Source organism: Gobio gobio (genome assembly GCF_949357685.1).
Source record: "Gobio gobio genome assembly, chromosome: 4".
Lineage (NCBI taxonomy): Eukaryota > Metazoa > Chordata > Actinopteri > Cypriniformes > Gobionidae > Gobio > Gobio gobio.
The window spans coordinates 58,291,129-58,435,307 of NC_137100.1; the positions used below are offsets into that span (position 1 = coordinate 58,291,129).

A 144,179-nucleotide genomic window follows, 5' to 3' on the forward strand; every position below is an offset into this window, starting at 1 on the left:
CACACATTTACTATTTTCTACGTGGTAAATGGCACATAGTACACTATATAGGGGACAGGGAATAATTCAGACAGTGTAAATATGCTTTCCATTAGGGCGAATGAAGTCTGGTTTCATGTTAGTGTCACGCAAACCACCGTAGCGCAAACAGTCTGCTCCGAACCAGAGAAACAATTGCACAAAGTCGATCATTTTTGCGAGTTGGCGCAGACCACAAAACATATCGGACCCATTTGAATTCTGCACATATGCTATATTTTAAAGTGATATGAGCAAGATGAGCGATGAAACAATAGATGGCGGTAACGTGTGATTTTAGTATGTGATCAAATAAGAAGAAAACACTGAGCTGCTTCAATGCATTACAGGCTCGTCAAAACACAAAACCGAATGTAGCTTTTGGTCACGCTACACCGCTACTTGCTGGAAAAAGTAGTTAGCTACTGGAAAAGCTACATTGTTTTAAAAGCAACTGAGCTACTGAAAAATGTAGTTAAGTTAGTAGCTTAGCTACTTGTAGTTAACTACTCCCCAACACTGCGTGGGACTACAGTGATTGGATGTCGTGCAGGCAGCGCGCGTGCTCTCTCTCTCTCTGCATGCATACAGGTGGTGCACATTTTTTTCACAGATGCAGATACACTGAGCGGCGCGGCCGTGTGAAAAAAATTTTTCCCCCAGGTTTTCATGGGAAGTAGCAAGTCTTCTCGAGTCAAAAGGCGCAAGTCCAAGTGAAGTCAGGAGTCATTGATGTTAAAGTCCAAGTCGAGTTGCAAGTCTTTGTACATTTTGTCGAGTCGAGTCTGAAGTCATCAAATTCATGACTCGAGTCCAAGTCACATGACTCGAGTCCACACCTCTGGTTGTCACACTGCGTTACAATGAGCCCCTATTAGAACTACGCTATTATAATCTATACTTTTATGAATTCTATTAAGAAACCATGAGGAAATGGTGAATAATGACTGAGAGTCAATGTTCAGAAATGCTTATTTATTATTATTTTTAACTAGTTAACTGCTGTAGCCTATGGCTGTGTCTTGAGGTGTGTTTGTTGTCAAACTCAAAAATGTGTTTATTTTAAATTATTTAATTGTATTATTTTAATTAAAAATGCCATTATTTCATTTGAAAAGGTTAATAATTGTATTTTATTGACAAAATATGTTTTTGTTTGTCTTAGATATTTTTTTTGATTATCAGATAACATTTTAAGCTGTCGTTTGGTCATGTTACAACGTACCCCACCTATGGGGCATGTTGTCACATTTCACTTCCATTCTTTCAGGGTAAATCCAGGAAAAGTAGCCTATGCACTGCATTAATGAAACAAAACCACATAACTGTAGTAGACATGTGTGCAATTAATGTGGGAAAAAATAAATACTCTGAACCCCAAGTGGATTTACACAAACTAAGAGAGTCAAAAAGCGTTAGGTTGTGCCCCCTCTCCCCTACATCAACACATTGAATAATGCTGTTTCAAGGCACTTCAGTGAGCCTTTCAATGAAATAAATGGATTTAATAGGGTTAAAAATACAGAGATAAAACAATGTTCCTTAAAATTAACACCGGGAGCAAAACAGCCTAATGTTCATATTCAATAAAAGTGTGTGTTCAGCACTGTTGTAAATATGCGTCAGACGGACGCGTTTTAAGACAGCCTGTCAAGTTAAAAACAAACTTTTGAAAACGCGTCCAATCTGATACGCTCCATCTGGCTGTTGATCACAGGAACGCGTCCTGTGTGAAATCCTCCTTACACCTGCGGTGGGAAATACCTTTTAGAGAGCAGCAGCTTACACTCAGACTAAATATAGATCCATCGCGAGGGAACCCGGACACCGCGCCTCGCCACGCACGGCGTCTTTATCTGCATGTTGTGATTAACTGGAAAGTTTGATTGTATCGGTATCATCTTTCCCCATTTTTAAAATACTGTTTTTGCTACAGGAAAATACATAGGATTTATTTAGAGAAACCTCTCAACTACACACGCGTAAAGCGCATTTTTAACTCCTTGTTCCTGGCGGTGCGCAAACGCTATCCAACAAGTGCATGCTCGAAGCTCAACTGCTCTGTCTTATAAGAACCGAATGAAGAGAAAGCAGATGGAGATGCCTGCCTAACGACCTGGAGCTCGAATCGATCCACGCAACCTCGCCAACACGCATATACTTTGTCGCAGTGATAAAAACGCGCGTTTGTTTGATGCGCGTCGAGTGAGCTGGTGGATTATGTGGATCTGTTAGTTTCCCCGCGGATGGAGCCGCCGTAAATCGTTGTTTTGGTCGTTTTACAACAATCTAGAGACCGGGCGGTTTGCTTATATTTAGACATTCCGAACCCCAAAAGCCTTGCATCTAGTCCACCCGTGACCTGCGCGAAGACTTGTAAATCCCTACACCTGGTTTCCTGGAGAGGGCTGTGCAATTGCGCACGCTGCGAGAGTACTATCGGCGCTTTCCATGGAATCCACTCCACGCGTGATCTCCACTGAGGGTTTCGGTCCGATCTGATGTGGGGTAAAAAGTTGCCGTCTGGACAGTAAACCACATAGCTATATGAGGATCAATACACACGTGCTGGTCAACACAAAGCGCAAACATGCCTATGCATCCGGTGACTTCCACTTTGATGTACCGGGGGATCTGCACCATTCCAGATATCCTGTCATACCGGGCACCGGTCAACCTGCCCGAGGATGAGGTGGAAGGTGAGTGAGAGGGTCCGGATTTTTTTTTTCTGTTGAATTCTATATATAAAATGACTAAATGCTAAATGCTTGCTATTTCAACCTGTTTCCTAGACAGAAACTCGGTGTTTTGCGCACCTGTTCGTTGTTTTTCTTTTCTTCTTTTTTGCTGTACCTGAATGACCCAGTTTCGATTCAAAATTTATTGATAGTGAACAATGAAGTGAAATGCTGTATCCTGTAATTTTCCTGTTTAGTAAGAACAGTTTGTAAGGATTCGGCACAGTTCATTTAAAACCCGTGAAAATCCGGTTACCGTGTGTAGCCTAACTCTAGCTATAGGTGGATAAATCTGTTTGTTTGATTTATGGAAAGTAGGTCTATCACAAGCCAGCAGAAAGATACTGCAGTTGAGAGACTGTTTTGAAGCAAGTGAACAAATTCGAAGTGAATCTAAATATGAAGTCTTTGACACACGCGAGTAGTTCTGTTTTTACATTCTGAAACATATTAAACATATAATGCATTTGCCCGAGTATCTCCATGATCTTACTCATCTGTGTCAGAAAGTTTACTCTAATGAGTATCCAACTGAATATAATTACAAATATAAAAACAAGTAGTCATATTATAGTCCACATGCTTTATGCCTTTAATACTTGGTTTTCTGATTAAAATATTTTGTGATTTATGGAGATAAACCAGCAAAAACACCTGTTATGCAGCAAGTAAGATCTCTCTTTAATGTGAACCTCTCATTGAATGACTCAGAGTCTTCGATACGATTCTAAGCATAAAACCAACACTTTTCATTTTTAGCATCTGAAACATATAGCACTATATCATATTAAAATGAATGGGTTTGTTAATTATTATTATTTTTTGTATTTTTTTTCGCAAAGTAAATTTAACCACATGAGTTTCCCAATAATGGTATTGGAATATCTGCACTGCACAATGATGTCTCTTAAATAACACACTTGATTTCAGCACATTAGTAGTGGCACCAAGACATGAAATGAATGTGTCAGATAGAGAGACATCCACAATATGCAGTGCTGCGGACCTACAGGACCAGGATTGAAAACAATTGTTTTATCCTGATAAGTATTTAATTAAATGAAAGCAGTGGAATGTAATTTGAACTAGACACATTATAGTCTACATGTTCAATACCGGAAAATAAATAGCTTATTTTGTTTTTGTTTTTCCACCACCATGCAATGCTTTAGTTAGGCTATGTATGAAATACAAACCATAAACAGCTCAGTGTAATCAGATTGCATCATAATCCCATGCTTTTTTATTTATTGTGTATATACTGTACAGTTTTACATCAAATTTAAAATCAATTTATTTCTTAATTGCAAAAAGTTTGTAATGTTAGGTTTTGTAATTGTGAATGTCAAAATGTGCGACACATTCATTCAGATCTTCTATTAAAGGTATATTTTTTCTTTTAAACATTGTATATTGACATCTGACTGGTGTGATTGTCGGCTCAGTTCAAACTGTCTTTCCAGAACATTCTTTTGTGATCAAGGTTTAATTGAGTATCTCAGATCAGGACCTCATTGCAATTCCATTCATCAAGGCATGTTTTCAATCAGTACACCTACACTCTAAAAAAAAAAAAGGTTCTATATGGCACCAAAAATAGTTCTTGGCTCGTAATCATAGGGGAACCTTTTTTAGTGCTATATAGAACAATTTTTGGTGCTTCAGTGGTTCTTCAGCGGTTCTTCAGAGGTTCTTCACCGGTTCTTCAGAGGTTCTTCACTGGTTCTTTGACTAAGGTGCTATATAGCACCTCTGAAGAACCGCTGAAGAACCACTGAAGCACCAAAATTGGTGCTATATAGCACTAAAAAAGGTTCCCCTATGATTACGAGCCTTTTTTTTTGGAGTGTAGTAAAAATCAAAATCGTTTAACTCAAAATCTCAAGGCTGATTCTCGTGCTCTTAACATTTTAAAACCCTGATGGTCTGAATAAACATAAGCTGAAATGATGATTTAGTCAATGTTCAGACTGCAGGCAAATCATTTTTCAGGCAGACTCTCCTCACTTTTAATTGCAAGTGATCAAATAGGATTTGTGTGTCCAGACATAACCAACTATATATCTGCATGGGCTGCTTTGGTAAAGGCAAAGGCGTTCCCATGTGATGAGGCTTTCACAGCGGATGTAATGGAGGTGCATCATCTCACTTTCCAAATAAGCGCCCTGTCGAGTTGTGGTGCAGAACTCCTATGTCGCACATGACATCTAAACACAATATGAATACTTGCAGCATTTCGTCACCATTTTCACAATCATTGTGTCGCGTTAAGACGCAAAAGACAGTTTGAAATACGTTTAGAGCATCCAGACTGAGATGCATCTGTAAAAATCTGATTGGAATTGCATTTGAAACCTCCTACAAATGTGATTTTGAAAAAAATCTGATTTCACGTGTGGGTTTTTTGCTGTCCAGACTATATACCGCAATCCCAGTCGGAGGACTGAAGGAAAATGAAAATTGAGCGGAAGTACGTAGGAGGGCGGAGCCAGGCTAAGTCTGAACGTGACCATGCAAAGTGACAAATGCAAGAGATGAGAGATCACATACTGTATATAAATGTTTCTTGTAGTACATGAGTGTGTGCATGATGTACATACACAAATGTCCAAGTGTAACTGTGACAGTCAATCAACTTGCAAATGTGCCTACACGTTCACAGAGGAAAACTGTGCCACGTGGTCATCCCAGATCATATACAGTAGTCTGTATAGTCAGCAGTCTGTTTCCCATCTCTATATTCCAGAGATGGAAAACAGAGTAAATATGAACAGACAAAGCATAGGGTTTCTTCCCCGTAACAGTTTTGCCGAAATAGGCCACATTTTTTTCTCATCCTTTAGGATGTGTAGTTGTTTATTTGTGAATCTTGAGTTTGAGCCAGATTTTTATATTTTGCTTTGAACTCGTATGGCACGCTGGGGGCAGAAATTGAGATGTAATTTGTGAGCTAGATCCGTGCATCTTTATTTTAGTTAGCAAGTTATATTTCATCATAAACCTGTCCTTGTTCAAAATGAAGAATGAGGATAAGAGCCTCAGCTAAAGCTCGAAGAATTCATTATTAGTCTCTGTTGAAGATTGCTTAAAGTCTGGTTCTTCTAAAAGACATTATCTCCTGACTTTATGCTCACACACACTGGACATCTTAACCCGCTGATAACGTCCCATATAGGATTATTTCTCACACACAATTACAATTCTGACTCACTCCAAACACGTATGACTTTTTCTTCTTCTTCAGTGGAACAATAAAGGAAGATGAATTGAGAATGAAGCTTTCAAGCTTTCCAATTCATCCAGATGACTCGTGTGCTATGTTCCAAGTCTTCCGAGACCATTAGAAAGCTTTGCGTGAAGAACAAACTGCAGTGTACATCACTATCCACCGATAATCCTCTGTTCCAGTGGGCTGTTAACCATTGGGAATCAAGTCAGTGAGTTGTCACAAACCATTCAGACTGGTTTAATGAACGGGTTCAATAGACTCATTGAAAAGATCTGACTCAAAAGAATGATTGTGTCAGAGTTTCTTTGTGCCATGTGCTCTCATGTCTATTGCCTTGACCCCGTCCTCTTGTTACCTGATTATTGGTTCATTTGCCTCACCTGTCTTCACTCCTATTTATTCTCCTCGTTTTTTGCAGTTCTGTGCTGGATCGTTGTCGTTTGTTACCCATCGTGCTTCATGTTTCCTTGCTCCTTGTGTTTTGTCAAGTTTTCCCCTTTGTGGGTAGATTTTGTTTTGTTTTATTGTTAATAAAGTTGCCCATTTTCTCATGCGATTGAGTCCTCGTCTCATCCCTTCACCCTCAAACGTGACAGATCGGGCCTCGTTCACTAATATCAACATGAATTAATCATATACTGTATGCACAGAAGAACTTCTCACTATATAACACTATAATCACTGCCCGGCCCCCCAAAAAAGCAGCTGTTTGAATTTAAGTGAAGTTTTAGTAACTAATTTCGGGAGGAGCACGTCCAGATAATTAAACCTATCTAAACAATGGAGCATGCCAGATAATGTAACCTAATCAAACCCAAGTGGAGCACCCTCAGATAATTAAACCTAATTAAACACAGGTGGAGCACATCAAGCCAATCGATTTAATCAACGATAAGAGGTGTGTGTATATATACAGCATATTCACCTTCTTTCGTTGACCGTTTTTATTTTTAGCATCCCTCCACCACCCCATCTCCTCACTTTGATTTATTAAACTCATTAGACGTCAACACAATCCATAATAAAATACAGTCTAGTTCTAGACTATCTTCATCATGGGGGGGATACTCTGGGTTCGGGCCAAAATTCCGAGCCCGGAGCCCTCCCCCGGACAGCACGCCAAATACGCATAATCTTTTACTCCATTTAATTTGATGTAAGTGTGAACTCGTGAATAAGGCAAATGCTTAAGAGTATATGATTAGATCATTATTGCAGTGATTATTGTTTCTAGCATGTTAAATGTTTAACAACAGGTCCTCTAACCCTAATTGATGGAGTGTGTAGCTTTGGACGACAATGTCAAAGATTCGTCAGGCTCATATTGTTAAAGAATGGTTGGGAGGGAGCATGGATAATCATTTTCACTCATGATTTGGCACCTCTGAGTCCATTGTCAATACAAGATCTTGACCAAACATTGTGCACCTCTTGATAGAAATAACATCACAACATTTATTTCCATCTAGAGGTGCATCAATGTGCCTATGTCACTGAAAACCAAACTGGCACATTTCAGAGAATCTTTTTCTCTCTCGCAATTTCTCCATAATTAATACTAGTTGAAGCACCCTTTGATTTTGTTTCAGCACTCAGTCTGTTTGGATGGGAGTCTATCAGCTCGGCACATCTTAACTTGGGAATATTTTCCCACTCTTTTCATAAATTTTGAACAAATTTTAATATGAAAGTTATTGGTGAGTCTTGGTTTGTTCATAAAGGCATTTGTATGTAAATTTCATGCTCAAATTTGTGAGTATGCGCAGTTAGTCAAGGAGACCTGACCCATTGTTACTTCTCTCACAAGGACGAATGTCAGTATTTAAGTGGATAACTGCTTAGGATTCAGTTTGTTCCTCATGCAAAGGCTTTGAAATTTAGCGCAAAAGTCATTCACCCCTTTTATGATACTTTTATGATGTGTTGTTGTTACTTTTAATTGAAAAGACAGGTCAGAGTATTCTATAACACCGTGTCCTAACTATACGCGGCGCGATAAGATTCCAGCGACAAGCAACTTGTCTGTCCACACCAGATGCAACGCGACTACAAGATGCGACAAATCAATCAAAAAGCACAGCCAATCAGAACAGCGTGTGGGCAGAATCTCAGAAAATTAGAATATTACTTAAGACCAATACAAAGAAAGGATTTTTAGAAATCTTGGCCAACTGAAAAGTATGAACATGAAAGTATGAGCATGTACAGCACTCAATACTTATTTGGGGCTCCTTTTGCTTGAATTACTGCAGCAATGCGGCGGCATGGAGTCGATCAGTCTGTGGCACTGCTCAGGTGTTATGAGAGCCCAGGTTGCCCTGATAGTGGCCTTCAGCTCTTCTGCATTGTTGGGTCTGGCATATCGCATCTTCCTCTTCAAAATACCCCATAGATTTTCTATGGGGTTAAGGACAGGCGAGTTTGCTGGCCAATTAAGAACAGGGATACCATGGTCCTTAAACCAGGCACTGTGTGCAGGTGCCAAGTCCTGTTGGAAAACGAAATCTGCATCTCCATAAAGTTGGTCAGCAGCAGGAAGCATGAAGTGGTCTAAAACGTCCTGGTATACGACTGCGTTGACCTTGGACCTCAGAAAACACAGTGGACCAACACCAGCAGATGACATGGCACCCCAAACCATCACTGACTGTGGAAACTTTACACTGGACCTCAAGCAATGTGGATTGTGTGCCTCTCCTCTCTTCCTCTAGACTCTGGGACCCTGATTTCCAAAGGAAATGCAAAATTTACTCTCATCAGAGAACAGAACTTTGGACCACTCAGCAGCAGTCCAGTCCTTTTTGTCTTTAGCCCAGGCGAGACGCTTCTGACACTGTCTGTTGTTCAAGAGTGGCTTGACGCAAGGAATGCAACAGCTGAAACCCATGTCTTGCATACGTCTGTGCGTAGTGGTTCTTGAAGCACTGATTCCAGCTGCAGTCCACTCTTTGTGAATCTCCCCCACATTTTTGAATGGGTTTTGTTTTACAATCCTCTCCAGGATGTGGTTATCCCTATTGCTTGTACACTTTTTTCTACCACATCTTTTCCTTCCCTTCGCTTCTCTATTAATGTGCTTGGACACAGAGCTCTGTGAACAGCCAGCCTCTTTTGCAATTACCTTTTGTGTCTTGTCCTCCTTGTGCAAGGTGTCAATGATCGTCTTTTGGACAACTGTCAAGTCAGCAGTCTTTCCCATGATTGTGTAGCCTACAGAGCTAGACTGAGAGACCATTTAAAGGCCTTTGCAGGTGTTTTGAGTTAATTAGCTGATTAGAGTGTGGCACCAGCTGTCTTCAATATTGAACCTTTTCACAATATTCAAATTTTCTGAGATACTGAATTTGGGATTTTCCTTAGTTGTCAGTTATAATCATCAAAATTAAAAGAAATGAATTAATGAATGAATATAATATACAAGTTTCACTTTTTGAATGGAATTAGTGAAATAAATAAACTTTTTGATGATATTCTAATTATATGACCAGCACCTGTATATTGTATTGCCAACTCATCAATTAAATATGTAACATCTTATATTCTGTATAATTGGATAATTTTAAATAAACACTGACAGAAACCAAAGGTCTAGACGATATATACTGTATATATAACATTGATATAAGTGATCACCCGGATTTAGACCTACGTATAATGTATTTGTACAAAGCGTTCACAGAAAAATGCTTTATGTATTTCCCTGGTGTTGAAATCAGGCTCATATAAATGTCAGGAAACACGATTCCTGGATGCATGTTAATATCCATGGGTCACTGGATCGTTGGTAAGTTGTAAGTATACACTATATGGAGTCCAACCTGTAGTTTAAACTCATATTTGTTTGTTTTACTCGCGTTTTCACAGTTTCCTCTATTAACTCAAGTCATGCTGCAGCTCTTTCACCACTCAGTCTGAGTGGGGCGTGTTCCGGCGGGAAAGTGACGTCAATGCATACCCTCTTCTTTTACCCTTCATGATTCACAAGAAGCAGAAAGCTTTTTTTTTTGGCCTTTATCCACAGTAACCCATATGATTCACATGAACTGAGTAAACATCCATTACTCGTAAGGCTTTCACTGAATGCACATTCAATACAAACCAGCAGCCGCACAGTTTTGTGAGAGCGAAACTCAGTTAATGTGCAGGGTCCTCCGTGTGGCCGGGAATTACCCAGCTGTTAACCGCTCCCGACGTCAGGCGCCACATGGCATTTCTATGGCAGTGCATGACAATCAGACATCAAGCTTGTTTAGAATTTCATTAAAAGAGGTTGGCTGCGGTAACGGAAGCAAATAAAGCTGTGATTAAATTTGGGGCTGTGGATGGATTTCAGAAAGCAATCTCAGAGCCCATTGTCACAGGGATAGCAAGGGTGCCATTTGCTGCCTCTGAGAGCACACCAGCCCCTCTTGATCAAGACCACACTGACAGCACATGCTTGACTGCTTGACTGATGTTTTACACACACTCACATTCAGCCTTGGGGTCCAAAAAACTTTTAAAGCTCCTTCTCAGTCAAAAATGTATGAAACTAAAGAGGGTGTATCATGTGTTTTCCATGTTCTTCTTATGCCTGCTACAGACTGTGCGATGTCACAATCCTATAAGATCATTACAAATCACGAATTTGGTGTGACATGTATGTACGATGATGACTATCTATTGAATCGCAGGCTACAACTCAAGTTAGTACAGAAGAATAAAACGCCATCAGCATGCGCTAGTGGTAAACAAGTAGAGCAAGATGATTCAGACTTTGGGAATTGTGCATTGAAAAAATGAAGAGGAAGCGAAACAGGAGAATATGGATGTGGTCGTGGCTATAGGGAAAAGAGTCCAAATTCTCATGCCAATGTTGTAAATGGAGCTTGAGGTAAGGAGTTTTAAGTTTAAGTGCCATGTTGCATTGATCAATATGCCAATTCATGTTGGATTTGGCTCACACTGTTACCCCTTTTCCACCAAAGCAGAGCCAGAGCTAGATCGGAGCCAGAGCCTAGTTTCAAATCGGTTCGTTGTGTTTCCACACCCAAAGCCCCAGCTCCGAGCCAGGAAAAGTGGTTCTTAAAGGTCCCATGGCATAAAATTTTCATTTTATGAGGTATTTCAACATTAATATGAGTTCCCCTAGCCTGAATATTGTCCCCAAGTGGATAGAAATGTTGATCGGTGTAAAACCGAGTTCTGGCTGTCTTTCTCTGCCTTTGAGAAAATGACAGGCCAGACGAGCCAATCCTGAAGTCTCCTGGTTTGACGTCCAAGCAGGAACGGTTCTGTCCCTTTCCCCCGCCCAGAGAATCTGGCACGCCCATGCAAGCGCGAGAGATCATTAACGTTATTTGTGAACGAGTGAACACTGGCAGTTTCTCAGTGTTTGGATGTACAAATGAAAACAGAAGTCTTTCTTCAGTTCCTTCTGATCTGTGATCATTGATTTCTTATGTGTAGCTAATTATTTATTATTTGTGGACACGCAGCGGCTTCTCTCTCTCCCGACAGAACGGTGTTTTCGTGTTTTCTATCTTGTGAGTCAGTGTTTTTGTACGTCCTTGTCGCGTCTATCTGTTCTAAAATGTGCATACAGTCTTTTCTGTTTAACATCAGCAGTCACATCTTTAGAGATAAACTTCACACACGCCGAAGCTCGGCCTCCAACATCCCCGACCCCCAGTACTGCATCTGGCCCACAGCGGAGGCACCAAACGCGGCGTTAGATTAAGCAGAACGGGGGTAAGCGTGAGGGTGTCCGGCTAGGCTAGCCAGCTTTCCCCACAATAAACTGGATTACATTCGATTACTGCTGTTGTGTCTTTGTTTGCGCTGTGTAACGTTACTCAATGCGCGTCAATGACGCTATTCATATGATTGGAACATATCTAGAAATAATGCTATACTCAACACTTACTAACTCGTTCATCTCGCAGGAATGGTACATTGCATGTGTTACAAAGTTGGTAGAATAATGATGAAGAGGACTCGGTGTGACTGGGACTCGTGTTTATTCAGAACTCTCAGATACAAACACAATAAACTCGCGCTGACTGACAGCACTCTCACAACTCAGTAGTTACTATAAATAACTTTGTTAGCAATCGCTGAGCTCAGTCTCTGGTACATTAGTGATGTCCGGTTCGCGAACGAATCATTCTTTTGAATCGGTTCTTTTTAGTGAACCGAACCAGTTCACCAAATCGGACTGAATCGTTCTAAACGGTTCGCGTCTCGAGTCAGCGCTGATCCATAATTTACTAAAGTTACTAACTTTCTGACATGAGTGACAGCCCCTCCGACTAGAAATAAACTAATAACCTGAAGTATATGCTAGTAACTACAACAGTTCACCCTGAACTGAGACATGCTGAGAGAACTGATGAGAAGTGAACACAGGTCCATCCGTCTCTCTGGCAGACTCGTGCCTGCTCGTGCCTCGTTAAATCACGCCCCCTCCGCTCATTTAAAATGCAAAGATGTCAGCCAATCACAACAGTGGGCGTTTTTACTGAAGTCTCACAGCAGACACGCCTCTTGAAGCAGGGCATTCAGCCACAGGGCAAACAGCAGTATAGAAAAAATGCCTTTTATTTCTAAATTATGACATTTCATGATGTAAAAATCATACTAATAATATAAGTACACCTCAGAAAACACTATAAAATAATAGAAAAATGCCATGCCATGGGACCTTTAAGTAGCACCAAAACATTGCTGGGCTAGAACAGGGCTAGAAGTAAGAACCGATTACGTCAGGCGCTGGGGGCGGTGTCAACAAGACGAACACAAACTGGAGATCCGCCATTGTGAAATAGCAGCTAATGAAGCTAACAGCTGCTGCTCGTTTGTAATCTCCGTCTATACAAATTACGGCGAACTGCATGAATGCGTTGGATTCGCTGTGTTTTTGTTGTGTTTTGATGCCGATGTAGGATCATAAAGCCATGTGAATCAATAGTAACGCAACGTTTGCATTGTTGATGGAAGGCTTGTTCGCAGCTGTGCAGACCGATCGCAGTATGATAACGAGTCCAGCGAGAGCATATGACTCCTTATGCTTTTGATTCACTCATGCGTTTTTTATCATACGTGGATCGGTGTGCGCGTGGGCCGATGCATCTTGAACAAGCCTGGTGTTAGAAAGGCCGAGTTCAGTGCGCATGCTCTGCTTTTCAGTCAGTCATCATAAGAGAGCAGAATGTACGGCGGGACTGTGTGTGCAGAGTGTGCGTCAATAAGTAAATGTAAGTTGACTGTTTACCAAGTTAATGCTAGATGCTGATTAAGGAGTTTGTAAAGTCTTGATACAAAGTCATCCTGATATTGAGTAATGAGTATTTAACAGTGTTAAAGCCGTTTATCGCGTGCTGTCGATTGCACGTGAACGTGCTTTATTGTGTCTAATAATAACTTGCAATTCGTATTATATATATTGCCACCAGTGTTTGGTTTGTATGCTTGTGTGATACAAACAGTGATTATAGTGATTATAACTTTAACAGCTGAGGCAGTTGCTATTTCCATTTAATGAACGCGATGTTTCTAATTACGTGCTTTCAGTTAAATCACGTCATATTTAGTTTCGGTTTTGAGCGTTTTACCGTTTCTGACCACTAAGTGGCAGTATTGGTTTAGAATTTCATTGCTTGGATATTGATTCCTTTATTTGTTCTGATAACTTGATAATTTAATTACTTGAGAGATTTATGTTGGAAACAATGTACTGAGAAAATGTTTGAGTAATAATACTCAGGACATATTGTTAATATATATATCTTTATTCCTTTCTCTTTGTAGACCACACACACACACACCCGTGCATCGATTCATACAAACCTGTGTACTGCTGTGTTATGTACATATAAAGACTGCCAACAATTAAACCTTGTTTGCTTGGAACTGATCGAATCCTGTGTGTTCTTACCAACACCCCACTGAGGAAGCTAGATTTAAGCCATCACCTAATACAGTCCAACCCTTCCAGTACGACTATCGAACAAAGGTCCTTCGAGCCGGATCTGGCATTTCTCGTGGACAAATAATTGATCAGAATCAATATGCAACCTGAAGAAGCATCTGCACAGATTGTAAGACCTAGACGTCAAATTCATCCTCCTGCCTACCTTAGAGACTTTGACCTTACAACTGTGCGTCATCGAGCAGTCAGCCAGCCAGTATCACCTCACATAACACAGCATACACAATGGTTTGGAGATACTGCAGAGAACATCCCTTCACCTTCTACCAGAGTTTCGAGTCCCATAAGTCAGGGTCCATGGGACACAGTGGATGAATGGTCCGTGGTTGCTGAGAGGGATCCTTCTTCCCAAGATATGGAGAACATTAAACTGCAACAACCTAGCGCCATCTACACCCCAGTGCAGTCAGGTCACCATCCTCAGTCTTCTCCATATCATCGTCCATGGGAAGAATACCAGTCTACGCCATTGCCACAGACATCTTTCCCAGCAAAGGATGGGCTATTCCCGCATTGTGGAACTGCACCCTACCATCCCGAATCGATGTTGTCTCCATCTTTGCCCGCTCCTACCTATGGTCAGCGACGCCAATCAGTTTACACAACAGCTCCCTCTCTAAGGCCACACCAACCTTTTCCTACTACTGCAGGTGGCTCTACACTCAGTTTGAATCAGGGGACTGGCTATTACCATCTGCCCAACCCAGTGCAGGAGAGAACAGTTGAGCGCCGAAGTGACACTAACATATTAGACATTTTGGGAACAATGATGGGTGAACTTCAGATTATGAAAGATCAGATCTTGGCCGCTGCTCCTACTAAATCACACATTGAGCCAGCAATGATGGGTGAACGTGTTCACCATAAGTTCTCTCCCTGGCATCTTGATAAATCCAATCGCTCTCCTTATCAGAGAACAGCTCAGCCAGTACCGGGCCTCTATGCAGAGACTCCGATCCCTCACTGGCATTCAAGAACATTGCCTGAGCTCCCTGGAGAGAATTTGGCTTATCCTAATCAAGTGTATCATCAGTTTCAGCAACCCACTGTGCCAAAGTCAGGCCATAGAGCTCCTCATTTCTCTAATGTGAATCCTGCAGGGCGAGAAACCACCTACCGAGGTCCAGTGCCAACCATACCCAACTTCTGCACTAAAGACCCCAGCGAGTTTACTCGGTTAAAGATAGCCCTTGAGAACCTCTTACCACCAGATGCTACGGAACTGTTCCGGTACCAAATCCTGCTAGATCATCTGAAGCTAGATGAAGCTCGTCTGGTGGCAGATTCCTACCTCAATTCACCATTCCCATACTCTGATACCATGGCTGCTCTGAACGAAAGGTTTGGTCAGCCACACAAGTTGGCACTCAAGAAGATTGCCAGAGTGATGGATTCCTCAGATATACGACGAGGAGATATTGAGGCGTTTGACGAATTTGCTCTGCAGATAAGGGCTCTCGTTGGTATGTTGGAGACTCTAGGAGATGAAGGCGAAGCCGAACTTCGATGTGGGTCACATGTAGAAAGACTGTTGAGTAAGTTACCTGCTGAAATGAGATCAGGATTTCGAAGACAGATGTATCACCATCCTGGGTCTGTGTATAACCTTCGTGAATTTTCAGAGTGGCTACAGTATGAGGCCTGGTGTCAAAGCAGTGAGGCACAGATCAGTTACAAGAACCAGAGACCAGAACGTCGACGAGAAACTAAACCTACTTCTCGTTCAGCTACCATCCTTCATGGAGCAGATGACATTGTCACGAAGGTACCCTCAGCACCGGCTCAAGTTAAGCCAGTTTCAGTGGAGAAAACCCTACCTAGAGCCTTTTGTCCATACTGTGATAAAGATGATCATTATCTCAGTCAGTGTACCACCTTTAAGTCCTTTGATAAGCAGCAGATGATAGACTGGATCCAAAGCAATCGTCGTTGCTGGCGCTGTGGACGTGCACATCAAGCAGCCCAGTGCACACTCAGGAAGCCTTGTAGCATCTGCAAAGGAAAGCACCTACAAATCCTACACGAGGTTAACACAAAGAGTACCAGAGAAGGTTCCTGCCTGGTTAGTTCAACCACTGAAACACTGTACTTGGATAGACCCACTGACTGCAGACGTGTTCTCCTCAAGGTCATTAGGGTCTTGCTACGCTATGGAGGCAGGACTCTCGACACCTATGCTGTCATGGATGATGGGTCGGAGCGAACTATTCTACTTCCAGCTGCCGCTCATGAGCTTGGCATACAAGGCCAGGCTGAAAACATAGCCTTGAGGACCATACGCCAAGATGTGCAGACCATCAGTGGTACTTCAGTCACCTTTCACATATCTCCTGCGACTGAATCACAAAAGACCTTCAAGATTAATGCTGCATTCACTGCAAAGCGCCTTGGTCTGGCCGATTACTCGTATCCCATGAGTTTGCTGGAGAAATACAAGCACCTTAAAGACCTTCCCCTTCAGGCCTTTGAAAAAGTGAGTCCTTTACTTCTCATAGGAGCTGACAATACCCACCTGATCACACCGATCGCACCTGTCCGAATTGGTCCACCTGGTGGTCCGGCGGCCATAAAGACAAGGCTTGGATGGACGCTGCAGGGACCAGCCAAGATGCTGGAGACGCAATTGCAGCCACAACAGTGCCTTTTCCTGTCTCTTACCCCTGCTGAGTTGGAGCTCAAAAGAGATGTTGAAAGGCTTTGGCAACTTGATGTTCTGCCTTTTCGCTGTGAGAAAGAGGTGACAAGGTCCAGGGAGGATCAGGATGCCATTAACCTCTTAGAGACCAAGATGACTCGTGTGAAGGTGAATGGAATTTTACGCCACGCGACACCCTTGTTGCGCAGAAAGGGTTCCCCGCTCTTTTGTGCTCCCAAAGAGGCGGTGGTCCCAAGTCTCCGAGGTATGGAACGACGACTAACCAAAAATCCAGAGAAAGCAGCTGTGTACAATGCAGAGATTGAGAAGCTTGTACTGAATGGCGCAGTTACCAAACTCTCAGCTGGTGCCAGTACTATAACGGGGGAGACCTGGTATATACCTCACCATTTAGTCAGCCACAATAGCAAGGATCGTTTGGTGTTCAATTGCTCTTTCCAATATATGGGGCTGAACCTTAACGAATCCTTGATGCCTGGTCCAGCCTTAAGCCCTTCTTTGCTGGGTGTTCTACTTCGATTCAGGGAGCACTGTGTGGCTATCAGCGGTGATATACGTGGAATGTTCCACCAAGTCCTACTCCTACCTGAGGACAAGCCCCTCCTGCGCTTTCTCTGGCGTGGGATGAGACGAGACGATCCCCCAGACATCTATGAATGGCAGGTGCTGCCATTTGGGACCACATGCAGCCCCTGCTGTGCCTCCTTCGCCCTCCAGAGACACGTCTCATTGCACAGCACAGCCGATGAAGATGTGAGACATTCCGTTGACCGATGCTTCTATGTGGATAACTGTCTGCAGAGCTTTCCATCAGCTCAAGAGGCACGACAGCTATTGGATAAACTTCGTAAACTGCTTGCATCTGGAGGGTTTGACATCCGTCAATGGGCCAGTAATGTGCAGGAAGTCGTCAGTCACTTGCCACCCGAAGCCAGATCTGCTAAGCTTGAGTTGTGGCTCTCACATGATAAAGGAGAACCCCGTGAGTCCACCTTGGGTCTGAATTGGCATTGTGAACCAGACCATCTAGGATTCAAGCACAGACCTGTCACCTACAGTGCTCTGACGATGCGGAACATATATCGTGTGTTAGCAAGCCAGTACGACCCTCTTGGTGTCATTCTTCCTTTCACCACTCGAGCCAAGGTGATTGTTCAACAGCTCTGGGCTAGGAACAGGAATTGGGATGATCCAAACCTCCCAGAGGATCTTCAGCAGGCATGGAAGGTCTGGGAAGCTGAGCTTCAGTACTTACCTCTTGTAGTACTCCCTAGGTGCTACACTCCATCCAGCATGGACAACCCAGAGGTCATTCAAGAAATCCATATCTTCACCGATGCTTCTGAGAAAGCTTACGGGGCAGTCGCTTACCTTCGCTCAGAAGACCATTGTGGGAAGATGCACCTTTCCTTCCTCTTGGCCAGATCACGTGTCGCCCCACGTAAGCAGTGTTCAATTCCTAGACTTGAGCTTTGTGCAGCTCTTACAGGAGCACAGTTGGCCAAGTTGGCGGAAAAGGAGCTCACTTTAAAGATCCAGAAGATCACTTTCTGGACAGATTCAACAACTGTCCTCCACTGGTTACATTCTGAATCTTGTCGCTTCAAGGTGTTCGTGGGTACTAGAGTGGCAGAGATTCAAGAATTAACTGACCTTAAAGCTTGGCATTACGTTGACTCTGCCAGGAACCCTGCGGATGATCTTACCCGTGGGAAGAGCCTGAAGGACCTCGTTGAACCCAATCGGTGGACTCAAGGACCGAAATTCCTCCTCCAACCACAGAACACCTGGCCAACACTACCAATTATGCACAGCCTAGGGCCTGATGACACAACAGAATTAAAGCGAAGTGCGTTCTGCGGTATAATTAACTCAACACCACCGCCAGCAGATGGTAGTAAGTTTAGTACCTGGAGAAACTTGGTCGAAACAGTAGCACTGGAGCTGCATGGGGCGGCAGAAACGAGTGGTTCCCCTCCAGCAAGTGCTTACCACAAGGCAGAGCTGATTGTACTGAGACAGGTCCAGTTAGACAGTTTTCCTGAAGACTACCATCTGTTGAAGAGCGGAAAGCCTGTTCGTTCCAGCAGCCGCTTACTTTGTCTCTCCCCTGAGTTTGACAGAACTAGTGATCTAATACGTGTTGGTGGACGATTGAGGCGGGTGGAAGGACTAGACCCAAGCACAGTACACCCTATTGTACTGGATCCCGGTCACCCTAACACTTGGTTACTCATAAAGGATTATGATGCTCGCCTTTGCCATCCAGGACCAGAGCGGGTGTTTGCGGAGCTTCGCCGAAATGTGTGGATACTGAGAGGGAGAGAGGCAGTGAGAAAGCACCAAAGGACATGTCTCGAATGCTGCAAATGGAGGTCGAAGCCAGCTTCTCAGAAAATGGTTGATCTCCCACCACCACGACTTCGGCTGTTCAAGCCTGCTTTCCATTCGACCGGGATGGACTGCTTTGGGCCCCTTTTGGTTAAAGTGGGACGTCGGACGGAGAAACGATGGGGACTTTTATTTAAGTGCCTGACCACCCGGGCCGTGCATCTAGAGGTACTGACGTCCATAGACAGTGATGCCTTCCTCATGGCACAACGACGATTTATTGGTCGCCGTGGGAAACCTGCAGAGTTATACTCTGACCAAGGCACCAACTTCAGAGGGGGTGAAACAGAGCTTAAAGAAGCCTTCAGTCAGCTCAGTGCTGATCTACAACGGCAGCTAGCGAAGCAACAGATTAGCTTCCATTTCAATCCTCCAGCTGCTCCACACTTCGGAGGAGTGTGGGAACGAGAGATTCGTTCAGTTAAGTCTGCTCTTTATTCCACCCTGGGCTCCGAAACGGTCACTGAGGAAGTGCTTCGTACTGTCCTCATCGAAATAGAGGCCATTCTGAACTCCAAACCACTTGGGTATGTTTCAGCGGACATAGCTGATGTTGATCCAATCACCCCAAACTGCCTTCTGATGGGGCGGCCAGATGGTTCCCTGCCCCAAGTCGTATATCCAGTGTCTGAGCTCCTGGGAAGACGGCGATGGAGGCATTCACAAGTATTGTCCGACAGATTCTGGACTTCCTTTATAAAGTACTACTTGCCTGAAATGCAGCTCAGAGGAAAGTGGCAGAATCCATCAGCAGACATCAAAACTGGGACAGTTGTAATGCTTGTTGACCCCCAGTTACCCCGTTCATTCTGGCAGATCGGGAGAGTAGTAAATGTCTTCCCTGGCGCTGATAATCGAGTACGAACGGCCGAGGTACAGATAAAGGACAAAGTCTACAGAAGGCCCATCGCTCGCCTGATTGTCATGCCAGAGATCCGAGATGAGGGGGATGACACCCACACTAGTGACTGATGGTAGACCATATGATGTCGGCCTTTCAATGGAGCAAATTTGCAACCAAATTTGGGGGCGGCTGTGTTAGAAAGGCCGAGTTCAGTGCGCATGCTCTGCTTTTCAGTCAGTCATCATAAGAGAGCAGAATGTACGGCGGGACTGTGTGTGCAGAGTGTGCGTCAATAAGTAAATGTAAGTTGACTGTTTACCAAGTTAATGCTAGATGCTGATTAAGGAGTTTGTAAAGTCTTGATACAAAGTCATCCTGATATTGAGTAATGAGTATTTACCAGTGTTAAAGCCGTTTATCGCGTGCTGTCGATTGCACGTGAACGTGCTTTATTGTGTCTAATAATAACTTGCAATTCGTATTATATATATTGCCACCAGTGTTTGGTTTGTATGCTTGTGTGATACAAACAGTGATTATAGTGATTATAACTTTAACAGCTGAGGCAGTTGCTATTTCCATTTAATGAACGCGATGTTTCTAATTACGTGCTTTCAGTTAAATCACGTCATATTTAGTTTCGGTTTTGAGCGTTTTACCGTTTCTGACCACTAAGTGGCAGTATTGGTTTAGAATTTCATTGCTTGGATATTGATTCCTTTATTTGTTCTGATAACTTGATAATTTAATTACTTGAGAGATTTATGTTGGAAACAATGTACTGAGAAAATGTTTGAGTAATAATACTCAGGACATATTGTTAATATATATATCTTTATTCCTTTCTCTTTGTAGACCACACACACACACACCCGTGCATCGATTCATACAAACCTGTGTACTGCTGTGTTATGTACATATAAAGACTGCCAACAATTAAACCTTGTTTGCTTGGAACTGATCGAATCCTGTGTGTTCTTACCAACACCCCACTGAGGAAGCTAGATTTAAGCCATCACCTAATACAGTCCAACCCTTCCAGTACGACTATCGAACACCTGGTGTGTGTGTGTTTCCCGCTGCCTCGCTAACGTTGCTGAGAAAGATGATACTTATACAGTGACGTAAGACATGGCTCCGTTGTGGCTCTCAGCCCGTGGAAAAGCAAACGGTTCTTAGAAGGCTCCTCAGTCGAACCAACTATGAACTGGGACTAGCTCTGGCTCTGAATTAGCTCTAGCACTGCCTTGGTGGAAAAGGGGTATGTGAGATGATCATGATCAATTTCTGACACTGTCAGAAAAGTATTGCAGTATTTGGTCGTCTTTCAACCTCTTTTACCGTGCATTAAGTGAAGTGACGTGTGACCACCCATACTTGGAATTTGTGCTCTGCATTTAACCCATCCAAGTGCACACACACCGTGAACACACACCCGGAGCAGTGGGCAGCCATACTGCTGCGGCACCCGGGGAGCAGTTGGGGGTTCGGTGCCTTGGTCAAGGGTCTCACCTCAGTCGTGATATTGAGGGTGGAGGAGAGCGCTGGTTATTCACTCCCCCCACCAACAATTCCTGCCGGACCTGAGACTCGAACCCGCAACATTCCGGTTACAAGTCCGACTCTCTAACCATTAGGCCACGACTGCCCCCTCAAAAAAGCACACAGAGGAACATGGTTCCTCTTCCGAAACCCAGGATCGAACCAGGGACCTTTAGATCTTCAGTCTAACACTCTCCCAACTGAGTTATTTCGGCCAGCTATTAAGCATTGTTAGCCAACTATAGTCGCAGGTTCCATCGTTATCAGCATAGTTCAACGAGTCGGTGTATCATGAACACCATAGTTCCAACGAACATTCTTAAACCGTACCGCAAAGTTCTGTGGTTGGAACGACGTCTTTGTGACATTTGGACTTAAAAAATCCTTGAGCAAAATAAGCAAACTGACATTCAGTATCTCTTTCATTTCGAATATAGGCCTATACAAATTTAATTTATGTCTTTTACTTTGTCAAGAGATTTAAAGCGTCGTTTTGAAGTGCGTATGTGTGTACGTGCTCTAGTACGTAATGACGAGCCTATGATTGAATCTGAAAATAAAGCAATTTTTTTTCCTCAGATGCCATGTCCGTAATTTATAGCAAAAAAAAATCTACCAAAACTAACATTAATTTGATCTCAACAATATGGCAATATGGTTTCAGGAAACAGTCCTGACTAGTTAGTTACATCGTTGTACGAGAAACGCATCCCTGAACAGAGATTACTAATTCATAGGAGTTAGATGGGAAAGATTATAACCAATAGTCAATAACGACTTAATTTAAGAACAATATTCAGAGAATGCTGGAAAAATATATAAATATTTTGTTTCCACAAAAATATGACGCAGCATGTTACCTGAGCAGTAAATCAGCATATTAGAATGATTTCTGAAGGATAATGTGACACTGAAGATGCTTAAAATTTAGCTTTGCATCACATGAATAAATTAAAATATAGTTATTTTAGTTTATATAAGTATTTCACAGTATTACTGATTTTACTGTCGGTAGAGCTGACACAACTGTGAGCAGAACAACTTCTTCGAACTTCTTTCAAAAACCAAACACCTCTGAATGGTATTGTAGTTATTAAATATTTAACACTAATGAATATTAAACACTTTGTCTGATATCTCGTAGTTATATATTTATTTATTTTCAGAGGAGGACAGTAGTGAAGTGTTTTTCATTATGAGTTTGGTGTCAACTTTGAGGTTTCTACACTTTGCATACTGAATTTGCATGATGCATCTTAGAGAGGATGTGTTGTACTGTTAGTGTGACATCTCCTGATGGATGCAGATCTGTCTGATCCGGCTGACAGCAGTGTAACCAACTGAATAATCTGACAGATGGTTTCAATACTGGGGGAAATTCAACCAACGTTCTAGTGATCTACAACCATAGTTTAGGAAATTGTTTTCTGCTCACAAAAATTGCCTGTAACTAACATAATTCTTACAAATGAGAACTACTTGTCTTTTGATTAATACTTGTACTGATTATTTTGCATACTAGGGGAACCATGTAAACATTACAGATGCGGCTATGCATAGAAATAAAGCTATTAAAGGGTTAGTTCACCCAAAAATGAAAATTCTGTCATAAATTACTCACCCTCATGTTGTTCGACACCCCTAAGACCTCAATTCATATTCGGAACACAAATGAAAATATTTTAGTTGAAAGCTGATGGCTGAGAAAGGCTTCAGATAGGCCTCCATTGGCATTCAGTACATTTACACTCCCAAGACCCATAAAAGGCACTTAAAACATCGTTACAAAGTCCATCTCACCACAGTGGCTCTACAATAATTTAACGATGCGACGACAATAGTTTTTGTGCGCAAAAAAAAAATCAAAATAACACCTTTATCCAACTTGTTCTTGTCTTCCGTGTGTGCCTCCACGACGCATGCGCGAGAATATGACGTAGCGCCAGCGTTCGGGAATCCATGAAATGCACATTTTAGCCCGATTTTGAGAACTACGCCGAGACCTAAAGCACGATCAATGTAGAATTCAACAGCTTAGATACGCGCGTCTTCCTCTGCTCGTAAACAAATCGCTTCTGGGTCATGTGTCCGAACGCCGGATCTGTGTCATATTCTCGCACATGTCTCGTGGAGGCACACATGGAAGACAAGAACAAGTTGGATAAAGGTGTTATTTTGATTTTTTTTTGCGCACAAAAACTATTGTCATCGCATCGTAAAATTATTGTACAGTCACTGTGGTGAGATGGACTTTGTAACGACGTTTTAAGTGCCTTTTATGGATCTTGGGAGTGTAAATGTACTGAATGCCAATGGAGGCCTATCTGAAGCCTTTCTCAGCAATCAGCTTTCAACTAAATTATCTTCATTTGTATTCCGAACATGAACTGAGGTCTTACGGGTGTCGAACGACATGAGGGTGAGTAATTAATGACTCAATGAATTAATGGTAAGTAAAAATAATTTTCATTTTTGGGTGAACTAACCCTTTAAAGCGATTTTCTAGAATGATTTAGAACATTTTGTGCATCCAGAACCTCACTCAAAAAATGTAAATGTTCAATAACCCTAACTTAATTAAACTGAGAGAAACTTTTTCACGTAATTAAATTAAGCATTTTCTTAGAACAGATTTGTTCTAGTCTTGCGTGATGTATTTGATTATGCAGACTAGATGCAATCAAAATGACAAGGACGTCTGAATACATTTTTACAAAATTGGGCTTTTTACCAAATAATTGATTTTTCTGTCTGGCAGTACAAGAAATAAAGAAATAAACATATTTTAATTTGGAAGAGTACTTAATTAATTTATCTACTTGAAAGAAAGATGTTAGGCTTACATTAAAAATTAACTCTCAAATTTTTTCCAACGTGTCTAAGTCTGTCTTACATGCATCCGGGTATGGTGTCTAGTCTCAACACAAATGGAAGCAATATATATATATATATATATGGACATTTATGCAGATAGATAGACAGATAAATCATCAGGCATTATAAACAAGACTCAGAGCTGTTATCTTGGCAAAAGGAGGTTGCAAAAAGTATTTACATTTACATTTACGCATTTGGCAGACACTTTTATCCAAAGCGACTTACATTGCATTCAAGGTACGCATTTTTTACATTTTGTCAGTTCTTGCTTTCCCTGGGAATCGGACCCATGACCTAGGCGTTGCTAGCACCATGCTCTACTGTTTGAGCTACAGGAAAGCCTAATAAAATAAAAGGGTGCCAAAATGGAACCCCTCCTGTTCGAACCACCCACTCCAAGCGGGACTCAAACCCAGGTCGTCTGGCATGAGAGTCGGACGCTCTAACAAGGAGGCTAAAGGCTGCAACCTCTAGCGTCAGTCGCTAGAGCGTCTCTTGAGATCAGAGGAGTGAGGTTTACTCGTACAGCAACTACTAGCTGGCCTCCGTTACACTCACCTCCCTTAAACCTCACTCTCATCAGGGTCAGGGCCGGCCCGTGGCATAGGCGGAATAGGCAAATGCTAGGGGCGCCACTCATCCTTAGGGGCGCCAAAATGTATTACCGATATTTTATTAATATTCATTTGAAATATTACCAAATAAAGCGCAAAAAAAGCGCCTCCCGCCTCTTCCCAGTCCGCCGCATCAATCTCCCCCCGCCGAGCTACTTGAAGTGCGTCAGAAATATAACGTGCAATCAGTTTAACGTTAGGGGAATTTGTTGTGTCGCGCCGCCTTTCGCCGCATCCAAAGCAGACAGGATTGCTTTTATTTTTTAGGGTGCTTGGCCGCTCGCGCCAGGTGTAGACTCAGTGAAAGTTGCCTGATCATTTATGACGGATGGCCGAATTGTAGTGTCAAAAAAGACAGAAGCCCTCTGATGATGGGAAGATAAGGAATACACTGCTCTTCTTACTTAGTATTTGTGTCTTGTTTCTAGTCTAAATATCTAAAAATTCTTAAATCAAGATGCATTTACTAGATAAGTTAAATGACATAAGATATGTTTTCTTGAAAATAAAATCAAAATGAAGTGAGTTTTTGCTTATAACAAGCAAAATGATCTGCCAATGGGGTGAGAAAAATAATCTTGTTCCTGATTGAAATCTTGTTTCTTTCCCAAACAGAAATAAGATTATTTTTCTCACCCCATTGGCAGATAATTTTGCTTGTTTTAAGTAAAAAACTCACTTCATTTTGATTTTTTTCCCCCTGAAAATAAGAAAAAATATCTAATGTCATTTTACTTATCTAGTAAAGGCATCTTGATTTAAGAATTTTTTGATTTTATACTGGAAACAAGAAATAAATACTAAATAAGAAGAGCATTTTTTGCAGTGTAAAGACCGAAGTAAAGCGATGTAGGCTAATGAATGAACAGTGTATCTAATTGCATAGTGGTAAAATACTAATGTTCGCTAATTTAATTCGTTATTTTTACCTTAAACTATGCAAGCAGCTGTTCTGGGTTCTCCAGAGGCCACACAGCCAGTGTGATTTTGTAAAAAAAAAAAAATTTTATATATATATACACTCTAAAAAAAAGGCTCGTAATCATAGGGGAACCTTTTTTAGTGCTATATAGCACCAATTTTGGTGCTTCAGTGGTTCTTCAGCGGTTCTTCAGAGGTGCTATATAGCACCTTAGTCAAAGAACCGGTGAAGAACCTCTGAAGAACCGCTGAAGAACCTCTGAAGAACCGCTGAAGAACCACTGAAGCACCAAAATTGGTGCTATATAGCACTAAAAAAGGTTCCCCTATGATTACGAGCCAAGAACCATTTTTGGTGCAATATAGAACCTTTTTTTTTTTAGAGTGTATATATAAATATTAAACGCATGTAATATCACTTTTTTTAATAGCTTAATGTTTTTACTCTGCAGTTGTGCAGTTTTAAGGGGATATATAGCAATTTTAAAATGTATTTGCCAAAATTAGTAATGATATTTATATACAGGTTCATTTAAAATAGTCAAGTCAAGTCAACTTTATTTATACAGCGCTTTTAACAATGTAGATTGTTTCAAAGCAGCTTTACAGTGTTAAACAGGAAAATAATGCAACATATTTTATTCAGCTGTATAGCCATTCTGGAAAAAACGCTGATGTCATCAGTTCATTTCAATTATCATACAGTGACAGTGTGGGCTTTAGATCAATAATTCGATCAGTAATTTAGTTTAAATGGTTAATTTAGTTTATTATTTAGATTTATTTCGATGTTTAGTTGAAAAATTTAGTGTCCCCAACTGAGCACGCCAAGCCAGAGGCAACAGAATAACAAAATAGCAACATTTTAGGTAAAATTCACATTAAATATCTAAATTTCACAGTTTAATTCCTGGTGAAAACATGAATGCTCATAGTCAAGTGTAAGATTGCTGCCATCTACTGGAAAACAAACACTTTTGCTAGTTCTCAATGAATAGTTTGTGCATGAATGCTAGATGCTATTACTCTTGCTCTTTGTGTTTAGGCTGTAATGTGGCGTAGGTGCTATTTTTGTATAGTTTAACTATCATCAGCCTTTAAAAAATAAAATAATAATAATAATATCATGAACATAATGATGGGGTAGAATGGACTGGACATCATATAAAACAACAACAATAAAAATAAAACATCAATGCATTACAAAAATAAAACTGTACGAGTGTTTCCACAACTTAGACTGATAACGTGTAGTGCTAAACCTTGATACAAGGGGCACCAAATAAAATCTTGCCTAGGGCAGCAAATTGGTCAGGGCCGGCCCTGATCAGGGTCACGGCACCAATGTAACCCCTCCTGTTCAAACTGCCCACTCTAAGCGTGACTCGAACCCGGGTCCGCCGGCATGAGAGTCGGACGCTTTGACAAGGAGGCTAAAGGCTGCAATCTCTAGCATCAGTCGCACAGCGTCTCTTGAGATCAGAGGAGTGAGGTTTACTCGCACAGCAACTACTAGCTGGCCTCCGTTACACCAATAATTATGACCAATGTGTTTTGGAGAAAAACATTGATTTCGTAATGTGATCCACCCCCCCCCCCCTCCCACACACACACACACACACTTTCAATTGTTTTACTTTAATGAAAGAATAGATTTTTGTGATTTAAAAAAAGAAAGATCAAAAGCCATTATTTTTTACAGCCTGTATGTTTGTCTTATAGTTCTTGTGAAAGGAATACTATTAAGACTATCATCTGTCTATTGCAATTTTTTTGTAAAGCATCATAAATACAATAGGGATGCAACACGAATATAGTTTATTTTGTGCCATTTGTCTCTCTTAAACTGTGAAAGCAAGTGGAAAGATCAAATGACAAATACAAGTTGTCAATGTACAAATTTACATTTTTTACATATTACTCAGGTAACTCAGGAATACATAATGGAAAACATGCCACTGATATTAAATGCTACTACTAATATCCTACTTAATGATTCGGGAAACCCAGCATTTTGAATTGGCATTAGACCACAATGATGAATGTTCTGACTGGAATAAACACATTTATTATGTTATACTTCTCTCTGTATAAATTGTAGGAGTAAAATCACGTTTTGTGTAAACTCAGCACGCGGTGCAGAAGGTTCAAATCCGTTTCCTGTCACAGCACAAGTGTACAAGTAAAGAAAGATCAAATGGCTGTTTGGCAGGTAGACTGGTTTAGAAATAGACATACAGAAAGAGGAGTGATTCACTTGAGTGTATCTCACTGACAGACGAACAGGAGAGCAAACAAACCTTCCACCAGCCTAGGTCTGCTTCACGTGTCTTTTCCCTCCATCACTTTTCTCTTTCCACACACTGCCTGTTGTGCAGGACCATAAATGAGAGGAAACAGAGGGAAAATTGCATATCTCCTGTTTGGATCTTTTATTTGATGCATATTCTGAATAACTTTTCATTTCTCCCTTTTGTGATCTGATTTGTTTGCAGAGCAAGAAATATTTTTCCATTTTTGAGAAATAATATAGCTTGAGGTCGCAAAAAATAGGATGCAGAAAATATTTTGAGTGTTAGAAATGGAAAAATGCTTGTTTTTCCTGTAAATGCATTAGGGAAGCAGAGAGTTAAAGTCAAATGAAATCCATTATATCCTCCGGCTAAATTTACAGAATGTTTGCTTGGTTTGCTGTGAAACTCCACAAAATATATCCATTATTTCTCTTTTTTTTCAGTGCTTGTAGTATGAATAAACAATGCATATATATGCAGTCAAATCTGCTAAGGTATAATAATGGAACAGTTTTAATAATAATTTAACAACTTTTAAAAAGTATTTTCCCCCCCACTATTATTTACAACAGGATTTGCATTTTCATGGGTTTAAATTAATTATTTTTTTATAAAAGACAATAAAAACAAGTGCATCAAAACCACTCCTTTCCTAGTAATTTTTTTATTTTTTATTTAAAGGTGCACTATGTAACATTTTTTTCAGTAAAATATCCAAAAACTACTAGGCCAGTGTTATATAGGCTATTTTGTTCAGTTGAGTACTTACAATATCCCAAATGTTTCCAACTATTTGTAAATCGTGAGAAAATTACTATTTTAACCAAGGAACCGGGACGTGTGAGGGAGTCGCCTGTCAATTGCGTCATATCTGCGTTACCCTCGGTTTCCGGTTTTATTTTACAGAAACGCTTTACTCTCACTGCAGTGTGAACAAGTGTCATAGCAGCCGCTGAGCGAACGCAGAGTAACATCATAACAATTATCAACACACTCAGGATATGATTAACAGAGCTGCATTTTTTGTAGTATGAAATGCTTCATACTACAGTAACGTTAATAATCGCATCCATGAACATGATTTCTGCCTGAGACCTATCCCGATTCTTTTTTTCACCGGCTGTGAGGTGAAGACCATTGTCCCAAGATTCTGCGCTCAAACGTGGCGTCATCAAACTATGCCTTTGTTTTGAATAGGCGACCTCTAGTGGACGGAAAAGTTACATAGTGCACCTTTAAGCCACGAAATAAACTTAATTCCGTAAAATAAGAAATAAGAATAATGAACTATGCAAAAAACATTTTAATCGTCTCAAGCATGTTTTATAAAACATAGTTCAACATTATCACGTCCGTCAAAACTTATATTAGGAATATTATAACTAAAAGCATTCAACATGAGTATCAATCACTTCACTGAATACTTGCCGGCTGAAAAAGAAATGGATATACGATCTGTTTTCAAAACCACATTTTAATGCAGATCATTGTTATGGGAAGAAGAAGGCAAGAACCAGCGAACGTTTTCAGGATTATAAACTTGACATGTGATTTTTATAAAATGTAGTTTGATCACTATCTTTTCAGTTGTTTAAAAGATTATGGTAATTTTCAAACTTTGATAAAATGTTGTTTACTTCTCCAATAAAAGATAAATGTTTTGTTGCATTTTAATTACCCCCTTTTTTTACACCAGATTTTGACTCACATGTATGTGTATCAACAGCTTTGTATTTGTAATTTCTACATGCACATTTAGGCAAATAAGTAGTACTTCATAGTTATTATTACTCCACCAGGGTGGTCAAGTGCTCTTGCATTAGCGTAAAGGGTTTATATTGCAATAATGGTTAAATAATTGTACATTTTTTTCCACTTATTACATTACCACACAAATAAATAGACAGTTAAATAATTTTACAGTGCAAAAAGAATCTGACTGCAGAATGTCACGTCTTATCAATCAGAATAAAGCATTCCAGAAAGCAATGCAATAATTATTGTTAAAGGGATAGTTCAACCAAAAATGAAATTCTGTCATTAATTTCTCACCCTCATGTCGTTTCAAACCCATAAGACCTTTCGTTCATCTTTGGAACACAAATGAAGATCTTTTTGATGAAATCTGAGGGATTTCTATCCCTCCATTGACAGCTACGCAACTACCATGTTGACGCTTCAAAAAGCTGATAAAGAGATCGTAAAGCTAATCTATGTCTATATGAATTGAGTGGTTAAGTCCAAATTTTCTGAAGAGACACAATTTTATATGACGAACAGATTGAATTTAGGCTTTTATTCACATATTTCATACAGAAAGTCTTACAGGTTTCTTCCAGTAATTTTAATATAACATTATGAAAACATGTAAAAAAAAAAAAAAAAAAAAAATGTTGCTTATACAACATTCATGTATTTTTTTCTGAAACATTTTAGTTGGACATTAGTGTATTTTTTTCTAAACATTGCTACTAACTACTTTTCTCAGATGGTTGAAAGAACATTCAAAAGTAACATTCCCATAATACTTAGAGAAAACAATCCCTTAATTTTTTCCCCAGCTTTCACATAGCCATTTAAAATGTTCTGAGAACCCTGAGAACATTCAGAAATAATGTTTTCATAACTTAAAAAGTTCTTAGAAAATATTTTTGTTGCATTATAAATGGGCAGTTTTAAGTGACCTTGATGTGACATTTGTAATTGAATTGTGTTGAACTGGTGTGTGTGTGAGTGTGTGTGTGTACCTGGTATTCCCTACGTTAAGTGGACCAAATGTCCCCACAATGATGGTAATACCAGTTATTTTTGACCTTGTAGGGACATTTTTTTGGTCCCAATGAGGAAAACGGCTTATAAACCATACAAAATGAATACAATATTTTTTTTTGATGGATAGCTTTAGGGTTAGGGGATAGAATATACAGTTTGTACACTATAAAAATCATTATGCGAAAGTCCCCATAAAACATGGAGACCTGTGTGTGTGTGTGTGTGTGTGTGTTGCTGCTCATGCATTTCTCTGTGAGGGCAGCTTGTTCCGTGGTGCATGGACAGGAGGGGCAATTTACGCACACTCTGATTTTCAATTACCAACATATCCACTGGTGAGAACTAGACGAGGGTTCTGCTTCAGCGGCTTTCCAAAATGGTGTTCCAAACCCCTATTTTTTTTAAATAGGATGCCATTTTGTTTTATGGGGGAACGAAAAGAAATGGTGTTCTCAGACTACAATATACAAGATCTTCTGACTAGACTGTCTAGTGTGTGGATGTGTGTGTGTGTGTGTGTTGCACTTTTTTCTAAACTGAATGTACGTTCAATCAAATATAAAAAAAAACTGACACTGACCTATACCATTAATCCACTATCATACCCAACCTCAAAACAACATGCTTGACATTTAAGTGAAGGCACTGCTCTTTCAACAAATGGCCCTCTGGGATGGGCACCAAGGTGTGCTGTGGACACTTGGACTGTAATTTTAAGGTAAGGTGCTCGAGAGACAATAGGCTACCGCTGATAGATGGAGGTCTTTTTTTATTTGTGTTGTTTCAACTCTTTCGGGAGGGGTGAAATGTGGATCCTGGTGCAGCCTACATGTCCAGGCAGTTGAGCCAACTGTAGTCAAGATCAAACTTGCCATTTTAATTTTAGACTGAAGCTGTTTATGTGCTCACAACAATGAAATTGCGAATGAGGTGTTAACAAAAGCAGAAATAGAACTATACCATTGCAGGCTTGCTTTATCATCTAATACTAATACTATATGTTTAAAACTGCAATGGACTGGTTAGTTGGTTTATTTGAGATGAAGGTAACTTATTAGCCCTTTAGCAGGATGGCTATACAGTATTTTTTATCAGCACATTGTTAGTATTTAGTATTTAGTTTTAGATGTGTGTTCCAAACAGATGTAGGTTACATTGTCTGTAGGTTACACTATTACACCAGTAAATGGTGTAGTTCAAGTAGTACAAGTTTATTTCTTATAGGGCTGCACAATATATAAAAATTATCGAAATATCGCAAATGTACATATCGCGATATGCATATCGCAACGGCACGCAATATCTGGATGATTTTAATAGGCTGCTTCAACATTGTGAAAAGTGTACGTTTTAGGTCAAAGCAGAAAATAGACTGGGCACACGACTGTTACTTATGTGACTTGCTTGATGTTAAAAAGAGTTATTAAACGCAATAACTTGCAAAAAACAACTTCTTGCAGTGTCGCGCTGTCTGCTGTCTGACACACAGACCGAAACGTGTGCACAAGCACACCTCTCTGAAAGCGTGTGATCCCTTCAGTTCTGTTTTTGTGCCTTTTTACACACTCGAACGGTCAAATACACAAACAGTTATGTCAAAATGGCTGCTTTGTAGCTTTATTATGTATCAGTGTATATTTAATTCATGTGAAGACTACTGTTTTTAGTTCTTATTTTTAATAACAAAGATAAATTAAAATAACAAAAATAATCATCCACCCCTAGTTCAGGTGTCTTTGTTTACCTGGATGTTCTTGATGTTAAATTTTAGAGTTTTTGGTATTTAAATATTGGCATTACATTTTTTTGTTTGTGACAAACACTGCTGGTCACTTTCAGAAGTTGTAGTGATGCTGTCTTTTCCCAGAAAGAATGTGAAACACATAAATGGTATCATTCCCAGTTTTTAAATATTTTTTTTAATATAATTTAAATAGATTTTACACACTTAAAGCAATATCGTATTGCATATCGAATATCGCATTATTTAACAAGGTATTGCATATCACATTTTTCTTCAATATCGCACAGCCCTAATTTCTTAAGATTCATTCCGGAATGAAACAAGTGATGCTGCGTCCCAATTCACCTATACTTACAGTATACTACACCCTAAAAGTATGTACTCTTTTTGTGAAGAAAAAGTACATCATTTTGATTGTGTAGCAGAAGAGTAGACAAGCTTTGGGACATACCACGTCATATAAAATTGCGTCTTTAATGGACACTCTTTCGCATCCTAAACTGGCCTGTCAATCAATTTGTAAAAATTAAAATCCTCCACATTTCATTTCATTTCCTATCGTATATTGGAGAATAACACATTGATCTGCCAGTCGTGGGTCATTCCTGCGATTCTCTGCATATTTTTGCATAATAATGCATTTAAAAGTTAATGGCCAAACAGATCTTTATAAAAAGTTAACTTTAGCCCTATTCGGACGGTAGGCCTAATTGTTTCTCACGTGGATGTCCGTAAAAATAAATTTACATGCCACCTTAGTGATAAAACTTGTGCATTCGGATGTTGATTTTTCACGGTGGAGTTTTGTGATCCTGCGCACCTGGGAACGCGCTGCTCACGTGGTCAATAACATGATTGTATGCTGTAAATAAAATGTCAAATGCTTGGTATAATAAGAATAAATGCATATTTAATTTAATAATAGGAAAATAATATCCTAATTATCATTTAATTATTTAAATCTGTTTAAGCGGAAATAAGTTAATACAGCCTTTTATTTACACGAAGTAAACATAATGCTGCTTGGTTATTTTATCATATATTATTGCTGCCATAATAACGGCCCATTTCAAATGTTTACGCGCTTTTCTTTTGAGCGGTGATGAAATATTGCTCTTGTAAATACTTGCTCTATACTTGCTCTATAAAATAAATGCTCTTGCCAGCATTTCAGTACAGCGAATCGCAATCGTATGGGGCTCTGCAGTGGTCAAAAAGGATATAAACAGGTTTTTTTTAAAGTGATATATTCTTGAAAAATCAGAGATGTGGATTCGGACGGCAATTAAATGACCACACGACGTTGGTGTTTGTCAAAAAACAGTAGGTAATTCAGCCGGGGATTTTTACACGGGTGGTGGGAGAAAAATACTGACATTTTGGATTCGGTCGGCAATAAAATCACAAACTAGCCCCTGTAAATTATGAACTTACGACCCCACGAGAAACTATTACTGTCCGAATAGGGCTATTGTTGTTGCAGTTTAAATATAACATGGATAACATTCAATAAATGTTTTTTATCAGGTTAAATGTTGATTATTAGTCACTCAAACCCCTTTATCTAAACCTCTCTACTTAACCGTTGGTTATGCACATCTGCCATGTTTGTAGTTTCTTAACACTTTTTATTCATGTTTGTAGTTCTGAATCAAAAACGCAATGGGTTGTGGGCAATATTAGCCGTTAGAGTGTGCACGACTCCACACTTCTAAAATCTAGTGGAAATAGATGGACTACTTTTTGGCATATACTCTTTTCAGCATACTATAGCCCCGTTTCCACCGAAATTACCCGGAACAATTTGTACCTGGAACTTTTTCTACAGGAACTTTTCTTCCCCCAGACCTGCTACTGTCTGCGTTTCCACTGCGGTCTAAAGTAATGTGAAGATTAGGCAAATTAGTCCAGTGACGTGGGACTGCGCGCGACTGCTCCTCCCAGTCAGCGACAGACGGTAATAATTTTTTTGCGACACTGTCTGCAACAATAACAAGTATGGAGGAGATGCAAGCAGCTGCTTTTGCTAGTTATGTATTGGTATACTAAAGAGGTAATTAACAAAACGGCGGAAAAGAGACAAGCACTGATACTAAAGCTCGTAAAGCTAGATTTAAAATAAGACAACGTATTATTATCAGCTATTACGGACATTGACCGAGCAATTGCTGAGACAACGTGCGCCATCGGACGGAAAGAGCAAGACGCAGAACGAACCTCGCAAAAGACTTTTAAAAATGCCGGTTGAAATAAAATGCTGCGTGAGCTCAACCAATCAGCATGTTCAGCGCACAAGTCCCTACCTCGAAAGTTCCTGAACTTTGAAAAAGTACTACCTCGCGAGCAGGGCCGTTTGGAGGGGGAAATATTTACCCGGAACTTCATTTAGACCCCAGTTCCTGCGGTCGAAATACACAGAGGACCACCTCAAAGTTCCTAGTTCCTGTGGAAAGTTCCTGCGGTGGAAACGCGGCTTGTGCTTTGGGACACACGTATTCTAATCTCACATACTGCTAAGGATGGATAGTATGCACATTGGGACGCAGGGCGACTGTCTTTTGAGCGAGTCATTAAATCATTCACTGAACGATTCGTTCTAAACCACTAATTCATTAGCAGCGCCAGTAGACTACTGTCTGTTACTCTGAGATGCAACAGATCGTTCTGCGCTGCCTTCGTTTGGAACTATTTATGTTGGCAGAGCAAAAATAGACATATACTACATGTATACTACATAGAGGAATTTACCACTTTTCATTTGAAGGAAATTTCAAACGCATGTGATGTGATGCATGAGACATTTCAAACGCAAGTGAAGTGTTTTGCTCGTGGCCAACGATAATTGCCCAATATGCTGAATTGAATGCACTTAAATTAATTAATTAAAATAACTTAAAATAACATGACACTCCTATTGAAGGCTTGTATCCCTGAAGGACATCAAAACAAGATGTTGGGGTGGGGTGTCAAAGAAAGTAGTCTATCCGTAACTTTACCTGTACATTTCTAGCTCTGATTTTAAATGATAGAATCAAATGATATAATATGTTATGTCCAGGAACATTTTAATTGGCAAAATCACAGTGTATATAGAACTCTCTGACCACCCTGAAGGCCATTGTGTAATTGCACCCTGTTTGTATTGAATATAATTCCTACAAGAATCTTTGAGAAACACCAACAATCTGAATAATATGTAAGGTGTTTATCTTTATGTTTGTGAGTATTTCAACAGAATGTTACTGTGTCAGCCGAAATCCTGATTGGCAGCGGGATCGGCGCTTTAGGAGCTTATCTAGAAGAGCGGTTTGTCTGCATGAGCTTTGTGATTCACATTCGTGCTTATAATGTAGGGCTCAACTTGGAGGGTAGGCGTTATGGGGGCGTAAGTTCATATAGGTCAAATACGGCTCTCTCAAATCACAGTAACACAATACCACAGAGCGGTAGGAGCAGAGACGAAGTTGTGATACATTTTGGCTCAGGATTTACAGAGCAAGATCTAAAAATGTAAGCAGGCTGGGAGCTCAGTGTACACAGAATCAGAAGATGTCAAAGAGAGGAAAGTAACACATGAGATGTGTATGGAATCATGAAGCTATTAGCATTCTCTCCAGGGCTCTGTTTGGGGCTCAGGTGCTCAAGTGAGAAAAAAGGGCACCCCTCTCATAGTAATTACTATAAAAAAATACATAAAAATGAAGTATACTTTTAAATTACTTTAATATTTATTTATTTAATTACAGTTATATACAGAATAATGCTATGAAGTGTTTAAAATGTACAATTTTAAATAAAAGAAATATGAAATGACAAAATGAAATGATACTTTTCTGTATATGATACTTTTGCATGAAACTGAAGTCTAAATATGTGAGTCAAAGAATGATTCATTCAAACCTGCTGATTCATGCATGAATGAAACACCCTTCAGGGAGTCGCAACTTTGTTCAGAACTATTTTAATTTGTGAAATGGAGCAAAAACAGTCAAACTTCCAGACATTATGTGTTTTAAAATTTTAAATGAATATCAAACTTATTGTTCATTGAACTGTTGTATTAAAATGAACTGTTATATGAAAATGTAAATATTAAAATTACATTTGCGATCGTGCTGATATTCGGGAAAACAGCACTTTTAGTCGTGTGATATTGCTTAACTGCACCACATACAGGTAAAATGAATATCTTGATTTTTGCGGGCATTTTTATTAAAGGCACAATATGTATGATTTTTGGATTCAAATATACAAAAACCCAAGAACAATGTTATATATTTTGTTGACTTGTGTAATTACATTATCCCAGATGTTTCCAAGAATGTTTAACCCCGGATCAATATACAATTTTACCAGGACATGGACCATGTCCATGAGTCGCCTATTAATGACATCATACCCGCGTTACCCTCGTTTTCTGGTTTTAGTTTGTAGAAACCATGGAAACACTAGAGACGCTTTAATATATGTTTTATTAGACAAGGGAACAACTGTTTGGAGACATTTATAGACAGAAAGCTAATCATTGTTATATAGCTCAACACGGTTAGTCTTATTGTATGAATCTTGCTTTCTTGATTTACAGCGAGTACCATGTTTTACCATGCCTAATATCGATCTAGTTTACTTTCAACACACTCAAATAATGTATCTAATATGATAAGACAGCGCTGCGTTACCCCTCATATGCATGACCGGAAGAAGCGGCAGCTGTGGCATAATAAAAGTTACGATGCAAATCGGTGAAGTCTTAAGCCTTGTTTACATTCGACGAGTCCGCACGAGCACAAGGGTGCGCGCGGCTAAAATTATGTCATCGTGGAGTGGGCGGTCGTGCGCGTTGGCAGCGCATTTTTTGTAACAGCGCGCATCCGAAGATGAACGAGTTCTAGACGAATCTAGCCGAGCATGACATCTCATCATACCGGCACCCAGTTTACATACAAACATACAAATTAGGTGCTTATATTTACAAAATGAGCCTACAAACGCAGTAATATGCCCTTTTAAATAAAGATCCATGTTTAATAAAAAAAAAAAAAATCACGAAACTAAATGAAAATGTTTAGGGAAATTAGTAAATGTTTAAGAGATTGTTAATTTAGTTGTATACATGTGTGCATATATTTTGTTCTCATGTCACAAATTGTAATATTTTTACACAATTCATTTGTAGTGTGGTTTTCGGTGAAGTGTACTAAAATAAATATCATCACCTGTGTTCATTAGCCCACTTCTTCTCGATGCTTTTTCCTGATGGTGTATAAAACAATTACTCCGAGTCGCCCTCTGTCGTTTCAAAGAATAGCTCAACGGCGGGCGCGTCAAGTATAAACGCCTCATCCATTTGGGGAGGAGAGCGCGCAGTCAGCGGAGTCTCGCGCTGCGGAGCCAGGCGAAAGTATAAACAAGGCTTTATATGTTTGCGGCAATCATTTTGCGCCAGACTGCTTCACAAACGAGGGTCTTTTTTTTTGAAAGCTGGATTTTCGAAAAAAAGGTTGATTCTGAAAGATGGGTCAAAACCAAAGCTTTTTTTTTTAAGGCCTGGCACTGCTACTGGCAGTTTGACATTTTCAGCTCGTGAGATTGTCCTGTTTTGTTGTTGCCAGTATTCTGGAGCATGAGCTCTTGAAGATCCACCCTCTACTTGAAAGGGGGCCCGGGAGCAACAGCTAATTTGCATTTAAAGGGACACATACAAAAACAGCACGTTTTTGCCATAGACTGTTAAAAATATATATGGACATAGTGTCCGTGACGTTACCCATAGGATTCTGAAGAGCAGTTTTGAAGCGTAAAGTAGGGTCGAGCTGGCCGTTGCCATCTTGGCAGCGCGTCATCGCGCGTCACTCCCGGATAATAGAAAATGGGCAAAGAGGAAATGACTGACAGACAGCAGACAAACGGCAATCCACCTGTCACTTAAAGTGGCCACACCCTTAATTATGCAGAACTTTAAGGCTTTTTATAATGTAAACGAATGAGTTATAAAAAAAATTCACCCCCCTCACAGTTGTCATGAAGGGCAAAATTATCTGTATGGACCAAAACCACAATTTGTTCCAGGCTGTAAACATGTTTTTTAGTGCTGTAAAGTTGGTCATTTTAACATGGGGCTCAATGAGATTCTGCTCCCTTCTGGAGCCTGTCCCTAGTGGCCAGTCGATGAATTGCAGTTTAAGTCACTTCCGTATTGGCTTCAAGAGAAACTGCGGGAGGTTGCCGCTTGGTTTTTGCTTACCCCCAAAAAGTGGCAATTTTAACATGCTATGAAAATGATCTGTGGGACATTTTGAGCTTAAACACTGAGCATACACACTCTCGGGGGACATAGACTTATATTACATCTTGTGAAAAGGGGCATAATAGGTCCCCTTTAAGCTTAATGTAGGTCTGTTATATCGTTACGCCAGCTCTATGTAGATATTGTAATATGTGATACTGTGACACTATCGTTACCTGGCTGTCACTTGGGGTCTATCTGTGCATGTGCCTGATTTTCTCCCTCTCTTCTCTTTCAAATCTTGTGACAGATTTTAGGAGCAGTTTTTCAGACAGCAGATCAGCGTTCCTTTGTGAATGTTTGACAATGACTGCCGACATCCGCCTTCCGCCCCGAGTCAAACTTCTGTCATCTTGCAATTATCAGGACGAGAACCAACAAAAGAGAATCTCATTTTACTGAAGTCTTCCACAGATCACGTGATCAGGTTTAGGACACTTTTTTAAAAACAAATGGGAGTATATATTTGATTCAAGTACATTTCATATTTTATCCCAAATGTACACACCTTTTACAAGTGGGTTAAACAGACAGTTCACCCAAATATGATAATAATTTACTTACTCTCATGTCCGAAACAGGATGCTGTTATTTGTTTATTTTTATTTATGTATTTTTTGCTCATTTAACTTATTGTTATACGCCCATATGTGGATTTTAGAGGGAGTAGGAGTTGTAGTGGATAAGAACATAAATCTTGGTTTGTTCCATGTAGCTTTTGGCTTCAGAGGACCATACTGTATGATTATATTTTCTTTTCTTTTATTTCTTTTGGCCATTTTTGGAGCTTAACTGCCAAGTCACTGAACGCTGTCCTTGCTACTCGATTTGTGTCTCTTTTTGTTAATTAAATTTTTTTCTATTTTCTATTTTTCTTTTTTAATTTTTCACCATTTCATCACCATTTTACCATGATTTCTGTCTTATAGTTTCTATTCTGCATTGTGAAATAAGGAACCCTGCAAATGAAATGTAGGGGATAAAATATGAATATTGTGGTCACAAATTAACAATTCGTTCCCATGTCTTACTAATATGTCAGCGCATTTCACTAATTCATTCATTCCCTAAATTGTATCCGTGTTGTTATAATTCGTTCCTTTGGTTTAGTTAAATCAAAACGAGGGAACGAATTAGTTCAACATGGCCACGATTTACTGAAACGATTGAACAAATTAATAAGTTAAGAATTCTATAAGAATTCTTAATTTGTGGCCAAGATTTAACTAAAATTAGTAAATGAATTAGTAAATCTTGGCCGATTAAAACGAGTTCAAAATGTCCATGATTTATTAAAACGAGTGAACAAATTTGTAATTCCTGAGAACAAATTCTTTATATATATATATATTTCCACGTCATATGCAGGGCTCTGTAGTGAAGTGATATTGGGTTTGTAAAATGATTTTTGTTTAGTTTTTTGCTTTTAATACAATGCATAAAATGTCCATACTACCTGACAGACATCAGAGATTCTTAGCCAATCAGAACACTTGGGGGTGGAGTTTGGGGCATGATTTCCTGTTTTTGATTCAGTCACATATGTATTTGGGAAACATGTTGAGAAACAAGTGCATACAGGTTTTTGCATGTTTGTTTGGTGCTGCTTCTGGCTGAAGAACATGTGAGTTATGATTCCCAAGCAAATGTCCCTGTTAATGCTATAGAGTGTTGTGAATGGTTGCTAGGATATTTTTATGCAGTTGCTAGGGCCTTCTGGGTGATTGCTAGGGGGGTATTGCAGGCCCAAATCAAAAAGCCCACACTTAAGTCTCAATGATATTTTCGTCTCTAAATATGACCCTCCTTTAATACTAAAATTGGCGTCATATCCTGGGGGATAAAAACATTTGAGAGGCTGTGGGGAGAGGCAGGGTTGCACCTTTGGGGGTATGAATTCATTGAAAAAAGAATGCTTGTTTGCTAATGCGTGTCACAAGCCACATTTTTTTTAAAATATTTAATGTCTCATAACTTAAAGCAAGCATTCTTTTTTTCAGTCAATGTATACCCCCAAAGGAGCAACACATCCTTGGGGATACAAACATTAAAATAAAAAATAAAAGTCATGTTTAATTTTTTTTTTTTTTTTAAATCATTGTATTATTTGTGTCCTATAAGCTGGAAAATAGCAATAAATACATTTTCTGATTTCTCTTTATGGTCTTGCCCTTTTTAGTGTTAATGCAAGTTTATGAGGTTTTCTTTTTCTTTTTGCATATAAAACGTTTGGAACTTTTTTTTTTACATTGTTGGGTGGACTTCTGCCTTTTTTTTTATTCAAAAGATATAGTGGATAGTGACAGAAAAAAATGGAGAGAAAGAAGAATCACAGCCTGGACCCTGTGATGTTCATGAGCATGTGTGCTAACCTCTGCACTCTAGCTCTGACAATGGACAGTTTTATGTAGATATTGTTCCGTGCAAAGTGCATTCAGATTTTGTGCCACGTTTTGCTGTCACTTGATTTGCATAATTCATTTAGTGAATCGGACAATACAACAATGCAGAGAGTGCATGCAAATAAACAGAGCCTTTTATCATACTTTATTCTATGGTGGAATCTGGAAAATTGCTTCGTTTAGATAGTGTATCATTAATGACCCTACATTTTTAAAAACATCTTTAAGCATGAGAGTGAAACAGGAATAAGGACGAGCTTCACTGCCAAGGTCTCACCACTAACTTTTTAGTGGCCTTTATTCAGGTGACCGGGAGGCAAATGCAACCGCTTTGCCACAACCCGAATCCGTGTGTGATTTAGGCTCCTCTGGAGGTTTACAGGATCAGAATTCAAAATGAGAGTATCTTCCTCCAACACCCTGCAATGTATTTAATGCTTATGTGAATACTCCAGAGTCTTGTTAAAATATAGTTACTGTAATATTCAGATCTGCTGGGCCGCCTCACCACACAAGATGGATTAAGCCTGCCACAGATGTTTAAAAATAGTCCAGAGGACACAAACACACAGGCGGTAGATGCACATAGACATGCTTGTATAAAGGCACGCTCTCATTGTCAACCCGCAAAGTTGAAGATTGTCATTGAAGAAATAGATTTTTAAGAGTTTTACATAAAGAGCTCATTTTAGGGAAGCCTGTTGTGGAAGCGGGACGGACAGGGAAATGAGAGATTATGAAATATAGCCGACCGGAATTGCCAAGTGTGGGATTGGAGTCATTAAAAATATTTCTGGGAATGAATGTATGCTTTTGTTATGAAGTTAGTGCAAATGGATTAAACATATTCTATCTGTCTGTCTGTCTGTCTGTCTGTCTGTCTGTCTGTCTGTCTGTCTGTCTGTCTGTCTGTCTGTCTGTCTGTCTGTCTGTCTGTCTGTCTGTCTGTCTGTCTGTCCGTCCGTCCGTCCGTCTATATATCTCTCTGTCTGTCTGTCTGTCCGTCCATCCATCCATCCATCCATCCATCCATCCATCCATCCATCCATCCATCCATCCATCCATCCATCCATCCATCCATCCATCCATCCATCCATCCATCCATCCATCCAAGATGAATGACCATCCATCCATCCATCCATCCATCCATCCATCCATCCATCCATCCATCCATCCATCCATCCATCCATCCATCCATCCATCCATCCATCCATCCATCCATCCATCCATCCATCCATCCATCCATCCATCCATCCATCCATCCATCCATCCATCCATCCATCCATCCATCCATCCATCCATCCATCCATCCATCCATCCATCCATCCATCCATCCATCCATCCATCCATCCATCCATCCATCCATCCATCCATCCATCCATCCATCCATCCATCCATCCATCCATCCATCCATCCATCCATCCATCCATCCATCCATCCATCCATCCATCCATCCATCCATCCATCCATCCATCCATCCATCCATCCATCCATCCATCCATCCATCCATCCATCCATCCATCCATCCATCCATCCATCCATCCATCCATCCATCCATCCATCCATCCATCCATCCATCCATCCATCCATCCATCCAAGATGAATGACCATCCTATTAAATCCATCCATCCATCCATCCTGAATGACCATCCATCCAAGATGAATGACTTTAAATTAAAAACTAATGAGTGAGCCATTGCATACATAATGGTTTATATTCAAGTTGTGCTTGCATAATTTGTTTGCAAGTGTGTTTGAGAGAAAGAAAGAGGCTTGTGTTGAAGACTTGACAGTTCTTTAACCCCACACATGCACTTTCATGTCTTTCTCTTTCAATAGCATCTCTGTATGAGAACTGTGAGAACACATTACAGCTTTGAAGTGCAACTGCACCTTCATACATCAAACAGGGCTTCAACGTGTATTAGAAGCACCCTGCCTTGACATGATAGAGATCCTGCGAGCCCTTTCAAGCTCCCGGGACTTCTAAAAGGAAGGGGAAAGCGGATTAAACACAGAGGTTCAATATCTGTAAAAATCCCAGGACAACAAAGGGACAGCAAAGTGTATTTGTAGATGATAACAGAATATGATCCGAACTCTTTGTGATTTGTTGGTAATGTGATGTCATGATTTGATAAAACAATCATTAAATTGGAACATCATATACTCACCCTCATGTCGTTTTAAACCTGTTCAATCTTTTCTTCTCGGTAACGTAATAAGAGATGTTAGGAAGAATGTTCAAACAGCTCTTTTTCATACAGTGGAAATGAATGTGGGCGGAAAAGTATCAACTTTGGTCCATATGACTCATAAGGATAATTTCGAGCTACAGGCAAAACAAGTACATTTTGAGGTTTTCACAAAAATGTGTTCATTAACCACTTAAGTGCCCCCCCCCCCCCCCCTTTTTGAGAATAGACATGGAAATGCACTATCCAAACTTAAATGGCTGTAATTCAATAATTCTTTGGAATATAGACATAAATTTGGACTTGTTTTAAAGAAGAGACTCGGCAGATTATTGCACCGTGAAAGCAATTCAAAAGATGAAGGTATGAAAAAGTTATGGAAATTTAAATTTACTGTAAATTAAAAATACTGTACTAAATATTTTTTCTTTTATATAAAAAAAAAAAATATATATATATATATAAAAAAAAAAGTACTCTAAAATTACTATAAAATCAAAGCCATATGTCTGAACAAGTTGATATCACAAAAATGTAAGTTCCCATGAGATTTTGTTTAGGCACTGTATACCAAAAATAGCCACCGGGTGTCATCCACATTGCATTGATTTTTTTTGTTGTTGATGCATTTTCCTGTAACAAATGACAAAATTTCTGTCCAAATATCACTTCCATCACTAAACAGTCACCAAATATTGATATACTTTGAGACTCTGACCTTTCCGACGATATGTGTTGTGTCAAGATTAGAAAAGATTTTGATTATACAGTAGTTAAAATTATACATTTTGTAATGTGAAACATGACACCGCCCACTAGGGAAGGAGCACTGTTTCCATGGTAACGCAACGTCCGATTTCAAAAGGGTTTTCACAGGATGAATTTTGAGTTCGTAAGCTTTCGAATGATACCTAATTTTTGATACTTACTAAAATATATGATATGAAAAAAAAGTACGGTGACAGTTAGGGGGTTAAGACCTCGTCTAGACATCCCAATGCTCCAAATAGCAATTAAACATCTAAAAGTATGTTTATTTGTACGTTTTCGGAGAGAAGTACCTTTCATTTGTTCATGAAAATGACTCACGCTGACTGACAGATCCGAAGCGTACACACAAAGACGCCCCACAGACACCACACAATCCCGATATACACATATACACTACGGTACAGTACAGTACACTACATATACATTACAGTATTTCAAAATATCTGTCTTGGCGAGTTTTCACGCAAACATTATCTGTTATGTCTTATGTGAACGTTTGGTTAACTGTGTTACATTAGATCCGTGCGGTACAGTAGATCTTATTATGTATGCTGTCTGTTTCATTAATGTTAATCAAACAATTGTGGTACCATGTAAAAAAAAGTTGAATATATATTTTTCCTATAGATATTAGGTGTTGATTTGGTGCGTGTCAAATTTGGTGTTATTACCAGGGATTTTAAGGATTGGTTGCTAGGTTGTTTTGTTTTGCAACCTTCAGAAAACTTCAAACAGGTGTAGTTCAGTCATTTTTTGTCCTATTCCAACAAATCATACATCATTTTGAAGGTTTTTTTAAAATATCAATAACTAATTTTTTTTGAAAATGTGCTCATTGCAACTCATTTTGCCAGGACGGGTCACACAATCTGTAAATATGTTTGGAACAAAACAACAATGATGTAAATTGTAAGTAGCAGACTTTATGGAAGAATATTTGGTCACTAAAATTAAAGCTGTAAAATGAAACGCCATAATTACATTGAAACCAAGTCTTAATGCAGTGGCAAACCCTTGAGCATATGGTCATCAGATATGAATGCCACGTGAGAGGGACTTTAAACTGGTTCCTACTCTTCTCTCTATATCCGTTATCTCACTGTAGGACAGAAAAAAAAGTATGGCTATGTTATCTTTCTCTTTCTGAGCAGTGATTTGGACTGGCTGTCATGACTATGTCAGTTTAATCCCTCTATAAGGGGCTCTCACAAAGAGAAAGTTAACACTGGAAAGTGATTAATTAGCTTCCTTTGAAGAAAACTTCATTCATCTCTATTAGCTACTCTTTCTTCAGGACTAGGATATATACAGTATATATCCATCTCTTTCCCCTAGTGAAAAACAGTGTTTTGACTGGTTCTGAGTATAGGGGCTGGATGACAGTTATATAATGTCAGACAAGCTTTGACTGTTTTAATTATTTAATATTTTGCACTAAAGTTAGTGCACATATTCAGAAGTAAACAACATCAGAGAATGACACATTTAGAGTAGAGCTAGCAAAGTCTTTTTTGGAGATCCCTCAGGCTTCAATGAATTTGTGTGGTTTGAGAGAAAAGAAATAAAATGGTCAAAATAATAGCGAAACACATATGGTAGGTAAACGTTGATTTGGCAAAGAACCGAAGTTTCCCAACAAATCTAATCATTGCCAGCAGCACAGCATCTGGCGGCGCGTTGTGCTCTGGCATGGACATCCCCAATCGAAATGTTTTTCACTCCAAGGAAACCTGTGGAAATCCCTTAATCGGATTGCTATCTGTTCCTCACAAGACGTACAATCTCTGTGCTGTTGATGTTGCCTTATGCCACTAAATTTCCAGGAAACATCTTCCGTGTCAGACAAAAGAAAGTGTAGGGTAATTGTATTTATGAAAATTGCACGCGCAATGAACTGAAAGTTGTAATTTATGTAAATTATACTGCAGGTGTGGGTCAAAGCTCGTTGGTTCTTGATTCATTTTGAACAAAAGAGTAAATCAAATATGAGCTGTTCAGACCTGGTTGATGGAGTTGAATGATGAATGTTTCAAAATCTAGTCATTTGAAAACAGAGTCACTGATGCAAAGTGCACAATTTTTCATTCATTTACTCACCCTCGTATCATTCCAAACCTGTATGGCTTGCTTTCTTCTGCAAAACACAAAAAGATAAATTTTGAAAAATAGTACATAAGTTCACTTTTTCCTTTTCCAAAAATGATGCAAAACAGTTGTTTGGCTGTCACCAGACCAAGCTCAATCTTTTAAGATTGAACATTAGTCTGGGGTGTCTGCTTTGTATTTTCTACTGCACAAGAGGCGGGATCAGCTGGCATAGTTCAAATGACTCTGTACGCAATTGGATAGTCCTTTAACCAATCAGACCAATGATCCGAGTGACGTACTTTGCAGAAGGCAAACACATCCTTCTTTTGTAGGAATTGTTCCAGGGCAAGTTTCTGTTCCGTTTTCAAAGAAAACTTGCCTTTGAAATCTTTTAAGACAGCGGCATCAATCGGTTGCTGCGCTTCGGTGGCCGCCATGTTGAATGTAAACAAAAAGCTGCTTGATGTTGCTTCTCTATCTTCTCATTGTGTTAAACCCACCAATAGCGCGCCAGGTGGATAAGCCAGTTTGTGATTGGTCTAAGCTATGATATATTCTGGATTAGCCAATTTGTGATTGGTCCCCGCAGATTTGTAACGGACGCAGGATAGAAAAATGTACAGGTTTCCAGCCTGAGCTGCAGGGCGAAATCAATTCGCCGGCATATCGGGCTGGGTTTACCCAGTCTAGCAAAGCAGCATAACATATCATATGTTGTTTATTTGAGTTGTGCATCTTTTGAAGTCATATGAAAGTTTAAAGGTTGTTGTTTTTTTCGTTGCTTGTAATCAATAATGAGCTTCAAAATTCTTTGAAATCTATTTGTGTTTAATAGTAACCCTAACCCTTAATTTTTAGGTGCATGCTTGACTTTCAAAGAGTAACTTTTGATCTATACTGTGACAAGCGAGCACTATCATGCTGGAAGGGCTGTGGTCTAATCACAACCCTTACAATAGTAGGTTGGAACAGTTGTGCAGTTGCCTAGCAACAGGCAGAGGTGGGTTTCCCAAAAGCTTTGTTGCATTGTTGAGTCCACTATAGACCTTATTCAGAGCAGCGCCATGACTCAACGGCATCCACTGTTAAAAGTTGTATAGTCCTAGATCACTTTAAATTTTCCTCGACTTTTGTTGTCTGGAATTTAATGTCTAGTGAATTTTCTTGTATAGATTAATCAGTCGAGTCTTTTGAGAATCATTGAAAAATGTGGTGATGTGCAATGTATATTATGAGAAAATGAAACCTGTTGTAGGAGACCTCCAAAACAAAATTAGAGGCCTTTAAAATAGCGTAATAAGGGCACTTTTAGGGACCTTTACCATAGTGACTCAACCCAACAGAAAACTAACATGACTTACCAATTTTCTAGAGAAATTTAAAATGCCCCTATGCTATTTTAAAGCCTCCTAATTTTGTTTTGGAGGTCTCCTACAACAGGTTTACATGCATCAAAGGTCAAAAACACTTTCATTTTGTCATGATATACATTGCACATCACCACATTGTTCAATGATTCTCAAACGGCTCAACGGATGATTCGGTCTCTCTAAATCCCTCCTTTCAGCAAGTATACTCTTCTCTGATTGGCCAGATGGCCCAGTCTGTTGTGATTGGTCTACCTCTTACAGCATGTGTTTCGGAGGCTAAACAAACATCCATTACCATAACTGAACTTCAGCTCTGGAGGCTTCCTCAGTCCTCAGCGATTGTACACACTGTAAAGACAGTAATTATGATGATGATTTGACCATATCAATCCGAGAGCGAATCCAATGATGAAACATTGGAAGAACTAGTTATTCAACCCGAACCTCCATCGCAAGGACGACTTGAGCGCTACGTTTCTCAGTGATAATACTCATTTTGAGGTACATTATGAGATGTTGCAACTGTAATTCCTCACCATCAGCATTAACAAGAGTATGTCCATCAGCAAACCCATGTGTATATTTCTAATTTATTGAGGTGCACGTGCGGGAACTGTATCAATAACAGCGCATACGTTCGCCCAACACTTACGTGAATGACTGATGTAACATTAAAAGTTTGTGAAACAAATCTTGCTCCATCCTTTAACCTTACTCAAAGTAGTAAGAACGACAGACAATCTGCATTACAGTTTTTTACAATCGCTATGACAATTTTTCAATACTTTTAACACATTTCCCATCACGCAATTACCAAAACGATTAATTTCATACTCAAAATCACACATTGTAAACTAAACTCCAAAACTAATTTTCAAAATACAATACACTATGGCTACCAAAACCCTAACACATGTTCTCTTCCAACAGGAACATTTAGTCAATCATAGCACAATGTCATAAAAACACTAACACTAGATGGAATTACAGAAACATTATTTTATATGTCAGGTCTGCCCTTATACAATAGACAGTATATTTTATTGATCATAGATTGTGTGTCTTTTGAAGCCTCTCCACATTTTTGTTTTGTTGTGTTTAGTAAATGCATGCATTTTGTTTCTTTTGCTGCAGAAATTCAATACAAAAAATGAATGACCCATCTCAGAGTAGCTTTATAGAATGCCCTTCAGTTTTATTTCATTATAAGCAATCACCATGTTGACAATATAAAGTTCCTGTTCTTCATTTAGGAGCTTTCCTCTGCCCCCTGAGGGAGGTAGACGTTGAATCCTTAGATAGACAAAATACAGTTAGGGACCAGAGGCATACAGTCACTGTAATACATGGGGCCCTATTTTAACGATCTGAAACGCAAGTGTCAAAGCGCGAACCGCAAGTAACTTTGTGGGCGGGTCTCGGCGCTGTTGCTATTTTCCCGGCGGGATAAATGGCTCTTGCGCCCGGCGCAAATCTAAAATGGGTTGGTCTGAAGTAGCTTCATTATTCATAGGTGTGGTTTGGGCGTAACGTGAATAAACCCAGGGCCGGCCTGTGGCATAGGCGGAATAGGCAAATGCTAGGGGCGCCACTCATCCATAGGGGCGCCAAAATGTATTACTGATACTATTTTAATAATATTAATTCGAAATATTAACTTAACTAAGTGCCCCGCCTCTTCCCGGTCCGCCTCATCAATTCTCCCCCCGCCGAGCTACTTGAAGTGCGTCAGAAATATAACGCGCGATCAGTTTAACGTTGGGAATTTGTTGTGTCGCGTCGCCTCTCGCCGCATCTAATGGAGAGAGGATTGCTTTCATTTTTTACGGTGCTTGGCCGCTCGCGCCAAGTGTAGACACGGTGAAAGTTGCCTGAAATGACGGATGGCCGAATTGTAGTGTCAAAAAAGACAGAAGCCCTCTAATGCAGGGAAGATAAGGGATACAATGCAAAAATGCTCTTCTTACTTAGTATTTTTGTCTTGTTTCTAGTCTAAATATCTAAAACTTCTTAAATTAAGATGCATTTACTAGATAAGTAAAATGACATAAGATATATTTTCTTGTTTTCTTGAAAATAAAATCAAAATTAAGTGAGTTTATGCTTAAAACAAGCTAAATTATCTGGGGTGAGAAAAATAATCTAGTTTCTGATTAAATCTTGTTTCTTTTTTCCGTCCCAAACAGAAATAAGATAATTTTTCTCACCCCATTTGGCAGATAATATTGCTTGTTTCAAGCAAAAACTCACTTCATTTGAGTGTTTTTTCCCCCCAGAAAACAAGAAAAAATATCTAATGTCATTTTACTAGTAAATACATCTTGATTTAAGATTTTTTAGATATTTGGACTGGAAACAAGAAAAAAATACTAAATAAGAAGAGCATTTTTTGCAGTGTAAAGACAGAGGTAACGTGATGTAGGCTTATTGATGAATGAATGTACAGTTTATTTAATTGCATAGTAGTAAAATACTTATGTTCGCTAATTCATTCCAGTTTTACCTTAAACTTTATGCAAGCACAGCTGTTCTGGGTTCTCCAGAGGCCTCACCCAGTGTGATTTTGTAAATAAAAACGCATGCAATATCACTTTTTTAATAGCCTAATGTTTTTACTCTACAGTTGTGCAGTTTTAAGGGGACATATGGCAATTTTAAAATGTATTTGCCAAAATTAGGAATGATATTCATATACAGGTTTATTTAAAATAGCAACATTTTATTTAAAATTCACATTAAATATCTACATTTCTCAGTTTAATTCATGGTGAAAACATGAATGTGCATAGTTTAGTGGAAGATTGCTGCCATCTACTGGAAAACAAACACTTGCTAGTTCTCAATTAATAGTTTGTGCATGAATGCTGGATGCAATTACTCTTGCTATTTGTGTTTAAGCTGTAATGTGGCATAGGTGCTATTTTTGTATAGTTTAACTGTCATCAGCCTTTTAAAAAATAAAATAATAATAATAATATCATGAACATAATGACGGGGTAGAATGGACTGGACATCATATAAAACAACAACAATGAAAATAAAAATAAAAACATCAATGCATTACAAAAATAAAACAGTAGTAATTCCACAACTTAGACTGATAACATGTAGTGCTAAACCTTACAAGGGGCACCAAGTAAAATCTTGCCTAGGGCAGCAAATTGGTCAGGGCCGGCCCTGAATAAACCAATCCGAGCGTCATCCAACATTCCCTTTAAAAGCAGGTGCGCAAGTTCCATTATGGATTGCTATTATTATGGCGTATTTACCAGGCGCACGCCAGGAGCGGTTCACAGCCGAGGAGACTGATGTGCTTGTAAGAGCAGTGAAAGACAGAGAAGTGAAGTTGTAATGTTGTACATTATGGTAAAGGTGATTTCACAGTCTTTTTTTTTCAGTCTTTCAGTTTTTTCAGTTTTTCAGTCGATTTTTTTTCCTGGTTCTTGACGGACAAACCAATTTGTCAGATGTCCTTATATACATATAGGCCCTATGTCTTGCCACTATTGGGCAAACAGGTCTTATCCTTAATTATTACAATTAGCCTGAATCATTTGTAAGCTAGATTTATGCCTATTTTTTCACATCTTCGTGGCACACCACAATGATTTCCGTCATCTCATGTGTTAATATTTTTTTAGTGTAACAATTTATGATTTGCAAAAATAACTGTTGCATCTGTGTAGATTACATGAGCAAAGTGTATGCGCGTTGTGCACGCTATACATTATGGTCAAGCATGCGCCCTTAAAATAGCATAATGAACAACGCGCAACGCGCCACTGACTTTAGACTAGGTTTTTTCTGGTCAGTGGCGCAATTGTTTAATGGAACAGCAAAATAGCACCAGGGATTGTTTGCGCCGGAACACGCCTCCTTTTTTGCGCTGAACCGCCCAGGGAGCGCAAGTGCATTCACTAGTTTAGCGACGTGCTTCTGTGGAGGGAAAAGCGCGCTTTGCGCGGGTGCAAAATAGGAATGACACATGCGTCGGTGTACAAAGTCAATTGCGCTGGGTGCAAGATAGGGCCCATGGTATAATTATTTACACTTTGCAGTAGGAGAAGCCCTTATACAATATCCTACCTGTTGGTTTCTTGAAAAATCTGGATACAGTTTTTTACAATCGCTATGACAATTTTTTCAATACTTTTAACACATTTCCTAAACTCTTAACGCACCAACACACCTACATCATGCAATTGCCAAAACGATTAATTTCATGCTCAAAATCACACATTGTAAACTAAACTCCAAAACTAATTTTCAAAATACAATAATTCACTAACACACTATGTCTACCAAAACCCAAACACATGTTCTCTTCCAACAGGAACGTTTAGTCAATCATAGCACAATGTCATAAAAACACTAACACTAGATGGAATTACAGAAACTGCATAATTTTTTGTGTCAGGTCTGCCCTTATACAATAGACAGTATATTTTATTGATCATAGATTGTGTGTCTTTTGAAGACTCCACATTTCCACAATCCACACCAGCCCCTCTGTATGATAGCCTGTGGTTTATGACATGGTCTATGATAGTTGCTCTTATTTCATCAGTTACCCTAATTCTACCTTGCCCTTGTCCAGGCATTCCTCTCCCTTGCCCATGTCCCAATCCTCTCCCTTGTCCTGGTACTCATCTTCCTCTCCCTCATGCAGGCCTTTTTCTGACTTTCTTTGTGTTGATCTACGTATATTGTTCCTTTTCCACACAAGAGCAGCCCAAATAGGCCCTCTTTTACTGTATACCATATGGTCATGTGATTGAAAGAACATCAACACCTGAACAATTCCTAGATGGGAATCAGCTGTGATTTATATATTTGCACAAATTCAATCAGCTGTTTATCAGTACCAATGGAATAAAATACAGGGGATATATTTGTGTTTCAATTCTCAAATATAAACAGCTGTTTACCTTGACTTTAGCCTATATGGTTAGGGTTTAGAACAAGGTGTTATCTGTTCTGACATACAGTGTTAAAGCACTGGTAAATTTGGCAGTAAAAATCCATTGTTTTGGTCTTGGTTGAGCTTGTGTGTAAAAGAAGTTCAAGCATTTTAAATTTGTGTTCACTATATGCATTTTGTGTAAAAGCAACAATAAATGTGTTAATTGTATAGCCTACACAGACAGATGTTGTGCTAACTGTGTTAAGAGTTTAGGAAATGTGTTAAAAGTATTGAAAAAATTGTCATAGCGATTGTAAAAAACTGTAATAGACACAGTTTTAGGGAATAGTGGCACACAGCTGATTTGCAAAAAAAAATCAGTAAGATGAGCTATTTCAATAACGTGAGTTAGCTGGTTTTATAACACAATATAAAACACGAAATATTTTGAATACCCGGTAGAAAACATCAATAATTATTCATACTAACAGGTTGTGATTCTGAGGAGCAAGCTGGTCCAGATAAACTGGGTACTGACCCATCTTTCCAGAGCAAGCGGTTTGCAGAGTCGATTCTTCCTTTTGGGAGACAATAACTTTATTTCTGTCAGAACTTCTATCGTCATAGATGATAGACAATTTGCATATAGTTTGGATTGGTGGTATGGTTCTGTTCTGGGCAAGAACTCCCTGCGCATCCATGCAGCCTAGCATGGATAAGAGCAGGGAGAGCAGTGATAAACCCCCCTAGGGTAAACAGAACAGAACCAACATGCAGAAAGCATTAATGTCAATATCTAAATGTAAAACCGGACACACTTTATATTAGGTGACCTTGACTATTTACTAACATTTAAAGTACTCATTTGATACAATGCAATTATTGTGTAAATACATGTTTTTACATTATACATACATTTTTAAAAAAATAACCCTAACCCCACATCTGTTCTTAATTTCTGTAGTTACATTTATAATTACACTGTTGACACTTCCCTTACACCTAACCCTACCCTTAAACTTACCCATACACCCACACCGGTCCCTGACTTTACCCGTATCCCACCTCAATATCAGCAAGTGTTTTACAATACAATATGAACACAATAAGTACATTGTACTTGTTTTTGATGTAAGTGCATAGTAGTTAAGGCCACCTAATGTAAAGTGGGACCGTACAACCTAATTCGGGAATTTAGTCTGATTCAGGGGGAATCAGATTGCCAAATCCTGACTGGACGAGAGGAGGAGCTGGGGATAACAGCTGATAATACTGAAGGAGCTTATATGCATGCTGTGATAGGCATCGTAAAAGTAGACGTGATCAGCTGACAGTCAGCTGATGTGAGCTTGACTAATGTGACCTGTCAGAACGCTTGGCACTTTCAAATTTTCAACTTTGCAGAACATTTTGCAATCACAAACAACTATATTACACACTGCATGAAAGGAAATATTCGAAAAACCATAATGGGGACACTATTTTATAATATATAATTATCACATTTGCGTTGCATAGCAGTAATTACCTGGCTGACAATCTATGGGTGCGTCTCAATCAGCTCCCTAGTTCAGTAGTCAGGGCACTGTTCAGCGAGTCAGCCCATTGACTTATGTCCTGATCAGTGCCCTGACTACTGAGCTAGGGAGCAGATTGAGACGCACGCTATGATATATTTAGGCAAGAGACCAGTTGTCTATTTCTGTACTATAGAAGAACCTGTTAGAGTTAGACATTGTTATTTATTAGATTGAAGACTTCAAGCTTTATTGTTTTTGTGTTCTCCGTAAGAAGCAATATTACTGATTTGACTGCACTGACACTGTTGAAAGAGAACTCAACTGAGCTGGATGATGATGTCTCTATTTTCTACAGAGCTGAATTGAACTAATTTCATCTCATCATAATTTATGTATTTTACACAGTTATTGAACAGAACTGAATCAACAACTTATTCCAACTGAATAATGACTGCTTACTATTGTCTTTTTAGAGCTGCTTCACAGCGGAATTGAATTCTGTTTGCATCCCTGAATCATTATTTTCCTGTTTATCACTGTAAAGCTGCTTTGAAACAAAATGTATTGTATAAAGCTCTATATAAATAAAGTTAACTTGAATAATAATAATTTTTGCAGTGTGCTCAGACATGCTCAGATAGTTGAGCCACATTATTTCAAGATTATCATTTCTATTATTTTACATTACAATGTTTTAACACACTGAAACTGCACAATATTTAATAACATTGAAATTAGTTCTTTAGCATTTTGTTTAATTATTTTTATTTGGTTTTTATTCAAGTATTCAGGGGTAGTTCTGGAAATCTAAACAGCATTTAATTATCCACATTTAATTAATTATGCTGAAATCTACTGCTTTTCAAAATACAGTGCATTATATTAATGCTTTTGATTGTTGGCATTGTTTGAAATACTTTTGAAAGTACTTTTCAGTGGTTTGATGCTGTTAAAATATCAGTAAAAGATTAATTATCTTATAACAGGTACAGCTATTACAGGGGATTAAATAGATAATTATCTTTAATGTTTTTTTACAGATGTTGTACACTCTAAAAATGCTGGGTTAAAAACAACCCAAGTTGGGTTGAAAATGGACTAACCCAGCAATTGGGTTGTTTTAACCCAGCGAATGGGTCGTTTTAACCCAGCGGTTGGGTTAAATGTTTGCTTAAAACAACCCAATCGCTGATTTAGTCCATGCATTTTCAACCCAACTTGGGTGTTTTTTAACCCAGCATTTTTTAGAGTGTAGTGTACACTTTGTAGATGATACAAGAAAAAGCTGTTTTGTAGAACACAATAGGTCAATTTTTGCTGTCTTGTTTCATTTATGCAGATTTAACCGGTAGATGTCTGTAACAAAGTAACTAGTTCAGTTCAAATTAAAAAAAATTGTTGTATTATAATATTTAATAAATAAATGTTACCACATTTATGTTTTAGCATTGCAATTTAATATTTAGTTAAGGCCTATTATTGGATTGCATTCATGGCACTTCTAAAAAGTCTTTGAAAAGTAAAAAAAAAAAGTTTTTGGAACCAGAAGCGTTGAATTTCAGTCCAGTTGTTAGTGTTTCATATTTTGCTGAGCTTCTTGAATGATGCTTGATAACAGAAGCATGTTAATGATCATTAAAATCTGCAAATGAGTCTGAATATCCTGTTTGATTTTCTCCCGTCTGGTTGATAGGGCATCTTAGAACCATCTTATTTTTCTTTAAAAACTTTATTTTTTTTTTTGGGGGGGGGGGGGGGGGGGGGCATGCAAATGTGTTGCTTGCAGCTAAATAGTTTTGCTTTGAAATGAGCAAATTAGAGCCACACTTCACTTCCGTTTGAAATCTGCTTGCTTCCACCGTAATGAGGAGTAAAGTTGCTTTCTCCATCTGTTGCGTTTGGCTTATTTGGACCGCAGTACTATCATTTCTTGTATTTTTCTTATATTTCCCCCCTAATTTCCTTCACTCAGGGTAGCGATAGATTTAATGTGCTGTTTTTGTTTGGACCCCATGTCCAAATAGCCATTTATCAAACCTACAGCACAGCAAGCAAGCCACAGTACCGAATACTCCTGTTCACACACCGTATTGAATATATTATCTGGATTTATAGTAATATCTTGCAGCCCGTTTGGTTCATATTTCATAATTATGAATATGGCATCATGGCGTGACAAGTGGAAAATTACAAATGACTTAATGATGATGTATAATGCATATACAGTGAAACAAGTCGGCTCAACCGACCGTATGCGCTGCGGCATTTTCCCGTCTTTTAACAAGCCTGTGCGAATGTAACGGAAATAATCCTGTTCCTTTGTTTTAAATCAATCAAGTCAAGAAGGGCTGTGCTCTGCTGAATGTTTTTAAAGAGCAGAAAGTGAATTATTGTGGGGGAAAAATCAATATACTGTAATCATCCTTTTTCATTGAGTCACTTGGGTGTGATGATTTTAATATCTGTCTCTTATAACAATGTTGCAGAGTAATACTTTTAATATTGGAAGTATAAAGCATCGTCTTACAGATCTGTGTGTGACTCTCTTCCTCAGAAATCCGGGAGGCGTTTAAGGTGTTTGATCGAGATGGGAATGGCTTCATCTCAAAGCAGGAGCTCGGCATGGCCATGCGTTCTCTAGGGTACATGCCCAATGAGGTCGAGCTAGAGGTCATCATTCAGAGACTCGACATGGATGGTGAGGAGACACTTACACAAGACTGTGAATAGACTTCCATGAGAAAAGAACAGAATAGATAGTCACCCTTTGCATGGGATGCTGGTGTGCTGATGTTGGCTGCTTAAGTCAGACTGTTTTAGGCAGCTCAGAATCAGTTCTTTTTTTTTTGTGGAGACAATAACTATTTGCTGTGCACTTTAATCTTTATAACTTTGCAGACCTTTTACATTCACAAAAAGCTATATTACACACAAACTACATACTAATGCCTCAAAAAAATAATTAAGTGCCTCAAAAAGTAGTCATAACATAATGATACCTTTACAAATCATTAGCTGATGATTAATTAAAGCAGACAACTGGCAGTTGAAATGCATGGCTTTGACCCATTGTGGTAATTAACACATTCATTTACATTATTAGTTAATATAATATGTTATTAGGGAGATTAATACATGATGTCATATTTAATTAATAGCAATTCATATATTACTTAATCTATTAATCATATAGAATGTTCATTAGTTGCTGATGCAGTAATCATTAGTAAATGGTTTAGTTCTTCATGAGTCATACATTAACTCATGATTATATGTGCATTAGTTAAGCATGAATTAATGCATATTAGTGCACATGTATTGTAAAGTGTTACCAAGACATTTTTGAAAAATATATATTTTAAGCCTCTGTAGAGGACACCATGACCCATTATTAAGAAAATTAAAAGACATGACTAGGCAAAAATAATGATTTTTTTTCATTCACCAATCCATTTTCAGGTTTCAAACTTTGATGATTCTCAACTTTGTTATGAAAGATGTAACAGAATAATTTGATATACCATTTTACTTTATGCAATATGCGTACATAAATGCCATTCCCATGCAATACATCTACAGTATACACTGTATCTAATATGCATATTAATGTGTTCTTGAATCAACATGTAATGAAAAAAGGTGATTAAAAATGGGAGGAATAATTGGGAATGTGTTCATAAGAATATGTGTGTATCATTTCTTTCCCTATTCACTTGTGTCTCCAAAATGCTTGATATGCCACTAAGTCTTGGTGTCCACTACAGTGGACATGTATGAAATCAATGCCCAGTTTCATTACAGAGAGTCATATTCTGATTAGAAACCCCATAATATTTTCCGGAGATATTGATTTCTGACATGCAATTTGAAAATGATTAGATTTAAATGATCATTTTCCATAAGAGTGCTAAATTTGATCATTCAGTCATTTGTAAAGACCAAGGAGAGGGAGTTGTCATGGTTACACCTCCAAACATTTGGTATCTCTGCAAAGCCCTGAATGTGCTCTTTACAGGACGACCAGATGTAAAACTGTGACATGAATGTGTGGCAAGCAGTACGAGTCCGAGGGCCATGAGAGAATGGCGCGCAGCCAGCGCTCATTATCAATCACGCCATTGGCCTCTTGCCATTCTGTCGTGGCCCTCGGACTCATACTGCTTGCCACAGTATGTTTTTAGAGAAATTTGCTAAAATGTAAAAACTCCATTGCTGAGTCTCAGGAGGATAGAGGACACTCTTAACTCACGACCAGCACCTATTAAAAAAGTTGCCAGCTTTTTTGATCATATTGACAAAACTTTCATGGCCTCCAGAATATTTGGTTGCATTAATAGCTTACTCTAGAATCATTCATTCGCTCATTTTTGGCAACACTGGAAAAGCAACATTTTGAACATAAATCTGTTTTTTGTCAAAGACTTTGTCTGGATCGGATTCAGAACGATGATCAAAACATAGATCCATCAACACCCCCAAAGCTTCACAGTCAAGAACCTCTTCGTGGGTTGGACATTTTGCTTGCTAGCATTAGGCAGTTTTGATTTATATGCTGTTGAATGTTTGATGATCGCATTAGCTTACTAGTGTGCAAGCAATCTTCAATCCAGTTTATGCAGATCATCTTCTTCACTTGTCTTTGAATCCGGAGATGTAGTACTATTTCAAAAGATCCAAAACAGCACCCTCTACTGTATAACAGTGAAAACATGGTTTGCCGGAAAAAAAACGGTAAATTGCGCAGAAGCATTTGGTGCATTCCAGTTCAGAGGCTACATCCTTCGAAGGGCGCATTTGAAGGCCGATTGCGTCACCGCAACGTGTCAAAGGCTGTCCTAATTCGAAGGCTCCTTCAAATGTGGCCTCCAAATGCATCCTTAGTTTCCTATGAAATGAAGGATACAGCAGATGGATCCTTTGCGACCTTACCTAGCCCAGAATTCATTGCGGGCCAGTTTTTTTGAGAAAAATTGCTGAATTACACTTTTTAACATAAGTAGCCTATTGGGTTTCAACTTACTCAATTATCTGATACAAATGTAAAAAACAACAACAAAAACATTAAAGCTCTTCAAATGTTGACTCATCTTACTAAGATGTGATAATATATAGTTAAATACAGTAAATACAGTATATATATATATATATATATATATATATATATATATATATATATATATATATATATATATATATATATATATATATATATGTGTAAATATATATATATATATATATATATATATATATATGTAAATATATATATATATATATATATATATATATATATATATATATATATATGTAATATATATATATATATATATATATATATATATATATATATATATATATATATGTAAATATATATATATATATATATATATATATATATATATATGTAAATATATATATATATATATATATATATATATATATATATATATATATGTAAATATATGTAAATATATATATATATATATATATATATATATATATATATATATATATATATATATATGTATAAAATAAGTATTTGAATACCCTGCTATTTTACAAGTTCTCCCACTTAGAAATCATGGAGGGGTCTGAAATTGTCATCATAGATGCATGTCCACCGTGAGAGACATAATCTAAAAAAAAATATCCAGAAATCACAATGTATGATTTTTTAACTATTTATTTGTATGATACAGCTGCAAATAAGTATTTGAACACCTGTCTATCAGCTAGAATTCTGACCCTCAAAGACCTGTTAGTCTGCCTTTAAAATGTCCACCTCCACTCCATTTATTATCCTAAATTAGATGCACCTGTTTGAGGTCGTTAGCTGCATAAAGACACCTGTCCACCCCATACAATCAGTAAGAATCCAACTACTAACATGGCCAAGACCAAAGAGCTGTCCAAAGACACTAGATACAAAATTGTACACCTCCACAAGGCTGGAAAGGGCTACACCTCGTGGGGTCTCAATGATCCTAAGAAAGGTGAGAAATCAGCCCAGAACTACATGGGAGGAGCTGGTCAATGACCTGAAAAGAGCTGGGACCACCGTTTCCAAGGTTACTGTTGGTAATACACTAAGACATCATGGTTTGAAATCAAGCATGGCACGGAAGGTTCCCCTGCTTAAACCAGCACATGTCCAGGCCCGTCTTAAGTTTGCCAAAGACCATTTGGATGATCCAGAGGAGTCATGGGAGAAAGTCATGTGGTCAGATGAGACCAAAATAGAACTTTTTGGTCATAATTCCACTAAACGTGTTTGGAGGAAGAAGAATGATGAGTACCATCCCAAGAACACCATCCCTACTGTGAAGCATGGGGGTGGTAGCATCATGCTTTGGGGGTGTTTTCTGCACATGGGACAGGGCGACTGCACTGGATTAAGGAGAGGATGACCGGGGGCATGTATTACGAGATTTTGGGGAACAACCTCCTTCCCTCAGTTAGAGCATTGAAGATGGGTCGAGGCTGGGTCTTCCAACATGACAATGACCCGAAGCACACAGCCAGGATAACCAAGGAGTGGCTCTGTAAGAAGCATATCAAGGTTCTGGCGTGGCCTAGCCAGTCTCCAGACCTAAACCCAATAGAGAATCTTTGGAGGGAGCTCAAACTCCGTGTTTCTCAGCGACAGGCCAAAAACCTGACTGATCTAGAGAAGATCTATGTGGAGGAGTGGGCCAAAATCCCTCCTGCAGTGTGTGCAAACCTGGTGAAAAACTACAAGAAACGTTTGACCTCTGTAATTGCAAACAAAGGCTACTGTACCAAATATTAACATTGATTTTCTCAGGTGTTCAAATACTTATTTGCAGCTGTATCATACAAATAAATCGTTAAAAAATCATACATTGTGATTTCTGGATTTTTGTTTTTTTAGATTATGTCTCTCACAGTGGACATGCACCTACGATGACAATTTCAGACCCCTCCTTGATTTCTAAGTGGGAGAACTTGCAAAATAGCAGGGTGTTCAAATACTTATTTTCCTCACTGTATACATATATGTATAGAGCATTAATTTGCCGAAAATGCAACTGGTCAAAATAACAAAAAAGATGCAGTGTTGTCAGACCTCGAATAATGTAAAGAAAATAAGTTCCTATTCATTTTTAAACAACACAATACTAATGTTTTAACTTAGGAAGAGTTCAGAAATCAATATTTGGTGGAATAACCCTGATTTTGAATCACAGCTTTCATGCGTCTTGGCATGCTCTCCACCAGTCTTTCACATTGATGTTGGGTGACTTTATGCCACTCCTGGTGCAAAAATTCATGCAGCTCGGCTTTGTTTGATGGCTTGTGACCACCCATCTTCCTCCGATACAAGGCTGCTGCGTTCGCCGATATTTTTTCCCCGGACAGGCGTCCACAGGCAGCTCTGTGCTGCTGGAGACGCTGCAGTTCATGCACTGCCCTCCCCCCACTAGCAGAGAGCTGCAATCTGCTCTTCAAGACAACAAGTTTTAAACTTTCAAAGCATCTTTTAACTGTTTGACTTAGTTGGAATATTGCCATACACTTTGAAAGTGGAAACACGTTGCTCTATATGTGCTTCCAAATATAGCTAAGCAAGTTTGTGCGTCCAAATGGAAAACGCAAATGCTGAATGCCTCGTCTATAAAACTGCTTGCCATTGTATTTAGGGAGCTGCAAATAGCAAAGTTGTAGGCTATCCGTATGCATACGGTAGCTGTTACAAACACTGGTCATAGGATTAAGTAATGCCGACGTTGTACCATGGTATTTGTGGGAGTTTTATTCAGCGACCACCTGGCTGAGGTTTAGACGCGTGTGGTGTGTGTGTGTCTCTCCAGTGTTTCCCACACATAGACTAATACCGCGTTCCAGGCAACCCGTAACCCGTGTTTTTCCAACCTTCTACCCGTGAAAGTGCACTGGAACGGCAGTCAAACCCGTGACTTCCCACCCGTGAACTTGTACTAGATCGACGTACTCCCAGTTACGCGCTCTGACGTCACATAGCCCGCGAAGCAACAATGGCAGCAGTGTTGCCCACTATTTTCCAAGGAAAGTAGCTAAAGTCTGCCCAAAAAGTCGCTAAATGCCGCTAGATGACGTCATACGTCAATTAGCATATCCGTGACATCACCGCGTCGTCCTTGCGTTCTGCCTGCCTAACGTGCTTTCTCTCTTAATCTGTGCTCACACACTGTATTTTAAAATAATACAATACAGCCAACTGTACAATAAATGTTCTCATTTCCTATATCTTTTTTTCATACAGTAGAACGAGTATGATATTGTTAATGACTACATTTTTTTTAACAATCTGAATTGAGAGATGTCTGAAACTGGATGAACTAAAGCTCTGTGATAGTGAGTAATATAAATAAGAAGCACAAGAGAAGAATGTAAATCATAACGGGTCAAACTAAATTCTTTAAATATAAAACAAAGGAAGCAGATAAGTGATTGGTCCGTGGCAACACTGTGTGCTCATGTGGAGCTCGCTCATTCACGTCTGTCAGCTGCTGTGTGTTTTCAAAGGCACGGGCTGCTCGCCTGCTCCTCTCAGCCACAGCCACTCACTGAACAGGGTAAACGCAGAGAGAGGTGTGACGGCAGGGAGAAAGCAAGACCTCACGCTCGCAAAACAGTACTGACGACAACTGTAAAATAAAGTAGCTGACGTTTGTCCAAAAAGTCGCTAGATTTGTCGCTAGCCGCTTTTTTAAAAAAAAATCGCTAAAGGGGTCTGAAAAGTCGCTAAATATAGCGATAAAGTCACTAAGTTGGCAACACTGAATGGCAGCCCCCAGGGACACGGTGTTTATGAAAGTCGTACATTAAAAACCAATTATAAGGTATTGCTCTAACGTTATTTATCCGCAAATGTTATGCATTATCAGCAGCTTTTCTAGTGTTAGCTAGTTTTCAGGCCATTGAGTGCAAGAATAAATGAATACCAAATACATTTCCAAATATGCAAATAACGTAAGGTTTAACAGCTTCTTTTGCCTTATGCGCCGCTTTTTATCCTCCGTTTCCCTCAAATAAGTAAGCACCTTTGGCGATAGAAATGATTGTAAATGAGCATAAGCCCTGTACGGTTCGCCATTCTTTGTTTACATCTATAGCTACCGCTCAGGCATTTTGGCGTGACTTTGCCTGGAACGCTACAAAGTCGTGAGTCGTGGTTTGAAGTCGTAACTTACAGGCTCAAAAACCTGCCTGGAATTCAGCATAAGTCGCGGTGGTGCGCCACAGAATCAACACCGGCCGTCACATACAGCGTTTTTTGGTGGCTGCCAAAGCAAATTTTTATCCCGCTATATAACCTTATTTGATCGGTGAGTGATGAGACGGACTTTTGCGCTTCTTTTGCTGAGAGAACGAGCAGAGAGCGCGCCCCTCCTTCGGCTGCGCGTGCGCACTCTCACCATCTTCAAAATGTTTTGCTCTCCCTCCCTCGCGCATATTAATCAAAATCAATTGAGAATTGACACGATGGTAAACGGTCGGAAGACCAAAGTTTCACGTGGAGCATTGGGAGATTTTTTCCTGAATTACCGCTGGTGTTGCTCTACAAGAGAATAAGTTAAGTGCACCTAGGCATTAAATGACTAGGTTGTAAATATTGTAAAATACATATATAGTACAGTCAGTGTGCACTTTATTGTGCTGCTTGCTTGTTGATACTGTGTGCAATAGTGTAATTATTTTATTTATGCTTAAATATTTATTTTCAGAATTTATTTTCACCACTTAACCCTTTTTTTTTTCTTGTTTTACCTCACCTGTTTTTACTATTTGTTAAATATTGTTTTTTTTAGTTCAATAAATGTTCCTTTTTTACATTTTAAATTGTTATCATCATGACCATTGTGTCATTTTTATGATGTAAATTGAGGGAGCAAAAGCAGTATCGGCTCCAAATATTGGCTCAAGAAAGTCGGCAGCCCGTATCGGTCATCGGCTAAGGCTGATGAAAAAAAATCCATAGCGGTCGATCCCTATTCCAGAGGTTTTCAATGGGGTTCAGGTCTGGAGATTGGGCTGGCCATGACAGGGTCTTGATCTGGTGGTCCTCCATCCACACCTTGATTGACCTGGTTGTGTGGCATGGAGCATTGTCCTGCTGGAAAAAAACAATCCTCAGAGTTGGGGAACATTGTCAGAGCAGAAGGAAGCAAGTTTTCTTCCAGGACAACCTTGTACGTTGCTTGATTCATGCGTCCTTCACAAAGACAAATCTGCCTGATTCCAGCCTTGCTGAAGCACCCCCAGATCATCACCAATCCTCCACCAAATTGTGCGAGACACTGTGGCTTGTAGGCCTCTCCAGGTCTCCGTCTAACCATTAGATGAACAGGTGTTGGACAAAGCTGAAAATTGGGCTCATCAGAGAAGACCTTACTCCAGTCCTCTACAGTCCAATCCTTATGGTCTCTTGCAAACCTCAGCCTGGCTCTTCTTTGCTTCTCATTGATGAAGGGCTTTATTCTAGCTTTGCACGACTTCAGCCCTGCCCTGCCCTTAGGAGCCTGTTTCGAACCGGCCTTTGCCGTGCACTTCACCCCAGCTGCCGTTTGCCATTCTTTTTGTTGGTCACTTGATGGTATCCTATGGTTGTTGAGTGACATTTGAATGAGTTGGCGGTCATTCCGGTCAGTGGAGAGTCGTTTTCGCCCTCTGTCGATCTGTAGCTTTGTTGTCCCCAATGTCTGCTGCTTGACCTTGTTCTTATGAACCGGCATCTTTGAAATTTTAAGGATGGAAGCAACCCGACGCTCACTGTATCCCTCTGCCAGTAAAGCCAGAATTGAACCCTTATTTTCTTCACTCAAAACCTTCTATTTCAACTCTTTTGGCATGGCCAATAGTTATTTTTTGATTCCAATTACTTTTGAGGTACCACTAGCACTGTTCTCTGCCATCCAGCTGGTTCTATTGCAAGAGGATAGTGATGAACACAGCAGTTTTTTTTAAAGCTTGGAACATACTCTGCAAGAACAAAGAAATTTGTTCGTTTTCTCGAGGTGGCAAGAACAAGAACAAAGTTCGTTCTGGCCAGGACATTACATACTTCACGAGAAAAGCAGGTACCGAACATCTCCGTCTCTCCGCATTAACCCCGTCCACTTTAAAATTCTGATCAATCACACAATAGTTCTCGGACACCCACAAGAAAAAAGTTCTGCTCAGACGATGTGTCGAGAATGAGCTGCGAGAACTCCCAAACCAGGGCTCCGAGAAAAAAATGACGTCATTTTGTTCTCAGAGCCCTGGGAGCGAGAACTTTTTTCTCTGTTCTTGCGGAGTATGTTGTGGCCTTAATACTTTTCCTCATTAAATTAGATTTGGTTCAGGTGATCACCTAATCAGCACCTCATTCAGTAGAATGAGGTGTGACTGTGTTGGAATTCAACAGACACTGGAATGGAATGGCTGACATACATGTAGAGAAGCTGATTTAAGAAAAAATGCAGTGGTCTCTTAATTTTTTTCCAGAGCTGTATATATATATATATGTGGACTTGGCCTTTGAAATCCGAGTCCTTCAAAAAAGGATGCAGCCTTTGAATTTGGATTTGGGACACAGCAATTGTTAGCAATTATGGAAAATCTTGTCAATGTTGTGGAGAGATGGTTCATCCCCAAAAAAGGTATGTCAACAATATTCAATCAATATGTGCTTGTTCCAAACCTCTATGATCCCTTTCTTCTTAGACCACAAAATAAGACATTTTGAGAAATTTCAAAAACACTTTTTGTGTTCTGCAGAAGAAGGAAGTCATACAAGTAAATAATGACTGAATTTTCATTTTGGGGTGAGTTATCCCTTTAATTGAAGCCAAACAGACACCAATCAGATGAATTTATCTGCACTGTAGGGATGATAAACACAATTGACAGATATTCAACAAATAAAAAAGCTCAACTGTAACCTTTTATTGCTCCAAACTATCAATTTCTTCACAATGCACGGAGACATACAAATTATGCATGGGCTGATAATGAGAACACTGTTTGACAGTAGGCGTGTTGAAGTTTGACAGTAATTGTCTTGAAATTAATTGAAGGCGAAAGCGGTGCTTTGATGGCTCTAGTGGTGGTGCTTTAAAGCACGTCTCAGAGAGGGCCTTTCAGCTCGATAAAACCCACTCCATAAAGTTACACTCACTCACTTCAAATATTAAAGGTAACCAAAGAAAATGTAGATAAACTAATCGATGTAATCCAGTAGAGAACTAGTTGACCAACCATTACATGACCAGCATGGAAATTCGTGCAAAATTTAAGAAATAGCTTTGTTTTAATGAATGAATTTGAATGTGAATAGGAATTACAGGAAAATGATTTTGCAGAGTCGTAGCTCACAAATATTGAACAGTAACTGATCAATTCTTTAACAGAAGAGTTTCACACAACATTTGTGTAAAACAGATAATTATTATTATTTATTATCATTATAATTATTCATCATTATCAAATCATTGTTCATAATTAATTGTGCCTAATTACAGCTGTTTACTCTCACATTTGTAGATTTTTTTTTCCCTCAACTGATTAGACATACATCTCTGAACAGTCAGCAAATGTTTTCAAAATATTCAAAATATTATTTTAATTAATACATATCTTAATAATATTTATCTTATAAAAATCTAATCTTTTTTAGTAAGAGTTTGATTTTGATTTTTTAATTTATTGTTTTATTGTTCAATTTTTCATTTTCAGGATTTTATTAAAGGGTACATAACACACAGTTTCTGCCAATCTCATGTTAAACTTGAGTCCCTATAGAGTAGTACTGCATCCTTCATGTTTCCACACACACACACACACACACACACACACATGCACGCACATGCGCACACACACACACATGCACGCACATGCGCACACACACGCACACACACACACACACACGCACGCGCACGCCGCGCACACGCACACGCACACGCACACGCACACGCACACGCACACGCACACACACACACACACACACACACACACACACACACACAATATACATCATGGCATTATGCCTGGATAATTTTCGATTCAGTTCATGTTGTTGACATTATAATGCACTTATACTCCAATTGCCAACAAAACAGAAATTTGATGCAGTTTCACTCACCGCCTGTGGTTTCGAATCATGACCGGGGACAAACAAACACACTTGCAAAACTCTGCACAACTGCTCCGGAAAAACAAACTGCATCCACTGTTCCCTTAATGCTGGGTTATTTGGGAAGTTGAACAAGGTTAACTTTCCCTCACAACCAGAAACACACTTTAGTGACATTGCTGATTTTGTGGTCTGAAAACAAAATGACAGCGTTGCCGACGGCTTCTTGAACGAACCTCATTGATGGACGTGCTCTTGCTCTGGTTGATGTGCGCACGCGTTCAAATCCCAAAGGAGTGTGTTTGACACAGAAATACTCTGTATATGTCCAACTCGTTTTCTTTAAATATTGCCCATGTTTAGCATGAGAATCCAACTCTTTAACAGTGTAAATAAGTCACAATGCATGAAATGGCATTAGACCCCTTTAATTATCTTTTCATCAAGCCCCAAGTTGGGAAACTCTGCTCTATTTGATTGTTTTTGATAGCATGTTTATAAGTAATAAAGGTAAGAAATTACTTGTATTATTAACAGAATTTACATCAATATGATTTTTTCATCCCATTTTACAATTCTACATCACATACAGTACATCACCTCAATGCAAATTTGATTCAAACGCGGGAATTTTCTATGCAGGCATTCCCAATTCAATTCTAAATAGCATACAGCCTTGACAGAAAAAATATATTTTTTCAATTTCTATACTTGTTTCATAGAGCCAACAATTGGAATTTAATATCATGCTAGATTGCATCTAATACTTCACGGTCTGTTTTTCAGGAGACGGCCAGGTGGATTTTGAAGAATTCGTTACTCTCCTGGGGCCCAAACTCACGGCTGCCGGGATGCCTGACAAGTTCAACGGAACCGATTTTGACTCCGTGTTCTGGAAGGTGATTATTAGCCACTTCTCTATTATTTCAAGTGACAACAGGCACAAAGTCTGCTGCATCTGTCTGTCCCTGACACACACCAAAACTACATAGATTACAGACACTTTCAATCAGGGCCTAAAACTAACTTTTTGCCAGACCTGCCAAGGTCCAATGAAATTTACCAGCCATAAATATTTTTCTTTACCAGCAATGAAACAGTACCGGCAGTGATGACCTCAAAATATTAGATACCATTGAAAATCTACAGTTACACTTTATTTCAATGGTCCACTTTAGACTTTTAACTTTGCAACTACATGTCAGCTAACTCTCATCAGAGTATTAGTAGACTGAGATGAATTAGTTGACAGGTTGCAAAGTTATTTAGTCAGTAGTGGAATGTCTGTTGAGGGTCCATCACAATAAAGTGTTAGTAGATATTAAACAGAGAGTCTACTAATACTCTAATGAGACTTAGTTGACATGTAGTTTCGTATGTCCATCGAAATAAAGTGTTACCAATTCTACCAACACATTCTCACACCATACGTGTGTATTGACGCTTGGTCAGGACCCTTCGGCATCAATTTTGAATGACCCTTTAGCGCCAGTTTTCAACGTGCAGGTTACTCCATTGATTTCAGTTGTTTGCCCAATGCGTCAGATCAAGACGCATTTACTTCTTTGCATTTGTAAACATCATTTTATGAATATTTATAGGCTACTTTTATATTTTGGAGCAACAAACCCCACTCCTACTCTAAACCACTTCTAAACAATAAAACACTTAAAGAAGTACAGTCACAGGTATTTACTGGGAAAAAAAAAACTGACCAAAAACAGTATAAAAGTATTAATTCATTTTGCATTCCAAGTCATCTGAAGTCAAACAATATCTCTATGTAAAGAACAGAGTTGATCTTAATGTTTTAATCGCTGAAATGATGATCCCGCCGCTCCGTGAACGCACACACGCACTCAGTCGTATCCACGCCTGCAGCACTTGTGTTAAAAACCGAAGCCGACGCGCCGCGATCGCCCCCAGGGAGTTGGCCCCAGTATAGCTCATAACTCCCACCCCTCAGTGTATAGTGGCTTCTCTGAGTGAAATAGTCACTGAGGTACCTACAGACTTTTTTTTGGAATTTTCGGGTGGAGATTGGAGCTTTAGCTTTAATTTCTACATTTCCATAACTGTTTATTTCACACGACATAACAAATAGTTCTGCATCTGCGAGAGTGTGGGCGGCCTTTTGATATCGCGTCTCTACTTCCTGCTCTCTACTGCACAGACTCCGGTCCCAAATCTGTGCAAGATGTCAGCGCCATATTCGGGCCTCCAGCGGCTTCACTTTTCTTCAGCGGAAGAGAATGAAGTTGCGTCGTCCATATTTTTTTATGGTCTATGGTCATATCGCATTCAAAAGATACACAGACTCTTTAGCATGACGCATTTAATCACGAGACACACGTGAGCCAATGACATTTTACATTACATTTGACATGATGACTTTAAGCAAGATTCATTCATCGATTTCATAACTGAGTCTCTTCCGCTGCATGTCTTCAAGTAAGAAGAGCAGAATATCATTTGTAAGGGCCATATGGTAATTCCCCCAAAGGGCATGCTTCTCTAATCTCAGCTCGCTGCTGGTGCATTTTTTAGCAGCGCGTTTGACCCCAAATATCTACAGGGGTCTCCCTCATAAACGTCTCTCTGTGTAATTATGAGTTCGGTGCTATTAATATGTGTGCACTGAAATCCAAATCATCTATTTTCTTGCTACTCATTCTTGGTCAGCAGTTCATCAGTGCATTTTATTTTAGGGAAAAGAAACTTGCTTTTGTAAATGAAATGTTTGCAAAACTTGTTCCAACCCTTAAACGCCTTTCCTTAATTATGACTCTCCTTTAAATAGCACCTCTTTGAAATCCTGAAAGACAAAAAAAAATGTCATATTGAATATCCTTTAGTACTCTGAAATGTCACATTATGGAAGTGAAATTGGTTGCAAATGTCTCATCTCGAATTTAAAGGGTTAGTTCACCCAAAAATGAAAAAATGTCATTAATTACTCACCCTCATGTCATTCCAAACCCGTTCATCTTCAGGACACAAATTAAGATATTTTGGATAAAATCCGAGAGCCCATACACAGCAGCACAACGACCACTTTCAAGGTCTGATTCTGGTTATTTGTATTTGAAGGATATCATAAAGACTTTCAGAAAACGAAACCGTTTTGTCTCTATTTTTAGTGTGATATGCAGAAACTGACTGTGGAAGAGCTGAAGAGACTCTTATATGACACTTTCTGTGACCACCTGTCTATGAAGGACATTGAGAATATCATCATGACAGAGGAGAATCACATCGAAAATCCTGAGGACTGCCAGGTTGACATTGACAGTAAGAATTATTTTTCTTAATGAATAGCTCTGGCTGAGACGCTAGTTGAATTATTGTTATTTTCCTGTCAAAATAATTTAATCATCTTTATTAATTATGGTAGGCGTATATAGACAAGGGTTAAATTGGAGTTTTAGAGAATTTTGGAAATGTTGAAGACCCCAAACATTATATTTTCTTGAACTAGGCATACACTACTATTGAGAGGTTTGGGGTCAGTATACAACAAAAAAAAAAATGATAATAATATTTTTGTTTTATATTAAGTGTTAGTCAAGTCTCTCATGTTTTGTTAGAAGCATATGATTTACTCCAGCATTACTCCAGTCTTCAGTGTCACATGATCCTTCATAAATCATTCTAATATGATGTTTCCACACTATATACGGTGAATAACTGTAATAGATCTAACCTTACATTTTATTACATTTTACAGTAAAATACCGTTAAATCTACAGTTTTTGGAAGTGAAAAAGAACAAGTCGTTGTGTAATTTACAGTGAAAAAAAACATAAATTGACATTCCCAGAATTCCCTGCATCACACTACACATTTGATGTATTTAAATAACTGTTTCTTCTTAGTTTGTCTTAGTTTTTTCTAATCAGTTATGTACATTAGAGTTACATGTAATGTTGTTAAATTAATGTTTATAGCATTTTTTAGCATGATGGTGTTTAGTGTTTGTGTGAATGATATATATTAGTATTGTCCTCCTAAAAGCTGCTTGTGATGAGCTTTGATTCATCATGTGACTCTCATCCCCACTGTGATTTTTGGTATTTCAATAGGTTGGTAATTTAACATTATTTCAGTTAATGAATTATTTTTTTTTACCGTACATTTTTTATAGTGTACACATAATAATTACAATATAAACATTTAAATTATACGGGTTTGGACAGTTTTTAACCGTAATTATTACATTATAAACCTTTAAATTATATTGTGCTGTCCCGTAAAACCTAAAACGTTACTGCCGTATTTTTTAATGGTAAAATTCTGGCAACCACAGCTGCCGTTTTTTTACCGTAAATTTTACGGGATTTGTTTTTTTTACAGTGCAGCTCACTTTTCACTAGGTAGCTGTGGTTTCTTGGAGTCCTACATATTTACAAACCTTTTTTTTTTGAAGCATGTAGTAATGTTCACTATCTTTCAAACACTTTTTCATCAACAACATTTTTCATTTCAAGTCATCATCTCCAAACCTTGTCTTACCGCCTTATTTCTTCTGATCTACTTATCTGTTTCTCTCTGCTTCTTCAGCGGAGAGTCCTACCCAGCAGGTGAAGCAAACATGCGTACGGAAGAGTCTGATCTGCGCCTTCGCGATTGCTTTCATCATCAGTGTCATGCTCATTGCAGCCAATCAGGTGCTTCGCAGTGGCATGAAGTAACGTATGGACCACTCGCAACATAGATTCAATTCAACATATGACAGTTACAAAAATGGCAAAAAAGATTAAAAAAAAAAAAAACACGCACACATGCACACACAAACTAAGGCAACTGAAAGCTCATTTTATTTACGCAAAATCCAAATGTTGTGACTGAAATATTTTTGAGACGAGTTTTTTCATATTTGCCAGCAGTTTCAAAACGTAACGCACACATATATAAACGCACTCATACCGTGTCTTACCCGCAAATGAAAAGTACATGAAAAGAGAGAAAGAAGAAGTGCATACTGTAATGGACTCCCCTTCAGCCGCTCTCTCCCTCTTCAGTGTGCTTTGGGTGAGTTTAGCCGCATGGACATCTCCAACCGAGGATCCTATTCTTCAATGCATGACGATGCATGGATTTACAATAGCCTGGACGCACCAGTAGAGCTCAGCTGTGCATCCTTTCACCTACTATATATAAGATCCAAAAACCAATTTTCCGGAGAAAGACCCGTCTCACTTAGTGAAGAGTTGGAAATGGAGCGGAGGCCGTTTCTGACATTTTACATCCAGTATACTGATCCCTTTGCATGAGAATAAGGGCTGTTTAGGGCATGCTCATGTCATGCAATGTTAGTCTTGTGTTTGTCGAGTAACTATCTTGGATTTTTACCTGTTGCACACGCCTGAGATGATTGTAGTAGTTCTCCGTACAGTCAAAGGAGGCGTGAAACAACCCAAAAGTGATGCTATACCACTAGTGACAAACAGTATTAAGAGGTTTGTAGTATGTGTATAAAAATGTGTTTTTCTTTTCACCTGAAATACACTATGCATTTTCAGGCTCTCTGTTTTGAATGATCAACAACGCTCGTCGGCGCAAATGTAACTGTTACATTTTGCAAACATTTGCACTGTAGTTATCACGCAGAGATGATAATTAGGAGCTTTTGGGTTGAAATGACACGAATGGCAGGCGATTATACCAAATGATTACGTAAGACAGGATAAAATGAGTATTTGGTTTCTGACATATCAGGAAATGATTTAATGGTTGTTTTTTGAACCAAATCGATGTCCATTTAAGCTTATCGCCTAACCTAAATGGATGATCATGATGTTTTCATTTGCAGTGTAGGGAATATGTGTTATGTAATATAACCTGACAGCAAACACTGTGGTATATCAGTGTGTTTCACTTCTATTTCAAAATATATATTGTTCATATGTCCATATGAATGTGCCATTTGTGACGTCGTTCAGTGTTTTCCTGGGAAACGTATAGTAAGTTTGTGGGCAGGTTGACTTGATGATCACGAAAAAAGTATCTAAGGTGTGAACGGTTAAAATATGAATGTCAGGGTCTGAATATGTATCAGCTGTTGGTGTGTCATTCTGTTAAAGGGCATTTTCCAGGGTACAACATTAGTTTTCAACTCTGCCCAGGGCCTGAATTGATTTAGCTGTTAGTTACAGCACCGGGAAACTCTTACATTTGGATGTCCAGGTATAAATGAAATATGCAATGGATGGAAACACCAGTCTCAGCGCACACACAAGCACTACGATCGAGTGACAGTCAAAGAGGAGTCACAGGACAACAATATACAGGTTTCCCCCATTATACAGGCAAGATTACTTATTCATTAATAGAAATGGGAAAGCTAATAATGTTCCCGAGCCGCAGTGGCTTTGACCAGAGAATAGCCTATTATTTAAGACTCGTCTAGAATAGCACTTGGCTGATAAGGAAATTCTCATTATATCATTACCGGATTGGCTGGTAACCCCATCTGCCTCAAGAGTTTTATTTGTGCTTAGTAAATCAGATCCAACAGAAATTAATTATTCACAATAGCTGCTCATTTTAAAAAGAGAATAAAAGAAAGTAGAATGAAAGAAATACAACAAAAGCAGAGCCTTGCTGAATGCTTATTTTTTTAGATCTATGAATAGTGTTAACTTGGATCTATTTCTACTTTCTCTAGCCCTTAAAAATACTATTGGTGGTATAATGTATTATAATCAGATTTAACATTCATATTAAATTAAATATTAAATTAAATCAAGAAAACCTTACTTGAAGGCTTATAAAATAAAATAAAATAAAATAAAATAAAATAAAATAAAATAAAATAAAATAAAATAAAATAAAATAAAATAAAATAAAATAAAATAAAATAAAATAAAATAAAATAAAATAAATAAATAAAATAAAATAAAATAAAATAAAATAAAATAAAATAAAATTATTTTTAGTTACTTTTTGTGGAAAGTAATGTGTTACATTACTTTTCTCATCTGGGCTGGGCTAGCTTGTTTGTTTGGTAACACTTTATTTTAAGGTGACATAGACATAAACGTTACTACATTTACTTACTATAGTAATAACAGTAAATGATGCATAATTACAAGTAAGTAACTAACCCTATAACTAACCATAACCCTAACCGTAACTCTATAGTAAGTAAAAGTAGTTAATGAATATTACGTAGTACTTATATAAGTAAGTACAATGTGACTCCATCACCTTAAAATAAAGTGTAATTGTTTGTTTTCCCCAAAAGTGAAATGAACAGGCCTTAGGCTGAAGGAAATGCAAATTCACGTCTGTACCGTAAAGGGCGCAGCTCAAACAAACCTTTCATTTGTGCTGCTATTCTGGATTGCAGAAGAATAGGATGCAGGAGAAGAAAGTTCAACACTTATTCAGCAATAAAAAAAAGTGATGTTTATCTAAAAAATGTTTTGCTTATTAGTATGGTTGAATTGGATAATTGAAGGTCAGCAGCAAAGTCATAAGTTAATAAAGTGAGATTAAATACATAAAGTATATTTGTGATTACATAATTATTACAGGTTTATAATTTTTATAACTCAGATATTTAGTTGTAAATTTAAAAGTAATGTGTTACTTTAATACTTACTTGGAAAAAAGTAATTTGATTACGTAACTCACAATACTTGTAATGCATTACCCCCAACACTGGTAAAAACGTATTCACTTTTCTCTTGAGAATGCTGGCAAATGACCCAAGACAAATGAAATTCAAACATGATGTTGCCTTGCTTGATGTCAACCGAGACATATTTTATTTAAAAGCTTTTGAGACAAGGCACACATTACGCCTGTTACTGGGGGACACCTGTATATGAATCTTATGTTCCATTTTTAATTGGGACTCAAATGAAACATTCAAAATATATGGTTCATTATAATGTGCATTATATACTAAAGCATATATTATATGTAAGTATTTCATGTCTACTTGGCATCGTGAAAAAGGGTATCTAAAATACGCATACGTTTTAATGAGATTTGTTGTTTCCTGCGGAGGAAAATATTGAGTGTATATTTAAGCAATACATGAAAGCGAATAGGAAATGTGGGTTGACAAATGCTAAGGACATATAACTGTGGATTTGAATGAGAATGTTGGTTTGTACATGATTGTGCAAAAGAGGATGGCTCTCTTTTCTCATTAATCGTAGAGACCAGTAGTTTATTATCTGTAGAGCACTTTAGTATCCAGGATTTTTAGTAATTTTGCATTGAAGTCATTTTTATTATAGGCAGATTTTTTGTATTACATGAATTATCAAGATGTTTATGTTTGTACATGTAGAGCTTCATTATTTTTGTTAAAGAGATGACAATATATGACATATGCTTTAATCTAGATGTGAGCCACATTTCTGTTTATTTCTAAAGAGACATGCACACAAATTCTGCTCACGCTTAATTTATGTAAACAAGTATTTGGCCGTCTTTCGGCCTGTTTCGATTCTTGAGACATCAATTGTGTTGAATGTTGTCCTGTGACATTTCTTACTTTGCCTTATGCTGTTTTTCATATCAGATCATGAATATTGTTTACAGTGATGACATTTCTATGGTGTTCCTATCAGGTCTGAATATACTTCTGTTTGGGATAAACTACTTGATTATAAAAGTGGATAATCAATGTGCCATACTTATGTTTATTAGTGTGACTTGCGCTCTCTGAGGAGGGTCAATGTAACATTATACATTCATTTCACCTTGTGAAGTGTGTTTACCGAGTGCATAAAATCTATGTATCCACCTGTGACATTGTACTGTATTCCAAATGAATAAAGATGATACCAAAATACACTGGAAGAAGAAACTTAAAAACAAGTATTCCTTTACAGACTGTACTGCAAAATAGCAACATGATGCTAAACCACAAAACTAGAACGGTCTACTCTGGTTTTGTTGTGTTAATGTTGTGCACTTTTTACATATTTACAAAATAGAGCCTCCCTGTTTTATATTGCATTTTTCAGCAAATGATCAGTTAAAGGAGGATCAGTTTTATTTTATATAGAATTTTATAGAATGTTTGTAGTTTTGCAACCTTGTTACTAATATTTACAACATATTGGCTCTCAAAAGTTTGATACCTTAATTTGTGTTATTTTCCTAATAAACATTAATTCAATTCAACATTTATAAAATTAATAATAATTAAAATAATAAATTGGTAAAAGAAAATGGGCTAGGTCATGCAAACATATTCTGTTTTGACATTAAAATGTCCTTATTACCAATCAGTTTTTAAAATTAGTTTAACAGATTATGTCAAAATACACCATATTGCCAAAAGTATTGGGACACCCCTCCAAATCATTGAATTCAGTGGGGTCAGCGCATGCTGAGGCGCACAGTATGCAGAAGTCGCCAACTTTCTGCAGAGTCAATAGCTACAGACCTCTAAACTTTGTGTGGCCTTCAGATTAGCTCAAGAACAGTGCGTAGAGAGCTTCATGGAATGGGTTTCCATGGCCGATTGGTGTGGATGAACTTGACTTGCCTGCACAGAGTCCTGACCTCAACCCGATAGAACACCTGGATGAATTAGAGCGGAGACAGTGAGCCAGGCCTTCTCGTCCAACATCAGTGCCTGACCACACAAATGCGCTTCTAGAAGAATGGTCAAAAATACTCATAAACACACTCCTAAACCTTCCGAAAACCCTCCCAGAAGAGTTGAAGCTGTTATAGCTGCAAAGGGTGGGCCAACTTCATATTAAACCCTACAGATTAAGAATGGGATGTCATTTAAAGTTTATGTGCATGTAAAGGCAGACGTCTCAAAACTTTTGGCAATGTAGTGTATATCTAATAGTTTTTACTGCAAGAAAAAAAACGTGATTTGTGCCTCGTGCTTTAAAAAATTCATAGGGCAACAGTTTCTATAAGATCTTGTTTAAAAAGGTAAACCCCAATAAGTTGGAAAAATTCAATTTGGCAATCGGTTAAATCAATTTTTTAAGATAAGAAATGTTAGGTTTAAGTAAGCAGAACTTGCATATTTTTCTTTTGTACTCATTCATTTTAATTGTTCTTAACTTCAAATATTTGAAAAGCTAAATTCATACATTTAAATTAAAATGATCAACTTTAATATTTTTAGTAGTGGAAACTAATTCAATAATTGCTACCTAGCGAATTGGTAGCATTAGCATATCATAGCACTTGCTGAATGAGTACAGCAATATAGAACATTAAACATACTGTATATCTGATCTCAAACTAAACTCATGCTCAACTCGACACCATGATTGGCTCTACTTAAACCAATTCATTATTTTGAGCATTAGGGTTTACAGTGTAATTGTAACTTTTCTCACAGAATTGCCAGTTTATATCTTTGTAATTCAAAAAAACAGTATTGTGAAATATAAACTTGCAACTCACAAAAGTCACAATTACCTTTTTTATTTGTATTTTCCATGGTGGAAACAAGCTTTCATAGTAGGCCTATTTGCAGGAAAGTGCCTAGTCATAATTTCATTAGGAAATGTTTTTTAATCATAATTATCAGTTCATTGCCAGAATTAGATATGTTTGTTGTAGCCTAATCCTTTGACATAATCACAATCACATGTTGCCACATCTTACTGCAGTGACGATAACTAATCCTGATCTCAATACAAATCTGACATATTCGATTTCTTTCTTATGAAAATCCTTTTATCTCTGTGAAGAACCTGCCTGTTTACTGATCACATATTCTAGATATATGATGCTATCAGTTTCCTAATTCTAGTACACTGTCATACTTTCAATCCAAAGCAGGGACTCTATATCAGTTCCCTTTATGCTGTTCGATTTTTCTCTCTCCTAGCACAGAGATGAATCAGTTTTAGCCACTGGTGGGGAGGCCTGTCATTAAAAGAGACGTTTTGATATTTGGAGAGTTAAGGCCCGGTTAAAGTCCTATATAACAGACCTCCGTTATGGTGGGGATTCATCAGAAGAGACATCAAGTAATATTCAACAAAATAAAAGTATTTGTCGGAACTATCATGGTGGAGTTGCTATTTAATTATGTAGGCCTATAACGTGAAGTCAATGCAAAACATTTGAATCACAATTGTAGTAGAAATGTAGATAATAAACTCATAAATATAGCCTACTAAATATTTGATGTTTTAAACACTCTTAGAAAAAAAGGTACAGTGAAGGTACAATTTTGTTCCTTTAAAGGTACACAATTGGTCCTTAGGGTACAATTATACAATATTTTTTCCTCTACTTAGAGGTACAAAAATGTACCCTTAAGGGTACCACCCCAGTGACGGTGAATATTTGAATTTTCCTAATTCTTTTTTTGCATATTACAAGAAAATAACAGCATACTGGTTTGAAACGACATGAGGCAGAAAGACAGTTCACTCCTATTACTTATGAATGGGAGAAACTGCAAGGTGCAATGATGGAATAAGTCATGCCTTCTAAATAAAAGAACCAATTGCTGATTGGTAAAGTCATTGCTGACAATGCACATGCACATTGACTGGTCTAGCCTGAAAAATTATCTTTTTAATGCTACAGTGCATCCGGAAAGCGCTTCACTTTTTCCACATTTTGTTAAGCCTTTTTCCAAAATTGATCAAATTAATTATTTTCCTAAAAGTTCTACAAACAGTACTCCATAATGACAATGTGAAAGAAGTTTGTTTGAAATCTTTGAAAATGTATTAAAAAATAAAAATCACATGTACATACTGTAAGTATTCACAGCTTTTGCTCAATACTTTGTTGAAGCACCTTTGGCACCAATTACAGCCTCAAGTCTTTTTGAGTATGATGCTACAAGGTTGGCACACCTATTTTTGGGCAGTTTCTCCCATTCTTCTTTGCAGGACCTCTCAAGCTCTGTCAGGTTGAATGGGGAGCGTCGGTGCACAGCCATTTTTAGATCTCTCCAGAGATGTTCAATCGGGTTCAAGTCTGGGCTCCTGCTCGGCCACACAATGACATTCACAGAGATGTCCCGTAGCCACTCCTTTGTTATATTGACTGTCTGCTTAGGGTCGTTGTCCTGTTGGAAGACGAACCTTTGCCCCAGTCAGAGGTCCAGAGTGCTCTCAAGCAGTACATGTCTCTGTACATTGCTGCATTCATTCTCATTCATTCTGCATTCTGCATTCATTCTCTCGATCCTGACTAGTCTCCCAGTTCCTGCCACTGAAAAACATCCCCACAGCATGATGCTGCCACCACCATACTTCACTGTAGGGATGATATTGGCCAGGTGATGAGCGGTGCCTGGTTTCCTCCAGACATAACGCTTGCCATTCAGGCCAATGAATTCAATCTTTGTTTCATCAGACCAGATAATTTTTTTTCTCGTGGTCTGAGAGTCCTCCAGGTGCCTTTTGGAAAACTCCAGGTTAGCTGTGGCCATAGGTGACCATCGGGTTCTTGGTCACCTCCCTGACTAAGGCCCTTCTCCCCCAATCGCTCGTTTTGCTGGGCGGCCGGCGCTAGGAAGAGTCCTGGTGGTACCAACCTTCTTCCATTTACGGATGATGGAGGCCACTGTGCTCATTGGGACCTTCAGTGCTGCTTACTTTTTTCTGTACCCTTCCCCAGATCTTCCTTGGACTTCATGGCTTGGTTTGTGCTCTGACATGCACTGTTAACTATGGGACCTTATATAGACAGGTGTGTGCCTTTCCAAATCATGTCCGATTAACTGAATTTACCACAGGTGGACTCCAATCAAATTGTAGAAACATCTCAAGGATGAGTAGTGGAAACAGGATGCACCTGAGCTCAATTTTGAGCGTCATGGCAAAGGCTGTTACTTATCTACTGAATGTGATTCTTTTGTTTTTTTAATTTTAATATATTTGCAAAGATTTCAAACAAACTTCTTTCATGGTGTCATTATGGGATATTGTTTGAATATTTTTTAGGACAATAATGAATTTAATCCATTTTGGAATAAGGCTGTAACATAACAAATTGTAGAAAGACTGAAGCGCTGTGAATATTTTCCAGATGCACTCACTGTAAAAAACCCAACTTGAAAAAAGTTGAAATGACTGATTTTGTTGTGTTGGTTCAGCAAAAATCTATGAAAAAGTCAGCACAACTACATTTAATTCATGTAGTCAACCTAACCCAAGATATTTTTTATAAACTTAAAAATATGAGTTCTGTGAACAATGCTTTGCAAGTTCATCCAAAAAACATTCTGCCAACGTATTAATTTTAGTTAAGTCAATCTCATTTATGAACTGCCCTCCATAGCAAATGCTAATTGTGGATTTTTAAAAAAACAAACAATATGTATACTAAAAGAAAATGAAGAGAAAAATGGTTTAGTGATTTTTTAAAAGAATGTAAATGTGCTTATAGATTAAATATAAGTATTAAAATATTTATGTACTTCTACTACTACTACTACTACTACTACTAATAATAATAATAATAATAATAATAACAATAATAACAATAATAATAATATTGTAGTTGTTGTTATTATTGTTGTTGTTGTTGTTGATAAAAACGTACGTACTGCATTATTGCACATTGGGAGCAGGAAGACTTTTACTGTGAAGTTTCGTTAGAATAAGCGCCTATGGTATCCTCTCATGTGTGTAATACCCTGCACAGAACAGAACAGAAAACTAATTTGCGCGTGTGGACCGTTTTATTTAATTGTTATATTTTAATAAAACATATATTTAAAAATGTATATATTTGTTGCATGTTTTCCAAAAAGACAACATTCTCTCGCGCTAAACCACGGCCCTTACGGTGGCGCTTACTTTTGAAGTTCAACGTCAACGTACGTCGTCAACTTTTCAATGCGGGCAGCGGGAGAATGAACAGTGTTTAGCAAATGGCTGGAGATGTGAAAATATCATATTCATGAAAGGAGACAGCACGACGTGGACAGAGGAACGTCATGGTGAGTGCGCTTAATTTGTTTTTGATGATCGTTGTCTTTCTTGTTGTTTCTTTCTCTGTTGTCAGTTTTCATACATTCGTCGATGTTGGCTACTTATTAAAAATGCATAACAGTTACATGTAACGTAGACTAACCATGTTCCGTACACTTTTCGCCATTCACCGCACGCCTACGCCCACTCCTCCGTTGTTGAGAGCCAGACAAGCATGTTTGTGTGATCATTCCCTAGGTGAATACCCATTGGACAGTCCACACTTTGATTGATGTCTTTTGGACCAATAATATTTGAGAAAAGTGGGGAAAAGTACCTCCTCCGCTGGTGTACGGAAGATGATGAGCGTTAACGGTGTTCCGTACAGGTTACAATGATGTTCCGTACAGAGCGAATAACTTGATTTCAACTGCGAAAAGTGACATTTATCTGATAAATTGTGAGCTGTGTGTTTATTTTAACTAAAGAAAACATCATTTAAATGAATAATAAAGGTGAATACCTTTTTATTTGGTTAAAATGTAAGTTAATTGCAGGTTCAATAAGAGAACCATGCGATCTACGCATGATTGTGTCGTGATATTAATTATGGCATGTGAGTTAAGCATGAACCATGTGAAACATTGGGGAATAATATTACCATATATTTCTGAAGACAAAGAAGGGCAAACAATTTGCATTGATTACTTTTTTTTAATGATAAACCAATGTGTAAACTTCAAAACTCTGCCTGTCTCAGCCTGAGTGGCGCCAAGCGGTCATCGCCTGCAATTTAACGTTTAAAAAATCCAATTTAAAAGCATTTATTCAACAAAAGGTCATATATATCACAATTTGTGATAACATAATATTCATGTAATAAAGACTGTAATACTCTGAGAAGCATGAATTAAATCAAAATGTACATTTTCGCTGCTCTAGTCATCTCCCCACACAAGCTGCACTCTGACGTGCAGCTTCCCCACCGTCCAATTTCAAGCGCAGTGGGCGCACCATGCAAATTTACTGAAATCTCACTGGAACAAACGGCTCTCTGTCTTGATCGGATGTGAAAGAGGGAGAAATGACGATGACACAGATATATAGTTTATGTATGACCAGGAAGTATTTACCCAGCGATCAGCGGTAAAAGTTCATCTGTACGGAACATTGTTGTGTACGGAACATGGTTAGTCTACGTTAACTTACTTCCGTTTGAACGTTCCTGAATGTTTAAATCGAGCTGCTCATTCGAAGTGTTTTGAAGTCGTACATATGACTTCTATTGCATCATAAGATATATTAAAGCTACACTGTGTGATATTTTCCCCCATCTAGTGGTGAACATGTATATGACCATCCAGTGAATTTTAGTTTCTGTTCTGTTCAATTCCGATTTCGTTTTAACTCCTACGGTGGCTGATTTAGTCCAAGATTAACATGGCTTCCAGTTCGACCTCGTCCACATTCGACACGGTGCCTGTGGGATATTCTGTGCGCAGTGGGATGGTTGGAACTCAACTGGCCTAATTATTCGGCTAGAAAGAACTGCAGCTAATCCAGAGTGAACTTTGATGATAGTAATGTTTATTCAGTCATCCAATTGCAAGGCATAAACAGGTTTGCATGGATATGTACATAAATGTGGTTTCTGTGAGAGAACAAATTAGGATGGTAAATATACATGATAATGACATGACAGAATATACACAGTTAAGAACTGTATAACTATACTTATAAGTTACATTTGTATAATGTAACCGTAAACCAGAGCTTATTGTACCATATATAGGCGCTAAATGCAGCTGCATTAAAAGGAGCGGAGCTGCCGCTGCTGCTGCTAACAAGCGGTGTCGGATTACAAAAGTGTGTGCGCAGGTTTAGCTCTGTATAACAAGTGTTAATATGGCGATCAGACATGATAAATTTTTCCATCAACATACATTACAAGCAAATATTTTCTATAAACGAATAAACATTGTTAATAACTGAATGATTATTCAAATAGGTGAGCATTACGCTATTGTATGTTGACACAAAAATACTTCTGAGGTGACATCAACTGAATTACGCGATGACACACTCTGAAACACATTCACAATGACAATAACTATTATTACTTACGGAGTTATTAACGCACAGAAATACCACACAAGGAAAAACAGACTTTTGAGGAATAAACAAGCCAGGAGAACTCCGTATAACTCTTACTGGACGCTGCTGAGATGAAAACTCTCTGCGCATGCACCAGACAAGTCTGAACAAGTTGACGCGCACAGTGTTAAAACCGGTTAAAACACGAAAGGAAGCTTGAATTTACGGGTATGTCCCTCTTTGGCTAATGTACTTTCAAGATGGAGGGGCAACATGGCGACCTCCGTTAGATCCCATTACCTTATGTATTTTCAATGGCATATTATAAACTTACGAGAATACTTTATTACTTGAAAGAAGTAAATATACATTAATGAGCACATATATTTTTGAAAGAACTAAGTGTTTTTAGCTAAGAATAGACTAAAAAAGTTACACAGTGTAGCTTTAACGTTACCTGACTCCGTATTTACTGTAACGTTACTGAGTGCATCTGAGAATTCAGATTATTGCCCTTATAGTTGTACGTTAAATTTCTTTATGGAAAGTTATGAGGAGATAATGTTTATTGATTATATATTTTCAAAGCTGTGCAGCAGTACCGTTAGCTATAAACTAAAAGTTTAATTATTCTCTTATTAATTTGTCTGTTATTAACCTGATCATTCACAATGTTTTTTTTTTTTTTAAATACAGATCTACATCGAGCACACACTTCATGCAGTATAGGTATTGTGAATACACCTGCACCTGTATTGGCATTGGCACCCAGGATGACATGTAACTTACCACTGTTGTGTTTGAGTGTGCCTGCACGTTCAATACACCAGGTATGTTGAAAACTCGTCCACATACATACTAGGGTCCACAAATTCTTGTCCTCCATGTTCAGATCTAAGTTGCACGCTATTCAACTAACCTGGTTGTTTTTAGACTTTAACATTCAGATATTTTATCCCACTCCCTCAGGTTTCTTCCAAAGGATCACTTGTGTGGACCTCAAAACAACAAAATGGATTTCATGACCTCTAATAACAAACATAGCAACTCCATCATCATAATGTATCGGTCAGAGAATAAACAACACCTTGCAGATGAGATGAAGACTATCCTGGAATATTTTGATATGCAGGTATGATTACTAAACATATAAATGCCTTGGACTTAGTGGTAATGTTAATGTGTCATTTTGTCTTCTCAAGTACCTGAAGAGATATACAGTAGTCAGTTTTTGTGGAATTTTTGCCCCCTTCATTTCTGATACTCTTCCCATCCCTAAAACATTTTCAGTGACACTCAATGATTATATGAAGTAATCATGCAGAAGTAAATCATCATGAATACAATTATTTCTTTATTTCTTGCAGACATCCTATGACACTACAGCTCGACAGGGACTGCCCTTGTTCCTTTAGGGAGTGTGACACAATATCTAAGACCTGTCTGGTAGGTTGTCAACTATTGTTTCTCTCATATTATCATTGATCACCATTATTTATTAAATGGTTGGTTAATATTTAAATAATAGTTTTCCTCAAGTTTTTACAAGTTTTAAGTTTTGTTTGCAAGAGTGTATTTGAGCTTTGATTTTTAAATTTACACAATCAACCATTTTTCTTTAATATACTTCTTAGGATGTGCATATTACCAGCGTTACTGGGCGTCCTTGAAGTCATGGAGGACAACCTCTCGCTGTAAACAAAGACATGTCTAAACTTCAGCATCTTCTTGAAGGAAACTGTGGTCATAGAGGACCTATCTGACCTTCCCACTGCTTTCGCGGTACTCTTTGGACTTCTATACGCTTAAAGGGATAGTTCACCCAAAAATGAAATTACTGTCATCATTCACTGACCCTGAAGTTGTTCCAAACTGTATGAGTTTCTGTCTTCTGTTGAACACAAAAGAAAATATTTTGAAGAATGTCGGTACCAAAGAGTTGATGGGCCCCATAGTTTTATTCCCAGTCCCTACTATGGAAGACAGTGGGTGCTGTCAACTGTTTGATTACCAACATTATTTAAAATATCTTCTTTTGTGTTCAGCAGAAGGAAGACACTCACAGGTTTGGAACAACTTGAGGGTGAGCATTTTTTGGATGGAATATCCTTTTAATATTGAGTATACAAAAATATAAAATATACATTTATAATATAAAATATACATTTGAGGCAGTGTAGAACATCTTTGTAGGAATGTTGTTTGCTTAAATGTGATTGTATTTTGTATACTGGAACATTTTTAAGACTTAGTCTTGAATTAAAAAAACAAAAAAAAAGAAGTGGAAAGTGAAACTTTTTTTTCTTGTGGTAGCAATACTATTATTGATGCATTTTATTTGTTTCCTGTGAGAACTATTTAAAGGGATAGTTTACCCAAAAAGTATTATTCATTATAATTTGATGTTTTAAACTCATTTGCCTTCCTTTCTTCTCTACAAACAGATATATTTTCATAGGCAATCCATACAATGCAACTAAATGGGGTTCAGGATGTATACAATCCATGTGAATCCAGTAATTTAATCCAGGTGTTCTGAAGCAATACAGTCAGATGTCAAGATGTAATAGACTAATATTTTAATCTGTTTCTTATCCCAAACTGATTGTATTGCTCTAGAAGGCAGAGATTAAACCACTGGAGCTTTGTGTGTGTTCTGCAGAAGAAAGGAAGTCATATGAGTTTGAGACATAAGGGAATACATGATGAGAGAACTATCATTTTTAAGTTAACTGTACCTTTTAATAGTAATTCTAATAGTCAATCATGATAGTTTACTAAAATAGCATTGTGTTGACTGCAAAAGGCTTTTACAAATTGTTTAAAAAAATGTCTTGATGCATTTTGGAATAAATGTTTAGTTAACATTGTCTTGACTCACTCTTTTCAGTTTTTGACTTCGGCAAAGTTTTTGTAGTTTATCTAACGTAGTATTTCTTGGTACTAATTTCCCCTAGCATTTTTTTGTTCACTCAACTTCAGACATTGAGTTCTACAGACAATTTTTTTTTAATTGGCTCAACTTAAAAAATTTGTTATAGGACAGTTCAGAAAACAAACAATGTTAAGTTGACTCAACTTAATCACAAACTAATTATTTTCAGTTAGTATAACTGTTATTTACAAAAGTTGAGTAAACAAGAAAAAGCTAGGGGAAATTAGTACCAAGATTTTTTTTGTTGTACGAGCTTAGAATTTTTTACAGTGCTGTAATTGAGCATAAGAAACAATATTTAAGGTACAGTCCATGTCAGATTTTGTTGCTAATTTGAAATATGTAACTCGATTTTGAGTTCGGCAAGCAGTTTTTTTTAAATTGCTGGATTCCCCCATTCAAATAGATAAGACTTGGGCTGTGTCTGAAGTCGCCCCCTATACCCTTAAATAGTGCACTATTTGAGTGAACAGCCATTTGTTGTCGTGTCCGAAATCATAGTGGGCATTATCATTATCACTATTATAAATGCTAGTTTCCATTACAGAGTTCAAGATAAATCTTTTCAGTACTACTGGAGCTGCCAGTTTACAAAGTTTCAAATGATTATTAAACAGAAAGCACAAACTATGCAAAAGCGGCAGCCCTTCCGGCGCTCTCAGTGTCCGAATTCACTCCCTCATTTTCATTAACTCCTTCAAGTGGACTATATTAGTGGAGTAATGTATAGGGAATAGTGAATGTGTGTATAGGGGGTGATTTCGAACACAGCACAGGTCTTGGATGCCCGAAATAGCTGCCCGGAGGCGTTGCAGATATGGCTTCAGAGTGAACAGACTTTCATTGAAAGGGACTTTGGTGAGTAAGTGAGAATAAGGGTGAGTAAATGATGTCAGAATTTTCCTTTAAAGCCAATTTAATCTGATATGGAGCCGTCTGCTCGCTAATCACTCTCGCGGTACTTTGACGTCATACACCAATCGGTCTGCGCAGCACAGTACCGCTTCAAGTCGAACACATCTATGGAAACGCATGATTCCCAGTCCAAGGACATGAACAGCTCCAAATATAATGTCACGTGTTGCCATCTTGAGTCTATGGTAATTACGACATGACGTGAATGCAGCATAAGTACCACCAATTGATCTAATGAGCATCGGCAAGCCGTTATAGCTTAAATGGTCATGTGATGCAAACGATAAATGCACAAAAAGTATTTTGAAGTCATAAGTTAGTATTGTTGAAGCAACATGTGAAAAGGAATATAAGGAATTAGTATTTAAATATATATTAATAGTAATTGTAGCTTGCTATCATACATTTTTGTATGTCAATCTATTATTGTGCAACTATTTCAGCCCTAAACATTACATTGAAATAAATAAAATAAACTGTGGTTGGTCGTTTTAGTGTACATGCTGGTCAAATAACCTCTAAAGGGGCAGTTCATGCCCAGAATAAGCAACAACGTGGATCCGACTTAATGGATATCTGATGGTAAACTGCAGAGAACAAAGAAACGACAGAAAAGGAAGAGCAGAAAAACAGAGTTGAGAGGCAATGACTTCAATCTCAAAGAATACGCAAGGTTGACATTGAGCAAACAAGATGTTTAAGTAGCTGTGGAGCTTCCTCAATTAATACACACAGAAAGGAGCTTGACTCTCTTTAAATAGTGCTTTAGTGCTTCATTGCAGCCGGTGGATCAATCTCATAATAGAGTCCATTGTGATAAACAAGAGACGAATCAAAGCAGAGCTCTGATTCAATGTCATGCAGCACAAAGAGAAAATACATCTTCTCTCTCTCTCAGTCTCTCTTTTTTTCTTTGGTATTTTCTCATTCTCAAGGGCAAGAACTTTACAAACAACTCCATTCCATTCACATATTAAGACGAGACACCCCGGGTGAATAAGATAAAATATGACTTCTTTTCATTAGATGGACATGTGGTTATTGTAGAAAATGCTTATGACTCCCTACAGTTAAAAAAAAGTTACACCTGTGAAAAATAATTATAAAATTATTGTTATCTCTGCAAATGTACATTTTTGTACACAGCAATGCTGTCTATTGTATTCTGTCTTGTCTATAGTCTGTGGAGAAGCATTCAGGTAAGATTTTCATTACATTGTATGACAAAACAAATGATTTTAAGTAAATAGAAACCCCGCAACTAAAACAGGGTCTGCAGCATTTTCATATATATATTCTGTATTTTTTATATACCATGCTGTTAATGTTGTACTTAGTGTATTTGATAGGAAATGAACAGCGACGCAATAAGGTTCTGAAGTTGCTGTAACTGTGTGATCACTTTGCTTATAGAAGGTTGTGAAAGACCCAAATATGTTAAAGGGTTAGTTCACCCAAAAATGAAAATTCTGTCATTAATTACTTACCCTCATGTCGTTCGACACCCGTAAGACCTCCGTTCATCTTCGGAACAGAAATGAAGATATTTTAGTTGAAATCTGATGGCTCTGAAAGGCCTCCATTGGCACAATGGCACTTTACACTCTCAAGACCCTTAAAAGATACTAAAGACGTCGTTACAAAGTCCATCTCACTACAGTGGTTCTAAAATAACTTTATGAATCGGCGAGAATAGTTTTTGTGCGCAAAAAAACCCCTAAATAACGACTTACATAGTGATGACGATTTCAAAACAAGGCATCATGAAGCTTGAAAGCGTTATGAATCAGTGAGTCGAATCAGCGGTTTTAAAATTTCAAATTTCAGCAGTTTGGCGGTTTGACACGCGATCCGAATCATGATTCGGCTCACTGATTCATAACGCTTCGAAGCTTCATGAGGCCGTGTTTTTGAAATCTTTAGTACCTTTTAAGGGTCTTGAGAGTGTAAAGTGCCATTGTGCCAATGGAGACCTTTCAGAGCCATCAGATTTCAACTAAAATATCTTAATTTCTGTTCCGAAGATGAACGGAGGTTTTACGGGTGTCGAACGACATGAGGGTAAGTAATTAATGACAGAATTTTCATTTTTGGGTGAACTAACCCTTTAATGTATGATTACTTCCATTTCTAGCACTATGGAATTTCTACGCTATGGCGGAGATGTAAGCGTGTCTCTAATAAGATCAGTCACAAACATGATCCCTGCATGATCTAATGTGTAGTGTCTTATTAACTCACTCATGCATTGTGTGCAACACATTTCTTCTCCCTCTCTGAGTTTCATCCATTTTCTCCGCTGCTAAAGAAACTCTTAAGCCTCTTAAAAGTCCCCATCCGTACTCCTAACAATTTTTGTCCTTAAGACCTCTTTTAAGGGTTCAAATGTTTTCTGAATTACTTTCTTCTTTACTAGAATTTTTTCTTTAATTTTAAGAGGAAATGCCTCATTTCAGCATCATTACTCCAGTCTTTAGTGTTACATGATCTTTCAGAAAATCATTCTATTATGATGACTTGCTGCTCATGAAACATTTCTTATTATTATTGTTGTAAAAAACTATTTTGCTGCTAAATCTTTTATGGGAAACTGGTTATGGTTTTTTTTTTTTTTTTTTTAAGGATTTTTTGGACCATTTTTTATTGGTGCTGACACCAAGAATTGGGGCCAGAATTTTAATATTAGATTAGATTAGATTAGATTCAACTTTATTGTCATTACACAAGTACAAGTACAAGGCAACGAAATGCAGTTTAGGTCTAACCAGAAGTGCAATAGCAGCAAGTGCAGGATATACAATGGTTGCGTAAGTGCAGGACATAAAAATGTTCTGAATATATATAAATATGTATAAGTAGAGAGATGGTTATTACTATAAGTAGAACTGAATTTACAGATGAATATGTACAGTGAATAAATATACAGATGGCTATTACTATAAACAGAATTTACAGGTGAATATGTACTAGAATATAATATACAGATGGCTATTACTATAAACAGAATTTACAGGTGACTATGTACTATGAATAAATATACAGACGGTTATTACTTGAACAGGATTTTACAGTTAGAGGTATACAATAATATGTTAGGCTAATATGAGGAATATAGCAGTGGATTAAGTTAGTACAATAAATTATGGACAGAGCTATCCGAAAGAAAGTGTAAAAGTGCAGTGCAATATGTCTCTCATTTCAGGTCAGAACTATTAAATTCTCAAAACGACACAAACTGTCCAAGTGATAGCCATTGATACAAGCTACTGATGATGAAATAATCACAATAGTTATATTTCTTTTTTAGACCATGGCAGATACTGGTATTGGAAATATTGCATTAAATATTCTCTGCGAACCAAAATACACCAAAATATTGCATCATGGGTAATGTCCTGGGTATGCTTTCCAGGTGTGTGTTCATTTACACTGTGAGTAAACCTTCAGGACTTCAACCATGAGCTATTGAACCTATAATACTGTAAATAAATAACACTGATGGGATCTGATATCATGGGTGCCTGCTATTATAACTGTAGGCTGTTACGTGGCAGTGAGGATCCATCTATTTCTGGTGATTTTTCCACATGCAGTTAGATTCCAGATTGGAGACTGGGGCAAACTTGTCTACAAATGATAGCACTCCCTATTAATCCTCAACGGGGTCCCTTTTCTCTTCTCATTTCTCTCCCACAGGCTATAGAGAACACATATTTTCTACTTGGTCACATAAATCAATGTTATCTTGAATGGTTTGGGGGCTAAATAGTAATCAAAAGCCCCCATGATGCCCATAATCCGTCTTTGTCATACACAATGCCCAAGTGCTCCAATTGAACCTAGGAAACAATAAATATTAAATACAGATAAATATTAAAAAATATATGAATATGTGTGTAGTGTCCAGGTCATATACACTGATCAGGCATAACATTATGACTAATATTGTAATGTCTAATATTGTGTTGGTCCCCCTTTTGCTGCCAAAACAGCCCTGACCCGTCGAGGCATGGACTCCACGTGATATAAAAGAAATCGTGATTCAAATTTTGTGCCACCTTCTTCCATTGCTCTGTTGTCCAGTTCTGATGCTCACGTGCCCACTGTTGGTGCTTTGGGTGGTGGACAGGGGTCAGCATGGGCACCCTGACTGGTCCGTGTCTCTGCAGCCCCATACACAACAAACTGTGACGCACTGTGTATTCTGACACCTTTCTATCAGAACCAGCATTAACTTCTTGAGCGTTCTGAGCTACAGTAGCTCGTCTGTTTGATCGGACCACACAAGTCATCAGCCTTCACTCCCCACGAGCATCAATGAGCCTTGGACGTCCATGACCCTGTCGCCGGTTCACCACTGTTCCTTCCTTGGACCACTTTTGATAGAGACTGACCACTGCAGACCGGGAACACCCCACAAGAGCTGCAGTTTTGGAGATGCTCTGACCCTGTCGTCTAGCCATCACAATTTGGCCCTTGTGAAACTCGCTCAAATCCTTACGCTTGCCCATTTTTCCTGTTTCTAACACATCAACTTATTGTCAAAATGTTCACTTGCTGCCAAATATATGCCACCCTCCAACAGATGCCGTGATGAAGAGATAATCAGTGTTATTCACTTCACCTGTCATTTGTCATAATATTATGCCTGATTGGTGTACATACAGTACAGTGTGTATATATAAGAAGTCTCTTATGCATTCATTTGATTAAAAATACAGTAAAACAGTAATATTGTGAAATATTATTACAATTTCAAACCACCACAGAGTGAAACCTGGTAGGAGAATATAGGGAAAACAGAGCAGGTGAAAGCAACTCATATATATTATAGTGTGTGTCTTATTAGCTGTCTGATTGGAACATTTCTGTTTTTATTGTGTCTGTTTGTTTTCGCTCAGTGCCAGGTGTTTCTCCAACAAAGCGCCTGAGCTGCCACTTTATTTCTAGAGAATGTCAGAAACAAAAGCATCCCAAGAAATCAAATCAACGAGCTCAGGAGGAATCTGGGAGACAAAGTACCCTCTCATATGGGTTTTGTTTCAACAAGTACATTTATTCAAAGATTTTATTTTTGTAGCATATAGGTTTAATCTTGGTAAAAAATAGAAGATACAAGAAAAGTTTTAAGTTTCATAAAAGTTATGGTCCTCTATATTTATTTCTCAGTAACATAGTGGAGGTCATCTCATGAAAAATGCATTTTCCTTGATCTTTTGAGATAAAACAGTTTTATGTTCTTTTTAAAAAATTCTTACTTTCAGAACTCAAAATTATACCAGCTTGAAGTAACACAATTAGTTACTTTTTACAATGAGTAACACAATATTGTAACCACTGATCTATCACTGAAAAAAGGTTCAATGGGGTTCTATATAGTAGGGTCTCACGGTATACCGGTACTAGGATAGTATTGCAAAACAAAGGCCCCGTTTACACTAGTGTGTTTTCGTTTTAAAATGCATAACTACTACGGTTAAGTAGTCATCTACACTACTTTTGAACACGCTGCTGACCCTGTTTTAGTTGCGGGGTTGTGTTTCAGTGTAAACGTACCAAAACTGAGACTTTCAAAAACGATGGCTTGGCTGCCCACATTATGCTACCGGAACACGACAATAACAGACCAGGGGCCTGTACCATGAAGCCAGTTTTGCTGGCTAGCCAGGTAAGATTCAGTTTAGATCGCACCAATCCTGGGTTTTAGGTACCATGAAAGTGGCTTGGCTTTCAGCTGTGTTCAACGTCATAGTAACTTAAGCTCCACAGCTAACCTGCTCTGGAGCAGGTTATGTTCTGCATAAGAGATCCCAAACTGAAATTGGACCAATCAGCTGTGAGCAAATTGACATGGCCCAGTTTCTCTTGCTCCAAATTAAAGGTCACTATGATTAAAAACTTTTTGTCTGGCGTTAATGATAATTACTTAATTAAATTTTATATGATAATTGATTTAGCGTATATAATGATATATATAATTCATATACCCTTAATTCATTACACACAAGCAATTTTAGTTCATAAATGATTAAGCATTTAGTTTAAATTAATATTAATATATACAGATAATATGCAACAAGCTGTAGAATAAATAGATACAGCTTTATAAATTACCTTACATGTTCGAGTCTCTAGCATATATATATATATATATATATATATATATATATATATATATATATATATATATATATATATATATATATATATATATAGCTGATAATATCAACTATATGAACTGATTTCACAACTTGCACTCATGGCAAGATATTTTCTTTATTTATCCTCTTTCGTGGAAAAGTATTTTCTGTGTAAATGCATTTAAATTCTACTTCAATCTCGTAATCTTTGGCAAAAGAGTTCCGAATCACGTTGTCTCTCTCGCGAGAAGTGAATCTCACTTTCTCTTATTGGCTGTTCACTACTGACGTCACACTTTCATTTGAACGCGCTCCACGAACTCAGGATCAAAGCCTGAGTTGACAGCATCATGGTACCAACAAAGTCGGGTTGGATTGGTTTGGTTTTGTCAACTCGAAACTAATCCTGTAACCCTGACTTTGTTCAGCTACCATCCTGGTACAGGCCACAGGGCTGCATTTCCCAAAAGCACTGTACGCCTACTTTGATGGTAAAAACCATTGGTGGCTATTGTATTACAATGCTTTTGGGAAACACAACCCAGAGCCGTCTCTCTCAACGGCTCTGAAACATACCAACCTCGAAGACTGTGTAAACAATAACACGGAGACGGAACTGCATGCTTTGCTGACTTTCTGGTCCTTTTTAGGAGCCGTTGAGCAGTTAAATACTGTATTGTATAATACTGCAGCTGTCTACAAGCTCAAGAGGCAACGGTTTACACACCCAGTGTGCATGAACGGTCATGTGACATGCGTTTTCGGTCATGCAGTGTAGACGGAGAACTTTTCTGAAACGCAATGGAAACGCCAGTGTAGACAAGGATCGTTTTCATTTGAAAACTAATTCTCTTTTATAGATCAGTGATTGTAACATATTCATTTTAATAGTAACATTCCCCAACACTTTCAGTCAGAAAATGTATGAAGAGTTAAAGGCTTTGGAAACATTAGCTATGTTTCCATCCACTTATTTTTATGCGCATTTTGGGATATCGCATCCAAAAATGCTGAATGGAAACAAGATGCCAAGATGCGCATAAATTCTAAAAATGCGCATAAAAAACTGATGTGCTCGTTTGAGTAGGATAAATTTTCTATCCGTTACGAAAACATGCGCATAAACTACGATGGAAATGCATTATCAAATAAATTCCTTGATGCGCATAAAAAAAATCATGTGACTTTCGCGATGTAACAGCATAACTGTAGTAACCAGCGGAAAAATCTTGTTTGCAAAACATCTGAAATGCTGTTTTGGTCATTCAAAAGTCTGTTGTCAAAGATGCTTGGATCCTCTGAAAGCAGGACAACAAGTTTATTGAGACGCACAAGTTTCTCTGAGACGCAAATAATTTATTATATACGAAAATGATTATATATGGTAGCTTTTCCTATGTTTCTTAGTGATTTTTTAGCGGTAGTTTATCAGGAAGTGATGATTATGTTCTCTTCGACTCACTGGATGGAAACAGTGCTTTATTCGCAAATGTTTTATGCGATATTGCATATTTACGCATAAATTACATTCGCAACTTTGGATGGAAACAGCTATTGAGACATTATACCAATATCCAGGTTGTTTATGTATTTGCTACTTAACTTAGTTTGTTCATTCAAAGCTCCTAGGTGTTACATGTAGACAGGAGGCAGACACAGGTGTTAACAGGAATGGTAGTTTATTGACCACAGTAGAGCATGGGAAGTGGAGCAGGTGAGTTAAGCGGTTGATGGTAGTTAGGAAGGTGATATGAGTGAGAGAGTTACTGTCTTTTGCATAGAAGGTAGAATGACGCTGGAGCCTGGAGATTGCTGGAGGTCAGAGGGACGGACAGGAACACACCCACACAGCAGACAGGAAACACGGAAGGAGGGATACACGCTGGAGACAGGTAGTATCGATAGGAGAGTCCTTGAGGTAAGCATAGGTAGCAGTATATGCGAACGAGACCGGACATGGAGTGCTGTGTGCGTGTGCTTCATATAGTGCTGGTGATGAGTGTCATGATGAGGTGCAGGTGATAGTGATCAGTACTCTGGGGATGGAGTGCGCTGTGATTGGTGAAGGGTGGAACCTGACGTGTCTGTGATACTAGGCCAGTGTTTGCAAGACAAATAATATAAAAAACAAAAGCAATCAAAAAATAATACCAATTTGAAATGAAATAATTTCAAGGAAATAAATAAAAAGCTATCTGACTAAGTGTGAAGAATAGAAATGAGCTTCACACAGGTCTCTGCACAGAGGAACAAATCTGACAAAAGCTTATCGTTTATATTAAGAATTTATTCCATCAATCAATACGACATGCAGCCACATATTGGACAGAAAAGCAAGAAAGACAGAAACAAATATTTATATATGACACATCTAAAGCATCTGTGAAATAAAGGTAGCAGGAAGCTTTCGTCTACAAAGGAAGCTGCATGCATTGGAAATAAGCTAAAAGTAGACACTTGAAAATATATCTTTCTAAAGAAGGAATTCTCAGCTCCAGTGTCAATCACATCCACTGCAAGGTGAAATAGAGGCCATGTCACGGTGACATGTACAGAAGCACTAGAAAATCAGAAGAACTGGATCATAATTTTCCATTCTTCCAGGGTTATGGAAACCTTCAAGAGGGAGAACAATTCCCTCCACTTCAAAAACAGTGGCAGTAAACAACAAACTCAAGGTCTATACTGAGAAGTGGGAATTCTTCAAATCCGTTCGGTAGGACCCATGTGCAGAAGCTTGTGGGAAGGAAAAACCAAGCAGCAAATCAAGGCTCTCGAGAGGAACGCTTGGCAAAGGAAGAAACAGAGACAAAATGAGACCTGTAATGGAGGGATTACAGAACGAGGCATAAACAGGAAAGGAGAAAATACAAAAGCTCAGAGGAATATGGAAAGGTGAGGCAACACATAAAAGCGCATGATTATACATTATGTCAAGACAATGTCAATGCCATATTTCACCCCAAATCAACATAAACAAATACCAAATCATGAATACTGTTTTAGGATCATAAAAGATTATTGCATTCTGACATTATTTTCATGACAATTAAAGGCATTCCCCTCAAATTCAAATCTTCTAGGACTTTGAGAAAATATAGGCCTGAATGGGTATCATATCAAGTTTTGGTACCATATATGATATCTGGTATTGGAATGCCTATTATACACAAAATTCAGCACATCCTCTACTCCTTGCATTTGAATCTATTCAGTATTTTGGTCAATTTCCTAATGCTTTCAGCTACCAATAAGCATGTACTTTCAGCTCTGTTTCACACATTTTACCATATTTCAATTCTGCAGATTTTCCCAAATCAATGCAGGGGGAAAAGTCTTTACCTGGTGACCTTGGTAAGCAGCCCCCCAAATGTCATTAAATATACTTGCATTGAATGAAAAAAAAAGTATTATTATTAGCGTAATCAGCAAACCGTCAGAAGTGAACCCCTCTGGATACTGCTTACTATTATGTAGGGTTTTTTTTGGCTGTGCATCATTGGATCTACTAACAAGAACTAACTAGAATAGCCAAACGTGATAAAAGCTTAAAATATAAAGTTAATTTCACCATTGAATCTTCTCAGAATACTTCTCAGTCAACCTCTTTGGAATACACTGGATTTATATATCATCCAGAAAATTGTAGGACCAACTGGGATGGGATTATTCAATGGCATATGTTCATCAAATAACTAATAGGCCTCAGAGGGAATAATTAGAGGTCCTGTACATACACGTAAAATGCTGTGCATATGCATAAGAGCAAAGTTCAAAGAAAAGAGTCAGTTGTAGAATACAAGAGTACTACATTCTTGACATCTTGAGCATGGTTGTGTATTCCCCTTCATATTGAGGCTCCTATTGCCTTTCAATTGTGAGAGATGAACCTAAACGTAAAGCCCTTCATGGATAATTTTACCATCTCTTGGTTAGTGTGTGCAGTCCCCGATGCTTGACTTTAGGTCTGTTCTGCCATGGTACTCCTGTGTCGACAAGAGTTGTTCTTGTCTGTAAATGATGCTCAGGACTCAACAGGGCTCACTGGTCTCTCTGTACGGGTCAGTAAATGGTTATTTGCTCTGGTCGGACGTGGAGTTAACATGTGTGGAGAAGAACGTCTGGGGGTTAACACCTGATCCCACATGAGCTTTGCAGTAGGATACGGCTCTTTTATTCCAGTGTACTGCTGCGTGAGGAGCATGTCGACATCTGAGACTTGCAGTTCCTCAGCCCTGTGTCGGTGGAAAAACAAATCATATTTTATCCTCGCGAACTGCTTGTATGATACTGATAAATCGTTTTCCGTTTCAGTTTTTTTTTTCCACATTGTAACTCTTCAATGGTGTGCTTTGTCAAAGGTGATACCTTTTATAAGTCCCATATAATTTCAGTCAAGTATTCTTGAACCAAAAAGCATGGCAATTACATTTTATGTGACGTTTCACGTTGACATTTACATTGACATCGATTTGCAGAAACAAAACAACTAGAGGTCATTTGTTTCGTTTTCAATGAGAGTTGGCGATTTGAGAAACAGCTGTGAAAATGATACAACAGTGGTTGAACAGATGAGTTTGATTTATGTGAATAAGTAGCGAATGCCCCTTAAATATAAAAAAGCTTTTTGCTTCTCTGCCTTATTAATTACCTTGTTTATGATTGATTCATCTCTTGAATTGAGTAGGGATGCACAATATTTTGGTTGTAGTTACTGGGCCATTACTGGAAATGGAAGCTTCAGCTTAAGTTCTGCCAGGAAGACTTAATCACTTCGTCACTTATTAACTTAATCTCTATCCAATCACGTCTTCATATTTTCTGTATAAAGGTCGTACTTACACATGTTTGAGTTCGCAGATGCCGATGCGACAACAACCTCCACCCTCCCCACCACCACCAGGATGGTTCCGTCCATACCTCAAAAGGGGGGTCGGCTGCGCCCCTGTCTTCATCTTCAGGCAGGGATATGCTGATCCGCTACCCTCGGATTACTAACTATGGACGGGGCCTATGCCAAAACTTTATTATGCTTGCTGGGCTGTTAATAAATGTATGCTTCATTCATCATCCTATCTCTGAGTCTTTCTGGTAGAAATTAAAATTTTATCAGTATCAGTGGATATTGCATATGTAATTGTGCATGTTTAATTTTATTTTACGTTTAGATTACAGCACAACTGTTTTCAACAATTTCTAATTTCATGACATCATGTGACACTGAAGCTGTTGAAAATTCAGCTTTGCCATGACAGGGATATATTGCATTATAAAACAGAAAACAATATTTTAAAGTGGACCTATTATGCCCCTTATTACAAGATATAATATAAGTCTATATTATCCAGAATGTGTCTGTGAATTTCAGCTCAAAATACCCCACAGATCATTTATTATACACTCTAAAAAATGCTGGGTTAAAAATAACCCAAGTTGGGTTGAAAATGGACCAACCCAGCCAATTAGGTTGTTTTAACCCAGCATTTGGGTTGTTTTAACCCAGCGGTTGGGTTAAATGTTTGCTTAAAACAACCCAATTGCTGGGTTAAAACAACCCAATCGCTGGGTTAGAACAACCCAATTGCTGGGTTAGTCCATTTTCAACCCAACTTGGGTTATTTTTAACCCAGCATTTTTTAGAGTGTACCATGTTGTAAATGGCCATTTTTGAGTGGAAGGAAAAACATGCTGTTTTCGTGCATGTATCTTTAAATGCAAATGAGCTGCTGCTCCCCACCCCACTTTCCAGAAGAGGGCGGGGCCTGTTCAGCTTGTGCCCATACTCTGCGAAAAAAACTAAAACATCTGTTTGATAATCTCTATCGCGGTCACACTCACGTGACACTGCAGTTATGCAACCCATTCTCACTCCCAAGGCGTCAAAATCCGAAGCATGGTCAAGTGCTTTCAGCGTCACAATAAAGACGCCAAAGTCACCCCTAGGCGTCACTATATTGACGCGCTGAGTGCTCCATTGATTTCAGTTGTTTACCCAATGCGTCAGATCAAGACGCATTTTATTCTTTGCATTTGTAAAAGTATACATGATTTTATTAATAGTTTATTCATATTTAAAGGTTACTTTTATATTTTGGAGCAGCTAACCCAACTCCTACCCTAAACCTACCCACTCCTAAACAATATAGAAACACATAACAGGCAAATAGAAGTACAGTCACATCTATTTATTGCAAAAACTGACTAAAAACAGTATAAAAGTATTAACTCATGTTGCATTCCAAGTCTTCTGAAGTCACACGATGTCTTCATGTAAAGAACAGAGTTGATCTTAATGTTTTAATCGCTGAGATGATGATCCCGCAGCTCCGTTAACGCACTCATTCATATCTCATTCAAATAATACACACGCCTCTTTAGTATGACGCATTCGGTCACAAGACACCCGAGAACCAATGACATTTTACAATCAAAGCTGACGTAATGACGCAATTGGTCACGAGACATACTAGAGCCAATGCAATTTCACCATGAAAACTGACGTAACGGGCGGCAATATTTGAAATTTTATGTGTTCGTGATCTTCTGCGGATGGAGACGCTGATCGCTTTTGGGGATTTCCTTCACACAAATCAATCACTTGGCCTCGGAATATTTGTATTTTTTGAATAAATTGTGCATGCAGTCGACTCTGCCTGTTATATCTGCGTTTTATACCACACAAATGGGTAGGTTTAGGGATGGAATGGGGTTGGGTTACATGTTAAAACGTGTCTAGATAGCGTAAATAAAATGATGCTGGCTGATTAAATTGAGAATCACACTCCAACATGTCATAATGGCAAAATCATAACCCAATATATGATCATCATGACAATAACTTTCCCATGCCCAACGCGTCTGTTTCTGACGCCAAAGGTTTCTCATTGAAATGAATGGAGCACTCGGCGCGTCAATATAGTGACGCCTAGGGGTGCCTTTAGCGTCTTTATTGTGACGCGGAAAGCACTTGACCATGCGTCGGAATTTGACGCCTTGGGAGTGAGAACGGGTTGAGTTATGTCAAAAACACACAAAGTTTAGATAAACACAGTCGGTTATGTCTGTGAATGTAAACATCAAGTAAAGAAATCGCATGTGCATATTAGATCTGTGTATTAAAGTGAAAGCAGCGTAATATAAAGTACCTGCTGCTATATATGCTGTTAATATGAATCAAACAATAAAAGAAAAACAGAAAATCACTCACTGCTCTTGACTGAATAACTTTAGTAACTTTAATAAGAACACATTTCTTACTTGAATGTTGCTGTTAAATGCTCTGGCGAGGAGATAAACATGGCGGACTGTGTACAGCTCTCTGAGGGCGGAGTCTATTCAGTCGTGGGTGGGGCCTATAGGCATTTGTGACTTCACAAAAGCTAGAATTTGCATACAGCTTTTTATGGGGATTAAAAAACAGAAGTGGGTTTTTACCATTATAGAGTGGTTGTCACACTGCCAAACACCATGTAAAAGGGATTTTTTTAAAATAGGTCCCCTTTAAATTATAATATTAATTCATAATATTACTAGTTTTACTGTATTTTTGACCACATACTGTAAATGCAGCCTTGTTGAGCATAAGAGACTTCTTTTTTTAGATCTGTACAAATCTTGCCGACCCCAAACTTTGTACAAGAGTGTTCAACATTCTAATATTTTGATGCCCAAATTCACTTGTAGCAGTTAAATGTGAATTATTTTAGTCTTATGTGCTTTATTAAAAAATTGTGTTGAACTTTAATATTGGGCGTAACATGAAAATGATTATTATATTCTGTGCACCTATAGAAATAAGTAACAACCCTCCACTAAGTGTTGTATACTAAATAGGCATTGTTGAAGTCACAGTATGTCTAAATGACCCGTTTTTGTAGTTTAATCCTATAGTTTGTGTGGGACTACTTGTTTGAAGTTTGTTTTTTAGCAAGGAAAATCCTTTTTTCTATGATGCATGCTTTAGATCAAGATGAGAGGTTATTTTAATAAACAACACTTGCATTTAATTCGAGAATTGGTAAAACAATGCTATATGGTTGTCAGCGTATTAAATAGCTCTGAACTCGTTGTTCATTCACTGCGGGTACTGAATAAATGGTGTCAGTTGAAAAGCTGGTGTCTGACATCTCCATAATTAGATTTCAATAAACGCATGCATTAAGCTTTAGAATTATAACAATACATCGTTTAAATCATTATTGCAGACAGTCTTACTACTGGCAATCTCAATTAGTTCCAAATGATAATGTTGTACAAACACACTGTCATCCTATGTTAAACGTTTCTATGGTATATCAGTGATGGATTGGAGTTTTATCTCTATTATGGCAGTTTGATTAACTGGGGTCCTGACTCCTTCTTGAATTGTGTCTATTTTTCCAATATTGACCTTTTCCCCCTTGCCCACTTCACTGGGTTTTAATTATGGCAATAAGATGACAGGGGACAATGTGACATTGTCTGAGAAAAAGCAGCAATCAGCACCTCATCACAAGAATGCCGCAAAATGAAGAAATGATCATTTGCAGTTGAGCAGTCTTCAGCAAAGTTCACCTGATTTGAATGTACAGTAGATATTATAATTTGTGTATGATTTGTGAAGGAGATGGCGAAATAAGCTTAATATTTGATAATGCAGTGTAGTTCGATTATGTCTTCTTTAGCTACTAGCTCTCTTTCTCTCCCCCTCTCATTTGGATTTCTGGTTATATAGGAAGCATTTAGACTGGGTAAACCCAGCCCGATCTGCCGGCGATTTGATTTTACCCTGCAGCTCAGGCTGGAAACCGGCATATCCACCTGGCATGCTATTGGTAGGTTTAACACAATGATGGATAGAGGAGGGATGGATCGTTGGTCTGATTGGTTAAAGGACGATCCAATTGCGTACAGAGTCATTTGAACTATGTCCGTTGATCACGCCTCTTGTGGTCTGATTGGTTGAAGGACTATCAATTTCGTACAGAGTCATTTGAACTATGCCAGTTTATCATGCCTCTTGTGCAGTAGAAAATACAGAGCAGACTCCCCAGACCAATGTTCAATCTTAAAAGATCTCTTGGTCTGGTGATAGCCAGACAAGGAAGCATGTGCAATGGAGGAGAAATGTTCCCTATGGTAAAGGTATAGTGAGGTGGCAGTGTTGAAATCCACTGCTGCTTCAATAGTTTATCCAAAAAAAGTAATTGAATCTCCCTCATGTCGTTTCAACAGTTTGTAAGACCATATCAAGTTTTTGAAGTCATACGATAGCTTTGAATGATGAACAGAAAATATAAATTGTTCATTCACTAATAATTCTCCCCCTCAGCGAGCTGTTAACACCATATCAATTGTGACTTGATCATTGAATTGGACTGGAGAAACAAATCAGGGCTGAGTTTCCAAAAATAATAGAAAGCCTAAGTTCATGGAGACCATTGGTGGCAATTTTTCTACGATCAACTTAGGGTGTACTCACACTAGGCGATCTGAACCGTGCCCGAGTGTGTTTGACCCCCAAAGTCTGGTTCGTTTGACTAGTGTGAACGCTCCGTACCGCCCCCAGCTTAACGATTCGATTGGATACATTTAGGTTTAGAACGGGTCTGGTTCTCCCCTTATTGACGAACAGGAATTGTAGTTTGCGAATAAAGTTGCAAATTCCTCCATCAAAGTTAGCTGCTGTAATAATCTTCTGATACGTGCAGCACAATCAATTGAAAATCACTGCATGGCATAAATGATAAATCTATTAGGCAGTGTATTAGCGTAAGTGATTTTCTTCCTGTAGTTTTTTTTTTTTTCCAAAAGAAAGTGTCGCATCGTGAAGCGTGCTGTGGCCCACGGTGTATGTAGATAGAAATGGCTCATTCTAAGGTAATAAAAACATAACGGTTCATTATGTAAGGTCTTTATATACCACTGAAAACATAGTTATGTATATTATATTGCATTTCTATAGATCCTCATAAATATTACACACTGCACCTTTAAATTCTAATAGATTCAGTGATCCAGTTCTCAAGTTGACTCTCACTGAAGGGGATGAAAATCCATGAATAACAAATTTAGGTCTGTTTCATGACTTTTAGAGGACTTTAAATTTAATTCACAAATGCTACACTCAAAATATTTAGGACTATATTTAAGATTTATGTATTTTAATCGCAAATTAATTAAATGTCAATTAGTTTGGATAACATAATACTTAACATAATGCATATTTGTCAGTCATACATAAATGAAACAAGAATAAGATTTATGCAATAGTATTAATAAACCAAATGTGTTCTAAATACACAATAACCAAGTTTATATATTTATCAACAAACTAAACAAAGTATTGTTGTATGAAAACACATTGTTGTATGAATGCACACTGACTCATGGTGACTTGTGTCACTGTGGGGACCTAAATTGAGGTCCCCATGAGGAAACAAGATTGTAAAAAATTCAGAAAGTTGTCTGTGATGGCTAAGTTTAGGGGTAGGTTTAGTGTAAAGGAGACAATATACAATTTGTACATGTAGCGCCCCCTATGCTATGAGTGTAACCCAAGCGACGCTCCGGATTCTTTAAATGTGTCTCTCGACGTGCAACTATGCAATAATGTTATTCTTTCCCTTTAGAATCACCTCCCTTTCAGTCTCTTACCCCTCTCACCCAATCAGAATCACCCTCTGTCTAAGCAGGCGGGATAAACATAGAGCAACAGCCAATGAGAATAAATAAATACAAGCTTGCTAGCCAAAAGCACATTTTCGCTAAAGTGCATTACAGACAACCTTTAATCTTCCTCGTTATTCTTAAAGCAACCCATACCAATTATATTCTTCTTCACATGAAACACATTATATCACTTATAAATCCTATAAATGAACATTCTGAATTAATAAGAATATTGTTTAATCAATAATAATTCCCTTCTCACTCAGAATTAACTATTTCTGTAATATTCTCAGAAATAAAATATTACTAACCCACCTGGGTTACATACAGTATAAAAACCATTACGTCTATGGAGAGTCCCCACAAAGACATTGAACCAGACGTGTGTGTGTGTGTGTGTGTGTGTGTGTGTGTGTGTGTGTGTAGAGTTGGTAGAGAATCTGTCAAGTCCAACTGGCTGCGTAATGTCTCTGGAGCATTGCACAATTTAATTCCTCATTCTCTAAATTACATTTTTACTCCCCAAGCCCCCAGAAGCCTCACCTGGGCACAATGAAATAAGCCAGTACCACCATCTGGATTCCACACAATGTGATGATGATGATGATGATTTATGATATTCTCTATCTATAGTAAACAGAAATCAAGCTACAACAACAAGCGTTGCTTTCATGTGCTAATTTTACTAAGGTGTTGAGTGATTTGTAGTGTGTTGCTACGGTGTTCTGGATTGTTGCCATGACAGTTGTTTTCATGAAAGAGTAAACTTGCAGCGTGATGCTTATTTTGTATGTAGAGCATTTTTCGGGCCTCACATTATTAGATATTAAAGGGACAGTTCACCCAAAAATGTAAATGTTGTCATCATTTACTCACCCTCATGATGTTCCAAACCTGTATGAGTTTCTTTCTTCGATTAAACATAAAACACTGTATAATTTAAAGGGGTCATGAACTGAGAAATCACATTTTCCTTGAATATTTGGACATATACCAAAAATGCAATAAAACTTTTGAACTTGTTGGTCATTATACTATAAGAATACCCTGTATGTTTCAGTACTGAAAACTTCCTTGTTAGTCCAAAAACATGTGCCTAGAAATGTGAAAGACTGCCTCTGCAGAAGAAACTAAGGTGTTAGTGATATGACGAGGAGAGAAGAGCAATACAGGATCACTGGAATACAAATAACATTACCTTCCAAAGGATCCTAATGCTAGGACTGTGGTTATTAGTGTGAATGTCTCAGTTGAGCATTATTTATTTGTATTCTGTACATTTCACTGTGGATTCTTTGCTAAATCGCTACTCGTAATTTTGGCGCAGACTTTGCAAACGAACTTTTACGATATGGACTCGACAGTAATGCCACAACATAACTGTGTTAATTCTAATGCCTGATCTGTGACCAGTGATTTCTGATATGATTCATGTACTGTCAGATGTTCTTTGTCTGTCAGTAAATCAAACCAGTGACTAAACGGTCAATGTCACATTGTTTCTCTTAGTTGGATGAAACTAATCTTTTATTTAAACTGTGATTAAATTATATATAGAAAGTGATCAAAGAACACTCCCTTTTACAATCGCTGGAGCTGTCAATCAAACAGCGCAAGTTTACCAGTGACTGAGTTCTGGACTCTCGCCAAAACTCCAGTTATAATAAAATCCCTTTATAATAGTCTTTGGTTATAATCAACAAATCTCTTATTTACATTGTGTCTGCACTGTTAGTTATGATGAAAGCATTTTGTTAGTGTGCAGAAATCGAGTTGCAATGACAAGATCGCTGCATTCTCAACATGTTTGATTGCTTCAATGCTCATCACTGCAACCACGATCTGAATACAATGCCAAAGATCTAAATATAATGCTATAATCAACAGTGTTCATGATTAGTTAACCTTGAGAGCTGTAATAGTAAAAAGTGCTAAAAGTTTTTGAGAGAGCTCCACTTGTAATGCTAGCTATTTTATATGCAAAGATGTCAGCCAATCACATCAGTGGGCGTTTACACTGTCTCACAGCAGACGCGCCCCTTCAAACAGAGCGTTCAAATCAGAGGCTAAAATCAGGGTAGGAAAAATGCCTTTTATTTCTAAATGGACATTTTTGATGTAAAAATCATACTAACATTATAAGTGCACCTCATGATACATTATAAAACAATAAAGCAAGCAGTTCATGACCCTTTTAAAGAATGTTAGCCATTGATAGCCAGTGACTTTTTTTCCTACTATGGAAGTCAACCTCTTTGATTACCAACGTTCTTTAAAATGTCTTTTTTTGTGTGTTCAACAGAAGAAAGAAACTCATACAGGTTTGGAACAACACAAGGGTGAGTAAATGAAGACAAAATTTTATGGGTGAACTATCCCTTTAACTGCTTGGCACACCAATCCTTACTTATAATGTTCACACTTATTTGGGAGTACATCCTTTTCCAGTTTCAGGATAAATGGATGTGCCTCACATCTGCATTGATAATAAGCCAACCGTATGGTGAGAAATCAGGCCCCGGCCTTCATTAATTATTCATACATACAGGACCTCTCCAATTTTTACTGTGACTCAATTAGTTTTTGAGAGCCTTCTGCTGGGCTGGGCAACAGGGTTCTGTAATTAAGTATGCTGAGCATATCCATGATATGACTTATTTGAGCCATTGCAGAAGGGTGGAAGAACATGTTCGGATGATTACAGTTTCAAATAATACACACTTGGGGGACGTCGACTGCTATATTGCTACAAGGGACAGTAGTCATCGCTGTGCAAGGTTAAATATGAAATGTGTTCCAAAAACTGGCTTGACAGTTAAAGTCAACATAAAGTCAGAAGTGACCCTGTTTACTTTCTTAATACATATTCCTGGTCTTATTGAGGACAAAAATGTTTGTCTAGGTAATCTTTGTAATCAAAATGTAACAAGTTCAGAAACGTATTGGATAACATCACAGGTCCAGGTCATTGTTTCATGTTAACCAGAAGTCAAATGTAGTAATTTACGGTACTGTTGCCAGTAATTTAGTTTACTGGCAGATCTGGCAGATAAAATTGATTTGCATTCCCTTCAAGGTATTTTTTTTTCTTCAGTTTCATCATGCTTTCCCTGGGAATCAAAGTCATGATCTTGACATTTCTAATGGTCTGCTTGTGCCATTTCACTCCAGGGGGAACGGGGGACTCGCTGCCGTATATATATATATATATATATATATATATATATATATATATATATATATATATATATATATATATATATATATATATATATATATATATATATATATATATATATATATTAGGGCTGTCAAAAGATTAATCGCGATTAATCGCATCCAAAATAAAAATTTGTGTTTACATAATATATGTGTGTGTACTCTGTTAATTATTATTTATATATAAATACACACACGTTCATGTATATATTTAAGAAATATTTGCATGTATATACTATATATACATTTATATAATCTATAATATATATAAATATAAATGTTTTATATATAAAATTTTTATTTTTTTCTTAAATATATACATGAACGTGTGTGTATTTATATATAAATAATAATTAACAGATTACACACACATATATTATGTAAACACAAACTTTTATTTTGGATGCGATTAATCGCGATTAATCTTTTGACAGCCCTAATATATATATATATATACAGAGATGGGCAGTATTTCAAATAAATGTATTTAAAATACGTATTTGAAATACAAAATACTATTTTGAATTTAAATACCTTTGAAAAAAATCAAATGTATTTTGTATTTAAATACGTTTAATCTCAGTATTTTTTTTTTTTTCAAAATACATACAATATTTTTTGCCAATCAACCTCTTTATTAGGCAGCTGATTGCCTGTATCAACTAGTTCAGACATGCCACTTTCATGCATGTGAGCTGCTGCTGTAAGATTTGGGTGGGCAAATTTGCTGAATTTCTGCGAGGAAATAAGGAATAAATCTGCCTTCATGTGCTATCAGATATTTCCTGCTTCCAATTAGCTATTAGTCGTGATTACAAGCTTGTCACATTCAAGTGCTTTGCTGTTGGAAAGAATAGGAATCATGGAGGACGCCAGGTTTTTTGGGAAAATCTTATTAAAGCCAAAATATTTAAGATATTTTACCCCCAGATATTTTACCACCTGGAACCCCCAGGTGCCGCGGCCGCCATGAGCACAGTCTCTGTATACCCCCCGGCCTGCGAGGGGGGATGGGGGTATGTGGCAAGCGGGGCCGAGAGCTGTGAGAGAATGACGCAAGGCCGGTGGAGTGATTGCTAATGAGCGTCCCCTGCGTGCCACACCGGTCTCTCATGGAGGAGCTACAAAACCATAAAAGGAGGAGCGACAACAGTGAAGGACAAGAGAGAACCAGGCCTGGATTTATGTTGTTTTGTTTATGTTTTATTATGTGTGTGCGCCAGTCGTCCGTGAGGGGCTGCCGCTTTTTATACTCGGTTTGTTTATTTTGAGATTGAAGTGTTTGGAACGTTCACGGTTTCCCGCCTCCTTCTTCCCTGAACAGCAAGCCTTGTTACAGTGATTTTTATTGTTTTATTGCAGTTTGATTCAATGTTCTGTCTTAGCAGTAAAACCAGTCTTACTAGTCCTTTAAGACCCATATGTTTTATGTCCTGCACTCATTTTTTTTTCTCTTTTCCAGTATCCTGTTTTACTCAGAAAAACATCTCATTAGAGACTTTATGCACCAAAGAAACAAGCATGCAGCCATCTTAATTTTGTCTTTGAACTTCCGTTTATGTAAATTTCTATGGCATCACTGTCGAAGAGTAATTAGCTGGTGATGTGGATTTACTTATTTTAGAGTTAACGAAAGTTGTCATGGGCACTGTAGTGTTTGAAACGGTTGGATGTCACAAATGTCAGTAGACCGGGAATATTTAAAAATGACAGTTCATTCATAAATCCATAAGATCTTCCCTTCATGCTGTGGAAATACAAACGGAAAGACAGAACATAAAGAGCGAGGCTACATAAGGTCTAGGAGTAAAATGGGTTTCAAATTCTGTTTCGTGTTCTGTTTTATTACATTTTGCTTAAACATGCAATAAAAGAGTAATGAATGTGATTAAAAATAGATTTTTTTTTCTTCATACAATTAGACATGATGGACAGGCCTGGGTTTGAGAAAAAGAGAGGAGGAGAGTCTTTCTACATCTTGACGTTAGGAATGTAACCTTTCGTTGATTCCCTATCTTATTTCCCTGAGCAGCTGACCTCTGAACTTTTGTCACAGTTCTTTGAGTGCTCCCACATGGACAAAAAGCTACTTAGAAAACAAACTCCTTAGTGTGTCTTGGAAAGGGTGCAGTATAAGTCTCATTCTGACCTGAGGGTCATGAGCAGACAGGTGCTGTAGGGAACTAGAAAGGTTTAATCACATCTGATTCCGCAGTGACATTAGATCACCTCTGGCCTCCATTACGTCACTGCCTTTATGTATCAGAATGAAAAACGTGTTGTGAGATGGAGCAGCTCACCCAGAGAACGTCTGAGCCGATCTCTGGACAGGTTATATGTTGCTGAGCATTTGGTTGGCTCCAGGAAACAGCTATTGGATGACAGGTATGTTTCTCCAAGGAACACAATATATGTGTTGTAATTTGTTCACACCTAAAGCCTAGTTGAGTTACTGCTGCTGTGGCATGAATCACTGTTACTCTCCCTTTCTTGGGGTATGTCATGTAACACTAACTTTACTTATTAAACATTTTTTGTGCTGCAGACTTGATACCTGAAATTGCATGGCTTGTATGCAATTATTTTTTACTTTTTCATCAAAAGTTTTGATCAAAGTTGCTTTATTTGTTTATTTATTTAATTAATTATGTGTGCCACTGTTTAAAAGTACCGTTTTAGAACCATTTTAATATAAATACATTTTTTTAACCTCTTAAGATCTGGGACCATTTTTGGGATTTCCGAATCGAAAAGCTTCCCATACACACATACAGTGGCCAAAGTTCAACATTTTGGTGTCATTTTACAGGAAACCCTTTGGAGTTACATAAAACACTGCTAAAAGTGATAAACATGTAAGTATACACTCACCTAAAGGATTATTAGGAACACCATACTAATACTGTGTTTGACCCCCTTTCGCCTTCAGAACTGCCTTAATTCTACATGGCATTGATTCAACAAGGTGCTGAAAGCATTCTTTAGAAATGTTGGCCCATATTGATAGGATAGCATCTTGCAGTTGATGGAGATTCGTGGGATGCACATCCAGGGCACGAAGCTCCCGTTCCACCACATCCCAAAGATGCTCTATTGGGTTGAGATCTGGTGACTGTGGGGGCCATTTTAGTACAGTGAACTCATTGTCATGTTCAAGAAACCAATTTGAAATGATTCGAGCTTTGTGACATGGTGCATTATCCTGCTGGAAGTAGCCATCAGAGGATGGGTACATGGTGGTCATAAAGGGATGGACATGGTCAGAAACAATGCTCAGGTAGGCTGTGGCATTTAAACGATACCCAATTGGCACTAAGGGGCATAAAGTGTGCCAAGAAAACATCCCCCACACCATTACACCACCACCACCAGCCTGCACAGTGGTAACAAGGCATGATGGATCCATGTTCTCATTCTGTTTATACCAAATTCTGACTCTACCATCTGAATGTCTCAACAGAAATCGAGACTCATCAGATCAGGCAAAATTTTTCCTGTCTTCAACTGTCCAATTTTGGTGAGCTTGTGGAAATTGTAGCCTCTTTTTCCTATTTGTAGTGGAGATGAGTGGTACCCGGTGGGGTCTTCTGCTGTTGTAGCCCATCCGCCTCAAGGTTGTGCGTGTTGTGGCTTCACAAATGCTTTGCTGCATACCTCGATTGTAACGAGTGGTTATTTCAGTCAAAGTTGCTCTTCTATCAGCTTGAATCAGTCGGCCCATTCTCCTCTGACCTCTAGCATCAACAAGGCATTTTCGCCCACAGGACTGCCGCATACTGGATGTTTATCCCTTTTCACACCATTCTTTGTAAACCTTAGAAATGGTTGTGTGTGAAAATCCCAGTAACTGAGCAGAATGTGAAATACTCAGACCGGCCTGTCTGGCAATACCAACCATGCCTCGCTCAAAATTGCTTAAATCACCTTTCTTTCCCATTCTGACATTCAGTTTTGAGTTCAGGAGATTGTCTTGACCAAGTTATTACAGCTCAGACAACCTATACTTACATGTAAAATTGAAAGTATATACATGATGATGTCAATCCGGACCCTGTACAGGGTCCGCTGAGGCAGTAATGGTCAAAAGTGACAGTAAAGACCTTTATAATATTACAAAAGATTTCTATTTCAAATAAATGCTGATCTTTTGAACTTTCTGTTCCTCAAAGAACCATCATGGCTTCCACAAAAATATGAAGCATGCAACAACTGTTTTCAACATTGTTAATAATAATAAATGTTTCTTAAGCATCAAATCAGCATATTATAATTAATTCTGAAGGATCACATGACACTGAAGCTTTGCCATCACAAGAATACATTACTTATTTAGAAATATATATTCAAATAAAAAACAGTTTTTTTAAATTGTAATATATAATTATTCATTTTTACTGTATTTTGATCAAATAAATGGAGCCTTGTTGAGCAGAAGAGACTGCAAGACTTTTGAATAGCATTTATTTGTTTTTATTCATTAATTTTGAAATGTATTTATATGTATTATCAACATAATGGTATTTATTTGAATCAGTTCACACCATGTGAGTTTTAAAACATGTTTCATCGCTTCAAAAGTAACTATGAAAAGCATATTTCTTAATGTATGTACTGTATATGTTTATGCTAACATATTATAATTCACTTATTTGAACCCTTTCATGCATATAGAGGTCGCTATAGCTATTCAAAAAGCATTTTCTTGCTTATGCATGGGTTTTGAAGGCATAGTTGCACATCAACCACTACAATGGACACTAGTGCATCATCCTATACACTGCCACCAAGTGGCAATCTATTTTATGTGGACTTTTTCCCCTCCAAACCAAGATGGCCGACAGCCAGGCAGAAATGCTAAGTTGCTTTGGAATATCAATCCATTCCTTCTATCCTAGGAGACTCTTTCAGGTACGCTAGTAGTGTCTACACTGCCGGAATCCTATACGAAGATGAAGAAGACTCTTTCAGGTTAAAAAAAAGATGTTGTAACATTAAGTAACATATTCATTCATTGTTACATTTTCCAAGTATTGATTTTAGATTGGGAGGACTCTAAATTGGACATCATGCACCCCTGCCTATATTTCAGCTACAATTCATACTATTACTGTGACTCTTGTTCTTGAAAAGTAATCTGATTATGTTGTAATGGGCTAGTTTACAAAAAGTAATCTGATTACGTTATGCATGTTACTTGTAATGCGTTGCCCCTAACACTGCTCATTTCAGATGAGATTGAAAACACCTGTTCACAGTCTGAAAACATCAATAGATTAATGTAGATTTCAGTCTTATGTTTTCTCAGAGAGGTGAACTATGGAAGAAATGTGTCAATTTTGAAGATGATCTGATAATGAAGGTCAAATCGACGTACTCTGGTAGATTGGAGGGAGTGTGAGCGTTATCTACATAGTCTGAGTTGGATTTCCAAGAGTTGAATCACTTCCTCATTTTCTGATATCAAAGACATGCAAAGTTCAGCTTGTATAAAGTTATTCGTCTGCTGGTCGAAAGGGGAACAAACTCAATTGCATTTGTAATAATTGAAGGTGAATTATATATTTTGTTATAACCATCCATAACCATGTTTGGAAACATTTAATATGCAACTATGATTTATCATTATGATAAACCTAAGCCTCCCTTATGACATCATTAAAGGGTTAGTTCACCCAAAAATAAAAAAAATTCTGTCATTAATTACTTACCCTCATGTCGTTCGACACCCGTCAGACCTCCGTTCATCTTCGGAACAGAAATTAAGATATTTTAGTTGAAATCTGATGCCTCTGAAAGGCCTCCATTGGCTCAATGGTACTCTACACTCTCAAGACCCTTAAAAGGTACTAAAGACGTCGTTACAAAGTCCATCTCACTACAGTGGTTCTAAAATAACTTTATGAATCGGCGACAATAGTTTTTGTGCGCAAAAAAACCCTAAATAACGACTTACATAGTGATGACGATTTCAAAACAAAGCATCATGAAGCTTCGAAGCGGTATGAATCACTGAGCCGAATGATGATTCGGATCGCGTGTCAAACCGCCAAACTGCTGAAATTTGGCGATTCAAACCGCTGAATCGACTCAGTGATTCATAACGCTTCGAAGCTTCATGATGCTTTGTTTTGAAATCGTCATCACTATGTAAGTCGTTATTTAGGTGTTTTTTGCGCACAAAAACTATTGTCGCCGATTCATAAAGTTATTTTAGAACCACTGTAGTGAGATGGACTTTGTAACGACGTCTTTAGTACCTTTTAAGGGTCTTGAGAGTGTAGAGTACCATTGAGCCAATGGAGGACTTTCAGAGGCATCAGATTTCAACTAAAATATCTTAATTTCTGTTCCGAAGATGAACGGAGGTCTGACGGGTGTCGAACGACATGAGGGTAAGTAATTAATGACAGAATTTTCATTTTTGGGTGAACTAACCCTTTAAGACTGGCTAAGCTGCTTCTTTCTCCTCCTCTCCTGAAGGGTTATTTCAGTCCTCTGGGTTGTTAACTACAGAAATGCGTAACATATCTTTTGTAGTGATTTCTGTAAACTTGTTTTCACAAGTCAGTGACTCGAGAACCCATTGGTTTCTTAAACAGTTTTTTGTTTGCCATCTCACAAATGTTGCTATTGCTTTTCATGCGAATGTGTGTGTGTGTTTCTCTGAAAAGTAAGTCAAACTTGACACATGTCAAACTAGAGGACTAAATATGTTTATACACATGAAGAGGTGACAAGTCTGTAAATGTTTTACTTCTTTTTTTTCCAGCACATGCCGGCAACATTAATGGCCAGATTTACTAACAGCTTGTTTTACTAACTGTCAGTATTTACTAAAGACGTGCAGTGAAAAATGAGCACCGAAAAGACATGGACATGGTTATTTTTGCAGCTGACCTCATTGCATATGCATTTGTAGGACTTTCCCATTTCAGACTCATTTAAATGAATCATGCGAGGTGATTTATTAAGGGTTGCGCTCGTCAATTTACTAGTATTTGCGCCATTATTTACCGGGCAAAAAAAGCATGTCTTAAACCAGACTCTAACTTGCGCTGCTCTTGGTAGATCGTGTTGGTCATTATGGAAAATGATCCGACTGCATCTGTATTCTTTCATTAGCATGTCGTCAGTAGCTCTTGCGCGGAACTTTCCCCTCCCATGCTTTTTGTGGAATTGTGCTCTCACGCTAACTTGCCATTTTTAGTAAATCTGGCCCCAACTCTCTTATGCATGGTTATTTGTTGAATCCAAGCTGCAAACCGCACTGATATGATGCATACTTACAATACGAAACCTCACTGCTTGGCAGAGCCCTGCTCTTTTGTGTGCACCACATCTTGCGATTTGTCTTTAGGAGTGTGTCTGTGGAGATAAGTGTTATGTGGTATTTGTTTGGTAGAGTGTATTGAAACAAAAGCCTGTTTGCAAGGCATGTGCAATATTTAGCTAATTTAGAAGTAGCCTCAAAATGTAATGGCAGTATATTTCGGCATTGTTTAACATTTGTTATATGGCATTTACGGTGAATAATGAATGACCTGGGGCTCTGTATGTCTCGCAGAAACCATTAATGTCATATTTTGTCTCATGCAAATTGGTTAGTTTTTGAATAATAAGAGCCTGCATTAGCATGTCTTCACCTCTTTTACCGAAACCATGTATTAGTCAGATTGTTTCAAGTACATGCCCTATTTTCCTTTAAAAAAAAAAAAAAGTTTGCAGACATTAAACATGAATAGATTTTGTTTTGGGGGGAAAAAATCAGGAACCCAAATATGTCAGAGGGAATATTAAACAATCTGGAAAAACATGATGTCCTGAAAAGGGGAACGGCAAGTACTTTGTGATAAAATAACAGGCTTCAGGGGTGAATATATTTACAACTTATGCACAAACGACACCGCACAGATTATTATTATTATTATTATTTTTGCATGATGTGCACTCAAAAAAAATACTTGTTGAATTTATTCAAAAAAGCAGCGTCAAGTGGTTCCACACAACTATATTGAGTAATTTTTACAAATAAAAATGTTGTTATATGAACAAAAGAAAGTCAAGTTCACAATTTCTTTAAGTAAATACAAACCATTTGAATTTGCCATTTCATAATATTTATATGTGCAGTTTACTTAATGTTATGTTCAATTTATAAAAGTTTATTATGTAAGCGGAACACATTTATCGATTTAATTTACCTTATATTACTTGCTCTACAAGTGTAAGTCCACTAGCATAAACTAACAACATCTTTCCCTTTACTGAAAAACATAAAATAACACTTAATCCCTAAATTTACTCTCCTATTGCAGTCCCTTGCAAAGCATGCTGGGAACTTATACAGATCCACTGCCCAGTTTGTTCGTTTCACTCGGCAATGTTAAGTTGACAGAACAAACACTTATTAAAGTCCCTGTAAAGGTAATTCTGAGATTTGTTTCTAAACACATTATAAATGTTAGAAATGTATTGCTGAAACATGTTACAAAGACTGTGAACTGTGTAGTAATGAATTGTAAACCGCTTTTCACCGTTGCTGTGTTCAGGATTTTTTGGGCGGGGCTAAAACGGTGGCTCGATGACGCACTGGAGCCACTGTACATATGGCCCCTCCCTCAACACTAGGGTTGGGTATCGTTTGGGTTTTTTTCGATTCCGGTGCCAAACCGATACTTTTAAAACGGTTCCGGTGCCTAAACGGTGCCTGAACCGGTACTTTTTTTTTTTTTAAAAGGCCACCAAACGAGGTGGATGACATTAAATGGCTTTTTATTTATTTGTTTATTATTTAAATTGAACCATTTATTAAACGTTTAATGTATACTTAAATGTATGAATATAAATAAATACAAAACACAATTTACTTATTTACAAATTATAATTGACATATTTACAAATTCACAGTAAAACCTAAGCCACCCAACTACAACAAGCCTAATATAACTCTAAACAGTTACAGTAATAACAGCAGTCGTCTGTATTCTTGCTCTGCTACAAACCAGCTTCGAGCTTCAGCTTTATTTTGAAATATGATCATATTCTCTGGCTAAATATTTTTGAACGTATCGCCTTAATGTTTCCATGGTGACGCGTCATGTTTCTCACATGACACACAGCAGCCGCAATAGCACTGACAGCTCAGCTGTATCGGGTTTATTTCGTTTTTTCTTTTTATTCAAAATATTCACAAACTTCTTAACTGTGTTCTTATCTGATGTTCAAATGTGTGAGTCAATGTGTGTTAGTTGATCTATAAAGCGCAATGGGCGGCGCCATGTTAGTTTGCGCCTCAGAATCGGATCTGTCGGATTTACAACACTGAGTTCATTCTCGTCTCACGAAATACATGAAAGTAAGTGACCAGTGAACTGGAAGAAGAATAGAGTAAACTATGTAGTTACTATATAATGTGCATTTATCTGATGTGAATAAAACACGTAACGTTAGTCAAATTATAACCGTCTGAAAGGATTGTCATTGCCGCTTTCATAGACATCAGTGTGGGTTTTTTGCTAGTAGCCTACTTATGAACATTTAAATGTCTGAAACCTGAAATAAACATGATGTCGTTGAAAACACTGAATAGTTGTCATGAGTTGTGATGTGACGAGCGCTGAGCGTCTGTCTCTGGCTCGGTGCAGCCAAAGCGCGAAAGCACGTTTGAATTTTGGCACCGAAATGAGGAACCGAAATCTGCGTTCTGATTCGGTCCGGTACATACCGGATATATAAGTACCGGTGCCATATTGGAACCGGATTTCGGTACCCAACCCTACTCAACACTATCATAACTGTCGATGACGCACTGGAGCCACTGAGCCTGGCTCCTCCCCTAACACCATCATAACTAGAGCACATTCGCATCAGTTCGCCCGCTTGATCGCAAGTAACTGTCAGTACCGTTAGTTACTACAACTTATAAAACAGTTTACAAAACAAAAACGATGATATCAAGAAGAGGTGGATTAATTCTGTGAAGAGCCACCTTGATGGAGAGCTGAGGATCACCACCAACACCTGCCTCTGCAGTGACTTTACTCCAGATAGTTGTACAAATATTCATCTGAGACAACTGGGATTCACTGATAAACCTCTGCAGAATGGGGCCGAACCGATTATCTCGCATCCGGGCCTTCATCCTCCCGTCCCGCCGACATCTGGTGCCATCGTGAGCTTTACGTGAGTGTTGTCTTGTGTGCTACGGCAGCTTTCCCGCGAGTGGGTGTGGTTTCAGCGCCGACAGCGGACACGCCCACAGCATTTGAGAGCAGAGAATGCTGCTTATTTTTTTCAAGATTTTGATAAGCTATTTTATTTACTTGGTGTATTTTTTTTATGATTCAAATTTGGCTGGATGGTTAATAACACATTTGTCTGTGGTGTGACAAACTCAGAACACATATTTAATTTTGACTTTACAGGGACTTACAATGACAATACTCATTTTTAGTAGAAACAACTCAGTAAATTTAAGTTAATTTAGTTACACAAGTTTTTAAAGTAATGTGAACAAGGATGATTTGAGTGCAACTAACAACAGTGAAAGTTCATTTTTTTAGTGTGGATGTGGAACTGATATATGTAGAACATTTTATTGTAATATTGTTTTGTTTGCTTTGTGAAATGATAAAAGCTAGATCATTAGACTACAACAATAAAACTAAAATTCTAATTTTATGTAATAATTTATTAACAAGAAATATTAGAAGATATAATAATATAATTATTATTATGAGGAAGAATTTAACAAGGATTATTAACATCAACAACTGAAATGTATACATTTATTTATATGTAATCTACAGTATGTGTGTATTTATGAATATATAAATACACACGCATGTATATATTTAAGAAATATTTGCATGTATACACTGTATATTTAAATTTTAAATAAATATAATTTTGTATAAAAATATAATATATTTTTCTTAAATATATACATGCATGTGTTTGTATTTATACACTGTAAGCCTATACAGGTTGATTGAACCTAAAAAATTTATGGAAACTCGTTGCCCTAAAAAAGTTAATTTTGTCTTGTTGAAAAAACAAAACATTTCCAGTTTAATGTACTTAAGATTTCAACAGCATTTAATTAAAAACTTTTAGTTAATTGAACTAACAAACTAACTTAAATTTTAGGTCACCATGATGCAGATGAGTGTTCGTTTTAGTTGGGCTCTTGCCGCAATGCATGCTGGGACCCATGGGGGAGTTTTGATTGGTGGTACCCAGCATGCACTGCAGCATGAAGCTTTTCATTGTCACCATTGTTGAGATTCATACGCAGATTCTTGATGTCTGCATGTGTATAAGTAATGCCGTAGATTTAAACCTTTTGAGCACTACATGGTTTTAAAATCTTGAATATTATTCAATTACCATAACAGTGCTGGATCTCGTGCTATAGAATAACATTAATAACATCACGTAAACACAAAATTGATAACACATTACCTCTATAACCAGAACATTTTAGTGTGATTGAGATTAGTGATTCAGCCTCTACATGATGATGTCATCATCATCAATAAGGCAAAGTCACCTGATCACATTTTCTCTTTGGCTTGTCTTGGCATAACTAAAGTGTTTTTTTAAACACACAGTTAAAGCAGCCAAAGAAAAAAAAAAAACACTAATGTTAAAGAGCCAAGGGCCAACTAAAACAAACACTCATCACCATCATGGTAAGACAGAAATAATGTCAGTCTGGTTAGTAATGTGTGAAGCTGGTAATGCTGTTGGTGGAGTTGTTTAATCCTCCTCTGCTGAGATCATCAGAAATGTAATGTCTTCTTTTATCTTCAGTTGATTTATTTAGTTATTTCAAAATGAAAACCTTAAACAAAATAAATTGTTTAAATAAAGTCAACAGTATCGTAAAATAATTTTTTGAGTGTAAACACAGCCTAAACTTACATTTTGTTTTACTGGCTAACTGTTATACATCTAATTTATTAGGGATTAATAATGTATTAGCTGTTTGAGACCAAAATGTAAAGTTACAAGGCCTATACTGCAGCAAACGTTGATAAAACTGCGTGCAGCTGCATCCATGCCTGACTTCAGTTCAAAGAGCCAATCAGCATCTTCCTTGTATTGCGTTGTATTGACAACCGACTAAAATAGGCTTCTTTAAGTACATTTAATTTAAACAATTAAATAGAATGAAAAAAATCATGCAAATCGTACAACAAACGAAAAACATTTAGTCATTGAACAAATCTGTTGGAGTTTATGTTTATTGTACCTAAATAGTTTGAATTAAAACAATTTCAGGGATAACAGTGTATATACATAATAATTATATACAGTACACACATACACATTTATTCATTCATTCATATATATTCAATGGCATTTCAAGCTTTTTTAAGTGTGACCCAACTATCAATACTTTTTGGGGTAATTTTATATTCTGTATTCATACATTGCATATTTGTCTCTCACTGTCAGCATCTTGTCTCTACTGAGTGACACCTGAACGCTCCAGAACATTTCTCATCCTGTATTGAACGTCAAATGTAGTGTTTTATTCCGCTGCTCGTCAACACAGAGGCTGAAGTCATTAACCACGGTGCAAGTTCTTAACAGGCCCAGCGCTCATGGCTGTCACAGAAACCTGAGATTAAACACAAGCCTCCGCTAAGCCAAATTCATCAATGTCCTGAACGGCCGCTTATACCACCTGTAGGGCTCCATTAGTTCAGAATTGCCTCTGACACAAATGGCCAGACAAATTGAAAATGTGATTTTCTCAATTGGTGTCTGGGAAGAGAGACCGTGTGGATGCAGCTAGCTAAATAAAACTCAATTCTCATGCCAGAGATGAGCTCCGCTCACTTTGGAGGGCCACTGTTGTACATTACATTCAAGTAGAAAATGGTTGGTTTAAAAATCACACATTGCATTGTCTGGTGCTCTAACCCATGAATGTAATACTAGCATAATGGCATTTAAAATAGTTTGCTGCATTGTTGTCACTTCACTATGCCACATCAATGCTATTTTAGTTTTTTTATTTTACACTTTACACTTTTTTTGGATGATCCACTTTAGACATTCTACTAATTAAGTAACTTAGCAACTGCATGTCGACTAACCTTTATTAGAGTATTAGTAGACTGATTAGGGTTAGGTGTTAGAGTTTGGGTTAGTAGAATGAGTTGACGTAGTTGAAAAGTTACTTCTAGTCAGTAGAATGTCTTTTGAGGGAGCATCAAAATAAAGAGTTAGCAGATAATAAGCAGACAGTCTTACTCTAATGACAGGTGCAAAGTATATAGTTAGGAAAATGTCTAAAGTGGACCATTGAAATAAAGTGTTACCTAGTTTTATTAATATTTTGAGCCTCTATTTTTCTTTTGGGTTTAATTTTTTCGTTCCATTTTTAGCTGGTTTTAGTTCTTATTTAGGGAAGAGCGGGGCACAACCTAACGCAGGGTTAGTTGTAACACACATGGTTTAACACTTTCCACACATGCCAGGATGACGAAGCTTTGTGTATTTACTAGTTGCCATATCAACATTATTTATAGAGAAAAAAATTCGCTAAAATTAATCAATCTTTGGAAGATATCACATTTATTTAACCACAGCAAAATTAAATGTCTTAAATTACTTTTTCATCTCTGTTTTTTTGTGTTTATTTAAAATAAAACAAATCTGATATTATTTCAATCTTCTATTTGTTATTTAACAGTTGAGATAGTTTTTTAATGCTGTTGTGAACTTCTTTTGTTTCTTGAAGTAGAGACCAGGGGAACTTGGATATGTTTTTCAGCAGGATTCTTTATTGAGAAAAATGTGCTGTCTTTCCGCTGAGGTCATCAAGTCTAACTAAAGGAGTTGCACATTGTAATTTATCTACATTTCAGGGGGAGGGATTATACAGCAGGGGAGGAGGCACTCTGAACAATACAATGCAAATGTTGTATAGGTAAAAGGACACACCCTACATAACTGTGTCACCCGTCCAGATTCAATCAGCAGAACCGTGTCATTCAAATGCATAGATGCTAATCCAATCACTCAAGGGCTCCAAGAGCCATTAAAGACAAATGGTGCTCATTTTACTTAACATGAAGAGAACAGGAACTGGCTGGGAAGATACAGGTTTTGGGAAACCCGCTCAGACAGAGTATCACCAATCCTAATCCCAATCAGCCAAATGATATTGTGCTCTGAGCTTGTAATGCTAAATGGTCAGGAAGTGCATAAAGACAAAAGACTTAATGTCTCCAACCCATGGGCTGATTAACTTAATCATGTTAGAATGTAGTCAATCTTTACCTTAAACTGTACCACAATATATTTCAAACATTAATACATTTGTAATCTTACAATGCTGATCTAACCAGCAGAAAACACGAGCCGGGTTTAAATCCCAGTTGTGCAGGTGGGGCATGTTGTCACACTGCGTTACAATGAGCCCCTATTAGAACTACACTATTATAATCTATACTTTTATGAATTCTTTTAAGAAACCATGAGAGAAAGGTGAATAATGACTGCGAGTCAGTGTTCAGAAGTTATTAATTATTATAATTTTTTTAACTATGCTGTATAACTGTGTTTTGTGGTGTTTGTTGTCGCTTGTTGTTGCACAAATAAAAATTTGTTTATTTTTAATGATTAAAAAATTCCTTTTTCCATTTTTTGGGGGAAAAGTTCATTTTATTTTATTGACAAAATATTTTAGTTTGTCTTTGATATTTTTTTTATTATATCAGATAACATTTTAAGCTGTTATTTGGTCATGTTACAATGTACCCCACCTAAAGGGCATGTTGTCACCTTTCACTTCCATTCTTTCGGGGTAAATTAAGAAAAAAGTGTACACTGTATTAGTGAAACAAAACCACATAATTGTACTAGACATGTGTGCAATTAATGTGGGAATCCAAGTGGATTTATACATACTGAGAAAGTCAAAAAGCATTAGGTTGTGTCCCGCTCACCTATTTCCAGTTTCAGTGCTATTTTAGGGCTTTAACTTAAACTAAATGAAAAATGTAAATGTTGCCTTGGCAATAAACTGAAATAAGATTAAGTTTTTCATCTTTGATTTTATTTTATTTTAGCTTTATTTCAATTAACCACTTTTTTTAAACGTTTTAGTTAATGATAATTACCATGTGCCATACTATTCAGCTAGTGTAGTAGTAGTAATAGTAGATAGACTGGCTGATGACACATTAACTGCATAACTTATTTAAGCTTTTTTGTTTATTTTATTTTAATTGTTATTTTATTTAAATTACCAAAATGTTTTAATGGTTTTAGTTTTTTTATTATATAAAGTATTAGTATTAATAATAATAATAATAATAATAATAATAATAATAATAATAATAATAACAATAATAATAATAATAATAATAATAAATATAGCTGCGAGCAGCCATTAACGGGGCCAAGCGCAAAGAACAAGACAAGACATGCCACCATGGCTGGGAGGGTTAGACCAACTGAAACAATGAGCAATTAAAGGCATTTTAAGATGATTTTAGGCAAAAATGGCTGAAAAATCATATATACAGTCACTAATAATATGATTTAATGGTTTGTCACTTTTGACCAATAGGTAGCGCAGTAACGAAATTGATGTGGTGTGGTCAGAGTGAGATGACAATGACAAAGGCAAAGTTTGGTGTCAGTATGTCGAAGCATTGCAGAGATACAGCCTCAAGAGTCATTTTGGCATCATGGCTCAACTTTGTCGCTGCAGTATATGAAAACGGTTTTGTTTGTTGACACGAAATTAATAACTTTTTGCTGTCATGGTCTGAAGATGTTACGATTCAATTTTGGTGAAAATCAGGCAAATAGTCTAGGAGGAGTTCGAAAAAGTAGGTTTCTGAAGGAAATCAAAATGGCGAACAGAATGTTTGGCCAAATATGGCAAAATTGGGATCTATGTTCTTGGCATGACCCAAGGAATATATTGAAACCATTTTTATGACAATAGTCAAATTTAATCAAAAGTTATTAGCATTATTGGAAAATTCACTATAACTTTTGTCCACAAGGTGGCGCTGCCTTGAAACTTTTTGTGTACTTTCAGGGCTTGGTGACAAAGACACACACCGAGTTTCGTAACGATACGCCAATGCGTTTGTAAAACATAGCACTTTCTGACAAAATTAAAAATGGCCGACGCCCAAAATGGTTGATATGGGAAAATTGGGTATGGTTTGACTCGGCGTGATGCCCCGACTCTAAAGAGACCAGTTTTGTGATATTTGGCTAAAGCGTTCTTAAGTTATAATCCAAAATATCCAATTTCTGTAGCTCTGGACCACTAGGTGGCACTGCGCCGAAACGCTGCAGGCAGCCTCAAGTCATGGTTGGCATAACACACACCAAGTTTGGTAAGAATATGCTAAAGTGTTTCGGAGATAAAGCCTGACTTTCATTTTTGCATGCACTTTGTCGATTTAATTCGAGCGTTGTTCAATAACAGTTTGACTAATCATCTCGAGTCTAATACGCTTTTGTCAGCAGAGTCTGAAGATGATCTGGTTCAATTTTCGTGCAAATTGGAGCAACGGCCTAGGAGGAGTTTGCAAAAGTAGTTTTTTCGGTTAATTAAAAATGGCGGGAAAATTATTATGACGGAAAGTGACGTCATAGGGTGCAATCGAATCGGCTTGAGCCAAGGAATCAGAGGAAAAAATAATTTTGTTTCTAGCCCTTATGGTTCAAAAGTTATTAGCAAAAACATGAGTCAAACTTTGGACAGGTGGTGGCGCTAGAGGGATTGTTTTAGAGATTCCAAAATTGGTGTGGTTAATGCTGGGACTGTCCTCTATCTGTGTGCCAAATTTCACAACTTTCCCGCAAGCGGTTCTATGGGCTGCCATAGACTTTCGGCGGAATAATAATAATAATAAATATAGCTGCGAGCAGCCATTAACGGGGCCAAGCGCAAATAAGCCAATATAACATGCCAACACGTTTGGGAGGGTGAGACCAACTGCAACAATGAGCAATTAAAGGCATTTTAAGATGATTTTAGGCCTTAATGGCTGAAAAATCATATATACAGTCACTAATAATATGATTTAATGGTTTGTCACTTTTGACCAATAGGTGGCGCAGTAACGAAATTGATGTGGTGTGGTCAGAGTGAGATGACAATGACAAAGGCAAAGTTTGGTGTCATTATGTCAAAGCAGTGCAGAGATACAGCCTCAAGAGTCATTTTGGCATCATGGCTCAACTTTGTCGCTGCAGTATATGAAAACGGTTTTGTCTGTTGACACGAAATTAATAACTTTTTGCTGTAATAGTCTGAAGATGTTACGATTCGATTTTGGTGAAAATCAGGCAAATAGACTAGGAGGAGTTCGAAAAAGTAGGTTTCTGAAGGAAATCAAAATGGCGAACAGAATGTTTGGCCAAATATGGCAAAATTGGGATCTATGTTCTTGGCATGACCCAAGGAATATATTGAAACCATTTTTATGACAATAGTCAAATTTAATCAAAAGTTATTAGCATTATTGGAAAATTCACTATAACTTTTGTCCACAAGGTGGCGCTGCCTTGAAACTTTTTGTGTACTTTCAGGGCTTGGTGACAAAGACACACACCGAGTTTCGTAACGATACGCCAATGCGTTTGTAAAACATAGCACTTTCTGACAAAATTAAAAATGGCCGACGCCCAAAATGGTTGATATGGGAAAATTGGGTATGGTTTGACTCGGCGTGATGCCCCGACTCTAAAGAGACCAGTTTTGTGATATTTGGCTAAAGCGTTCTTAAGTTATAATCCAAAATATCCAATTTCTGTATCTCTGGACCACTAGGTGGCACTGCGCCGAAACGCTGCAGGCAGCCTCAGGTCATGGTTGTCATAACACACACCAAGTTTGGTAAGAATATGCTAAAGTGTTTCGGAGATAAAGCCTGACTTTCATTTTTGCGTGCACTTTGTCGATTTAATTCGAGCGTTGTTCAATAACAGTTTGACTAATCATCTCGAGTCTAATACGCTTTTGTCAGCTGAGTCTGAAGATGATCTGGTTCAATTTTCGTGCAAATTGGAGCAACGGCCTAGGAGGAGTTCGCAAAAGTAGGTTTTTCGGTTAATTAAAAATGGCGGGAAAATTATTATGACGGAAAGTGACGTCATATGGTGCAATCGAATCGGCTTGAGCCAAGGAATCAGAGGAAAAAAGAATTTTGTTTCTAGCCCTTATGGTTCAAAAGTTATTAGCAAAATCATGAGTCAAACTTTGGACAGGTGGTGGCGCTAGAGGGATTGTTTTAGAGATTCCAAAATTGGTGTGGTTAATGCTGGGACTGTCCTCTATCTGTGTGCCAAATTTCACAACTTTCCCGCAAGCGGTTCTATGGGCTGCCATAGACTTTCGGCGGAATAATAATAATAATAATAAGAAGAAATCGAACGATTTCAATAGGTGCCCGCACCTTCGGTGCTTGGCCCCTAAATATAGCTGCGAGCAGCCATTAACGGGGCCAAGCGCAAAGAACAAGACAAGACATGCCACCATGGCTGGGAGGGTTAGACCAACTGAAACAATGAGCAATTAAAGGCATTTTAAGATGATTTTAGGCAAAAATGGCTGAAAAATCATATATACAGTCACTAATAATATGATTTAATGGTTTGTCACTTTTGACCAATAGGTAGCGCAGTAACGAAATTGATGTGGTGTGGTCAGAGTGAGATGACAATGACAAAGGCAAAGTTTGGTGTCAGTATGTCGAAGCATTGCAGAGATACAGCCTCAAGAGTCATTTTGGCATCATGGCTCAACTTTGTCGCTGCAGTATATGAAAACGGTTTTGTTTGTTGACACGAAATTAATAACTTTTTGCTGTCATGGTCTGAAGATGTTACGATTCGATTTTGGTGAAAATCAGGCAAATAGTCTAGGAGGAGTTCGAAAAAGTAGGTTTCTGAAGGAAATCAAAATGGCGAACAGAATGTTTGGCCAAATATGGCAAAATTGGGATCTATGTTTTTGGCATGACCCAAGGAATATATTGAAACCATTTTTATGACAATAGTCAAATTTAATCAAAAGTTATTAGCATTATTGGCAAATTCACTATAACTTTTGTCCACAAGTTGGCGCTGCCTTGAAACTTTTTGTGTACTTTCAGGGCTTGGTGACAAAGACACACACCGAGTTTCGTAACGATACGCCAATGCGTTTGTAAAACATAGCACTTTCTGACAAAATTAAAAATGGCCGACGCCCAAAATGGTTGATATGGGAAAATTGGGTATGGTTTGACTCAGCGTGATGCCCCGACTCTAAAGAGACCAGTTTTGTGATATTTGGCTAAAGCGTTCTTAAGTTATAATCAAAAATATCAAATTTCTGTATCTCTGGACCACTAGGTGGCACTGCGCCGAAACGCTGCAAGCAGCCTCAAGTCATGGTTGGCATAACACACACCAAGTTTGGTAAGAATATGCTAAAGTGTTTCGGAGATAAAGCCTGACTTTCATTTTTGCGTGCACTTTGTCGATTTAATTCGAGCGTTGTTCAATAACAGTTTGACTAATCATCTCGAGTCTAATACGCTTTTGTCAGCTGAGTCTGAAGATGATCTGGTTCAATTTTCGTGCAAATTGGAGCAACGGCCTAGGAGGAGTTCGCAAAAGTAGGTTTTTCGGTTAATTAAAAATGGCGGGAAAATTATTATGACGGAAAGTGACGTCATATGGTGCAATCGAATCGGCTTGAGCCAAGGAATCAGAGGAAAAAAGAATTTTGTTTCTAGCCCTTATGGTTCAAAAGTTATTAGCAAAATCATGAGTCAAACTTTGGACAGGTGGTGGCGCTAGAGGGATTGTTTTAGAGATTCCAAAATTGGTGTGGTTAATGCTGGGACTGTCCTCTATCTGTGTGCCAAATTTCACAACTTTCCCGCAAGCGGTTCTATGGGCTGCCATAGACTTTCGGCGGAATAATAATAATAATAATAAATATAGCTGCGAGCAGCCATTAACGGGGCCAAGCGCAAATAAGCCAATATAACATGCCAACACGGCTGGGAGGGTGAGACCAACTGCAACAATGAGCAATTAAAGGCATTTTAAGATGATTTTAGGCCTTAATGGCTGAAAAATCATATATACAGTCACTAATAATATGATTTAATGGTTTGTCACTTTTGACCAATAGGTGGCGCAGTAACGAAATTGATGTGGTGTGGTCAGAGTGAGATGACAATGACAAAGGCAAAGTTTGGTGTCATTATGTCAAAGCAGTGCAGAGATACAGCCTCAAGAGTCATTTTGGCATCATGGCTCAACTTTGTCGATGCAGTATATGAAAACGGTTTTGTCTGTTGACACGAAATTAATAACTTTTTGCTGTAATAGTCTGAAGATGTTACGATTCGATTTTGGTGAAAATCAGGCAAATAGACTAGGAGGAGTTCGAAAAAGTAGGTTTCTGAAGGAAATCAAAATGGCGAACAGAATGTTTGGCCAAATATGGCAAAATTGGGATCTATGTTCTTGGCATGACCCAAGGAATATATTGAAACCATTTTTATGACAATAGTCAAATTTAATCAAAAGTTATTAGCATTATTGGAAAATTCACTATAACTTTTGTCCACAAGGTGGCGCTGCCTTGAAACTTTTTGTGTACTTTCAGGGCTTGGTGACAAAGACACACACCGAGTTTCGTAACGATACGCCAATGCGTTTGTAAAACATAGCACTTTCTGACAAAATTAAAAATGGCCGACGCCCAAAATGGTTGATATGGGAAAATTGGGTATGGTTTGACTCGGCGTGATGCCCCGACTCTAAAGAGACCAGTTTTGTGATATTTGGCTAAAGCGTTCTTAAGTTATAATCCAAAATATCCAATTTCTGTATCTCTGGACCACTAGGTGGCACTGCGCCGAAACGCTGCAGGCAGCCTCAGGTCATGGTTGGCATAACACACACCAAGTTTGGTAAGAATATGCTAAAGTGTTTCGGAGATAAAGCCTGACTTTCATTTTTGCATGCACTTTGTCGATTTAATTCGAGCGTTGTTCAATAACAGTTTGACTAATCATCTCTAGTCTAATACGCTTTTGTCAGCAGAGTCTGAAGATGATCTGGTTCAATTTTCGTGCAAATTGGAGCAACGGCCTAGGAGGAGTTCGCAAAAGTAGTTTTTTCGGTTAATTAAAAATGGCGGGGAAATTATTATGACGGAAAGTGACGTCATATGGTGCAATCGAATCGGCTTGAGCCAAGGAATCAGAGGAAAAAAGAATTTTGTTTCTAGCCCTTATGGTTCAAAAGTTATTAGCAAAATCATGAGTCAAACTTTGGACAGGTGGTGGCGCTAGAGGGATTGTTTTAGAGATTCCAAAATTGGTGTGGTTAATGCTGGGACTGTCCTCTATCTGTGTGCCAAATTTCACAACTTTCCCGCAAGCGGTTCTATGGGCTGCCATAGACTTTCGGCGGAATAATAATAATAATAAATATAGCTGCGAGCAGCCATTAACGGGGCCAAGCGCAAATAAGCCAATATAACATGCCAACACGGCTGGGAGGGTGAGACCAACTGCAACAATGAGCAATTAAAGGCATTTTAAGATGATTTTAGGCCTTAATGGCTGAAAAATCATATATACAGTCACTAATAATATGATTTAATGGTTTGTCACTTTTGACCAATAGGTGGCGCAGTAACGAAATTGATGTGGTGTGGTCAGAGTGAGATGACAATGACAAAGGCAAAGTTTGGTGTCATTATGTCAAAGCAGTGCAGAGATACAGCCTCAAGAGTCATTTTGGCATCATGGCTCAACTTTGTCGCTGCAGTATATGAAAACGGTTTTGTCTGTTGACACGAAATTAATAACTTTTTGCTGTAATAGTCTGAAGATGTTACGATTCGATTTTGGTGAAAATCAGGCAAATAGACTAGGAGGAGTTCGAAAAAGTAGGTTTCTGAAGGAAATCAAAATGGCGAACAGAATGTTTGGCCAAATATGGCAAAATTGGGATCTATGTTCTTGGCATGACCCAAGGAATATATTGAAACCATTTTTATGACAATAGTCAAATTTAATCAAAAGTTATTAGCATTATTGGAAAATTCACTATAACTTTTGTCCACAAGGTGGCGCTGCCTTGAAACTTTTTGTGTACTTTCAGGGCTTGGTGACAAAGACACACACCGAGTTTCGTAACGATACGCCAATGCGTTTGTAAAACATAGCACTTTCTGACAAAATTAAAAATGGCCGACGCCCAAAATGGTTGATATGGGAAAATTGGGTATGGTTTGACTCGGCGTGATGCCCCGACTCTAAAGAGACCAGTTTTGTGATATTTGGCTAAAGCGTTCTTAAGTTATAATCCAAAATATCCAATTTCTGTATCTCTGGACCACTAGGTGGCACTGCGCCGAAACGCTGCAGGCAGCCTCAGGTCATGGTTGGCATAACACACACCAAGTTTGGTAAGAATATGCTAAAGTGTTTCGGAGATAAAGCCTGACTTTCATTTTTGCATGCGCTTTGTCGATTTAATTCGAGCGTTGTTCAATAACAGTTTGACTAATCATCTCGAGTCTAATACGCTTTTGTCAGCAGAGTCTGAAGATGATCTGGTTCAATTTTCGTGCAAATTGGAGCAACGGCCTAGGAGGAGTTCGCAAAAGTAGTTTTTTCGGTTAATTAAAAATGGCGGGAAAATTATTATGACGGAAAGTGACGTCATAGGGTGCAATCGAATCGGCTTGAGCCAAGGAATCAGAGGAAAAAATAATTTTGTTTCTAGCCCTTATGGTTCAAAAGTTATTAGCAAAAACATGAGTCAAACTTTGGACAGGTGGTGGCGCTAGAGGGGTTGTTTTAGAGATTCCAAAATTGGTGTGGTTAATGCTGGGACTGTCCTCTATCTGTGTGCCAAATTTCACAACTTTCCCGCAAGCGGTTCTATGGGCTGCCATAGACTTCGTGGCGGAATAATAATAATAAGAAATCTAACGATTACAATAGGTGCCTGCACCTTCGGTGCTTGGCCCCTAAATATAGCTGCGAGCAGCCATTAACGGGGCCACGCAAATAAGCCAATATAACATGCCAACACGGCTGGGAGGGTGAGACCAACTGCAACAATGAGCAATTAAAGGCATTTTAAGATGATTTTAGGCCTTAATGGCTGAAAAATCATATATACAGTCACTAATAATATGATTTAATGGTTTGTCACTTTTGACCAATAGGTGGCGCAGTAACGAAATTGATGTGGTGTGGTCAGAGTGAGATGACAATGACAAAGGCAAAGTTTGGTGTCATTATGTCAAAGCAGTGCAGAGATACAGCCTCAAGAGTCATTTTGGCATCATGGCTCAACTTTGTCGCTGCAGTATATGAAAACGGTTTTGTCTGTTGACACGAAATTAATAACTTTTTGCTGTAATAGTCTGAAGATGTTACGATTCGATTTTGGTGAAAATCAGGCAAATAGACTAGGAGGAGTTCGAAAAAGTAGGTTTCTGAAGGAAATCAAAATGGCGAACAGAATGTTTGGCCAAATATGGCAAAATTGGGATCTATGTTCTTGGCATGACCCAAGGAATATATTGAAACCATTTTTATGACAATAGTCAAATTTAATCAAAAGTTATTAGCATTATTGGAAAATTCACTATAACTTTTGTCCACAAGGTGGCGCTGCCTTGAAACTTTTTGTGTACTTTCAGGGCTTGGTGACAAAGACACACACCGAGTTTCGTAACGATACGCCAATGCGTTTGTAAAACATAGCACTTTCTGACAAAATTAAAAATGGCCGACGCCCAAAATGGTTGATATGGGAAAATTGGGTATGGTTTGACTCGGCGTGATGCCCCGACTCTAAAGAGACCAGTTTTGTGATATTTGGCTAAAGCGTTCTTAAGTTATAATCCAAAATATCCAATTTCTGTATCTCTGGACCACTAGGTGGCACTGCGCCGAAACGCTGCAGGCAGCCTCAGGTCATGGTTGGCATGACACACACCAAGTTTGGTAAGAATATGCTAAAGTGTTTTGGAGATAAAGCCTGACTTTCATTTTTGCATGCACTTTGTCGATTTAATTCGAGCGTTGTTCAATAACAGTTTGACTAATCATCTCGAGTCTAATACGCTTTTGTCAGCAGAGTCTGAAGATGATCTGGTTCAATTTTCGTGCAAATTGGAGTACCGGCCTAGGAGGAGTTCGCAAAAGTAGTTTTTTCGGTTAATTAAAAATGGCGGGAAAATTATTATGACGGAAAGTGACGTCATAGGGTGCAATCGAATCGGCTTGAGCCAAGGAATCAGAGGAAAAAAGAATTTTGTTTCTAGCCCTTATGGTTCAAAAGTTATTAGCAAAAACATGAGTCAAATTTTGGACAGGTGGTGGCGCTAGAGGGATTGTTTTAGAGATTCCAAAATTGGTGTGGTTAATGCTGGGACTGTCCTCTATCTGTGTGCCAAATTTCACAACTTTCCCGCAAGCGGTTCTATGGGCTGCCATAGACTTCGTGGCGGAATAATAATAATAAGAAATCTAACGATTACAATAGGTGCCTGCACCTTCGGTGCTTGGCCCCTAAATATAGCTGCGAGCAGCCATTAACGGGGCCAAGCGCAAATAAGCCAATATAACATGCCAACACGGCTGGGAGGGTGAGACCAACTGCAACAATGAGCAATTAAAGGCATTTGAAGATGATTTTAGGCATTAATGGCTGAAAAATCATATATACAGTCACTAATAATATGATTTAATGGTTTGTCACTTTTGACCAATAGGTGGCGCAGTAACGAAATTGATGTGGTGTGGTCAGAGTGAGATGACGATGACAACGGCAAAGTTTGGTGTCATTATATCAAAGCAGTGCAGAGATACAGCCTCAAGAGTCATTTTGGCATCATGGCTCAACTTTGTCGCTGCAGTATACGAAAACGGTTTTGGCTGTTGACACGAAATTAATAACTTTTTGCTGTAATAGTCTGAAGATGTTACGAATCGATTTTGGTGAAAATCAGGCAAATAGTCTAGGAGGAGTTCGAAAAAGTAGGTTTCTGAAGGAAATCAAAATGGCGAACAGAATGTTTGGCCAAATATGGCAAAATTGGAATCTATGTTTTTGGCATGACCCAAGGAATATAGGAAAACCATTTTTATGACAATAGTCAAATTTAATCAAAAGTTAATAGCATTATTGGAAAATTCACTATAACTTTTGTCCACAAGGTGGCGCTGCCTTTAAACTTTTTGTGTACTTTCAGGGCTTGCTGACAAAGACACACACCGAGTTTCGTAACGATACGCCAATGCGTTTGTAAAACATAGCACTTTGTGACAAAATTCAAAATGGCCGACACCCAAAATGGTTGATATGGGAAAATTGGGTATGGCATGGCTCGGCGTGATGCCCCGACTCTAAAAAGACCAGTTTTGTGATATTTGGCTAAAGCGTTCTTAAGTTATAATCAAAAATATCAAATTTTTGTATCTCTGGACCACTAGGTGGCACTGCGCCGAAACGCTGCAGGCAGCCTCAGGTCATGGCTGGCATAACACACACCAAGTTTGGTTAGAATATGCTAAAGCGTTGCGGAGATAGGGCCTGACTTTCATTTTTGTGGGCACTTTGTCGATTTCGTTCGAGCGTTATTCAATAAGAATTTGACTAATCATCTCGAGTCTAATACGGTTTGGTCAGCATAGTCTGAAGATGATTTGGTTCAATTTTCGTGCAAATTGGAGCAACGGCCTAGGAGGAGTTCGCAAAAGTAGGTTATTCGGTTAAATAAAAATGGCGGGAAAATTATTATGACGGAAAATGACGTCATAGGGTGCAATCGAATTGGCTTGAGCCAAGGAATCAGAGGAAAAAATAATTTTGTTTCTAGCCCTTATGGTTCAAAAGTTATTAGCACAAATATGAGTCAAATTTTGGACAGGTGGTGGCGCTAGAGGGATTGTTTTAGAGCTTCCAAAATTGGTGTGGTTAATGCTGGGACTGTCCTCTATCTGTGTGCCAAATTTCACAACTTTTCCGCAAGCGGTTCTATGGGCTGCCATAGACTTCATGGCGGAATAATAATAATAAGAAATCTAACGATTTCAATAGGTGCCCGCACCTTCGGTGCTTGGCCCCTAAATATAGCTGCGAGCAGCCATTAACGGGGCCAAGCGCAAAGAACAAGACAAGACATGCCACCATGGCTGGGAGGGTTAGACCAACTGAAACAATGAGCAATTAAAGGCATTTTAAGATGATTTTAGGCAAAAATGGCTGAAAAATCATATATACAGTCACTAATAATATGATTTAATGGTTTGTCACTTTTGACCAATAGGTAGCGCAGTAACGAAATTGATGTGGTGCGGTCAGAGTGAGATGACAATGACAAAGGCAAAGTTTGGTGTCAGTATGTCAAAGCATTGCAGAGATACAGCCTCAAGAGTCATTTTGGCATCATGGCTCAACTTTGTCGCTGCAGTATATGAAAACGGTTTGGTTTGTTGACACGAAATTAATAACTTTTTGCTGTCATGGTCTGAAGATGTTACGATTCAATTTTGGTGAAAATCAGGCAAATAGTCTAGGAGGAGTTCGAAAAAGTAGGTTTCTGAAGGAAATCAAAATGGCGAACAGAATGTTTGGCCAAATATGGCAAAATTGGGATCTATGTTCTTGGCATGACCCAAGGAATATATTGAAACCATTTTTATGACAATAGTCAAATTTAATCAAAAGTTATTAGCATTATTGGAAAATTCACTATAACTTTTGTCCACAAGGTGGCGCTGCCTTGAAACTTTTTGTGTACTTTCAGGGCTTGGTGACAAAGACACACACCGAGTTTCGTAACGATACGCCAATGCGTTTGTAAAACATAGCACTTTCTGACAAAATTAAAAATGGCCGACGCCCAAAATGGTTGATATGGGAAAATTGGGTATGGTTTGACTCGGCGTGATGCCCCGACTCTAAAGAGACCAGTTTTGTGATATTTGGCTAAAGCGTTCTTAAGTTATAATCCAAAATATCCAATTTCTGTATCTCTGGACCACTAGGTGGCACTGCGCCGAAACGCTGCAGGCAGCCTCAAGTCATGGTTGGCATAACACACACCAAGTTTGGTAAGAATATGCTAAAGTGTTTCGGAGATAAAGCCTGACTTTCATTTTTGCATGCACTTTGTCGATTTAATTCGAGCGTTGTTCAATAACAGTTTGACTAATCATCTCGAGTCTAATACGCTTTTGTCAGCAGAGTCTGAAGATGATCTGGTTCAATTTTCGTGCAAATTGGAGCAACGGCCTAGGAGGAGTTCGCAAAAGTAGTTTTTTCGGTTAATTAAAAATGGCGGGAAAATTATTATGACGGAAAGTGACGTCATAGGGTGCAATCGAATTGGCTTGAGCCAAGGAATCAGAGGAAAAAGGAATTTTGTTTCTAGCCCTTATGGTTCAAAAGTTATTAGCAAAAACATGAGTCAAACTTTGGACAGGTGGTGGCGCTAGAGGGATTGTTTTAGAGATTCCAAAATTGGTGTGGTTAATGCTGGGACTGTCCTCTATCTGTGTGCCAAATTTCACAACTTTCCCGCAAGCGGTTCTATGGGCTGCCATAGACTTTCGGCGGAATAATAATAATAATAATAAGAAATCGAACGATTTCAATAGGTGCCCGCACCTTCGGTGCTTGGCCCCTAATAATAATAATAATAATAATAAGAAATCGAACGATTTCAATAGGTGCCCGCACCTTCGGTGCTTGGCCCCTAATAAATATAGCTGCGAGCAGCCATTAACGGGGCCAAGCGCAAAGAACAAGACAAGACATGCCACCATGGCTGGGAGGGTTAGACCAACTGAAACAATGAGCAATTAAAGGCATTTTAAGATGATTTTAGGCAAAAATGGCTGAAAAATCATATATACAGTCACTAATAATATGATTTAATGGTTTGTCACTTTTGACCAATAGGTAGCGCAGTAACGAAATTGATGTGGTGCGGTCAGAGTGAGATGACAATGACAAAGGCAAAGTTTGGTGTCAGTATGTCAAAGCATTGCAGAGATACAGCCTCAAGAGTCATTTTGGCATCATGGCTCAACTTTGTCGCTGCAGTATATGAAAACGGTTTGGTTTGTTGACACGAAATTAATAACTTTTTGCTGTCATGGTCTGAAGATGTTACGATTCAATTTTGGTGAAAATCAGGCAAATAGTCTAGGAGGAGTTCGAAAAAGTAGGTTTCTGAAGGAAATCAAAATGGCGAACAGAATGTTTGGCCAAATATGGCAAAATTGGGATCTATGTTCTTGGCATGACCCAAGGAATATATTGAAACCATTTTTATGACAATAGTCAAATTTAATCAAAAGTTATTAGCATTATTGGAAAATTCACTATAACTTTTGTCCACAAGGTGGCGCTGCCTTGAAACTTTTTGTGTACTTTCAGGGCTTGGTGACAAAGACACACACCGAGTTTCGTAACGATACGCCAATGCGTTTGTAAAACATAGCACTTTCTGACAAAATTAAAAATGGCCGACGCCCAAAATGGTTGATATGGGAAAATTGGGTATGGTTTGACTCGGCGTGATGCCCCGACTCTAAAGAGACCAGTTTTGTGATATTTGGCTAAAGCGTTCTTAAGTTATAATCCAAAATATCCAATTTCTGTATCTCTGGACCACTAGGTGGCACTGCGCCGAAACGCTGCAGGCAGCCTCAAGTCATGGTTGGCATAACACACACCAAGTTTGGTAAGAATATGCTAAAGTGTTTCGGAGATAAAGCCTGACTTTCATTTTTGCATGCACTTTGTCGATTTAATTCGAGCGTTGTTCAATAACAGTTTGACTAATCATCTCGAGTCTAATACGCTTTTGTCAGCAGAGTCTGAAGATGATCTGGTTCAATTTTCGTGCAAATTGGAGCAACGGCCTAGGAGGAGTTCGCAAAAGTAGTTTTTTCGGTTAATTAAAAATGGCGGGAAAATTATTATGACGGAAAGTGACGTCATAGGATGCAATCGAATCGGCTTGAGCCAAGGAATCAGAGGAAAAAAGAATTTTGTTTCTAGCCCTTATGGTTCAAAAGTTATTAGCAAAAACATGAGTCAAACTTTGGACAGGTGGTGGCGCTAGAGGGATTGTTTTAGAGATTCCAAAATTGGTGTGGTTAATGCTGGGACTGTCCTCTATCTGTGTGCCAAATTTCACAACTTTCCCGCAAGCGGTTCTATGGGCTGCCATAGACTTTCGGCGGAATAATAATAATAATAAATATAGCTGCGAGCAGCCATTAACGGGGCCAAGCGCAAAGAACAAGACAAGACATGCCACCACGGCTGGGAGGGTTAGACCAACTGAAACAATGAGCAATTAAAGGCATTTTAAGATGATTTTAGGCAAAAATGGCTGAAAAATCATATATACAGTCACTAATAATATGATTTAATGGTTTGTCACTTTTGACCAATAGGTAGCGCAGTAACGAAATTGATGTGGTGCGGTCAGAGTGAGATGACAATGACAAAGGCAAAGTTTGGTGTCAGTATGTCAAAGCATTGCAGAGATACAGCCTCAAGAGTCATTTTGGCATCATGGCTCAACTTTGTCGCTGCAGTATATGAAAACGGTTTTGTCTGTTGACACGAAATTAATAACTTTTTGCTGTAATGGTCTGAAGATGTTACGATTCAATTTTGGTGAAAATCAGGCAAATAGTCTAGGAGGAGTTCGAAAAAGTAGGTTTCTGAAGGAAATCAAAATGGCGAACAGAATGTTTGGCCAAATATGGCAAAATTGGGATCTATGTTCTTGGCATGACCCAAGGAATATATTGAAACCATTTTTATGACAATAGTCAAATTTAATCAAAAGTTATTAGCATTATTGGAAAATTCACTATAACTTTTGTCCACAAGGTGGCGCTGCCTTGAATCTTTTTGTGTACTTTCAGGGCTTGGTGACAAAGACACACACCGAGTTTCATAACGATACGCCAATGCGTTTGTAAAACATAGCACTTTCTGACAAAATTAAAAATGGCCGACGCCCAAAATGGTTGATATGGGAAAATTGGGTATGGTTTGACTCGGCGTGATGCCCCGACTCTAAAGAGACCAGTTTTGTGATATTTGGCTAAAGCGTTCTTAAGTTATAATCCAAAATATCCAATTTCTGTATCTCTGGACCACTAGGTGGCACTGCGCCGAAACGCTGCAGGCAGCCTCAGGTCATGGTTGGCATAACACACACCAAGTTTGGTAAGAATATGCTAAAGTGTTTTGGAGATAAAGCCTGACTTTCATTTTTGCATGCACTTTGTCGACTTAATTTGAGCGTTGTTAAATAACAATTTGACTAATCATCTCGAGTCTAATACGCTTTTGTCAGCAGAGTCTGAAGATGATCTGGTTCAATTTTCGTGCAAATTGGAGCAACGGCCTTGGAGGAGTTCGCAAAAGTAGTTTTTTCGGTTAATTAAAAATGGCGGGAAAATTATTATTACGGAAAGTGACGTCATAGGGTGCAATCGAATTGGCTTGAGCCAAGGAATCAGAGGAAAAAAGAATTTTGTTTCTAGCCCTTATGGTTCAAAAGTTATTAGCAAAAACATGAGTCAAACTTTGGACAGGTGGTGGCGCTAGAGGGATTGTTTTAGAGATTCCAAAATTGGTGTGGTTAATGCTGGGACTGTCCTCTATCTGTGTGCCAAATTTCACAACTTTCCCGCAAGCGGTTCTATGGGCTGCCATAGACTTTCGGCGGAATAATAATAATAATAATAAGAAATCGAACGATTTCAATAGGTGCCCGCACCTTCGGTGCTTGGCCCCTAAATATAGCTGCGAGCAGCCATTAACGGGGCCAAGCGCAAATAAGCCAATATAACATGCCAACACGGCTGGGAGGGTGAGACCAACTGCAACAATGAGCAATTAAAGGCATTTTAAGATGATTTTAGGCCTTAATGGCTGAAAAATCATATATACAGTCACTAATAATATGATTTAATGGTTTGTCACTTTTGACCAATAGGTGGCGCAGTAACGAAATTGATGTGGTGTGGTCAGAGTGAGATGACAATGACAAAGGCAAAGTTTGGTGTCATTATGTCAAAGCAGTGCAGAGATACAGCCTCAAGAGTCATTTTGGCATCATGGCTCAACTTTGTCGCTGCAGTATATGAAAACGGTTTTGTCTGTTGACACGAAATTAATAACTTTTTGCTGTAATAGTCTGAAGATGTTACGATTCGATTTTGGTGAAAATCAGGCAAATAGACTAGGAGGAGTTCGAAAAAGTAGGTTTCTGAAGGAAATCAAAATGGCGAACAGAATGTTTGGCCAAATATGGCAAAATTGGGATCTATGTTCTTGGCATGACCCAAGGAATATATTGAAACCATTTTTATGACAATAGTCAAATTTAATCAAAAGTTATTAGCATTATTGGAAAATTCACTATAACTTTTGTCCACAAGGTGGCGCTGCCTTGAAACTTTTTGTGTACTTTCAGGGCTTGGTGACAAAGACACACACCGAGTTTCGTAACGATACGCCAATGCGTTTGTAAAACATAGCACTTTCTGACAAAATTAAAAATGGCAGACGCCCAAAATGGTTGATATGGGAAAATTGGGTATGGTTTGACTCGGCGTGATGCCCCGACTCTAAAGAGACCAGTTTTGTGATATTTGGCTAAAGCGTTCTTAAGTTATAATCCAAAATATCCAATTTCTGTAGCTCTGGACCACTAGGTGGCACTGCGCCGAAACGCTGCAGGCAGCCTCAGGTCATGGTTGGCATAACACACACCAAGTTTGGTAAGAATTTGCTAAAGTGTTTCGGAGATAAAGCCTGACTTTCATTTTTGCATGCACTTTGTCGATTTAATTCGAGCGTTGTTCAATAACAATTTGACTAATCATCTCGAGTCTAATACGCTTTTGTCAGCAGAGTCTGAAGATGATCTGGTTCAATTTTCGTGCAAATTGGAGCAACGGCCTAGGAGGAGTTCGCAAAAGTAGTTTTTTCGGTTAATTAAAAATGGCGGGAAAATTATTATGACGGAAAGTGACGTCATAGGGTGCAATCGAATCGGCTTGAGCCAAGGAATCAGAGGAAAAAAGAATTTTGTTTCTAGCCCTTATGGTTCAAAAGTTATTAGCAAAAACATGAGTCAAACTTTGGACAGGTGGTGGCGCTAGAGGGATTGTTTTAGAGATTCCAAAATTGGTGTGGTTAATGCTGGGACTGTCCTCTATCTGTGTGCCAAATTTCACAACTTTCCCGCAAGCGGTTCTATGGGCTGCCATAGACTTCGTGGCGGAATAATAATAATAAGAAATCTAACGATTACAATAGGTGCCTGCACCTTCGGTGCTTGGCCCCTAATAAGAAATCGAACGATTTCAATAGGTGCCCGCACCTTCGGTGCTTGGCCCCTAATAATAATAATATTATTATATATAGACTGGGTGATTATACATTAACCACATTTTCCAAAAAAAAAAGAAAAAAAAAGACTTTTGATTGGAAATATTTATTGTTGAATCAACTGAATTTAACTTTGTTATATTATTATGTGAGAAAGTAACCAAAGTCATATACAAGACCGCATTAACACATGTAGAAAACCGGTTGCTTTTTAAGATTATGTAAATTATGCAATTTATTGTCATTATACAAAAAAAAATTTGACCACAGAATTCTATGATTAACCAATCAAAATTAAGTATTCCAGATATGTTTTATAAGTTGTTTTGCATTTATTGTGCATCTAATTTGTATAAAAGCTCCTTTTTTTTGTCAGTCTGATCAAATAATGAAAGAAATTTAACATTGAATCAAATACTTTGCATTATGGGATTTCGTATTTCAGGGCTCTGTTTTATAAAATGTGTGTTTGTACATTTTCAAATGTAGTGGCTAGCATGCATACTGAAAGTTGCAGGTTGTGTACATACAAAAATAGTAAGAGTTGAATGGCAGTATCCGAACACACCCATAAGACAGACTGTACATGATAACACTTTATATATGTTAATGTAAAAAATGCACAAAACCTTCCCTATGAAATAATAATGAAAATCATGCAATAGCATTGTCTGGTTCACTCTTCTTATGATGTGTGCTGCTCTAGAAACAGGTTCAGAAATGATATTTCCACATCTCTTAATAAAACATATCAATCAAGCGCAGAACAGTCCGAATGCGGTTCTCAGAGGACATTCTATCTGGGAAGTGTCAACATGTAATGAAGCCATCCACCCAATGGCATCCATCACTTTCCCATCATTGCTTTTATTTTACACATGTCATGTAGCCGTGGACGGGGAAAATGTGCAGCGTTCCCTGAAGAACGGCTAAATAGAATCACAGGAATTCCCTATTGAGTTTCTCGTTCAACATCAGCCGTCCCATGCACTCACAGGAATGCTAAACGCATAAAAAAAAAGACTTTTGTCATGCGGCTGTAAATGTTAATCTTTAGATTAAATGTAAGAGATTCATCTAGTATAGCGTTTTGCCAGGTCATCTCCTGCGAAAAGGAGTTGAGATGGATCTCCTTAAAAAATGCAAAGGAGATTTTCCTCTTTATCTTTTCCCTGCAGGCTGATACAGAAACTATACCTCGGGAGGCGGTGTATCTACCAGCCTCAAATGCTTTAGAAGCGACTTGCTGCACAAAACAAAAGGACTCGCGGGAAGCGAAGCCACTGCTCCATACTATTAATACCACACTTCTGCACAGAATATATATTTATAGTGAGAAAAGTGTCTCTATACTGGCTGTGCGTATTACTGAATTACCTCTCAAAGGCCTTTTTGTGGTAATACAGCTGCTTGCTAATGAGCTTTCTGAGGTAGAAGCAACTTTCCAGTTGGAAATGCAAGATAATTTGACCACAATGTGATTTAAAGATGTTTTGATCCCAGTTTGCAGTTGAAGTAGCCTATGTAATTTCTGCAAAACTAATGATTGCTTTGAACAGCTCTCTAAGCACATTCTCCATCTGCCATTGGTCAGCCAAACAGAGCTAAATGTTGCTTTATTGGTCTAGTCGAGATGCTCAAACAAACAGAGCCACAGTGTTTACAACCTTCAGGGAAATCAGCCTACAAATGACTTGTTTTGTAGTTGTCTCTGCACATTAAGCTCAGAGACTGTAGTTTAGTATTGAAAAAGTTGCACACTTCAGCTTTAACCATACACAAGTGGGATTTTCATTGTCGTTTCTTTATCAGTCCTTTTATTTTAGGTGTAGATGAAGGGTTAGTTGATAAGATTGTTGTTCTAACGGACATTTTCTACAATACTGATAATCTTGATAATCATTTGCTTAATCAGAGTTTCTTTAAGCTTTAAAAAAACTATATTTAGATGTAGATTGGTGATGGTGTTGATGAATTTGCTCTGCTTTGACTTTGTTGACAAAGGGGTAGCCATATATTGTATGTATGTATTTTACATCAGAATACAATGAGAAAAGGTGCGTCCAAATAATAACTATAATTTAAGGTGAAGTGTGTCATTGTTCATTTGTGGAATTAGGAGAATCACTTAAACACAATGAATAAACCAATTATTACATGTATTATTTCAAATAATGGTTTATATTTATAAATAAGTAATTTCTTAGACATATGAGATATTAATACATGAAAAATGCATTTGGACAATTTTTAATAAATAATTTGCCAATTGCTTTTTTTGTGATTATATTTAGAGGGGTCATGAACTGCATTGCTTTAATGTTCAACACGATCACATGACAATGCGTATCAATAGTACGAGTGTGCAATGTCGTGGAATGTATACTCAACTGAGACATTTACATTATTGAAAATAAATAAAATAACCACAGCATTAGGATCCTTTGGAAGGTAATGTTATTTTTAGTCCAGTAATCCTGTCGCTCTCCTCGTCATCTCACTAACACGCCAGTGGGCGGGGCAATGATAAAGTAGGCGTTGATTTTCTTCTGGAGAGGCGGTCTTTCACCTATAGAAAGACACATTTCACAACGAGTCGTTTTCTGGGCTTGTTGGTAACAATAAAAGCTGTTTTTGGACAAGGAATTTTTCAGTTCTGAATCTTACAGGATATTCTTATAGTATGATTACCTCTTATATGCCATAATCTGAAGGAAAATTAGATTTCTCAGTTCATGACCTCTTTAAAGAGATAAATTAAATTGTTAAATACAATAGAATTATGTTAAATCATAAATCACAGAATTCAGAAAAATAAAAAAGGCAACACAGAATTTCTGAAAGAAACAAAGAAGATATTTTGAAGAACGTCTCAGTGTTTTTTTTTTTTTTTGTCCAAACAATGAAAGTCAATATTGTTTGGATCCCATTGACTTTCAAAGTGTCTTTTTTGTGTATTCGACAGAAGAAAGTAAGTCGTACAGGTTTGGAACAACACAAGTATGAGTAAATGACAACTGCATTTTCATCTTTCGGTGAACTATCCCTTTAAGAGTCATATATGTATATTGACCTTTACTGCAGGAGAGAGGAGACAAGAAGAGATTATAGAACAGAAAAGATTAGAATTTAAGTATGTATGGGAGGAGAGTCCTCCTGAGGTTTCTTCCTCATCTCGTTCAACATCTCGGGGAGTTTTTCCCTGACTGGCTGCGTATTGAGGGTTTGTGAGCTGCTATTGTTTGTAAAGCTGCTTTGGAACAATATGAATTGTGAAGAGCACTATACAAATGATTCCTGACTTATGACATGAGAAAACTGTACGGAGCCTGTGACAACAGCGCCCACTACAGCCCTGGAGCTGAAGGTCCTAAGTGAGTCTGACCAGGGGTGAGAGCCGGCAACTGTTGTCCCAGTGGGGATTTTGGTGGAAATAGACTCGGGGGAATACTGAAACACGGTAATACTACCTCCCACCCGGTCCCACCCGTATTTTTGTGAACTTTCTTCATCGCTGGTAATAGCCAGCACTGAGTTGGAATCAATTCCCTGTAGAAACTATGAACTGTTATCCGTGGTTTCGCCCAACCTCCCTCTCTCACCTCCACCATTTAATACCGCCAGTCCTCCGGCCCTGCCTTAGCTGTCTTCGTGCTGCCCTGTGCCTTCTCCTGTGTTTCCCTACAGTGCGGATAAGCCTCAGGACCAGCACTCACAAACCTAGAGTTGTGCTAACACATAATAATACTACATTTATTTTATATAGCGCCTTTAAAATTGCTTTCTCAAAGCGCTTTAAAAGCTTACATAACAACAGAGAAAACTATAAACTTTAAATACATCAAGTAAAATGAATAATCAAGTAAAAGCAATCCTAAAATAGAATGTTTTGAGAAGAGATTTAAAAGTCACTAATGTATTTGCTTTCCTGGTGTCAGCCGGGAGAGAATTCCAAAGCTTAGGAGCATAGGAAGAAAATGCTCTATCACCCCTAGAACAAAGCCGTGTCTTGGGAACAACCAAGAGACCACTCTGAGAGGAACACAGATTCCGACATGGTGTGTAAGGCGTTAATAGATCAGTCAAGGACTGAGGAGCCAGATTATGCAAAGCCTTATATGCTAACATAAGGGTTTTAAAATCAATACGGTACCTAACAGGGAGCCAGTGCAAAGACTCCAATACAGGGGTAATATGATCACTAACCCTGACCCCAGACAGAACTCTAGCAGCCGAATTTTGTAAATATTGAAGTTTGTCAATTGAGGATTTAGATACTCCAGCTAGAAGACCATTACAGTAGTCCACACGTGAAAAGACGAAAGAGTTTATCAACCTCTCAGCAACCGAGAAGGACAACCTAGGACGTAAACGTGCTATATTTCTGTGGTGAAAAAAGGATGTCTTAACCGTATTCTGCACAAAAGGCTCAAATGACAGCGTGGCATCAAAAATGACACCAAGATTTTTGAATTTGCTTTGAAACTCCAAGGCAACACCATCAACAGACAAAGTAAGAGAACCAGTTTTTCGCAGTTGATGAGAGCCAAGGAGCATAACTTCCGTTTTAGAGCTATTTAAAGACAGAAAATTATTAGACATCCAAATCTCAATCTCAGTGATAC

General features: G+C 38.1%; 1 protein-coding gene across 1 annotated transcript; it reads left to right on the forward strand.

Annotated features, from left to right (window-relative positions):
- Positions 1-2,110: 2,110 nt before the first annotated feature.
- On the forward strand, positions 2,111-72,005 carry cabp7a (calcium binding protein 7a). Its single transcript, XM_079814401.1, has 5 exons — positions 2,111-2,717; positions 56,699-56,842; positions 68,045-68,157; positions 70,399-70,549; positions 71,819-72,005. The coding sequence occupies exons 1-5, from the start codon at positions 2,609-2,611 to the stop codon at positions 71,947-71,949; spliced, it is 648 nt and encodes a 215-aa protein (XP_079670527.1). The 5' UTR covers positions 2,111-2,608; the 3' UTR covers positions 71,950-72,005.
- The last annotated feature ends 72,174 nt before the right edge of the window (positions 72,006-144,179 follow it).

What these genes read in the sequence shown, in the direction of transcription:
- cabp7a (XM_079814401.1), top strand. Translation starts at nt 2,609, where the DNA reads ATGCCTATGCATCCGGTGACTTCCACTTTGATGTACCGGGGGATCTGC. An exon ending in TCAGAGACTCGACATGGATG is followed by an intron (nt 56,843 to 68,044) that starts GTGAGGAGACAC and finishes TCTGTTTTTCAG; the next exon opens with GAGACGGCCAGGTGGATTTT. An exon ending in TTGACTCCGTGTTCTGGAAG is followed by an intron (nt 68,158 to 70,398) that starts GTGATTATTAGC and finishes CTCTATTTTTAG; the next exon opens with TGTGATATGCAGAAACTGAC.